Source organism: Pseudonaja textilis, chromosome 1, assembly GCF_049901715.1.
Source record: "Pseudonaja textilis isolate UNSWEBS1 chromosome 1, rPseTex1.2, whole genome shotgun sequence".
Taxonomy (NCBI): Eukaryota; Metazoa; Chordata; class Lepidosauria; order Squamata; family Elapidae; genus Pseudonaja; species Pseudonaja textilis.
Genome location: NC_141990.1, coordinates 280,425,720 through 280,569,898, shown reverse-complemented (window position 1 = coordinate 280,569,898; position 144,179 = coordinate 280,425,720). Strand labels below are relative to the sequence as shown.

The window sequence follows — 144,179 nt, the reverse complement described above, 5'->3', positions numbered from 1 at the left end:
TTATGTTGGTAACTGATTCTAAGATCAGATAACTCTGACTCTTAAAGGTTTATTTTATAATTCTACCAACAATTATTTAAGTCCATTGGGTCTAGTTCTGCCCTGCTCTGTAAACTCTGCTACATTTTTTTCAACTATTTCAATAGCAGAGTGTAGCAAAATAAGTAGATAGTTGTGCCATTTAGGAAAGCAAGAAGGCAGGGAAATCAATTGTTCCTTCCTGATGAGATGTAGGAATACTTGCAAAGCTCATCTTCTAACACTAGAAATTTATTCTTTTGATGCTTCTTTTTTTAAGTAAATGGTAACTGAGTATCTTCTGTATTCATTTTAGTAGATCCTAAACTAAACCAGCATGGAAGTTAGATTATGGGAAAAATAGATGGTGTAGAAATAAACAACTAACACAAATGGCATTTAACAAATATTTCAATATAAGGACCAAGTTCAGATCATCAATCCTTCATGTCAGGTTCCAGAGTCCTGTTCCAGAGTCAAGTATAGTTAAAAAGAACATATGAAAGTTTGAATTTAACATTCATTCTAGATTTCTGAATCATAGTGCAAAACATACATAAACTTTCTATATCTTTATGCATTAATAAAAAAAATTCTATTCTGAAAGTACTTCCCTGCCTGGTACTCTCCAGATCATTCTGGGCTAGAATTAGAATTGTGCTGCCAAATCATGTAGAAACCACAAGCTCTTAATCTGGAGATGGGAAACTTGTGCCTCTCCTAAAGTTGCTGAACTACAACTCCCAGCTATCCATCTTTATCCGCATTGCCAAAGATGAGAAGAGCTAAAATTAGTAGGAAGGTGATGGATTTAACCTCGTTTGTTTTTGAACCTAGAAGTGACAAGGTCTAGTTCATTCTCTAAAGTCATAGGCATTTGTTAGAAGCCATAATTATGTCAAAATGACAGAATGTGTGTCATGATATCGTTATACAAATAACACCAAGTACATATTCAAACATATCTAAAGGCTACAATTAACATTATTTGCATGACAGACAAAACATCACATACAGTATCTTCCTAGACTATGTCAATACCTTTGTCTGAAGGTACTATGCATTATTACATTCATGAGTTTGAAATTACAGTTAATTGCTTTACTAGTTTAGCATTTCAAGTAAGGTTGGAAAAATAGTGCCACAAGAGGAATTTTAGCATAAACCTCTGCTTATTTTTGTTTTGTATCTCCTGTCAAGCAGAAGACACTTGAATGTGCTATTAGATTTCTGGTATCCAGTTTTCACATCAATCTCTAACTACCTGTATACAAGGCATCAGTCAATTTGATCTAAAGATTTATAGAACAAAGAATAATAGGTTGGAAGATACCTTGAAGGTCTTCTAGTCCAACCCCCCTGTACAAGCAAGAGACCCTATTCTATGGCTGTCCAATTTCTTGAAAAGCTCCAGTGATAGAGCAACCACAACTTCAAATTCTGTGAAAATACACTTTTATTTTTGCTCCCTCTATTACCTGGAATAATTTTTCCTTGCAGTAAGACAAAGAAAATACAAAACTGAAAACAAGGGGACAAAATGCTGGCTGGCTGAATAAATTAATGGATGCTCTGGGTTTACTGGATTTTCTTTTGTTTTCTTTTGTTTGCTGATAAAATGGTTTTGCTTAGGGAGAAGAGACAATTCAAAATATAATACATCTAAAGATATATTCTCATTAAAAATCAATAACTTTTCCCAATAATCCTTTAACCCTAACCCTATCTTCAGAAGTAAAAAAAAAATGTAGCAACATACTAAAATAAAATTATTTATCAAGTCCAAGGGAGGGGGAATGGTAACTTAATTTGCTTCATGTTCATGTTCTACCAAAATTAGGTAACTCAATCTTCCATCATACTGAGTCAGGAAACACGCAGGCAGTGCTATGTAATTACTTTTTTTTTTAAAAGAACAAACCCCCATTTGCCTCTCAAACCCACGAGAACAAGAAAATCATAGCTCCATATAGGTACCTGATACTGCTCCACCCATCCCATCCCATTCTGAACTCCTAAAAAAAGATTTAGTGCAGCCCCCACCCCCCATACCTGCTGCTAAAAATGTGTACTCCTTTAGAATTTAGATTTTTTTTTTTTACAACAGCTGTAGACTAGGGTCTTTTCCCCACTGGTACCTAGCCACAATAATCCATACCATGTCTTCATGAAACCTACATCTTGTTCCACCAATCATTCTCTAATGTTCCAGTATTAAAGTAGTAAATTTCCCCATCCAGCTAGCAGACTGACCAGAGTGCAATCTGACATGCTTCAGTGACAATTTAATTGATGCTATGTTCAGAGAGACCCTGTGAGCTACTGTCCTTGGATCATCAGGCTTCTTTCTGGCACAGGTTTAGACCTCTTCCAGAATTGCATTCCACACAAAATATTTGCATCAAACCAGGGCAAGTTTTGACAGGTGGATAGACACTTGACAGGTGGATAGACAGGTTCTAGACGTCCGTCAAAATATATCTATTCTCCTAGCCCTACCCCATCCAATGTTAAGAAAAAGTGAGTGATTATTATTTTTCTCACCAGATGTTTGTCTTTTAGTGGGAGAGAAGGGAAACAAAGTTGGGAATCCATCAATATATGTTTTTAATATATTCCTTTTACTGCAAGTAAAGACAACACCATTTGCCAACATCATGATATGGCAGGAAAAGTAAATTATATGCCAGTTTTCTGTCAGTTTAAGGACTGGTGAATGCTATTTTAATTCACTCATGAAGAAGATCCCTTAGATAAAGCAATATTTCTAAATCCTACACACTATCAATGATTATAAAAATTGTAGAGGTCTTTTTTTTTTTAACAAATTTTATTGATTTTCCAAAACAATACACAGACAAACAAAACATAAAATATAATGACATAAGAATTTTTTTTTCTGAAAAAAACAATACAACATCTTATTTAAAGACAGAATTATTCCAAGTTATCACATTTCTAAACAAACACAATTTAATATATATATTTACCTGATCTATTCATCTTCATATCTTATCCCGAACTTCTCTTTATTACTTCCTTTCCTTCTATTTATTCAAATTATATCTCTTTAGCTTTAGATTGTATACATTTTTTATATCCATCTATCTTATACATTTTCATTATTCGTTTCCAATACAAAAAAAAAAAGACTTAAAACATAAAAACCTAAAACATCTTTTCTGAAAGTTGCTTGATCCCGGGTTAAAACTCATCGTACAGACGCCCCTTCAAAAATCATGTTCCTTTTATATATCATTCCATATCTTATTACCGTTTTCCATTTTCTGTATAGCTTCTTCCTTTTTTTAACTCTCTTAGTTTTATTCTACTTATCTCAGTTCAAGTCATAATACTTATCATTCTTTGTCTGTTCTCAACTATCCATTCATTTTTTCTCTTTAAACAAAACCTCTCCTGTACACTAATTGGAGTATGACGCCTTTAACTCTTTCCCCTAACCTAATAATACTTAATATCACACATAACTTGTATTGGGATTCTGTTTAGCACATCCTAAAGTCACATAATATATTATATAAAGAGAAAAAGAAAAAAGAAAGTACGACAATAACAAAGAAACAAATTTATAAATATATAATATAGCTAGTACCCCTGTCAAAACCATTTTAATCATACCTATTAATACTTATTTATATCTTAAACATTTTTTCTAAAAATGCCTATAATAACACAATCTTATGTACCTTACAGAATCCCTTTTTCAATTAAATTTACCCATTGTCTCTAAATAAATTTTGTTTCTTTAAATGTTGCTTCCCATCGTTGAGACTTCTCACCCCTTCCTTTCTCCCTTGCTTATTCTTTTCCTTACCCTTTTTACCCCTTTGTCTCTCCACCTCCCTTTTCTTCTTCTGCTTTCCCCTTCCTGTTGTTTTCTAACCTTATATCCACCTTTCAACTCATTTTTATGTTTTTGGTTGTTTTTTTAGGTTTTAAAATCCCTTTTTCCTTTTCCTCTTCCTTCTTCTCCCCAATAGAATCACATGTTCATCAAAAATAGTTTCTTCTTTGTCCCAATTATCCTGCTGCGCAATCAATTCTCCATAGGAATGCACCGCCATTTCTAGAGATTGAAAAAGAATATCCAAAGTATCTTTCCAGTCTTGTTCTTCCTTTTTATATTTTAGATATTCAGTTTTAGATTCATCCAAGGGTGATGCCATTATAAAGAGGAAAAAATTTTCCCAAAACAACCACCCGAGTGTTTTTAAACAAAGAAAAAAAATTTCCCAAAAGATGCAAAGTCACCAAACAATCCAGATAGACTATTTCATTTAGCACTTTTTCTCTTCTTCCATTTCTTTTTCTGGGGTTGCTATTAAATCACAAAATTCCAATTAAAATATGTCTTTTTGAAGTCTTATTAATGTTCAAATGGCTCTTTAAAATTCTAGGCAGTCTGCTCCTTATTTTCAACTTCTACTTCAATTTTTTTCCTCTCCCTTCCCACTCACAGCAAAAGAAAAAATTTTCTTTAAATATTTAGAAATCCATATCCCTTTGGCATTAGCATAGTCTTTAACATTTAGCATACCTCCAATGCGGGTTTTCTGATTTCTCTCAAAGCTGTTCCATTTGGAAGGAGAGTGAAAAGAAAAAAAGTTTTCCCTTTAATATCCATTCACTGCTTACTCAGTCTGGGAACAATGTGTCTTTAGTAGGTGTTAAATACCAGGATACTTTCACTGTTCCTTTGTCCCAGTCAGCAAAATCACTTTCACTTCTTCACAAGCTCCTCCAGCACTTTCTTTTTCCGGCTGAGCTCTTCTATGTGGCAGCCATTAGAGACCGCCACTCAGCTGCCATCGGAGAGGGAGATTTAGCTGGCTAGGGAAGAGAGATGCGATGTCTCTCGTCCCTGCCAGAACCCCCCAGTCTTCACCACCTTCTACAAAGGTGGCTTAGCCCCGAAGCCAAATGGCTCGGGGCACTCAGGCAGTGAACACAGGCAGAGACCGTGCACAGTCACGGATTCCTGCCTGCACCGAAGCACCACAAGCCGGAAGTCCAAAAATTGTAGAGGTCTTCTAAGGTCATCTAATCTTGTAGTATTTCACATGAACATGCCAACATTCTTGCAAGATTTGATAGACTGGTGGAATCTCCAATCATTTATTTAATTTAGGGGACCATTTTATGGTGCAACCAGCAGCCTTCTGGTGCCCGTGAATGTCATTACAAACCTGTTTCCCAAGACATGGAGAGTATCAAGCCTGTGATTAAGAGAGAAAATCTAATCTGGAATTGAGAAAAATAAAAATAAAAACTTGCATTGCTGATGTGATAATGACTATCAAAAAGGAAGACCTGTGATAGCAGCTTTGTTAAATAAGTCTCTTAAACGGCTAAACTGTGATGTTTGTGCCTACAAATGTCAGTGTTTCCTGATTTAACAAAGGAAATTGCATCTGTATGATACTCTAAGCATTCTTATGCTTTTGTGCCTTCAAGTCAGCTTTGATTCTTGGAGACTACATGGACAGGACTAGAATTCAAAGTCTCCTGATTTCAAACACTTTGCTGTTAACCATTATTGGCTCTTTTATGTTTTTAGTCAATCTGAATTTGATGTTCAGAAGTTGATTACAGATATAATTTAATCTCTGTCATGAATTGTGTTGTTTGTCAGGAAAATTAAATATTCTAATATTTAATTTTTTTTGAAACACTGAACTGTATAAAGTTACAACTAACACTTTTCCTGATCATTTTGCTATTTATTTATGGTCGTTTCATAGAAACTCTTTTTGTCATTTATATGGATGTCTAATTTTAGTTATAAAACTATATATTGAATTGGTCATTGGCCATCAAAAAAGCCAATGGAACTGGAGAAGAACAAATAAAGGAAAATAGAAACTAAAATACTATACCTAATTCAGTAAGTTATTACAGTAAACTATTTTTTATTATTTCACTATTAGATACATTGTAAATATAAAGTCAAGATTCCCCAAATTTGGCCATTAATTTGTTTAGGTTTTTAAAAATTAAAAGGTACTGGACTCTAAGTGACTCTGGATGGCTTACAGTTTAGAAAGTAAGAACAGTAAGATAAACAGAAAAAAAATGATGTATAATACACCCTGTAGTTTTAAATGTCTCTTCTAAGTCTGCAAAATTCTAACTGATTAGTAATTACAAAACTAATCTGGATACAGATGGGAGGTTGAACAATTAGCTTTGTGGTGCGACTGGAACAATCTTGAACTAAACACACTCAAAACCATAGAAATGATGGTAAATTTTAGGAGAAACTCTCCTATACTACCACCTCTTACAATACTAGACAACATAGTATCAAGAGTAGAGACCTTTTAGGTTCTACAATATTTCAAGACTTAAAATGTACACCAGAACTTCTGGTTTGCAAGGCTTCGGCGATGGCAGGAATCCGCGATTGTGCGCGGTTTCTGCTGCGCTCGCCGCTGGAGTGCCCCCAATCCAGCCGGATTTGGGGGCTATAGTTACCCCGTAGAGGTAACTGAAGACAGGGGAGATCCGGCAGCGGTCCGGGGGAATCGCAACCCCCCTCCTCAGCTGGCTTAACTCCCTTTTCCAAAAGCGGTGGAGTGGCAGTCAGCAATGGCCACCACAAAGAAGCTTTCATCTGGATAAGAATGCACAGGAGGAAGCTGAGAAGTGAAAGTTTTTGGCTGACCGGGATAACAAGTAACTTTTAAATACCCTGGAATTTAAATTTTATTAAAGATATATTGTTCCCAAAGAAGACTTGGAAAAAGCGGCGAACGAAAGTAAAAAGGGAAAGTTTGTTTTTTCTCACTCTCCTTCCTTACGGTGATAGCAAATGAATGAGAAATCAGAAAAACCCGTTTTTGGCATCAGCAGGTAATTAAATTGGAAAATTAAAGCCAAGGGGACAAAGATTTCTGAACATGGGGGGAAAAAAACTTTTTTTTTTGCTATAAGTGGGAAGGGAGAGGAAAAGAATTAATATTAAGACTTTGCTGGAGGAGGCTGCTTGGAATTTATAAGACAAGCGCTAAATTGTAACAAAACTTCTAAAAGATATATTTTAATTGGAACTTTGCAACTGAACTGTAACCCCAGGAAGAGAAAGTATAAAAAGAAGAAAGTGCCAAATGAAACAGTCTGTGTGTATCTGGATTGCTTGGTGACTTTGGGAAATTATTATTTGAAAGATTAAAACCTTTTGGGTTGTTTAAAAAATTTTTTACAATGGCATTACTTGTTGATGAACTGAAAATGGAATTTAAAAAGCTAAAAGAAGAGGAACAAGAAGGAAAGGGCTCTTCTGGATCTGTTTTCCATTTCTTAGAAATGGCGATTTCTACCTACCAGAAACTATAAGAACAAGAAGATTGGGATGAAGAAGAAGCCATCTTTAATGAACAAGCAACTCTAGCTGGGGAAGAAAAGGGAAAGAGAATGGAGAATTTAAGACTTAAAAAAACAACCAAAAAAGGGAAAAATAAGGTGAAAAATCTATATAATGTCAGAAAGCAACAGAAAAGAGGAATACAAAAGAGGGTGGAGATTAAGAGGGTGGAAATCAAGAGACAGGGGGTAAAAAGGCTAGATTGGAGAAGAAAGGGAGGGGAAAGGGGAAGAGAAGTTACAAAGGTTTGAAACAAGATGTAAAGAAACAGGATTTATTCAGAGATAATGGGTAAAAAATATAATCAAAAAAGAGATTTTGCAAAAGTACATAAGACTGCATTGTTGTATTTGTATTTGAAATAATGTTAGAAAATTGGAATATTATATAATTATAAAATGGGATAAAATATTAAAAGGAATGTGTAAAATGCTTAAGACTTAACAATAGAGTTTAACTTGCTATGGATTATTGTTTTAATTATATTATAAACTTATTATTCTTTCTTATTTTAAAATATAGTACGTAGCTTTAGAATGTACTAAGCAGAATCAGAATGAAAATTATATATTATTTTAAGTGTTAAACTTAGGGGAAAGATATAAAGGCGTCATACTTCAATCAGTGATTACAGGAGAAATTTTGTGTTAATGAGAAAAGATAATAGATAATTGAAACAGAACAGACAAAAGATATAAACATAATGATTTAAATTGAGATGAAATAAATAAAACAGAATTAAGAGAGTGAAAAGAGGGGAGAAGCTATATAGAAAATGTAGAATGATAAATAAGATATGAAATGGTATATAAAGTGAGCATGAATTCGAATTTATGTCTGTACAAAAAGATGTAACCCAGGATTAAGCCGCTTTTCAAAAAGAAGTTTTATGTTTTTATGTTTTGTGTTTTGTTTGTGTATGTTTGTTTATTGAAAATAAAAATTTTATTAAAAAAAAGACTAACATAAAAAACATCATAAAAAAGCATAATGAATAATGTTGTTTCTGCACCAATTCAGAAAGACTGCCCAAGGAGTTGCTGATACAGTTCTATAGAAGAATGATTGAATCTGCACCTCTATAGCTGTCTGGTTTGGCTCTGCAACTAAACAAGACAGACACAGATTTCAACAGATAATTAGAACTGCAGAAAAAACAGTTGCTACCAACCTGCCTTCCATTGAAGATCTGTATACTGCATGAGTCAAAAAGAGGGTTGTGAAAATATCTACAGATCCCTCAACAGCCTGGACATAAATTGCTTCAACTTCTACCCTCAAAACAACACTATAGGGCATTGCACACCAAAACAACTAGACACAAGGACAGTTTTTCCATCCATGCCGTCATTCTGCTAAACAACTAATTATCATAACACTGTCAAACTATTTAGTAAGTATTACTATTATTCTTCTCATCTTTCCTATTACCTATCTCCTGTTCTACTTATGACTATAACTTTGTTGCTTGTATCTTTATGATTTATATTGTTTTGTTTAGTTTCCTAGTATGATTTATGTTGATTGCTTAATTAGTATCCTATGATTATCGCTAAGTGTTGTATTTTATGATTTATGATGAATATATTTTTATGGTGACTATGATTATGATTTATCACTTATAGCTTTTATGCGCACTGAAAGCTTTTGCACCGAAGACAAATTCCTTGTGTCCAATCACACTTGACCAATAAAGAATTCTACTCTACTCTACTCTGCTCTGCTCTACTCTACTGTACTCTACTCTACTTTACTCTACTCTATTATATTCTAAAAAAAATGTCTATGTTATCATTGAGATCTTTCTGAGGATATTGTGTTCTGCAATATAGAGTAGGCCTTAGATTGCCATAGCTGACTCTGTAAGTATCTGAGCAGAAGGCCCACATTGGGTATATGCAAGGAGTTATCAGTATCAGTGAGGCTAACATTTGTGGTAGGAAATTCAACTAATCAGACATTACATTATCTGTTCCAAGTTAGTATTACTTTTGGGCAGAAAAGTTTAATCTGGCAGAGTCCTTCATTAGGTACACAACATGATACCTAGGTGTTTTCTCTTAAAAACATGGATTGGATAAATAGCAATAATACTTAGACTTGTGTACCACTCCATACTGCTTTACAGAACTCTCTGAATGGTTTACAATGTCAGCATATTTCCCCCAACAACCTGGGTCCTCATTTTCCTGACCTCATAAGAATAGAAGGCTGTGTCAACCTTGAGCTGGTCAGAATCGAACTCCAGATTGTGGGCAGAGTAAGTCCGCAGTACTGCATTCTAACCACTATGCCACAGTTCCTATATCCAGGCAGAGATAATATACTTCCTAGCCCTAATTCCATTCCACAAAGAAGTTAGTCTGATGTTTAGACTTCAAAAAGCAAAATGAAATGTATTGTGTTTAGAAAAAACAGGGGTGTCAGACACAAGGCCCGGGGGCCAGATCCGGCTTGTAGGTTGCTTAGATCTGGCTCATAGGGCCACCCTGGAAACAGTGAAGGACTGGCCCATGGGGCCAGTGAAAACAGGCTGGTGAACTTCATTTTCAGCTGCAATGACCTCCTGCAACCTTTTGCCAGTGAAAACAGAGCTTGCCAGCCCATTTTTGCTGGCAGAGTGCTCAGGCCACCACAGGCAACCCGACACAAGTGACATCAAGCTAGCCACACCCATTCCAGCCCTCTGAAGTCAAACACAAATGTGATGCAGCCCTCAATGATATTTAACATCCCTGAGATAGAAGAATGATAAAATGACGCCCTTATTTATCAAGGAAAATATTTGTAGCTCTGAGTTGAAATAAGGGCTCCTTGGAGCTTGCAGACATTTCATTACAGAAACTAGGTGATATCATCAGTGCTCTGATGATGATACCTCGTTTGGGTAATGAAATGTGTACAACAAAACAATCAAGTTCAGATGCCATTACTTCTTTGAGCCTTTTTGTTTGCATGTCAGAAGTGAGCTTTTCAATTGGCATTTGAATGAAAAATTATCCTGAGTAATTAAAGCCAAACAGGATATTATAAATCTTCCAAAGTATATCCTCTGGGGGGTGAGCACAGTAAAAGTTTAGTCTGGCAAGATTGATGTCAAGCCCAGGCCAAGAACGATGTAGAACAATCCAGTCAAATTTCAGTTCTTTATTTTGTCACATCATATAGACAGAAACTTGCCAGACTAAACCTTAATTACTCTCACCCTAATGGATATACCTGGGAGATTCTAGGGACTGGCTATCCTAACTCTTTTCCAATCCAGCTCCAGGCTGTACTGTCTCTTGTCTTGCCTCCCCCCCTTGCAATGTCCTCCCTCCTACCTAGGAAACTGTAATCCAGGGGTTTTCAAATTTGACAGCTTTAAGACTTGTGGACTTCAACTCCCAGAATTCCTCCTCCAATCATATTAGCTCAGGAATTCTGGGAGTTGAAGGCCACAAGTTTTATACTTGCCAAGTTTGAAGACCCTTGATGTAATCCATCACATCAGCTCTCCGGCATAGGCACCATCCCTCATGTCCACTGATCAAAACACAACTGCTTTTTCCTGTGATTATGGAGGCAACATAACTGGGTTTTTTTTTAAAAAAAAATTAAAGGTGACCAAGTTGTGCATTTCTAGATTATTACTAAATTGTTGAATTACTTACAATGCCCAGCGTTCCTCAGCATTGACCAGATGAAATAAGGCTGCTGAAAATTGCAGCTCAAGAATTTCTCAGGGCTAGAGATTCTGTTTCCTGATTAATGCAAGATAATATTAATACACTAATTTTGTGTCCCTCTTCTTTTTATATTTAAAATATTCATTATGGGAAAAGGAAGATGTTGCATGTTTATACAAAATATAGTTCCGTACTAACTTCCTTAAGATGAAATCCTCTTTGGAGGATGTTGTTCACTGAAATCAATAAATCTTGTCTGAAGGACCACTTAGCACAGAAATCCAATGCACTAAGTAGCTGCATTTTAGTTAATACGTCAGTGAATTTTAAAGCTGATGGTGGATACATGAAGAATAGCAGAACAGCTGACAACCAATGACAAAAAAGCACTCAAGGCTTAATGCTTATAATGGATCTACTATGATTTCAGTTACCGCTATAGCATAAGTTTTATCTTGGACAGAACAATGTTTCTTAAAATATGTACCATAACCCTTTTCAGTCAAACGCATCTCCCATTCCTGCTAATGGTTTTAAAAAAATGAGGATTCTACAAACCAGGACTAGCTATTAGATTTTTGCAAGAGTTGTGTAACATAAAGATCACACCATTGTTTTATGTTGAAAAACATTTTAGCCTTTGTCTAAAGACTAAAACTTGATTTAGAGTTGCCTGCAACTTCCCACATGCCTATGTTGCGAAGGAGTTGATAGATAAGCATGGGTTTCAGATGGCTGCAAACAGGCAGCCCTCCTAAATCCCAACTACTCATTGTGCATGCCAACTGGGTGGTCTCACAGGTTAATTGGTTTATCCAACTTCCTGTTCCATGCTTTGCTGTTTGAGTGCCCCCCAGCCGGAGTGAAACATTTGCAGACATATAAATGCAAGAGCTATGAAATCATCTCCGAACAACAGGTACATATGATCCCTGACATGCAGTGACAAAGAAGTCTAATCAAGGCTTTAGTCTTAGTTTAGTCTTTAGTCTTTAGTCATCTAGTCTTTAGTCTTCTAGTCTTAGTTTGGTCTTTAATCTTAGTTTAGTCTTTCATATTAATGAATATTTTTGGGTTGACGAGTTTAACCATTGATTCTGAAGAACAATGGAGGGGGGAAAGAACCACCCATAACAATACATTAACAGTGCAGCAGAGATGTCCAGAGAATCCATGGGCTGTAGGTTAGATAAGTTTTTAAAAATCTCGGAAAAGATAATAGGACACTCAGATTTTACTGCCAAAAACTCAAATACAGACATATATATGAAATAATTAAGTCTTAACAACTCAAAGGAGACTTTACTTTCTCATAAGTTCTCATATGCTTAAATTGCAGCTGTGTCTAAATGGTTCTGTCACATTTCCAAACTACCAATTAAATTGAATGCAACTGAAGAGTTGAGCAATTGAGCTGAAATTTCAGCTTAAATTAATTTTTAGTTGAACAGATTAATGTAACTTTAAGTTCAAAGTTACAGCAGTACCGAAAAAGGTGACTAGCAACCAGCTCTTGCACTTACAACAATCACAGTGTCCCTGCAACCATGTGATCATGAGTCAGGTGCTTGGTAACCAGCATGAATTCATGAAGCTGCAGTGTTCTGGGATGGTCATTTGTGACCATCCCAGCCAGTTTCTACCAAGCAAAGTCAATGGAGGGAAGCTGGATTTGCTTAGCAACTGTGCCAAAAAAGATCCTAAAACTGGATGCAGTCATGTGATGACTCACTTAGCAACAGCATCACTTAGCAGTGGAAGTTCCAATCCCAATTACGGTTATAAATCAAGGACCACTTGCAAAGCACCTGGGCTGGGAATAAGATTAAAGGCAAATATCCTGGGGACATATTAGTTAAAAGGTGAAAGGTGGAATATTTTTGGGGTCTAAGTTTTAGTGGGGAAAGGCCTCTAAGGTTTTGTAACCACCAACTAACCCTTTCCTATGTTGCACATTTTGTTTTGTTTTTCTCCTGTTTCTTGAGAGAGGAGGCTGGGAGAGACAAAGAACATGATTAAGCAGAATGCAAGGAAGATACAGTATAAAACAGCATACTTTTAAAAAAAAGTTTCAACAAATTGAATTAATTTTCATCGCACAACTTAAAATGAGTTGTAAGCAGGTTGAAATCTCAGTTTAGGTCATTTTCTTTCCTTATTTTATCATGCAATTTTTTTTCTTACACCCTATTTTGCTGACTATAGCCAAAATGGGCAATTGTGCATGAAAATGCAGGCTGCCAAATACTTCTGTTTCACTGTGTAACTCATAAATGGTTTTTATTCATGCATCATTCGGCATGAATTACGAGTCATGCAAGTGAATGACATTTGTTTGACCAATCTGACACTAGTTTCTATGCTCTGGAAACAATTATGACCCCGCAAAATGTCAAAGATAAAAATTGAAAAACTATACAACCCAAAACAGAATCAGGAATATTTACTGAAAACCCAAGCAAAATGGAAAGTCATTGGTAGGACAAAATTTTGACCTGGCTAAAATCAACCAAAGATAAATTCAGCATCACTGAACTGATTGTGTTAATTTCATATGTAGGCTTCTGAAGATAGGATCTTCAGTGAAGTAGGATACGATGGTCATCTCAGATGATAGAAGCTGGTGAATAGGGAAACATGATGGCAGTTTTCAAGCTGTTTCTCCCAAGCATCCCTCCCAGCCATTCCACAGCAGATGTAGTCCTTTAGTTGCAATGATATTGCCCTAGGATTGGTCAACTGTCTTTCCTGAATATCATATGGCTTGGTTTGAACCTGCTGTTCCCAATGCCAGTAATTAGAAAAACATAATTGCCAGCTGGGTCAATTACTACACATGGAATGATAGGGTTTCACTTCTGGCAGTAAGACCTCTTGGACCAGTTTTGCCTCAACTTCTTCATATGCAAAATGGGGATGTTGTGGAGAAAACATTTTGAAGATTTAAAATGTGATGTTCTCACGGACGTTATCAAGAACTTTTGCTGTTTACGAATACTTCACATGTATAAAGAATAACCCTGTGCTTGCAACAACAATAATAATATAAAAATAAAAATAAAAACATTATTATGGTCACAGACAAGCAATAGACAAAATTATCACTGTTTACAATAGTGTTAAAAATATTACTAATAAGAATAATAAATAATAATGTCCATAATAATAAAATACATGGTATCAAACAGTATGGCTCTTATCCTTGGTTACACGATGAGAGAGCAGGTAAGCATGTGTGTAAATATAGATTTTCTAAAAATTGTTAGAGATATCTACAAGAAATTGGTGCAGTAAACATCTTTAATTCTGAAATTAAATTTTCCTTGTGGTCGTTGCAGCTGCACATAATTTTGCTACTGCGTGTGTGATAGCCAGGTTTGAATCCCGGAGGCGGCAGTTTACACAAAAATTGTCTCCTCTCCCTGATCCTGTGTTTGCCATAGAAGAAAGTAAAGCACAGACTTTGCTTTGTCATTCCAATTTGAAAGAGAGGTGTCAGTAAAATCAACCTTACTAATACCTATCTTTGTCTGTAAATAGTATTCAATCAAATATTAAATTAAACCCCAAGTGAGGATTTTAGCCTTAGACATTTTTATATAATTAGCCCATTAGGTGAAAAATATGATATTAAAAGGCAATAAATATTTGTTTTTTCAGTTACTATCCTCAGCATTATTGTAGCATAGATGATTGTTGAAAAGCACTGTTTTCATTATGCATGTGTGTGAGAGAGAGAAACAAGAGCAAATAGTATGCCATTAGGAATCAGCAGATTAATAATCACGAAGAGGTGCAAATGACATTGGCCTTTTCAGTGGAAATATTAACAGTGCCAATAAAGCAGCCCTCAAGGAATTGTTGGTTCAAAAACTGCCCATGTATATGGAGCGAAGGAAAAAGCTAGGTAAAGCCGCTAAACAGATTATAAAAATGGAATATATCCAATTACAGTTTGAATTTCCAGTTCCTGGTACCCTGATGTGCTAGTTGGACATTATTGCTGACAGAATAGCTTCCCCTGTCCACTCCAATAAGCAGTCCTGGCAGCATAACTACTGTGAGATGGTTCAGACAAGTTTTGAAGAGCAATTCTTGTCCTTCAAAATACATATCTGATACATATCTCACACAACCTTTATCGATAAGAAATCAGGATGCTTAAAATGAGGGCTTGCAAACAGAAAAATTGAAAACTTAAATTAGGTTAAGGTACCTGGTTTTTTTTCACTCGGTTTTAGTCCCGATAGTTTGGCAGATAAACATTTTTCAAGGTAGAAAGCTGAAACTGATATAAACTGCTATGATAAGAACATCTAACAGAGTTCCTTGCCTCTCTAGGATAATGATATTCTCAAGAATTAAGGACATGGATACTTAAATAAATGAATATAATATCATAGAGCACTAAGGTTCCAGTAAGAAATTTCATTTGGGAACCTGCAGACTATTTAACTATGCTCACATTTTCAAAACAACAAAAAGAGTTATTTAAATATGTTTTGCCTTCTGCATTTTAAAATGATAAATACTCCAAAATCTCCCTCCATAAGAGAATCTGTCTTTGTGAATATGGGGGAAATCAAAACAATACATCATACTACTCTTTGTTAAATGCAATTAGTATTTAGCCCTCTGTTACTTGAACATCCAGGCAGATTGAATGAATTTCATATAATTTTGTTCCATTCAGATGTAAATTATTTCATAACTCTTAGAATAGACATTTCCTATATAGCTGTGTGGAAACATGACAACAGATTATTCACCATGATGCTTTCAATGAGCTAAACTCCAATTAGAGTTTAACAGTGTTTTATATATTTATTTTTTTATTGTAATACAGTGTTTGCAATTCTAAGGAAATGAAGGTTTGCTGCTGAGAACAAAGTTGAACATAGTATAATCTCTTCTTCTTTTTTAACTGAATGGGAAAGGATATATATTTTTATACAAAATTGAGGAGTTAGGGTAGGGCACTCAATGGCTGACAAATAGACAAACGGATTGACCAATAATGCTTTGTTATAAATTGTGCACTAAGAAAAGAATATGCTTTTTTTTTGGTCAGTTTTTAATGAGAGCTTACAAGTCCACTTTTTTGTTTCCATGGTATATTGATACTCTTAGCAATCTAGACAGTCCTTGCTAGGCTTTAATTGTGCAATCAGAAGACTTGAGCAATGGAAGAACCCCAAGTAGAGAATGAAACATGAGCATAGGGCCAAAAGATAGAGAAGTGGGGAGGGAGAAAGCAAGATGAACGCCAAGACGGAATGTTTCTATGCCAAGAAAGATAGTTACAGCAAAAATTGTGGCCTATAGCCTACCTATAAAATTAAGGGTAGGTTTTATGGGTGATAAAGAAAATAAGAATTTTTCAAGTCCAATGAAATCAGGAGTCTTTTCCTTCCATTCTTAAAAAATACTGTTGAGTCTTCCTTACGGAGGAGAAGAGGGCAGTGATACCTAGATCCAAATTAGCCTGAGATAGCAATGAAACTTCCAACAGAAAACATCAAAGGAGTACCTGAAGAGTTCAAAAAGAGGTAACTCTAGGATCAAGAGTAAACAAATATCCAAAAAATCGAAGTATATTACAATCCATATCTTAACCGCGGCCAGACTGGCATTTGCCCAGTGCTGGAAACTACCTTCTATTCCCACTGAACTTATGGTTATTCAGAAAATTTTACAATGCACCGAAATGGACAAACTAACCCAAGCATTAAAAAATAAAGAATCCTCAACCTATTATAACAATTGGAATCCTTTGTATAATTGGCTAAACCAAAGATATATCACCTCTAGGAAAATTAAGGCCGAGGGCCTCCGAAAGCAGAGATAAAGAAAAGCACCGCCGACGATAGTTTTGAAGAAGAAAGGACCTTACAGACAGTCACAAAAAATATGGTTTTATTATAATTGTTTTCCCTACTCTTTCCCCCCCTTCTCTTACTGTTATGTCCGTGGAACTGGTGGGGGTTCCCAACCAGGTCCGCTGTTTGAGCGGGAGCACCAGCCGCTCCCATTGGTTGGCTCCGTTTGACAGTCGGCTATATAAGCCGGCTGTCGGGCAGAGCCAGCCCGTTGTCGCCCGCTAGTCTGCAAGTTAGCAAGCAGACGTGACAACCCTTTATTCCCCGCAATAAAGCCTTGTTAGTTGTATGCTCTGGTCTCATGCCTCTTCCTTACCATCGCTCTACAACACTGGCGACGAGGATGGGATGGTCGAAGGCTAGCCAGACGCGTCTATTCAAAGAGCTGTAAATCACTGAGAGTGAAGTCACGAGCGCTGTAGCCACAGCCGCGCAACGCTCACAAAGAGCGCGAAATTCAAACCACCATTACTCGAGCCGCAGTCACTGAAACGAGCCCCGGCGCCGTAGCCGCGGCCACCAACGCTCACCAAGAGCGCGAAATTCAAAAAGAGCTACGTAACCCAGAGAGACAGTCACAGCCTGCGCTCTTTTAAGAGCGCGATTTCAAAGACGATTGAAGAAGACGAACCCGACACTTCCCACGATGAATGCTAATCCACCATTCCCGCCATTCAAGCCAAGCGGGGAAATGTGGGACTCCTACAAGAATCGCTTCAGCCATTTTCTCGATGCCATCGGGTTAGCTGACGCTGCAGAACATAGGAAGAAGTCTTATTTCCTCAGCTATTGTGGGGCCGCTGTTTTTGACACTGCTACAGCGTTAGTCGCACCACGCACCATCAGAAGCGTCCCATGGGATGAATTACAAGAAATACTCTCCAATCACTACGTGCCAAAACCATCCCAGATCGCTAGAAGGTATGCATTCAGAATCAGGAAGCAGGCAGTGGGGGAGTCGATCAACGAATACATGGCTGCCCTGAGGACAGCTGCCTTACAGTGCGGTTTCAAAGAATATCTGGAAGACATGCTGCTGGACCAGATCGTCTGTGGGGTTAGAGACCTGAGACTCCAAAGACGTTTGCTGGCAAAAAAGGACTTGAATCTGGCCTTAGCCATGGAGGAAGCCCTGGCTGCTGAGCTCTCTGCCCAGTCAGCAGCTGAGATTCAGGGCACTCCATTAAAGCCCAGCAGCCCAACCGTCCATTCTGAAGAAGTGCTCAGTGAAGAAGACCCCACAGACTCGTCAGACATCAACCGCCTTAAGCATCAGAAGCCTTCACAGGTAGGAGCGGGACAGACAAACAACTTCAAACAACCGCCCTTGTGCCTAACCTGTGGAGGCTCCCACTCTAGGGCATCCTGCAGGTTCAGAAACGCCATCTGCCTGAACTGCCAAAAGAAGGGTCACCTCGCTAGAGTATGCCAAGCAGGGCGCTCCTTGCCTCAAAGACCTCCACCACCTTCTATTCCCCAAAGGCAAGTGGAGGACTGCTATACCTGCTACCACGCTAACCATACTTCCCAAACCCCCGATAAAATTAAAATTTCTGTTTTCCTAGAAGGTAAACCCTGCAGGATGGAGGTAGACACGGGATCTGCGCTCTCAATCATCTCCTGGGACACTCTGAAGAAGATCCAGCCCAGACTGTCAAGGAAACAGCTCCAAAGATGCCACCTGACACTGCGGGACTACCAGGGCAAGAACATTCCGGTCCTCGGGAAAGGCAAGTTCCTCGTTCAATTCCAAGCCTTTAAAGGCCATTTGCCTTTAGTGGTTGTTAATGGTGCCCTCCCCAGCCTGTTGGGACTTGATTGGTTTCCTTCCCTTGGCCTTAGTGTAACTGGGATCCATGCTGTCTCAACTTCTGACGTAGATACATTATTTTCGGAATTTTCTGACGTATTTAGCAGCGAGCTGGGTTGCTACTCGGGCACCCCCATCTCGTTTTCCATAGATCCCCAGGCAATTCCTCTCCGCCTTAAGCCACGCAGGGTGCCTTTCGCCGTCCGTCCTAAATTGGACGCAGAATTAGACAAACTACTTAAACAAGGGGTGTTAGAACCTACTGATTTCGCCAAATGGGAGACCCCCATAGTCACCCCACTCAAGAAGGATGGCAGTTTAAGAATCTGCGCAGACTATAAAACCACGCTCAACCGTTATTTACAGGTCAGCGCATACCCCGTCCCTGTTATTCAGCACCTGTTACACACATTCGAACCCGGCACCATTTTCGCCAAGTTAGATATGTCCCAGGCATACCAACAGTTCCCTGTTGATGATCAGACAGCTGAATTACAAACCATAGTCACACATAGAGGGGCATTCAAATGTAAGCGCCTCCAATTCGGGGTCAGTGTGGCCCCGGGTATTTTTCAATCACTCATGGAACGGATTCTCCAAGGTCTCCCGGGAGTTGTCCCGTATTTCGATGACATCTTAGTCTCAGCTACGAGCCAACCTCAACTCATTCAGAGGGTCAGGACAGTGCTAGAGAAGTTTAGGCAGCATGGCCTCAAACTTAAAAGGGAGAAGTGCGCCATCGCCACTAGGCAGGTGGACTTTCTGGGTTATAGGATAGACGCCTCCGGCATCCACCCAATTGAGTCCAAGGTGAAGGCCATCCACGAGGCACCCACACCAACCAACAAGACTGAACTACAAGCCTTTCTGGGGCTTCTAAACTTTTACGCCTCATTCCTCCCGCACAAAGCATCAGTCGCTGAACCCCTACATAGACTCTTAGATAAAGACTCACCCTGGCATTGGGGACCCAAAGAAGCCCACGCTTTCAAATCAGTCAAATCATTACTCACATCGGAAGCGGTTTTAGTCCAGTTCGATCAACGCCTTCCTCTGGTCCTGGCTGCTGATGCATCCCCTTTTGGGATTGGGGCTGTCCTAAGCCACAGACTCCCCAATGGCTCTGAGGCACCAATTGCCTTCTTTTCTAGGACCTTCTCCTCGGCAGAAAGGAACTACAGCCAAATCGATAAAGAGGCCCTGGCTGCGGTTGCTGCAGTTAAGAAGTTCCACGAATTCTTGTTTGGCCACCATTTTGAACTTGTGACTGACCATAAACCTCTCCTAGGACTTTTATCTGGAGATAAGCAAACCCCGCAGGTACTTTCACCCAGAATGACCAGATGGACTTTGTTTCTGGCCGCCTACTCATTCAAGTTGGTGCATCGTCCTGGCAAGAACTTGAGTCATGCCGATGCCCTCAGTCGCTGCCCACTGCCAGTCCCAGTCGAGGACCCTGCACCAATTCATGCCATCTTTGAGGTCAACGAACTCAAACTTCCAGTGACAGCCGAAGACATCGCGGCGCACTCCAAAAAAGACAAAATAATCGCCCAGGTTCTGGACTGGGTGGGAAGGGGGTGGCCGGAAACTCAATGTACAGTTGACTTTGTTCCCTTTAAAACCCGCCAGCAGGAACTGTCGAGGCTACGGGATGTCTATTGTGGGGCACAAGAGTAGTCATCCCAGCCACCCTTCGAGTACCCATCCTGAAGGTGCTTCACGAGGGCCATCCGGGCATCGTAAGGATGAAGGCATTGGCCCGCAGCTACGTTTGGTGGCCCGGCATGGATGCTCAAATCGCCAACTGGGTAAGCTCTTGCCAACCCTGCCAAGAAACCAGGGCTGCCCCGCCCGCCGCCACGCCCACCAGGTGGGAAAGTGCTAGTGCCCCTTGGTCTCGCCTGCACATCGACCTGGCTGGACCAGTGCATGGCAAGACTTTCTTGGTGGTCGTGGATTCCTACTCCAAGTGGATTGACGTGGCCTTGCTTCCCACGACCACCACCCAAGCAGTAGTCAAAGCCCTGACCCGTTTGTTTGTTACCCATGGACTTCCAGACACGCTGGTGTCTGTCAACGGCCCGCAGTTCACGTCATGTGAGTTCAGTATGTACGTGGCTAATTTGGGCATCAGACATGTCCTTACAGCTCCCTTTCACCCCGCTAGCAATGGGATGGCAGAGAGAGTGGTAAGGTCAGCCAAGGAGGCACTCGCCAGGTTTGGCCAGGTAGACTGGCACTCTAAACTGTCTTGTTTCCTGCTTAGCCAACATACGACGCCTTGCACCACTACTAACTAATCTCCCGCCGAACTTTTAATGGGAGACGACTTAGAACCACCCTGGACAGGCTACACCCCACTACTGCCCAGACACCCCTTTAGGGTCTGACAGTCTGGTCCGAGACTTTGCCTTGCAAGACCTGGTGTACGCCAGGAACTATGCAGGGGATCCTTTGTGGGTACCAGGCCAAATCGTGTCAGTCACAGGGCCAAGATCCTACAGGGTCCTCCTGGAAGATGGACGCTTGTGGCGAAGGCACGTGGACCAACTCAGAAGGCGACGTGCGGCTGATACCAACCCAACCCGACCTGCCAGCGCCGATGTCTCCCTGCCGGTGCCAGACAGAAGCTCCCTGTGGGACCCGGGCTTCCCTGACGAACAGGAAGGTCTACTGGAGAACCCGAGTTTCCGGCCAGGGTCACCGACTCAGCAGCCGAGCGTTCCAGTTTGCCAACCGAACCACGAGACTCGCCCGGGTCAGCCCGAGCAAAGGGACTCGCCAACCTCGCAGGACACCGCGCCAGAGCAAGCCCATGCCCCGACGACCGTCGAGGCACGTCCTGAGGGTCTGGACTTGTCGCCAGCCAACAGTTCACCCGAACTACGACGCTCTGGTCGCCAGCGCAGGCCGCCGGCTTACCTGCAGGACTACGCATGTTCCCAGCTGGGGGAAAGGAGTGTTATGTCCGTGGAACTGGTGGGGGTTCCCAACCAGGTCCGCTGTTTGAGCGGGAGCACCAGCCGCTCCCATTGGTTGGCTCCGTTTGACAGTCGGCTATATAAGCCGGCTGTCGGGCAGAGCCAGCCCGTTGTCGCCCGCTAGTCTGCAAGTTAGCAAGCAGACGTGACAACCCTTTATTCCCCGCAATAAAGCCTTGTTAGTTGTACGCTCTGGTCTCATGCCTCTTCCTTACCATTGCTCTACAACACTTACCTTTCCCTTTTTCCTCTCTCAAGCCTTCCTCTCTTTCCCTCTTGGCCTATGCCAAGACCTGTTTGTCTTTTTGTTGTATATAATTTGTAGCTGTGTTGTTTTCTTTTAAAACTAAAATTAATAAAGTTTTTTCTAAAAAAAAAAAAAGAGTAAACAAGTAATGCACATGTTAAGTTTCTATCAGAAATTCTGCACATATATATGATTAAAGTTGTCCTGGTACTGAAAATTGAAGGGAAAAAAGAATAAAATTATAGCTTCATCAAGTTGTTTTTAATCAAAAGAGAAGGAGGGAGATACTGTTCTAATAGAACATCAGGCAATTAGTTGGCTGTACATTAAGCATACAACATTAGTTGGAAATGAGACAACTTCAGCTAGGTATTATCAGAAGCTTGAATACAAGGGAAAGACCCTGGCATGTATTGGCACTATCGTCTTTCTTTCCTGAAGTTATACATATCACACTGTAATGGTTACACTGAAAGCTGTTGCTTACTGAATGTGGAAGGAATGTAGTATATTGGACTTTCATCAAATATTTATTCATTGCTTTGAGCTACTCTGTTTTATTTTATTATTGTCTTTCTACATCTCCTGATGAAACAGTTGTGATTGGCAGCTGATGAGAATATTTTTATTCTTTATAAACACATGGATTGGATGGGAAAATATGCCATGGTTTAGGACTATCTGTCTGCCCACAATGGATCAGGATCAAAGTTGCAAAAAAAAAAAATGAGTTGGATAAGATCAAGAGCTGGCCAGAAGCTGTACAGGAAAAAAATAAAAGAGAAAAATATACCTTAATAGATCCTGTTATAGGATAGGCAGCTTGACAGAGGCTAGGAATTTACTTCCTACTCCATTCTTAATCTGCATGTCCCTTCTGGTCATACAACCCAGAATGGAGCTGCATTCATGGAGCTGGATGTTTTTCCTGCCTTGTTAACTTATTCACAATAGAAGAAGAACAAAATATCTAAATAACATTCTAAAAAATTGTGGTCATTATTTAGTGGAATCAGATTAGGGGAATCTCTGGCATCAAGTCTTCTGTAATTGCTTTTAACAAGGATTAAACCTAACCTTTTGCCTTTTGAGTGTTTCCCTGTTAGGATGAACATATGGCATATGATTTATTTATTTATTTTGCTTCTGGCCCATCTGCTACTAATTTGAGAGCTTGCCTTTATCAACTAGAGGAGTCCTCCAGGATTATAAAATCTACAAATCAGAAATATTTGCTTTTCAGATCAAGTCACTTCAGCCTAACATTAGCTCTTGAAAAATCATGTAGCCAATGGTGCATCTTTGTCTTAATGGGGAGGGGAGGATTCCCATTATTCAGTTGCTGTATAACATAGATATCCATTTTATATAGAAAAATGAGTACCTTTAATTCTGAATACGCCCACTTGTTTGTCTTCAAAAGGTAATACATGTTCAGAATAAAAGGATCCCGTGGACAGCAACTTCAGTCTAATTGGGTGCTTAGGATGTATTTGCTTTTCTACCCTCTGATGGTCTCTGGTGGGTTATTTGAGGACACCTTAATTTTGATCCCCAAACCCAGATGAAACTGTAGTACTACCTCTAACACATAATGACATCTTTTCAAAAGCATACAACTTAGCCCTTCCATAGACAAGAAACTGCTAAGAGGTACTTTTCTCTTTTTTAGAATTATCAGGTTTGATGATTTCAAAATAAAATAGTTGTCCATGAATATATTATTTCAGTGATGAATTAAACTTTCAGTTGACTTTCCTTTGTCTAGAAATCTGTTTCAGCATTTTTAATGAAAGAGCAAACTTAATTTACAGTATGTGAAACGGGCGATGGGTATGTCGGAGAATAGTGGATAAACCTTTCATATAGCTTCATGAAATGTCCTGCCAGTAAATGCATTAGCTTTTATTATCTCTGTATATATCTTTCTGAGATAAAAATCAGAAAGGTAGGTAGCAATCGTTCAGGTATACATTTGGTCCATAGCCAACAATCCCAGGATAAAAAAGAATTTTAGAATCTTTCCTCAAAAACAAATAGCTAAACAGGTACTTTTACAAATTCTTCTTCATGGGTTAACTTCACAAATGTTTGCACAGAAATTAGAAAGGAGAAAAAAGTTTTCCTTAAATTATACTTTGGCACTTAGCGAGTTCTCATGGCCATTGGCTTATATGGTTTGCAGAGAGTAATACCTTTTTATATTTTAATTTTCTTTCATTTTCATGTCATTATTACTGTGTGTTATTATAATTTCACTGATATGAGAAATATTTTATGGTATATCAAATTTTCTGAAATTGATGCCTACAAACTGCATATAACCTTTGTCATTTTAGCATTTAACATTGTCCAAGTGCATTTTATGTCATTCATTATATAGTTTGTCTTGGATATTCATATGTCAGTAAGACAAGGCTCTCAACTGCATTCTTAAGTGTTTTCACCAGTAAGTGTTTAAGTGTTTTCACCAGTAAGTGTTTAAGTGTTTTCACCAGTAAGTGTTTAAGTGTTTTCCCCACCTGTTACCAGTTGAATGAGAGGTGGGAGTGGACAAAAAGGGGATTTCTCAAAATTGAAAAGCAACTTTTTAATTTTTTGTATTGCTTGCAATGTGTCCTGGACTGATGGAGGAACTTCCTGGTAAGGCAAGCATAAGATACTTCTAGATGTATTTGACCTATGCTCAGATTAACTAAATGCAGCATTAATTTGAAGAAGAGTAATAATTTTTCTTCTAGAATCAGGGACATCTGTTAAGTGCAATGCCCAATTAGATCCAAATATATTGAGCCCACCACTAAAAGATTATTTCACAAATGAAGGCAAATGTACATGCCCTCGCTTAATGTTGTAGGATCCAATCTGGGCCAGTCACTAGAACCAGAGGTTTAGTATGACACATTCAGGTGAGAGAGAAGTTCCCCGCAGATGTGCTCCAGCGTGAGTCCAAAAACTTGGAAGACTAAATCTCATTCCAGTGACTGATCAGATTGGATTCTGCAGAGGATTACTTTTTTAAAGTTCTACTCATAAATGTTCATGCTGATAAAAAAAATATGAACATAATTTTTGAAAAATACTTTTGCTGGTTTCTATAAAAACAATTTTCTGAGGATGATTAAGGATGTGTTCTATGATTGATCTATCATGCCCTGCAGTCAAAACCTAAACTTGTCTCCAAAAGCATCCTGAGTGCTGTGTTACGCTGCAATGGAGAAATGGGCAATGGAGCGACCAGCATGAAGGAAGGAAAAGGAGCAGGAAGAAGCATTTGTTTGTGAGATAGATGAGTTCACTATGTTAAAATTATAGGGAAAACACATTTTAAGATTACTCAGTTTTCAGCTGATATGTGTATTTTTGCTTATATTTATCATATTTGCTATGATTATAATGTTCTATTCTTTTCATATTTTGAACTGAAGCATATTAAAAGCTATAAAACAGAAGAGAGAATTCTATATAAAGCAAGATTGGATAGAACATTCATTTGGAATGGATTAATATCTATGCAAAACACATTGTTTCTTCTTTGCAATGTTTCAATCCCTCAGCCAAGACAAGATCAAGGCAAGGTTTCTTCTAAAATTTGTTCAAACTTAGAACTAATTTTTGACCTTGGAATGATAAAAGGCTTAGTCAGCTTTGCTGTATTCAGACTGTCCAGGAAATAACACAATTTAATAATTGCAGGGAAGAGGAACATAGCAAGTGTTTCAGATTTTCTTTCAAACATCATTAGCCAGTCTTAAGTTGCAGTTAGTTGCTTGCTTAGGCTGCAACCTTACACAATTTTATTATTACAAAGTATATCCAGTGGAGTATTATAGATTTACTTTTAAATAAATATGAGGTTCTGGAAATCAAGAATCAGCATAACTGTGGCACTGATCATGATTTTATACTAAAGCAGTGTGAAAGAAGTTGCTCAAATCTATTTGAAACAACCTTATTTTATACTGTGTGTAGCACTTATATACAAATATATATTTCAGAAAGTAATTTCCTTCTGATTCTAGAGGGATACCTTAACTCTAAACCAAAATGAGACATGTGGCTGAGACTGCACATTATACACTTTATCCATTGTCCCTAACTGCCATCACACCCATCTTCATTATTTATTAAATTTATATACCACTCATCTCACTACCTAAAGCAGTTCTCATATACTTTCAGTTTCCTAATTGCCATCCCTTATGCAAACTACTGAAGCTTCTGCTAGATTCTAAATTAAAGATTCAATCTGAAATTATAATTACAGCAAGTGTTTATCATAACTTTTACTAATCTCTTTAGAGTGCCTATACCTTGTTCCTGAGCACATAATTCTGATACACTGAAGTGTGTTGACTTTGCTTCCTGGTTATTAAGAATGATTGGGAGGGAATCTTTCTGTCTGTCAACCAATTGTCAGCAATAATGTTCCCTTAAGTGACATCAGGGGACTTCATTAGAATGGGGTACAAATGGAGGGAAAAAAAGTGAGAGCTTCATTTTATATTAGCTAAAATTGTAACTAAAGATTTGAGGGAAATTGAGAAATAGCTGTTTGGGGATATGCAAGCTGCTGTTTACATTATATTCTTCTTGCTTCTTTGTAGTTAAGCAAATATTACAAAATATAACCTCCACTACTCAGAGGAAACTAAAGCCATGGAATGTTGTGCTGCTTAGAAGTGGGGAACATACATCTGTGGTTTTGTTACTTCCATGCTGGTTTCTTCAAGACAAATTCTGAATGACTGAATGAACAACGGTTATCATACCAAATCAGTATCACCCCCCAAAAGCATGGTCTCTCTTAACTGAAAAGCTCACAACAAGCCTAAATGAATTCAACAGGGTTCTGGAACTAGTTGAGAAAGAAATCCTGTAGGCTCCACATGATTAGTTAAAAGGATCTGTTGACCATTTGTTAAAATGCAATCAGGTGACCCAAATGCTTCCAACAAGAGCAGAGAACCAGGAATAAACTAGCAAATTGGAAACAATTCCAATCATGATTCAGTATACACCAGAAAGGAAGACTTTTCATGCAATTTTGCTGCAAATTCAAAGATGGTTGAGAAGCTATTACACTATCATAAGCAGGAGACCTCAGCAAAGAGATCTTTCCTATGAATTCGGAAAATTGCCATGTGTGGAAGTGAAAGCACAATTGTGTTCCTTAGTCTTTCTCTGATATCAGGGGTCTTCTAATACATCCGTTGTTAAATTATGCTCTATTCACTTCCAAAAGAAAAAGCAGCAAATTTCACCTAGGGAAATCAAATTCTTTATTTCTGGAACTATTTATAGTAGATGATTTCCCAAATGTAAGAGTTAAGGATCCTAGGGCTAACTAGATATGCTTTCAGATGACTGACTCCTAGTGTCCCTAACAAGAAACATTGTACTGCAATTGCATCTTTTCCTTCTAAACATGTTTTTCTATTGAAACAAGGTGGAAAAAGTAGCTATAAGATACAGGGGAATTACAAATAATAGAGAATAACATCTTGATTCCATAAATCTAGATTCAACACATTACCTTTTAGGAAAACTCCCAGCAATGTTTATAATTAATGGATATAATTAATGAAGAAGCCTAAAATCTAATTTTGTATCTGGCCTACAGCTTGAGGCTCCAGAATTATTGTTTCTGCTCAGTTTGAAACTCAAAACAATTTGTCTGGGATGATTTGTGAAAGCATGATGGAAAGGGGGAACTAAATAATGTATGAAGGAATAAATCTTACTTTTTCAGTATTACATAAGGCCAAAATATACCAATATTTTCTCTGTAGCCAATTTACGTTCTCCTTAGAGAATTCTAAAATCAAAACTTTCCATAAGGCTAAAGCATTGTTGAGCAGCTGCTGACAAGGCAAAAGGGAGGAAAACAGTAGAAGGTACTAGATCCAGCATCATGGATCCAACAGCCATGGCCTCTCTCTCAGCACACCTTTTGTTGACCCTTTTCAAAATAAAGTTTTCTCAACATGGAAAGATCTGGGCTCAGAGGCTGGGAAGATACTGGAAAATAATTTCCAGAATGGTATTTTTCCTCTGAGACAGAGAAAGGCCTACAATTCCTGCACCCTGGAAACATTGATTGTGAACATAGCCTGCTGTCAGAGCTGTGATTGCTACAGAAAAACCCTTCTTGCCATCTTCTTTACCAATTGTAGCAAAATTCATAAGAACTTACATTAAAATCAAATTCTCAACCTTGGCAACTGATATGCTTGCTGGGGAATTCTGGGACTTAATGTCTAATCATCTGTCAAGGTTGAAAAACATTACATTAAGTCAAGGTTGGGATTCTACCAGTTCGGACCAGTTCGGACCAAACCGCGAAGCACACGCTCACCGAACTGGTCCAAACTGGTAGAATCCACCCCGGTTGAATTGCACCACTGCATTAAGTGAACATCATTTAATTTTTTAATTTGTAATACCATAATTTCCTTACCTTCTTTTCTGAAAAGGGCAGGTTTTATACTTTCAGAAGAAACTAGGAAGTGTGAGAATTTCAAAGATCTTTATAAAAAAATGTAGCCTTGGGCCTCTAACAGTTAAGACATTTACAGCTCCAAAAAGCATCATATGGGAGTTAGTATGAACTGGAGTGACTCAAATAGAAGGGAGCACGATCCAAGCTGAAAGAACTGGCAAAAGTTTGTGCCAAGTTAAAACCAGAGCTAGTAGTATTTAGCTTTATTTATGAAATGTATACATTGCCTCATATAATCAAACTCTAGGTCTTTACAAGTAATACTAATACTAGAAAATAATATAGTAGAAAATCTAATGCAATATAACAATATACTAGAACTAATTTCAGTATTAGTGGCTCTCCAAAATGCCTCCAAAAAAAGAAAGATCTTTACCCGTTTCTGGAAGGCCATTGCTAAGGAGGCCATCTTTGGTTTGGGGAAAGGGACTGTTCCATAGGAGTACAACTCTCATAGAGAATGTCTACTGTCAGGCCAACTCCTGTTGAACCATTCTGGCCATTTGAGTCACATTGAAGAATTTAACTGGGAAAGACAATTACTTGGATAGCCAGGTTTTTAAGATAAGGACCTTAAACTGCATTTTAAAAACACACTAGCAACCAGTTCATCTAGCAATTGTGTAGCACAGCAGTATTAACAGGAGCCTGTAAACATACAGTTACTGCATTTTGGACCAGATGAAGTTGTAGATGATAGTCTTAAAGGCAGATCCATGCAGTAATCTAAGCAAGAAAAGTTAAGGGCAAGGTATTGTAGTAATATCCTCCCAGTGCTCATGAGAAACAGATAAAGTGAAGCAAAGCATGTGCCTCTGACCTAGTTTATCTTTCTCATAAACTAGTACTTCAATTAAGTTAGCCAAGTTTAGCTAATTATGTTGAACAACCCTTGAGTACTACAAACTATTTACTAGTAATACAATTAAATTCTGATAGTAAAGCATGTGCTACCGAAAGAATGATAGTAGATGGATGACCTAGACATTCAAGTTCCACTATATCCTCACATTTTTGTCCAATTTGTTTTATTACCCAGATTGTTGGGGGCAATATGCTGACTCTGTAAACTGCTTAGAGGGAGCTGGAAAGCACTGTGAAGAGCTATATAAGTCTAAGTGTTATTGTTATTGCTATTACAGTATTGTTATTATTGGATAGGTCCAGAGACAGAAGCTAAAAATTAGACAGTTAAAAATTACATAAAAATAAAATATAGGCATAATGTACTGCATTCTTGTCAGTCAAAATGTAGCTCCTTTAATACACATTGCAACATACAAGGAATAGGATAAATCTGGTTTTGTGACATGACAGTTCTTTATATGGCAGGAGTAGACAGCAGATTGTTTTTGGCCTGGTGAGTCACATACTTTACAGTTCCATTTACTTTGGGGGCGAAATCTACCAGTGATGTCTCAGGGAAATGACTTATCTGGTTCAATAATTGAAAGATGATTTTTTAGCAGGAAAGCATTTTTTTAAATTGGCAGGAACATTTGTTTCAAATCACCATAATTTCCACATCGATAGTCATCAGATTTTCTACAATGAAGTTATTTAACTTTTTAAAATCAAAATTGCCATACAACTGGATGATGGTAATGATGACAACAACAATCATGATAATGGTTTTTAAGGATCATTTGTGGTGAGATAAGAATCAGGAATTCCATCAGGATGAAAGAGCTTTTTGTAGCTCTGTTAATGAACATTTTAACTTGTGATAAATTTTACTGCTTTAATAAGTACATGAATGATTTCAGATTCATTAATATACGGTATATTAACTAAGTATCTAAAAATGGGTTCATCTTTTTGAAGTTACCAAATCCTGGTGTATTATGAGCCTGGTTCCTTCTTCATTTAGCCTTCAAATTCATTAAATGCATTAATTATTAAAATGTTTTCTTTGATTTTAATGAATAATGACAAAGATGCATTTCTAACATTGTGATTTTAAACTTGGACTTTTTCAGGAGAATCTTAAGCTTAATTATTGTTTATCTCAATTTAAGCAAATTAAAGGATAATATAAATCCTGGGTTTTGATATCTGTAATATTCAATAAACTATCATTATTTGTATTTCTAGTTCTTCATTGTCAGGAGACAGTTTTACTAATATAGAAATGCTTTAAAAATAAAAGTTAAAATGATAGAAATATGTGTGAAAATATACCAAGTTCAATTAAAATATATCATTTCAATTGAACTTGGTTTAAAGTCACTAGTTACAGATTGAAATATCTGTTCCGAAACTTACCACCATTGTTTAGCAATAACGTTAGGTGCTTTACATAAGCATATCTTCTTCCAGAGTTCCTGACTAATAATATATAAAACTCCCTTACATGGTTGATGCTTGTACATCATATTAAATAATTTGTTCAACTTATTAAAATACAGCTCATTGAATTCACAAATCACATTAAGCCGTATATCTGGTTTATCAAGTGCAATGACTGGAATCTCACAAAATCCCAGTCATTGCACTACGGCCTGTTATGACTGGAATCAGACGTGAGAGTAAATGTCTAACATTTGCAAGAGGAACATTTATTTACCCTACATGAGGATGAATTTGGAATCTTCATGTGCTCAAACTGAACTACATCCCCACCCAATCTGGCTGAAAGATAAGGTAAAATAATTCATGCCTAATTCTTTTAACCCCTCTTCTGAAGTACATCAAGCCTGCTAGAATGCTTTATTTCCTACTGTCTCCTTTGCTTGCATGATTAGAAAAACCCTGAGAATTAGATTGCATATTTGAGCAACCAAGATCATCAAGTAGCAGCCTTAGTCTTAAATGTCCTGAATCACACACATTTTATATTTTTCCGACCAGACCTATGATGCTGACAAATTCCTTGGGCCCTTCACAATCTCAAACATTGCCTAATAATAATTAATAGTACTTTTTCCCCCCTGAGCTCAACATATGCTCAAATAATAAAATACTGTGAGCTTAATCCAGCCTCTAGCCAGAGTCATTCTAATTCAAGCTTTTTCATGGCTGGTAAATACCTGATGGACTCCAGAGATTTCTTTTGATGGACTACATTGTCATTTTTTAAACCACCAGAATAAATAAAATATGCACAGGTTTTTTCCTGGCTTTTAAAAAAAGGCCATGCTGGATAATGCCTATGGATTACAATGTAAACTGCCCAATTAAAATGAAAAAGAATCATTAGAGATTATGCCAGATGAGACCCTTGTGCTCATTACAGCTTTGAAAACCATCACCTCCTCAGTTTACTCTTTTAGACTTTGGTGTAAGCACACTTAAACTCTGAGGTTTTTTTTTTAACCCCCTTGTCCTTGGGCTCTTAAAAGATTAGCTCAGATCACAAAACTACCCCATATTTCTCCACTCCTAACTGCACTGGTAAAATAAGTCAGATAAGCAAAGCAGAGATGGAGGCCACTCCCTAATTCCCAGGGGATACATTAGTTGGGGGAGGGGGGGGAATGACACGTGTCTAGTATTTCCTTTCTTTTCCCTGCAAGCAGTTGAAACAATGACTCATCTAAACATTCAAAGACAATGAAAGGTGTTTTCCCACCCATCCAGGTTAGTGAGACCCATGTTGGCTTCCAGAATCAGCAACGACATTATATGATTGGGAAACAGAAATACTGAGATGCCATTAATAATTTCTGGAAAGCATCCTGGTATGAAACAAGTGCATGCAAATGGTCTCAGCTAATTAGGAGGAAGTTAGCAAAACCATTAATGTTAATACTGTATTTATAAGACACCAACATTATCAGACTGATTTTCTCAGCTATACTTTTACTGCAGTTTGATGGAAGATTTTCCCACCCCACCCCCACCCCCCGGGTAACTATCTCAATTCAAGGGACACAATATGCCGTGCAAAGGATAACAAGAATGGTAACAGATAAAGGAGGCGTCTACCTCTGTGACTTTTTAGGGAGAAAAGTTGGTATCTTGTGGGCTATAAATTCTAAGGGACAAGCAACTGAGGAGTCTAGCTGAAATCAGTGCAACATCTGCCAATTGCTTATTCACCATTAGTTACCATTTTTATCTGCTAGCAAAACACATTCAGGGAAGCTGATGATACCACAAGCCTCTAAAAATGAGCAAAGGCTAAGGAAACGACAGGATGGGTATTTTAATAAAAAAACCAATTGGCTTCAAGATGAAATATTGCTTAAATCTAAGAAAGAAATAAGCAAGAGGGAGAGCAGATTAAGGTATAAAATTCAATACATTGCAGATCCCTTCAGCAAAGCAATCAGCTATCTGTCATTAGATATCTATCTGGCGTTAGATAGCTCTGGTAGGCCTTTGTCTAAGCCTGCCCACCTAAACATTAATATTTAGACATGCAGCATCTTTATTCAAAGCTACTCTAAGTAGGCAAAATTCAGACACTTATTATAAGACAGCATGACACAAATCAAGAACAGTCTCAGGATAAGACTCACCATCTCCACTTCACACCATTCTCCTTTGAAGTTTACAGCACAATCTGTAGGACGCAATACTAGGAGGTGCCTTGTTTGACCTGCTGCATGATGCTGTGACATCAGTTCAGATGATGCAGCTCATTATGGGAAAGGCTGCTGTTGCTATGGCAACTGAGATGTGATAGGAATCCTTACTGCATTTCCAGGGGAGTCCAAGACAATACAGAAGCTTTTTAAAGAGACAGACTAAAAAAATGCAAAGAGGGTTGAGAAAGTGCAGTGTCACTGTCTTAAAAACACACATACAAACATACAAGCATCGTGACTATATGTCTTTATTCGGAGAAAACATCATCTGAGAACTGATCTCTCTGGTCTAGCAAGGATGCACATACATACCTGTACAGAATTATTTCTATATTAAAAAAAAAAAACAATATTCATATATGAATTCAGCTTGGCTATTGCAAATCATCTGATAGCTATCAAATTGTTTCTAAATCACACAAGCTAATTCGGGTATAATTGTTTACAATGTAAAAGACGTTAAAATATGATCTAAAAACTATCCTGCAAATCATGCCCCACCCAGTTTAGGTTGTAAGTACCTGAAACACTTAGAAATCCTATTTGCTCCTAGGCAACGTTTGTCTAGAAACTGCAACTATATTTGCCAGTCGTTTGATCTGAACAACACAAAGACAAATTCTTTTTCTTTTCTTTTTTTAAAAAAAGTGGAGGATTTTTTTAAAAAAATAATTTGTAATTGACAAGAGGAGAACTTTTTAGCCAATCAGGGAGAGGAAAGGGGTGTGTGTGAAATGGCCCATCATGTCTCGGCTGTAAGCTAATCTGCAGTAGCATCTGAATGCTGAGCAGCCAGCTTTTCATCTGCTTAAATGAAAACTCAAGAGGGGCTGTGAGCAAGCTGTGCATCCTCTGGGCCATGGAGCTATCGTCCCAAACAGCCAAGTCAGTCATTGGATTCCTGGGTTGCTTTTTCCCCAATGTAACTGTTCTGAGAAAGGTATGATTACCCTTAGTAATCATACCAAGGGTACCTTAGTACCCAGAGTTTTCTTCCTGGTTCCATAGAAGCATAAAGAAATATGACTGCATTGGGCAACCTTGAAACCCAACAGCTTGAAAATTCACACTTAAACATAGATGACACATTTTTGATCATTGGCCAGCATGACTGAGATTAGAGAGGTTTGGCAAAACTGCTTTTCCTGAGCATGAAAACCTCTTTACAACATAAAAGGTCTGGGTTTTATGGGCATTTTAGGCTTAGGCCCTAAGAGCAGACGAAAGGCCATAAGGGCTTCTAAGCCTAAGATTGCCACAGAATCTCATATGCTAATGCTGGAGCATTGTAAGCCTCTACGACTTGAATTTCTGCATAGAAAATCATTTTTTCTTCCTATTCAGCATTTGGACACTAAAAAGAGAAGTTTTCCCACCAAGAGCCATCAGATTAAGTTCATCCATATACAAACCACAAAATCTCACTGTAACAGCAGGGCTGATTCCACAGAGGGAACATTTGGAAACCTCCAACCTTTTCCCCCTCATTGGGCCTGTATAACTTTACCCCACTTCACTGCCTTGGAGTCTCTCTTTGTAGTTACTGCTGCTATCACTTATCTCGGATAGCGGCTTCATCTGGCACCCTCTCGCCTAAAGCCACAGTATATAAAATATAGGACACCAACAATCTATCTACTTTTCTGGCAAATTAAAGGAATAGAGGGTATAAAATGACATAATTTATATAGAATCATCTTCTGACCGATAAGGAGAGACAGCTGACTAGATTAATCTCACAAGGTATAAATAGAATTGAATTTTTTGGGGAAAAAAATGAAAGGAGAAACTATTAAATTCATTTTAATGATAAATAGCAATGTGCAAAATATGTAATGGTGAAGGAAATAAATGTACAGAGTTGCTTAGATTGAAAACAGACTCTTTAAAGAATTCCCAAAAGGAAAAAAAATGTACCAAAAATAGAAAAGCTCCTGGCAACATTGCTGATTTGCTTCTAGTTAGAAGCAGTTCTGGGGTGTTTTTTTTTTTTTAAAAAAACCTCATCTTGAATAAGCTACATGGAGATAATAAATACAGAAACAAGAAGGTTTAAATAGCTGTATACATTTCAAATAAAAGGCATTCGTGTACAATATTTCTAGCTAAATGTGTTGCCTATATCTCAGATAAAAATGTAGTTGCTTGTTTTCCCTTGATTTTTCCGTGTCTGTAGGTTGCAGCCATAAATTGGAACCTCAGGTGAAAATTGTCATTTCCCACTATTTATCTAGCCTTGATATCCAAATTCTGGCTGCTTTTCAAAAGGACAGAAATATTTTTCTTTTCCAAGAGAAGGAACAGGATTTGGTGGAAGTCTGGTTATTGCATGCTCACAGAAGCCCATGTGAATTCTGCTTGAGACACAGCACTGCGTGTGTGTCCCTTGCATGTAAACAGCTTGTAGTCTGGAGTGCTGTGTAAGGAGGTTGGCTTCAGAATGCTGATTATTCTTTTTTTAAAAAAAAATTCTTTAAATAAAGTTTATTTAAGTTTCATATATTTAAAACATTTAAAAAGAAACAAACAGACATATAAACAAATATATATACATATATACATTTTGCAGCAGGTATTGAGCATTGGTTACACTTTTCTTTTTTTCTTTTACCCCATAACATTGACGTGATCTACCTTGTTACAATACTTTCCTCGTTCTTTTAATGTTTTAATTTCACAGAATACTTTATGATTAAACGCACGTCCTTCATAGTTTCATAACTTATTCAGTTGTCAGATGTTGCTTTTTCTTTAACCATTCGTACCAACAGTTCCAGACTTTGTAGTATTCACTATCTTTGTTGTTTTTTAGTAATTTGGTTAGGCTATCCATCTCTGCACACTCGTGAATTTTTTTAATGACCATCTCCTCTGAAGGGACAATAGACAGTTTCCAATTTTGAGCATAACTTATTCTGGCTGCCGTTATAATGTACAAGATTAAATACTGATATTTTTTTTCCATTTTTGAGTCCATCATACCCAGCAAAAAGGTTTCAGGTTCAAGTTTTACTTCTTGTTTAGTTATATTTAGAATCCAATTTTTGATATTTTTCCAAAACTTCTGAGCATATGGACATGTCCACTACATATGGAAGTATGTTCCCTGGATGCAGTTACACTTCCAACAGTTTGGGAGGAGGTTCGGGAACGTCTTAGCCAGTCTCGTGGGTGGCAAGTGCCAACGACACACCATTTTATAGAGATTCTCTTTGTACAAGAGTGACATAGTTAGTTTGTAATTTGTTTCCCAAATATGTTCCCACTTGTCTAATTCAATACTGTGGCCCACATTTTTTGCCCAAATTGTCATACACTCCTTGACTGTTTCTTCTTTTAATTTATAATCCAATAGATATTTATATATTTTACTAATCAACTTCCTTTCCTCTCCATGCCAAATTTTATCTAATTCTTGGTAGGTCATGTTAAAATCAAATTATTCTTTCTTTTTTGTAATGCATTTGTATCTGCGCGTAGGGCCACCATGCTATCTTTTTTCCTTGAATTTGTATTTGATTCCTACCCTTTAACTCTCCGGTTTGATGTAATAGATCTTTATATCTTACAATATTATCAAAATCTAAAACGTTTGGATATGTAACTGCCTCCATTGTAGATAACCACAGTGGGACCTTACAGTAATGTACTTTTTTTATCTTTTCCCAAATAGTTAGTAACACACTCCTTATATAATGCCTTTGAAAGTACAAGTGGTGTTTACTCTTTCCATCCCACATAAATGCGTGCCATCCAAATTGGAGATCAAAGCCCTCTAAAGTTAAGATCAAATTAACCCAGTCTTTGAGCCAGGTTGCTATCAAGCATAGTAGTATGGTTCGAAATCTGGAAGACCAAAGCCTCCTTTCTTTCTATCATCCTGTAATAATTTATATTTAATTCTGGGGTTTTTTCCCTGCCATATAAATTTGGATATATGTTTATTTAGTTCTTCAAAAAAGCTTTTCCAACTTGACTGGTACCGTCTGAAATAAGAACAACAATTTTGGCAAAATATTCATTTTTACAATTGCAATACGGCTGAATAGATATTTGTAATTTAGCCCAATTATCTAAGTCTTTAAATATTTGAATTGTTAATTTATTGTAATTAGCTGTCAGCCATATCCCCAGATATTTTACTTTATTTACCACCTGTATCACTAATCTCTTCGTTAGTTCTTCCTTTTGTTCATTTGTACAGTTTTTTGTTATCATTTTTGTTTTTTCTTTATTAATTTTTAACCCTGCCACCTTTCCATATTGTTCTGTTTCTTTCATCAAAATAGGTGTCAGGGGATCTTCCACTATAAATGCCATATCATCAGCAAATGCTTGGAGTTTGTACTCCTCTTTTTTAACTTTTAACCCCCTGATCTCTTGATTTGGTCGGATTTGTACCAGTAGTATCTCTTCTGCTAATATATAAAGTAGGGGAGCCAAGGGGCATCCTTGTCTTGCACCCTTATTTATCCTTATATTATCTATATTTTCCCTATTTATTAATATTTTTGCAGTTTGGGTATTATATATCATTTTAATGAATCCTACAAATAATTCACCAAATTTCATGCCTGTCAGTTGTTTAATAAGAAAATTCCAATTCAAATTGTCAAATGACTTCTGAGCATCTAAAAACATCAGTGCCATTGTTTTAGTTGTGTGTACTTCATAGAATTCTAAAACATCCATAATTATTCTTGTATTTGTCTTCATTTGTCTATATGGCAGAAACCCATTCTGGTCAGTATGAATAATCCTACTTAATATTTTCTTTAATCTTTCTGCCAATATTGTGGCCAAAATCTTGTAATCTACATTTAAAAGTGATATTGGCCTATAATTTTGAATTTTTTGCGGGTCTGATTGCTCTTTGTGAATAAGGGTTATATATGCTTCGGTCCATGACTTTAGTATATTAGCACTATCCAAGGCTTCATTATATAGGTCTGTCATTAACTCCTCCAATAACTCTTGAAACTCCTTATAGAATTCAGATGGAATTCCATCCGGGCCCGGGGTTTTATTTAGTATTTGGGCTCCAATTGCCTTTCTAATTTCTTCTGTGGATATTTTATTATTTAAAATACATTTCTCTTCATCCATAATTTCCAGTATTTTTTTTTCCTTCAAGTATTGATTAATAAGTTCTTCTGGTACTTCTTCTTGATTGTATAGATTTGTAAAAAAGTCCTTGACAATACCTTTCTTTTCCTTAGCCTTCTTGGTCCTGGAGAGCTACAATTGTTCTTTTTCCTTGTTCTTTTTTTATTTTATGGGGTAACCATCTCCCTGGCTTATTTGCATTTTTGAAATAATTTTGTTTTACTAATTTAACTTTTCGGGCCTGGTCTTCCTGCATACTTAAATTTGTCTTATGTTTTACCAAATCTATTTCTTTACTAAGTGTTTTGATTATTCGGATCAATTTGTCTACTTACTTCTAAATCTTTAAGTTTCTCTCTCCACACATTTTGTTGTTGCCTTTTTTCTTTATTCTTTTTAATACTATAGCCAATAGTTAAACATCTCACATAAGCTTTTGTTGTATCCCAGAGATTTTGAAGGGACATATGCTCTCTTATTTATTTCAAGAAATATTTTCAAAACTTTTTTCACCATTTCAATATATTCATTATCTTTTAGTATACTATTATTAAATGTCCATCTTCCAATCATTCTCTTTCCTTTCCACTTAATTTGAATAGGGTTATGATCAGCCCATAGAGTTGGCAAAATCTCTATATTTTCAATGTTTTCCATTAAGCCTGGTCCATCCAAATCTGATCTATTCTAGACCAAGAATGATGGGGATTGGAAAATAAAGTATATTGCTTTTTAGTTGGATGTAGTTCTCTCCACACATCCTTCAAATTTAATTCCTTCACCGTGTTATTAAAAGAGATGGGAATAGTCTCCTTTTATTTATTTATTTATTTTTGGAGCTTTTATAGTCTTTGTCCTTGTCTGAAACAGCATTTAAATCTCCTACAATACATATCCTTGCATATTCAGTTTCTACTATCTTGTGATGGAGTTTATTTTAGAATTATTTTTGATTTACATTCGGGGCGTATACTGTAACTAACAAAATCTTTTTCTGGTTTAATATTATTTCTATAAATAACATTCTCCCTTCGTCATCCTTATATACTTGTTTGTGTTGCAGCCAATCTTTTATATATACTACGATACCCCTTTTTCTTTGATTTGAAAGAGCCCAATACATTTTTCCCAAATTGGTATCCTTTAGGAGGTCTGCCTGTTTATCTATGATATGTACTTCTTGTATACAAGTTATGTCTGCATTTTGTTTTTTAAGTTTTTCAAATGACTGTTTTCTTTTTACTGTTGAGTTTAAACCATTGATATTAACTGAAAATAAGGTGATTTCTCTGTTCGTGTTACTGTCTGTGTAGAGCGTTTTTTGTTTCTTTCCTTGTTCTGAGTTCTCTTATACTTGGTCTGTTGACCTCATCTTCTCTAAGTTTCTGAGATTCTGACTGTGGTGCAAGTTCTTTCTCTTCGGAGAGTTGTTCTTCCTGACTTCTTGTATTTAAATCTTGTCCACTTTCATGTTCTTCCTCAGGTCCCAGATATTGTTCGCGAAATTGATGTGCTTTCTCTATTGTATCAATTTTATATCTTTTATCCTGCCATGTTACTAGGAGCCCTTCTGGGATGAGCCACCTGAACGATATACCATTCTTAATTAACTGATATGACAAAAACTGGTGGCCCCTTCTTTGCTCCCTAACTCTCCTAGGTATTTGCTTCAATGTTACCACTTCATGATCTTTATATATCAGTGGTTCGTCTCTGGTCTTGTCATATAACATGTCTCGTATCGTCTTTCTCGTGAATCTGATGTGGATTTCTTGGGGTAGTCTGTGTCTTCGGGTGTAATGGGTATATATACTCTGTAGACCTCATTGATGTCATTCTCAATTTCCTCGCTATCAGTTCATGGGTTTTTACCATCATTTCCTACATCATAGCAAGTGTTGACTGTACTGCCTGTAAACTTTGGGCAGAACTTGTCTTTTCCACCAGTAACATTACGTCAATCGATCTCTGTCCCAGAGGTGAAGATATCACTGTTGTAAGTTTTTTCCCTGATTTTACATTTGTAGTTATTGTTGCCATTTTAACTATTTGTAGAAGCTCTCTCCAATCCACCATCAACTATCCCTAGTAGAGTTATATTGTCTTCTCCTTTAAATACAGTATACGTATTTATACATATATTGTTAAATAAGAGTTTTCTGTTATAGATAGTCCCAGACAGATCTTATTTCTATTTCTTAACTGGTCAAATATTCTAAGGTTTAGAGAGTTAAATATTAATTTAGTTAAATATTAATCCAATATATATATATATATATATATATATATATATATATATATATATATATATATATATATATAGTTAATCCACTATAAATACAATTAAATAGATAACTGTATGCTTAACCAGAAAACACCAAACCTATATAATCACGTAATTAATGTAAATAGTTAAAGCACCCAGCTCATTAGTATATTTAAATATATGAATTTATCTATTTCCTTAAGGACATATATTTAATCGAAGTAAGTAAGTCTAATTTCTTTTTTTTCCCCTAGATTTCTTATATAGTACTTTTAAACAAAAATTGATTGGTATAATTTATAAGTAGAAAAATAAGATGAAAATAATAATACTATATAATTATTCTTTGACCATCTAATTCATATGCTTATAGAATCACTTTCCAACAATTATTCAATTAATCCAAAAAGTTCAATCAATATTAAGCAATATTCTGTATATGAATTTCTAATATATTTATCTCTATCAAATTAGTTTTCTACCAACGTCACTTAAATGGGTTTGTATCTTACCAATATCTATTAAATCAGATCCAGAGGGTTTTTTTTGTTAATTGTCTTACAATTCTTAATTCAAAATGTCCTCATTCCAAGTTGCACAGTCACTTTCTCCATTTGTGTATTTTCTTGTTACTCTTTTGTTCTTTTTCTCCCACACAGTCACAGTTACACTTATGAACTTTAAATAAATCTTTCTTATTTTGTTGTCAGGATTGTCTATTAATATTTATCAAATTAAAGCTTCTTTTCCCCAGTCCTTTCTTCCAATCTTTCAATGCGTCAAAAGTTCATTTCCAAGTTTTACACTCTTAATTGTCCTTTCGTTTTCCTATATCACTTAATCACATTCACTTCTTTTTCTTTCTTTCCCCACTTCTCAAATAAACAGACAATAAAGTTCTATAGTTCACTCCTCCACTCGCAAAGCAAATGTTATTATCTCACCCTTCATCTCCTCAGGTTTCATGACTCCATTAGTCAGCATAAATCCCTGCCGTTGTTTTAGTCAGCACTCCTATCAATAACTCCGCGGCTTCACCACATCACTCAATTTGCAGCTTCCTTTACAATATACACCAATATTCTGAAAATCTTCTTTAAATACGCCTTTACAGTGCTCAGCCTGCTGTTTTCCTCTTTGCTTCTTTTAATCAGCTGGGCTGCTGCATCTTTGGTTCCGATCGTCACGGTTGTCACAATCTCCCTCTTCTGCCTTTGGTTTTCAGGGGGTTCTTCTTCCAGTATCCGGGATCGCGGCACCTCCCCAAGACCTCTGTGTCTTCCCCTTTCTTTTGCCTACCCCTCTGGGGTCCCACACGCTCCAAAAAGCCACTAATTAGTGAAAATCAGAATCTTTCAGAGTGGTGATCTGCTCCTCAGCTCTGTATCGACACAGCGCTCAACCAGAAGTCAGAATGCTGATTATTCTATTAGGGCAGGGGTCTCAAATTTTCAGTCACAGGTCCTCCAAGTCATTTTCTGTAGTGCATAAATATCTAGGAAAAAATAAACTGTGAGCTAAACTGTATGTGTTTTTCAGGTGGACTATCCCAAAATTAGGTAACATTTGGGAAAACATTGAGGAATAAAGTTATGTTCATATGGACATTTTAATTCTATGCATATGTTTAAAGATAAAATGTTTTACAAATAACACTATCTTAAAAGAGTGTGTGCCACCTATATGGCACTGTATTGAAATTTAAGCCACCAGAAAAAAACCCACCACCAATCTTCATACAAGATATATCCTGGAATGCTGCTTGTTAATTTTGGATTTTCCCCAAAACTAATTGTTGAGTTTCATTTCTCTTCCCAAAGAACAGTTAATTAGAAATTTTGTCTCTTTTCATCCAAGGTGGTGGTCACCTGGATTTCTGCAACCCAGATGCAATGGCTGTATAAGGGTTCTTGGATCCAGAGTTCAAGTATAAGATTTGTTGTGTTTGGAGATAGATTGAAATCTATAGATAGATTGAAATTGAAATCAATTGTGTATCAAATCACAATCTATACCAGGGGTGTCAAACTCAAGGCTTAGATCTGGCCCACGGGATACCCGGAAACAGTGAAGGACCAGCCTGTTTTCTGCCAGTGAAAATGGAGCTCAGGAGGGCCACAAGTGGTCCTTCCAAGCTCTGTTTTCACTGGCAAAGGTTGCAGGAGGCCATTGAAACAAAAAATGGAGCTTGTGGGGGCCATGGGTGGTCCTCCCGGGCTCTGTTTTCATTGGCAGAGGGTTGCAGGAGGCCATCTCAGCTGAAAATGAAGCTCAGGACCCTGTTTTTGCTGGCAGAGTACTCGGGCCACCACAGGCGCCCCCGACACGAGTGACATTGGGCTCACCATACCCCCTGGCTACACCTCCAGCCCCCGCAAGGTCACATTGAACCCTGATGTGGCCCTCAATGAAATCAAGTTTGACACTCTTGATCTATATGGTTGGGCTCATCCAAAGTAGCAGGAAATGAGAAAAAATGTGGCTGTATGATGAAGCCATATCTAATCCAGCTTTTCTTCTATGGTGGGATGAACTTAAAAAAAAACATGCCATGTGGAGAAAAAATTGAAGATTCAAGACTTTCCTAAAGCAGCAATCTCTGGGAAGAGAATTCTTCACAGCACAAGTTACAGAAGCACACAGAATAAAGGCCTTTCAAATATGTTTTCAGCCTATGCATGGAATCATATTAACCATATTAAATCAATATTAGTATGCTTTTATCTTTATTTGGAAGTTTTAAGCTGCTTTGAATTGTTTTTAATGTATGTTTTTTCTCATGTATTTAGATCAGAGGTGGTATTCAGCAGGTTCTGACCAGTTCTGGAGAACCAGTAGCAGAAATTTTGACTAGTTCAGAGAACCGGTGGTAACCTTCCCCCAGGAGTGGGTAGAGAATGGAGATTTTACAGTATCCTTCCCCTGCCATGCCCACCAAGCCACGCCACAGAACCAGTAGTAAAAAAATTTGAATCCCTCCACTGATTTAGGTGATTTTATTGTGATGTTGTAAACTGCCCAGAATCTTTTAGATAAGATGGGCAGTGTAGAAATTTAATAAATAAATAATAAATCAGGGAAGGCTTGCAAATTTCATGGTTTCCCCTTATTTTCTCCAAAATGAACAATTGTCCTGCTAGCTATTAGACGGATGTAGAGGGGATTTTGTATCTCTTGGGATGTAGAGGGGATTTTGTATCTCTTGATTTGTAGTAATCATGCAGATTTGTGTAATTCAGTTGCTAGATAGGTGTTAGCAGAGATATATGTATCTGAATCAGTTTTCGTTCTGTGATGGAATTAACTTTTAAAAGAACATCCCATGAAGAGAGGAACAAAGAAATAATGAGTTTCCTACTACAGTAGCAGTGGCCAATGGAAACTGAATTTCCAGCCCAAGATATCCACAGAACAACAAAACCAGAGTTATTTCAACCATAATTTCAATTAAGTGATCAGTAGAAGAGGCATGCATAAGAGCACTAATGTGCCTATTGTTCCTGTCATTGTATTTTTATTCTCTTATTCTTCTCATTTTTGTTTCACAAATTCCAATAAAATAAATAAATATATAAATAAATCATGTACATTAAACTAATCAATTTCAAGGCCTTGCATTCTCCTTGTTCTGCTGTCACCTATTGTTTTTCCCTCAGCTCCATGTTTTTTGTTGTACCCAGCTTGTAATAGGAAAAACTGGTTGGACAGGAGAATGGAAGGAAGTAGTTATAAATAGAATGATCAAGTGAATCAAAAATAGTGGTGTTGGACAAAATATATCCTTGCTGGCCCTATTTTGAAAACAATGCAAAACAAAATAAAACTAAGGCTTGCATTAATGACAGAGGTAGAACATGTACTTTCTATAATACTAGGGAGAGAGGAATGACGTGTTTCCAGAGTAAATCCTCAGAATACAGCATATGAACTGATTGCATACAATATATCTCATGTATCTAGTGAAAATCTATACAAAGCTTCCACATTCCATTGCAGAAACAAGACACTGCTTCCACATTTTAAAAAAAAACCAAAATATTGGGAGTATTTACTTATCTGGAAGAAATCAAAAGTTACTGGATTTTTTTTTTAATGAAAAAAATCTGAAATGTGTAGTTTGGGATGAAGAATCCTGACTTGTTGCCTGACTTGTTACTAGAAAGTATCCTAGCTTTCTCTAACAATGTCAAGAAAGGTACCCAGCCTCAAATTTACAATACCTTGAAATTATTGGAAGTTTTCATGATTGAATGTATTTTTAATTTGTTTGTTTTTAATTCCATCCTTTTAAACCCTGTAAAATGAATCATCTGATTCTTATTTTGCATATAGCTGATCTGGCATCTGAAAACGCTCCAGTCTTTTATTTCAGCAAACATAGCCAGCTTCAAATAGTTGTGAATAATACTGTACATTGTCCTTATACATCATGTCTGTTGATACAACAAAGTTGAATCAAAACTAGCAATTCTCAGGAGTGAAGATCTCATTGTATGACTGGATGTTCCAGCACATTCATTTCATTTTCTCTTCAGAGTTAGTCTTTTCTAAATTTATAGTATGAAGCACATCATTTTTGTTATACTTTTTAATGAACTAGTTTGCCTAGCAGTAAGAAAGCTGTTTTTCATTTAGCAGAATTACCCTTAGGAGACACAATAGGGATTAATTCTAAAATAGATCAAACGAATGAGCACTGAAGACACAAACAAGCCTTAGGCTTGGGCAGCCCTGAGAGACAGCCTATGTCATTATAACCATCTGGCCATAGTGCCTCAGCCTGAGGAACAGCTTGTCCACAACAGCTTCCAAAATAGTAGTGGACAGAACAATGATATATGAAAAATCCACTCACAGATTATGTGATCACAGCAAACTGCAATTAGCCAGGGTAGCTCTTTTACCCCAAGCAAGTCACCACTCTATGATTTGCTTTTCAGATGTTGTGAACAATGCCATGTTCAGAGCACACACAACTTGCTTTATGCTTCCATCTTGCTCCTGCCAAAAGAGGCCATTGTGTCATATACCGATGACACAGCAGTTGAATAACAAATCACATGGGTAATTTGCAGGCAGAAGGAAAAACACAGTTGGATGAAGAAATGTCATTGAATGAACATGGAACGAATCCCAGGATCATAGACACAACAAGGAATGATAGCACAATTCCTGAGAAAAATGAGTTTTAGTGCTCACCAATGTAACTTTCTAAACAAAAATATTTTCTTCAACTATGGATGAAAGTATTCCTTACTATAGCTCTCCTTTCCAGAATGGTGGGAGTGGGATATTTATATTTGTATATTTGTGTGTGTGTGTGTGTGTGCATGTGTGTGCGTGTGTGATAATCCAGAGTATATCAGAAATATAACAAAACCCAAAATGTAACTAAAAGTCCTTTAATGCCTTCAACTTGGCTTCACTGTTTAATTGTTCATGGTAGAGGAGTAAACTATTTTCAAAATAACATTTCAAAGGAAAGAAACACAGTTCAAATTCAAAGAGCCGATAATGAAGCAAAAACCAAACCCAAACCACATTGAATAAAATTCCACAACAGATCAGGATAGATAATTGCCAACTTCAGGAAAATAACCAGGGACAGTCTGTTGGAAGAACGCCAACCAAGATAAACCTTCTTTAGGAATAAAACACTAATTTGTCTCCAGCGTCCATTAGCACACAGGTCCAACCTTTTATGCAGATCTCACACCTGCAACCCATGAAGAGGATCATGGCCCTCTCCTCCTGAGTAGACCACATTTTATCCTGATCCTCTCCTCCCTGTGTGCTCTAGGATGGATAGGGGATGGGCCTAGGTCCTCCTCTGACTGCTCAGCCAGCCTCTGCCCTTCCCCAGCCTCCTCCACCACCTCTGGAGCCACGCCACACTTCCACTGTTGGCTGTTCCTCCTCTTCCTCAGAGTCAGTCTTCACCAGGGGCATGATACTATCCCCCCCCCGCAGGGCCCTCTTGCCTGGGACCAGGTGGATGAGGACGTTGAGGAAACCGAGCGTGGAAATCATGGACCAATCGAGGAGCATGAACATCAGTGGCATAGACCCATGTGAAGTCCTCTGGTCCATAACCTTTCCATGCCACCAAATTGGTGTGAATCTCAGATGCTATCCACTTCATACTCCACCTCTCCCTGAGGGGCTACTGGCCCAGCAGTGGTGGAGCTGATCTATGCGGGCTTTCAGCCGATACAGGGACTAATGGAGCAATGAAAAACAGAATGGATACGCATGGCAGGAAGAGACGAAAAGCCACAGGATTGATCACCGCCTTGACCAGAAAAGATCCCAAGTAACAGTGATCGTGCTTTTTTGATGACAGCGTTGTTGGTAAGTATCGAGTAGAGAGCCACACCTGATCACCTACCGTTAAAGGCAGAATAGCACGACACATCATGCTTAAGTCTCGGCCACCAAAATGTCCTTGAGATGAGGTGCAGTGTTTTGAACACCCCAAAGTGTCCTGCCGCCAGACTATCATGACATTGATGTAAGATAAGGCCATGAAGAAGAACTGCAGGCATGTAAATGCGATCACAGAACCGCAACAGGTCCCCAATATATGCCCAAGGAGTCTCTTGTCTCCCATTCTAATTTAATTCACAATGCCAAGCTGCCACAAATGGATCCTGTCACTGCACCGACTGAACCCTCACTCGAAGGTCCACAGGTTCCTCTGTGACCACAAACCGCTCCAACGGAATCACCATCCGGAGCAAGATTTTGTCCTCCCTTCAGGTATACTCGGGCTTCTGGACAATGCGTCAGTGCATTAATTCTCCCCACTTGGTCACCAACTCTGCAGGTAAATCCAAGTCCACAGGCGTAATCACACCCCCTACACAGGAATGCAAGCAATGGTTGGCACACTTCCTATTAAAAAATTGTACAGTTCCAAATGACCAGACAATCTGTGGATCATGGGCCTGTAACCACTCCAAACCCAGCACCACCTGAAAATGAGGTACTGCGGCAATGTAGAACATGGCTTCCTCCACATGCTGCCTAATACACATGCAAAGGGGTTTGGTTGCAGCAACCACAGGTCCCGAACGAAGGGGCCGACCATCAATCATCTCCACCATTACTGGTGGGGACACCTGTTGCTGGGGAATTAACCACTGCTTGACAAAATGAACATCCATGAAATTGGCCATGGCCCCGAGTCAACCAAGGCTTGGATCTCCACTTTTCCATGACTAGGCAGAAATATACTTGCTGTCAGCAGAAGATGCTTCACCAATGACAACTGGGGAGGAGATGTCAAAGATGTCAAAGATGGCAAGGATGGCAAGGATGGCAAGGATGGCAAGGATGGAGAAGATGGCAGGCTTAGGGATTTTGTATCCCCACCTATAGACCCCTGTAGGCTGGGTGATACTCATTTCCCACCACCACTGATGTCGTGGCTGTGGATGTCTTAACAGGACACTTGGCCGCAAAATGGCCTTGATTGCCACAATAGAGGCATAACCCATCACGACGACCCCTATCCTTTCCTACTTAGGTCAAGTGAGGGCAGGCAGCCCCCAACTGCATGGGCTTTTCCAAAGGCACTTCCACCAGGGATGCCATCTTGCTAGGAACAGATGCAGTCTCCGTCCGTCATCGCATCCGTCACTGTTGAAGCCTAACATTGATATGAAGACACAGATACATGAGCTCCTGAAGGGTGCAAGGGCATTCAGTGCGTGCCAACTCATTCAGGAGTTCCGGTGACAAACCCTCCTGGAACTGGTCTAATAGTGCTGCCTCATTCCATTGTACATCCTGGGCAACCAATCGAAAGCTAGCAATATAATCCATGAGTGAGCCATGCCCCTGCTTTAACACTCTCAAATGTCTTTTTGCTACTTGGCTTCGAACAGGGTGTTCAGACATGGTCTGGAACTGATGGCAAAACTCAGCATAATTGTCCAACATCTGGTTGGGTTGGGTCAACAGAGGCGTCACCCAACATGTTGCAGAGCCTGACAATAAACTAATCAAAAACCCCACCTTATCCCAGTCAGTGGAGAAGTCCTCTGGCCAAAGGCTCATATAAAGCTGGCACTGCCCCAAAAATGCTGGAAATTGGGCCAGCTATCCTTCAAATTTATCTGGCACCACTACCAGGCATTTACGGCATGGCCAGACAGCTTTCATAACCTGCACAGTCAAAAGAGGCTTTGATCACTAAGCCATGGCCCCTATCTTGACTATTTTTATCAAACCTCACAGATACTCTGCTCCATTTAGCATATTCTGATATGATCCAACTAGCTGGTTCCCAGTACACACTATGCCGCAATGCATATTTTAGTCAACCTATGCTTTACAGTATTGTGTGAATCCGACTATATTACAGCAATAAGGAAAGAACTGTTGGGACTATTGGAAGGCAGGCATATCAAAATAACATTGTTGGATTTTCCAGTTATTTTGAGAAGTAAAGTGAGGGTTCTCCACAAGGTGGCAGAAAAACCACATGCTCAGAAAGACAGATTCGGTATTAAAGCCAAGTCTCCTAAATTCAAGAAATAGTTGTGCCATTAAGCTCTTTCTTTCTCTGTACATTTGGTTTCTTGGAGGATACTGCATTATTTGTTTCACTGAGAGTTTTATTTGAGCTCATGTAGCAGAGTGTATCCAGCAGCTCAGGCAAGGCCTCAGATCCCATTCAAAAGAACACATGGGAATATGAACACAGCAAGTTGTGTTTGCACTCCTCTGAATCACAAAGCAGCTCTTCTGAACTAAAAGCCCTTTTCAATGTTAAATTAATCTAGTAATGTATGTTGACTTTTTCTACAAAGCACAAATAACCCTTGAGGCAGAATTATCTAACTGATCTGCATTTAAATCTCAATGTCTATGGAGGTTCTCAATCATCCAGGTCACGGTTGTCCCAAGGATGCTTTTCAAAAGGCAACTGGACTTAGTTTTTGTTTTTGTTTTGAAAACGTTTTGCTTCGCACCCAAGAAACTTCTTCAGATCTAGCTGAATGGTAGGGAATGGAAGGGTTGATATTTCTTAGCAGTCATCTATTCATCAGCACTCCGAAGGTAGCTCTCTGGTCATAGAGTAACACTGACCTTCAAAACTGAATAAACTTCTTGGATGAGAAGTGAAATGTTGCTAAGGGAAAAAAATCCAGTTGCCTTTTGAAAAGCATCTTTGGGACATTTAAATCTTGAGCAATCAAAGGCTGATATTGCTCCTGTCCTTCTTCCTTCATAGCCTGCAATGTGGACATATTGCACTGTCTCAGCTGCTACACCCTTAGTATTTTAAAAAGGAAGGTAAATTTGTAGTCCTCTAAACATTGTTGAACCACAACTCCTAACATCCCTCATCAAGGGCAGTACTAACCAGAACTATGAGATGTTCTAGTCCAGTAACATCTGGAAAACAGCTGGTTCTCTGCACTTGGTAAAAACTCTGAGATTTATAGTGTTTTAAAGTCAGAAGTATCTCTTCGAGAGAAAATGCCTAGGTCTTCCCCAATATATTAGACATATCAATTGAATCACTGGATGCATACAGTTAATTGTTCCACAGTACCCAAGTACTAGTATTTTAGTATTTCACAGATTTCTCCATTCCTTTCTAATTATTCATAAATATCCAGGCATGCTTTGTAATGAAGTTGTATTGCTTAGGTAATGGATAATTGACCTTCTACTCAAGGGGAAGTGAAGATTTGCATGATGCAATCAAAGTGGTGTCCTTCTCTGCAATTAACAAATCACATTGATGATAACCTTGGTTAGCCACACAATTATTGTTCCAGTTCTAGATACATTATCAAAGTTAGTGGTGGGATTCAAATGTTTTTACTACCGGTTCTGGTGGTGTGGTTTGGTGGCCGTGGCAAGGGAAGTATATTGTAAAATCTCCAGTCAGAGATGGTATTTGCCAGTTATCTGAACTATTCAAAATTTCTGCTACTGGTTCTCCAGAACTGGTCAGAACCTGTTGAATACCACCACCTATCAAAGTACTAGGCTGAATGGCATAAAACAAATTATGCTGCAAGCATGTTCTTTTCTAAAAATGAAAGCACACATTAATTAGGAAGAAACCTAAACAGTGGGTTGTTTTGCATCTCAATAATATCCCCAGATTTATACAAACCAACAAATCATATTATGGTTGTTTGTGGAATGAGAAACAAACTTATGTATCTCTTACAAAGATTGAAGGCACAAAGTTCCAAATCTACAAAGTGCACTTCAAATTCCCAATGGTAGAAAAGTAAGAGACTCATACAGTACCATCCATGAGATGGGGAAGGGTGTCACAATACCTGCAAGAAAATGAACACAACATTGTATATACACACACACACACAAAAGCAGGGGTCCTGGATCACTGTGGAGTAGCCACAGATTTTGACATTATTCTTCACAACTCATTGATTGTCTGAATAAAACCTTGGAGAAGGTCATTATGGCCATATCAAAGTAAACATGGAGTTAGAACTGCGGACAAATCATAGTGAATATGTGGCAACTTTCCATAGATTTGGGGGGGGGGGGATCTTTAGTTTTGCTTGCTGGCGATACTGCAAAAAGAGGCAAGATGGCTTTCAAACATCTGGCACCTAATGCAGATTTCATTTGGGGTGTTGAAGTCACTCAGCCAGTTAATGGAACAGAAATGGAATATCCCTCCATGCCTCAAAGCTGCAGAAAATATTCTTTATAAATTATTTTCCAAGGTTCTCATTTAAAGCTAGCAAAGATCTACAGAATTCAGAAGATCACATTCCAATCTGTAACTGAAATGTACATTTTTCAAGCAAACAAACAAAAGCGCCCTATAACTTAATTTCTTTAACACATGCATTTTCTGAAGAGGAAGACAATGCACCTCAGGCCGTGATGTCATGAAATCTTCACTTTCACATGTCTCTCACGTATCATTGGCTGTTGATGTGGGGGCAGGGAAAAGCAGGGAAACAGATGAATTCATGGCAATTGAAATAATGTCGAGGGGGGCAATTGTATATCATGGCAATTGATATAATTGTCATTGATATAATGTCAAGGGGGAAAATGAGGTATACAGCTGCATTTGCAGCTGCATGTTTTCGATTTTAAAAAAAACACACCAACAAATACATTTCTTCTCATTTATCCTGCACATTTCGGAAGGCTCCAGTAATCAAGCTCAGTGTCCTAACTATATCTCATTTATTATATGGCTTTCCAAAAATGTCAGTAACATCTAGTTTGATTCTGATTTATATGTGGACTCAACTCATCCTGGGAGGAATGGATATTCCATATTACAGTATGATTTTTATGGATGTGAGATTTTCAAATAGTCATTCATTCTACCCAACTCCCCATGCTCTGGAATTTAGGCCAGCTGCTAATAATTTTTAGCCACTAAGGACCAGATTATTTTTGAACTGTTGCCCTCACTGTGGTAACTCTGTCATTCATTCTTAATCTTCTGTGTCAAACAATATCTTAATTCTATCTTCTTGATTCACATCAAAAAGCCTAACCATTAAGGGGCACCCCATTTTTGAACCCATTCAAGCATTGTCCAGGATGCACAAACTAAAAGTAAAGTAATGGAAATGTCCATGCTGTTTTCTTAAACTATATACTAGCTAAAGGCTAAGCATATCCATTCCAAAGTGCTTGATGCAAAATGCATTGTTATTAAATGGAAAATATATATACATACGTCATCTAACAGCTTGAGGGCTAGTAGATAAATTGAGGATCCCCAATTTTTACAGAGATGAAATGAGATGAAATAAATTGGTCTAGAGTAAATGGAAAGGTTACAGAATAACAGAGTTGGAAAGGACCTTGGAGGTCTTCTAATCTAATCCACTGCTCAGGCCGGAAACCCTATACAATTGATAAATGTTGTCCAATCTCTTCTTTAAAACTTCCAGTGTTGGAGCATCCACGAGTTCTGGAGGCAAGTTGTTCCACTGATTAATTGTTCTAACTCTCAGGAAATTTGACCTTAGTGCTAGGTTGGATCTCTCCTGGATTAGTTTCTACCCATTGAAAAAAGGTAGGGACAGGCATACCTCAATATGCCCACATGATATTCCTGCTTTGTGAATTGTATTTGGTCACCACTTTGCTTTCAGGTGTAATTTCAGAAATTGGGCACTAGAGAGGATTCAAGATTCTAGGGAGAAATGGAAAGGTGATGGGAAGAGAGAGGGAGAGAAAAGCTTGCTTTTGTTTGGTCAGCATTGGGATAAAATGACAGAACATGTGAATACTTCATATATTTTTTCAACAAGATCAGAAAATAGCAGCCATATTTTGGTTGGAAAAGAATGTATCAAAATAGCACTGCCTTTTCTTTACTAGGAGCATCACAACAAAAAGAATTGCATCTCACACTTCCGACTTGTGGTGCTTCGGTGCAGGCAGGATTCCGTGACTCTGCACGGGTTCTGCCTGTGTTCACTGCCTGAGTGCCTCGAGCCATTTGGCTTCGGGGCTAAGCCACCTTTGTAGAAGGTGGTGAAGACTGGGGGGTTCTGGCAGGGACGAGAGACATCGCATCTCTCTTCCCTAGCCAGCTAAATCTCCCTCTCCGACGGCAACTGAACGGTGGTCTCATGGCCGCCATTTAGAAGAGCCCAGCCGGGAAAAGGAATGTGCTGGAGGGGTTTGTGAAGAAATGAAACTGATTTTGCTGACCGGGACAAAGGAACAGTGAAAGTATCCTGGTATTTAACACCTACTAAAGACACATTGCTCCCAGACTGAGTAAGCAGCGAATGGATATCAAAGGGAAAACTTTTTTTTCTTTTCACTCTCCTTCCAAACGGAACAGCTTTGAGAGAAATCGGAAACCCGCATTGAAGGTATGCTAAATGCTTAAGACTATGCTAATGCCAAAGGGATATGGATTTCTAAATATTTAAAGAAATTTTTTTCTTCTGCTGTGAGTGGGAAGGGAGAGGAAAAAAATTGAAGTAGAAATTGAAAATAAGGAGCAGACTGCCTAGAATTTTAAAGAGCCATTTGAACATTAATAAGACTTCTAAAGACATACTATAATTGGAATTTTGTGATTTAATAGCAACCCCAGAAAAAGAAATGGAAGAAGAGAAAAAGTGCTAAATGAAATAGTCTATCTGGATTGTTTGGTGACTTTGCATCTTTTGGGAAACTTTTTTTTCTTTGTTTAAAAACAATTGGGTGGTTGTTTTGGGAAAAATTTCTCCTCTTTATAATGGCACCACTTTTGGATGAATTTAAAACTGAATATCTAAAATATAAAAAGGAAGAACAAGACTGGAAAGATACCTTGGACATTCTTTTTCAATCTCTAGAAATGGCGGTGTATTCCTATGGAGAATTGATTGCACAGCAGGATAATTGGGACAAAGAAGGAACCATTTTTGATGAACATGTGACCCTATTGGGGGAGAAGAAGGAGGAAGAGGAAAAGGAAAAAGGGATTTTAAAACCTAAAAAAACAACCAAAAAAGATAAAAATGAGTTGAAGGGTAGATATAAGGTTAGAAAACAACAAGAAGGGGGAAAGCACAAGGAGAAAAGGGAGGTGGAAAGGCAAAGGGGGAAAAAGGGTAAGGAAAAGAATAAGCAAGGGAGAAAGGAAGGGGTGAGAAGTCTCAATGATGGGAAGCAAGATCTGAAGAAACAAAATTTATTCAGAGACAATGGGTAAACTTAATTGAAAAAGGGATTCTGTAAAGTACATAAGATTGTGTTATTATAGGCATTTATAGAATAAAATGTTTAAGATATAAATATAAAAATAAGTATCAATAGGTACGATTAAAATGGTTTTGACAGGGGTACTACCTATATTATATATCTATAAATTTCTTTGTTGTTGTCGTTCTTTCTTTTTTCTTTTTCTTTTTATATAATATATGGTGTGACTTTAGGATGTGCTAAACAGAATCCCAATATAAGTTATGTGTGATATTAAGTATTATTAGGTTAGGGGAAAGAGTTAAAGGCATCATACTCTAATTAGTCTACAGGAGAGGTTTTGTTTAAAGAGAAAAAATGAATGGATAGCTGAGAACAGACAAAGAATGTTAAATATTATGACTTGAACTGAGATAAGTAGAATAAAACTAAGAGAGTTAAAAAAAGGAAGAAGCTATATAGAAAATGGGAAACGGTAATAAGATATGGTATGATATATAAAAGGAACATGATTTTTGAAGAGGTGTCTGTACGATGAGTTTTAACCCGGGATCAAGCAACTTTCAGAAAAGATGTTTATGTTTTTATGTTTTATGTCTTGTTTGTTTTTTTTATTGGAAGAGAATAATGAAAATGTATAAGACAGATGGATATAAAAAATGTACACAATCTAAAGTTAAAGAGATATAATTTGAATAAATAGAAGGAAAGGAAGTAATAAAGAGAAGTTTGGGATAAGATATGAAGATGAACAGATAAGGTAAATATATATATCAAATTGTGCTTGTTTGGAAATGTGATAACTTGGAATAATTCTGTCTTTAAATAAGATGTTGTATTAGCTTTTTAAGAAAAAAAAACTCTTATGTCATTATATTCTATGTTTTGTTTGTCTGTGTATTGTTTTGGAAAATCAATAAAATTTGTTCAAAAAAAAAAAAGAATTGCATCTTAAAAGGTGGGGGTGTCCTTCTATTGCATGCTATAGCCACCAACTTCAATGTTTAAGTTCTTCTGTTTACTTTTGTTATTAGAATAAAAAGGAATCTGATTAGCTTTCCATAATATGCTAAGCTAAATTGTCATTGGATCATTTCAGGTTCCTGTATTCTGCCAACTCAGCCTATGTGGTTATCTTATGGTTCAATGTGTTATACTAATTCTGGTTATGGGGTTAATTCAATATGCTATGATTTGGCCTGTTGTGTTAACAAAGCCAGAGTACAACTGAACTGAGGTCATTCACTAAGTTATGTGTCTGAATAGGCTTTGGATCTAAATCTTCCAAGTCTAAATTCAACCTTTCAGTCCTGCACTACTGTAATGCATTGAAGACAAACTGTTGTTTAATTGCCTGAACTGGACATTATACATTTCCTGGTCTTTAAAAAAAGGTACTTGAGCTGAACATAGAAAAGAATCTTGCACAGCACCCTGCCAAGTAGAAATCTGAAATCTCTTAATACCTTGAACTTCAGCCATCTGTTTACAACTTTGACCTTAAAGGAAGCTGGCAAACACAAATGCTTCTAAAAATACCAATCAGATACTGTACTGCGAATCACCATGCTTGTTTAGCAGACACTCAGTGCTATGCAAGCGTGTTTCTGCTTTGCCAAGTAGGACATCTGCATAGACACCTAGTCAACAGATACAGACAAGAAGACCTATTAGTTTGCTTATCCTATGAGGCAAATTGTTTCATGAATTGTAGAATAAGATGGCACATCCAATACTCTTGATGTGGGTAAAGAAAGAGGAAATATCTCTTCAGATGGGCTGTTTTCAGACAAACTAGTGTTTGATCTAAAGCCATGTAGTTTATTGGAGAGCACATTAGGAGCTTGAGGAATCTTGCTGCTAGCATTAGACTTGGGGAAACTGGCAAGACGCCTAATTCCTCTTTGAAGTTTTCTGTAACCAAAACTTAGCTAAGATGCATACTGGTACATTTAGAAACGTTTGTTAGGAAACCGAGAAAGAGAACCAGGGAGACAAGTGCAATATTTACTTCCCAAAAGGCTATATTTTTTTTCAACTAAACCTTTTCACTTCTTATCATATAAAAATAATAATTGCATAGTATGATTAGTCCCTCAGCAGCCTAAAAATAACATCAATACTGTAATGTTGAATACATTTGTCTCCATCTTCCAAATTGTTTTTTTCTGTAGATGTCACCTGATGTTTATTTATTTATTTGCTTGTTTGTTTACTTATCTATTTATTTTGTCTGCTTCCCATCTTACCATGAGGTAACTCTGGGTGGCTTCTAATATTAAAAAGAATAAAACAATACAAAAATCTAATCCTGGATATCCTTTATCTAATACCCTTTATCTAAGGGTATGATACTTTTCAAAGACAATGGAACATATGGAAGAATGATAGCTTGCAACTATTCAATATAATGCAAAGCAAAAAGAACATAAAAGCATGCAAGTATCCAATAAACAGTGAGATTCCTTTGGAATCATATTCAGCTCTCAAGTATTATGACTGAATAAACGGCTTCAGCTGCCAACTTTGAAACATGCCTATGCTATTGCAGCCATTTTCTCATTTCTCAGCTGCTATAGAGTAAGGGGAGAGGAAAAGGTTTGGAATGCTAGCCCTATATGACAACAAGAAATCATCCCATTGGAACCAAGGTCATCTCAACAGATGTTTGGCAAATACTTGGCAGAGTTGCGATAGCGACACCAGAACACCTAATTGGACAATGTGATTCACATCAATGTGAATAGATGTGAATTTATTCTTTAGTTATGTGAAAACCGTGAGAAATAGGTAGAGCTGGTTTTGCTTTCATGTGTGCCAAAATGATGTACTGAATAAAATTTTCTTAAAGAGATTGGACTGTCTCGACTTTACTGGTTTGGTTGGATTGTCAGTCAGAACCTTGACAGTATTAAAAATCTAGAGGATCTCCAGAATGTTGAAATACTGTATATATCAACATGCTTTGAAAAAGGGAGGTGGAGATTTGATCAAGCAACAATGAATATAATTATTGTTTTGAAAAGATTAATTGATACCTTTCTGAAGGTTCAAATAGCTGGTAAATTCGGCTATGTGGTCCCCAACATTTATATATGAATTTTTATAGGACCACAGTGTACAGAATGATGCAAGTAAATTCAAATTTGTGTTAAAATATTTAATTCAAGAATTTTGAGAATAAAATTATTCAAAGTATTAATAAAATAACAGCCATCAATTATAATCAATACCTGGAATTATTTTATTAGTTCACTAAGGGAAATTTAAAACCAGATGCCTAAAATGATACAGTAAAGTGAGGAATATAATAATTGCTAAAATGTATGATGTACTTTATCAAGATTGAATATTTATTGATAAATGGAGAAAATGGAATATGATGCTAATGCTAATAAAATAAATTACTAGATATGTTGATTTCAAATGAAAAAAATAATAATTCCACACCATTTTTTTTTTTTAATAAACTTTATTAGTTTTACTTTTTAAAAAGTCAACGACAACACAGCTACAAAGTATATACAACAAAAAGACGAACAAGTCTTGGCATGGGCCAAGAGGAAAGAGAGGAAAGCTTGAGAGAGGAAAGAGGGAAAGGAAGGGAAGGGGGGGGGGAAGTGGGGATAACAGAAGTAGAGAAAACATTTATAATAAAACCATATTTTTGTGACTGTCTGTAAGGTCTTTTCTTCTTCCAGACTATCATCGGCAGTGCTTTTCTTTATCTCTGCCTCGGAGGCCTCGGCCTTAATTTTCTTAGAGGTGATCTATCTTTGATTAAGCCAAATGTACAAAGGATTCCAATTGCTATAATAGGTTGAAGATTCTTTATTTTTAATGCTTGTGTTAGTTTGTCCATTTCGGCGCATTGTAAGATTTTCTGAATAACCATAAGATCAGTGGGGATAGAGGGTAGTTTCAGCACTGGGCAAATGCCAGTCTGGCCGCGGTTAAGATGTGGATTGTAATATACTTTGACTTTTTGGATATTTGTTTATCAAAAATTCCTAGAAGGAAGGACTCTGGTTTGTACTCAATTTGTTCCATGGTTATTTCCTCTAGCCAGTGCCTAATTTTTTGCCAATACTTCTGGGTTTCCTTGCATGACCACCACATGTGAAAGAAGGTACCTTCTATGTGTTGACATTTCCAACACTTGGGCTCGTGTTGGGGTGCATCTTCGCCAATCTCGAAGGGGCAGGTGCCATCTATAAAACATTTTATATAAGTTTTCTTTATAAGCTGCTGATTTTGTGATCTTAATGTTCTGTTCCAGATCTTTTCCCATTCTGCTAGGGTAATGCTCAAACCCACATTTCTGCTCCACGCAATCATATTTCCCTTGACAATTTCTTGTTCTAGTTCTGTTTCTAATAAATATTTGTAAAATTTAGATATATTTTTTTACTTGGTCCTAGTAGAATTTTGTCTAGGGTCTGTAATTTATTGTAGATTCGAATTCCTTAATGTCTTGTTTGTATTTACTATGAATTTGTAGGTACACCCACTGATCAATTATAGATCCTCGCTCTTGCAGTTCTTGTCGTGTTTTCAATTTTCCTTGTAGGTCTAATAAATTTTCGTTTTAATCATTTTGGTTATATCCAAATTATTAGGGTGTACTATCGCTTCCATTGGGGATATCCAAATCGGTATTTTTAAATAAATCTTTTTACATACTTTTTCCAATTAGTTAATAAAGAGTCCCTGATAAGATGCCTATGGAAATATGATTGCCTGGGTTTCTAGATTCCCACAGAAAGGCATGCCATCCTTTCTGCATATCGTAGCCTTCTAATACTAGTGTTCTTTGTTGGTTAGGTTCACCCAATCCTTTATCCATAGGAGGGTGGCTGCCGTATGATATATTTCCCAGTTTGGCAAGGCTAACCCTCCTCTGCTTTTCAAATCTTGTAGGGCTTTTACGTTAATCCTAGCTTTTTCCCCTGCCAAATGAAATTCAATGTTATCTTGTTTAGTTCAGTAAAATTTTTTATTTAGTTTAATTGGTATTGTCTGGAATAAATATAGAAATTTTGGCAGAATATTCATCTTAATCAAAGCAATCCTGCCCAATAAGGAAAGTTGTAAATTGCTCCAAAAATCTAAGTCTTTCTTAGTTTGTTGGAGAAGTTTATCATAATTGTTTTCTTTTAACGATTTGCTTTGTGGAGTTAGCCAAATTCCTAAGTATTTAATTTTTTTTGTCACTTGTATTCCCATTGTTGTCTCTAGCTCTTTATTCTGGTCTCCTGTTAAATTTTTAATCATTAATTTTGTTTTTCCCCTGTTTATTTTAAATCCATAATCTTCTCCAAATCGTTCTAGTTCTTCTAATAAGTTGTGTCCTTTTCTATGGGCTCCTCCAGAAAAACCAAATCATCTGCGAAAGCCTGTACTTTATATTCTTCTGATTTGATCCTCAAACCTCTAATTCTCAAATTTTGCCTAATATGTACGTCAGAAGAGATTCTAGAGCGAATATGAAAAGCAGAGGGGAGAGAGGGCAACCCTGTCTTACCCCTTTTTCTATTTTTATCGGGCCAGTTTGTTCCCCATTTATTAGAATGTTTGCCTGTTGAGTGTGGTAAATTGTAGTGATGACATTTTCAAATCTGGTGCCAAGATTCATATTATATATTTTTTGAATTAAGAAATGCCAATTTAAGTTGTCGAATGCTTTTTCAGCATCCAAGAACATAAATGCAAATTGTTTTTCTGGTGGGCTTCATAGTATTCTGAAATGTCTATCACTGTTCTTAAATTATTCTTAATTTGTGAAATGGGAGAAATCCGTTTTGATCTTCATGGATATAAGTATTTAAAACCTGTTTTAATCTATTGGCTATTATAGAAGAGAATAATTTATAATCTGCATTCAGGAGCGAAATTGGTCTATAATTATTAATAAGTCTATGATCAAGGTCCTCCTTCGGGATCAAGCGAAATTAAGGCTCCCCTCCACGAGTCCGGCATCTTGGCTGCTAACAGTACCTCATTAAATACATCCAGCATCAGTGGTCCAATTTGTTCCTATGATAATTTTGTAAAGTTCTACGGTATCCCGTCTGGTCCTGGTGCTTTATTGTTACTTTGCTTCTCTATTGCTGACTTCAGTTCGGACCATGTTATATTTTGGTTTAATAATTCTATCTCTTCCTCTCCAATTGCTTTGTCATTCGCTTCCTCCAGGTATTTCATTATTTTATCCTCAGAGACTTCTTCTTTTTGTATAATTTCCCAAAGTAATTAGAAGTGATCTCTTTTTCTTCTCTATCTCCTCTTGCATATTGCCCCCTCATCCATTAATTGGTGTATCAATCTTTTTCTTCGTTTTCTTAAGTTTGTGGGCTAACCATCTCCCTGGCTTGTTTGCATGCTCAAAGTAGATTTGTTTAGTCATTTTCAGACTAATCTCAATTTTTCTTGTTCCAGTAAATTTAGTTTATGTTTAGTTGTTAATAACTGGTTCTGTATTCTTTGGTTTTGGGGTTCTTTTGTAATTGGGTTTCTAAATCCTTAATTTCTTGTTGTAAGTTACTTTATTGGGCATACTTTCTTTTATTTCTCATAGCATTGTAAGATTGTTATACCTCTTATATATGCTTTTAATGTATATCCCATATATTTTGTTTGAAGTTAGATCATTATTATTTTCCTTTAAGAAGAAGTTCAGTTCTTCTTTCAATTTATTAGTATATTCTTCTTCTTTTATTAAATGAGTGTTAAAAGTCCATCTTTTCTTTGGTTTTCTTCTACCCCTCCAGGTTATTTGAATTGGGTTGTGGTCAGCCCAATCATTTGAATAGATTTCGCTATCTTTGATTTCATTAAATAATTCACCGTTTATCAAGCCATATCTATTCTTGTCCAAATTTTATGTGGGTTAGAATAATAAGTAAACTGTTCTTTTTGGGGATTTAATTTTCTCCAGATATCTACCAGATTCATTTCATTCAACATATCCTTACATGGCTTAGAGAATTCTCTATTTCCTTTTTGTTCTTACTCCTATTACTATGATCCTTCCGATAGTCAACAATAGAGTTAAAATCGCCAATCAAAATAATATTACCATTTTCAAATTCTGTTATTTTTGATGGAGATGTTTAAAAATTTACCTTGATCATCATTTGGGGCATAGATTACTACCAGTAAGAGTGTAATGCCATTAATCGAAATTTGTACCACCAGAGTTCTTCCTTCAGGGTCCGCCCAGATTAACTCCGCTTTTAAGTCATCTCTCACATAGATTGCAATACCTTTCTTTTTGTGTTTATCAGCTGGTGCTGTAAATAATTTTCCCAGTTTCGGACAATCTAGGAATTTCTCCTCACTTTTCCTAATGTGTGTTTCTTGTATGCAAATTATATCAACATTTTGTTTTATTAGTTTGGTTAGAATCCTTTTCCTTTTAGCTCTTGAATTTAGGCCGTTTATATTAATGGAAAGAATTTTCCTTCCTTCGTCCATTACTTAAGTCTGCCTCGCTTTTTGTCTCGTAACTCTACGGCTCTCTTCTTGTGATTGATATGAAGTTGTTTCTTCTCTTTCTCGTTGTAAGTTGTCTTTCCCTTGAATTTGGACAGGTCTTTCTTCTTTGTTCCTGTGGCGGTTACGATCTTCCTGCATATTCCTTTGGATTTTCTCCTAGTGAGTTGGTCCTCCGTGGTTGTTAGCTGTTCTAGGAAGTTTTGTGCTTGTTCTATTGAATCTATTTTAATTTTTCTTCCCTTCCACGATATTAGCATCCCTTCTGGGATTAGCCATTTAAATGAGATTTCATTTTTATTTAAGTAATTGGCTAAAAATTTATATTCTTGCCTTATGGCCCTCACTTTTCTTGGAATCTGCTTGAGAATTATGATCTCTTTGCCCTTATATAATATTCTCTCATCTCTGGCCTTTCTATGTATTAGGTCTCTCATGCATCTTCTTGAAAAGCGGATATGGATCTCCCTTGGGCAATTGTGACGCCTTACATAACTGGTGTTCACCCTATAGATTTCATCAAATTCCTTGAGTAAGTCATCCTTCTCTTTTCCAAGTAGTTCAGCCAACAAACCTGCCATTAAATGTTCTAATTCTTCATTTTGGATTCCTCCACGTTTTGGAACCTTAAGTATGCAGCTGCTCTGTCCATCTCAAGTTGGACCAAGGAATCTTCCATTTCTCTATTTACATTTTTAAAATCTTCCTCAGTCCTTTCCAGGTTTCTCTCCGCTTGTTCCGTCCTCTTCTCTATTTCTTTTATTTTTAATTCAGTTCTTTCCATGGCCAATTGCATTGTCCCGACCCTATCTTCAACTCTCTGTATATCTACTCTCATCTCCTCTTTTAATTTACTCATTTCTTCTTTCAGTTCGCTAATATCTGCTCTGGTCTCATTATGATTCCTAATCATAATCTCCTGCATTCTAGACATTGATTCTTGCATTAATTCTTGCAGGGATAATAATGGCAGCTTGTAGGTTGGCATTAGTAACAGTCGGTTGTTTTCTCCTACCAAAGTCTCTTCTATAGTTTTCTGCGTTGTTGGGAGGCAGTTGCCAGAGTTGTCATCAAGGTCTGGTTGTTCTTCCTTCCTGTTTTCAGGGCCGTGGTTGTTGTGGAAGTCATCTCTGATAAAATTTGTTTTTGCAATTGGACTATGTTAAGAATGTTATCCCAAATCACCATTCGATGTATTATGTATTATTCTCTATATTGAATTCAAATACCGGAGTTAATTGTATTTTACCCTAATAAATCATACTTGTTTAAAGCATACAACCAACTCTAGAATATCTCACTCTATATATACTATATATACTTTTGTCCTATAGTGTATATTAATATTTAAGATTCCATTTTATCTGAGACAACCCTATTAACAGTCCTTAAAATTTTTATATATCCAAGAGAGTCTAATCTGTAAATCTTAATAACTGTAACAAGCAGTTTGCCTTTATACTTAACTATTATAGAAAAAAAGGAAAGAACAAAGAGAAAGGGAGAGAGAGAAAGAATGCAGGAAGAAAGGGGTCTTTTCAATTTTAGGGAATCACAAAGCACGTATCTGTAGGATTAGTTCCATAGAAAAACAAATCTGAGTTGGGGTTGGCGTTTTAGTCTTTTCGTCTCTCCTCCTGGGCGCACCAAGGAAGCAGGGGGAGGAAGTGCTGACTAATTGCTGTCAGCAATCAGCGATCAGTCTTGGCCAGGCTTCCGTCTGTCTCTTCCTTCTTCTTCTTCCCTCCTGCCAGCAATTGTCAATCCACAGTCACTTTGGGTATCTGCCTCAGATCGATCACTTTAAAAATCAGTTTTGTAGGCAGTAATGCTAAAAGGAAAGGATCTTGCATATAAAAAGTCAGTACGTCTTTTTCTGGCTCTCTACCTCTCGCTCTGCCCTCCTTCGCAGCTAAAATCCTCTCCTAATCTTCTAGCCTTCTCACGCGCAGATCCGAGGTGGCAATCCACTCCTGAGCTTCTTGAGTTCCCACCGCCTTTTTCTCTCCTCGGCAACGCTCCAATCCACACTTTCACTCTAAGTGTCGAGCCACTTTATCCCCCTTTCACTTTTCAAACTGCTTTTCCGGCGCTTATCTCCAGCTTCCCCACTGTTACTCACAGTGAAACAGGGAGAATCAGACCGAACTCTCTCGTGGCTTTGTAGTCCTTCTGCCCTTTTCCGCTCAGACCTTTCAGGCAGTCACTTTTTGCTTCATCAGTTCAGTGGCAGACCGGACTTTGGAGCCGCCATTAGCTGGCAGCTGGCTCAATCGCGCTGGTCTCAGAGGCTCTTCCTTCGTTGCTGGGGAGTTGCCTACCCCCAAACAGCAACCCGGGGGTCCTCTATTCAGACACGAAGCTCTACGGGTTTCGTGTATCCACTGGGGATCCCTCCAAACGCGAGAAGAGGTGTTTGAAAGCCCCAGCTGGGCTTCTCCACCTCTGGACGTCCCTGTCCTGCCACCCGGAAATCCAATTCCACACCATTTTTAATGAGGACCATATAAGTTATGTTCCATTATTTCATTATAATATAAATGACTTTATAATTATTCCCCACCCAGAGTCACTGGGTTGAGATGGGCAGCTGTAGAAATAAATTAAATTAAATATATAAATGTACATTAGAAGAGACTGAAATTACTCTTGGTTTAATAACAACACAGGTAGCCCTTTAGAGGCCATAATTGCAATGAGCAACTTGGTCATTAAGCAAAATGGTTGTTAAGTGAAATCGTGACTGCGCTTACTATCTTATTTCAGCTTTCCTTTCTTCACAGATTTGTGAAGGTCATAAATGTGAGGTTTGGTTACTTTTCATCTCTATTGTAATTACAAATAGTTGTTGTACAAGGAGGTCATTACTTATAAAATATCTAAATGGATGCCTAGGTAGAATGAGTATTATATAAAATTATTAAAAATATGATCTAATTCCAAATTTTAAGAAACTAATGATAGCTGTTTCCAATTGGACTTTTTAACACAAAAGTTTTTTCGGGCAATTTAAGGTAAATTATGTCATATTTTAATAAGCCTGTTTTATCTCCAAGTATCTGTATATAAAAGAGATCAGCTAGAATAGAATTCTTTATTGGCCAAGTGTGGTGGGACACAAAAGGAATTTGTCTTGGTGCAAATACTCTTAGTATACATAAAAGAAAAGATATATTTGTCAAGAATCATAAGATACACTTAATGATAGTCATACGGTACAATAAGCAATCAAATCATACTAGGAAACGGTCAGTATAAATCGTAAGAATACAAGTGACAAAGTTACAGTCATACAGTCACGAGTGGGAGGGGATGGGTGATAAGGAGTGATGAGAAGATTAATAATAATAGTAATGCAGACTTTGTAAATAGTTGGACAGTGTTGAGGGAATTATTTGTTTAGCAGAGTGATGGCATTCGGGAAAAAACTGTTCTTGTATCTAGTTGTTCTGGTGTGCAGTGCTCTATAGTAGGGGTAGTCAACCTTTTTATACCTACCGCCCACTTTTGTATCTCTGTTAGTAGTAAAATTTTCTAACTGCCCACCAGTTCCACAGTAATGGTGATTTATAAAGTAGGGGACAAAACCCCTACTGCCCACCATGAAAGCTGGAATGCCCACTAGTGGGCGGTAGGGACCAGGTTGCCTACCACTGCTCTATAGCGTTGTTTTGAGGGAAGGAATTGAAACAGTTTATGTCTGGGATGTGAGGAGTCTGTAAATAATTTCACAGCCCTCTTTTTGACTCATGTAGTATACAGGTCCTCGATAGAAGGCAGTTTCCTAGTAATTGTTTTTTCTGCAGTCCTAATTATCCTCTGAAGTCTGTGTCTATCCTGTTGGGTTGCAGAACCAAACCAGACAGTTAAAGAGGTGCAGATGATAGTCTCAATAATTCCTCTGTAGAACTGTATCAGCAGCTCCTTGGGCAGTTTGAGCTTTCTGAGTTGGCGCAGAAAGAAAGCTATTTAGACAGAAAAAGGAATCTGTATCGCTAGTTTTATAATGCATATTTCTTACAGTATGGATATATTCTTTTTATAAATATCTGGACTTCCAACATTTCAAATTGGATATCTTTAGTGCTTTGGAATTAAATTCAAACTTGTGTTTACCTCCCACCATTCATGCTTAAAATAGAAGGAAAATTTCCTTACAAATTAGCATTCCTTGCTGAAAACAAATTATTCCTATATATCTGCATAATCACACCAGTTCTGAGAAAACAAAAGAGATGTGAATCACTGAACCATTGGTGCGCAATTTCTTTTCCCATTCATCTGTCTTAACTGACATGATGCTACTCCAGGTTTTGTTGCAAACAACAGCTTTTTGATTTATTAAAAAAAACTTAGGGATAAAATATTAGGATAAGATGGACTCAACAAGAGGCATTGCATAGTTGAAATACTTTGAAATTTGGAATTTTTAGGGTACTTTTAAGGGATAGAAATCTCCCAAGCCCTTGTGAATATATTCACAATTACAACTCTGTTGAGATATATGAATAGGAAGAGTTGATAATTAAGATGCAGGGAAAGGAAAAGAAATCAAAGCTGATGAAGTAAATATTTAAAAGTTCAAGTAACTCATTTTCATGTAACCACTATTCCATTTTTTAACAGAAGATGGAACTGAATATTCAAGCAATTTTGACAAAGAAGTGGATTTGTTTTCAAATTTCCTTGAGTTGTCTATGACACAGAAGTGCCTAGAAATTTATATCTGTTTTTCAACTTCATTTAAATGGTAGTTATTACGCTATTTCAAATACATGGTTTGGTTATATTTGAACAATCTTAAAGTGAAAAGCCATAAGCTCCCTGCTGGCATTTGATATACTGAATTTATTTGTGATTCAACCATATCATAAATTTTGTGGTTGCTATCCTGCAATTCCATCGGTTACAAAAAAGTAGAAAATATAATGTGCAAGACTCACATATAAGGACACTGCCTAAAAATACATGCCACACAGCTTATTTCTTATTGTTTAATATTAAACAATAGACATTAGAGATCAAAAACAAGTATTGAAAAGAAGTTAACAGAATTCTCCTCATGAATATATAGAAAGGCACTTGCCCCACAATCACATAACTCAGTTTTAAAATGTCCTGATTGGGTTATTCATTTGCTGTGTTGTAGTCACACAACATCACAAGAAAGTTGTGTGATGTGATCTTGCCAGAAATAATTGCCAAATGTTTTCACTCAGGTACAAAATCCTTTGTTTTTTTTTTCATTGTGGACATGCCTTTCATAAAAAAATTAAGATGTGCTTTTCCAAGCCTTCAGCTTATTTTGGAAAATCAAGGACAATTGGTATTCTACAAAAGATAATGCTTAATGTTCTGGCATTCTTTCTCAGGCTGACTGAATGAGAAATCATTACAGATTCTCTTTTTGCTTTTGGGTGTGTTATTGGCAGAACTATGAAACTTCTCTGTCTATCAAATCAAAACTCCCTTAGTATTGAGATTTTTACAAATAAAAAATGCAAAAGACACAAACTTTGATGAAGTATTTGACTGTCATAAACCAAGTATCTGAAACAGTACACCAATCATGATTCAGGCAGAAGACTTTGTATGCTATCTCTTTGATAGTGACATTTGTAAAACAAAACAAAACGAAAAACAGTGCTGGCATATGTTTCGCCGTACACTTTCCAAAGCAAACATACCCACGCAAAGATCTGCTCCCTGCAGGAAACACAACAAAAGCAGCCATTCAAAACATAGCACAGAAAACTGACATGCAAAGATGAAATAACGGGGATGATAATGGCTCTGTACTACTTGGCAGCTTTCATGTCTAAATATGCAGCCAGCTTTTCCAAATACTTCATAAATAAAAGATTAGGCATAATAAATTGAATCTCACTCTGATTCCAGAGCATTCCATTGATGTTGTTTAAGTCTTCATCTGCTATTTATACACATCAATAAATTTGGGCCATTTTTGCAACAATTTCCCAAAGCAATTATTTTTAAAAGTGTGTGTGTGTGTATGCGTGTGTATGTTTGTGTGTGAGCACACAAGTCCGTGTATGAACAATATTATTTTTTAAGTAAGGATGTCCTTACTTAAAAAGCAGCCAGGTGGCCTTCATAAAGGGAACATGTTCTGCAAATACTCCCACAACTTGATTTCTTCATGCGAGAAAGAATGTGAAGCATTTTATTTCCTTTGGCCAATGGAGAAACACATGTGGAATCATACTCATCTTTGGCATCATTAGTGAATTGCTAAATTGCACATGACATTCATAAATAACTATTTTATAGGCTTGCTTTTTATTCTAGAAACAGGAGTTGTGACTTGGCAGGGTAGAAGCAATGGCGGAGAGGATTGAAAATAGACTATTGGAAAAATGTAAGCTTGAGGAAAAAGTCCAGGTATGCATATTTTAAAAACATAATATATAATAAAATCAAACAATGAAGAGATACCAAGGAACATGAATCAGTTCCTAGAAAGAAGTGAAACGTATCAAAAAATGATATCTATGCAGAAAGTCTTAGCATTGTTCCCTAGATTTGTTAGATCACACAAATTGTACAAGTTCAATATTTATGTACTGAATTTATGAGTCCTATTGGTTCTTCTATGGGCAGAATATTAAAGCTTTTTAATGATGCATAGTTAATGATTGAATAGTTAATGTTTCTGTAAAAGTTTATAATTCAAATATAATTCATTTCTTTCACATAGTGAGATTTTATTAGAAATGTATTTCCCCCTGAAAATTGCAAATGAGACAAAATTGCATGCAAGCCTTTTTATTTTGCATCATAATTTCATCACTAAAAACTTTGTTCTCTGATCTGAGTTTATTTGCTGTTCTGGGAACACTGCTTGATAAATATTTCTAAACATTTTAGGCATGCTGAGTGAGTAGTCTAATACTGGATAACTTGAAAGTCAATTAAATAATGCTATGATAATAATAATGCTTTTCTTCCCAATATTCTTTTTGTGTGTGGAACTGAAACTGCCTATCGTGGTTATGCTGGAAATGGAGAAAGGCTGCTTTGGTCCAATTCCTCATTTTTCATCTATTCTTAGCATCTAATTTTTATCACTTTCCAATGGGCCCCATACCTTTAGATTCAAGGAACAGGAAGGCAGAATCCAATTGATAATTGGGAAGGAAGCAACTTCCATCAGCCACAGTTTTTTTGCAAAGAACCTGCTATTTGGAAAGGTAGTAGGACCTCCTTCATTGGTTATGTATTTCAGCAGAGGCTGCACCTCAGCTTCAGTTGAGGATACTTTAATTGCTATTCCTACACTGAGAAGGGGGTTGAATTTGACAGCCAAAATCAGGGATGTCAAACGCACTTTGTCACAGAGGCGTCACATGATGTCTCGGGACTTTTCCCCCCTTTGCTAAACCGGGTGTGGGTATGACTAGCATGTGATGCACCCAGCCCATGGGTTTGACAGCCCTGGCCTAAATGGTCCTTTCAGTTCCAGGAAGATGATGAAAAGCAGCTGACAAACATTTACACTTCTATTAACCAAACTAGAAGGACACCAGGCTGGTTTCTTACACTTGATAACATATTGAGAGTGTGGCATATGATTTGTAATGGGCTGGGTTGGGCTGGCTGTGTGGAGTCAGCAAATGTAGAGAGAAAAAGGGAGAAGCAGCTCATAGCAGGCCTTAAAGGGCAGCTGTGCTGGCCTGACTGCTAGCCAGGACTGATGTGGAGTGATGTAGAGACAGTGCCATTGGTCCAGTCTGGTAAATAGGTGTGGGGAAACTGGAGCATTGAGGGGTACTTGCTTCCTCAATTGCTGGGATCTGGTTATAAATTGGAGTAGGAAGAAGGGAAGATGAAACGAAAAAGACTGAGCAAAACAGAGTGACTGAGGAGCAAAACTGGAGAATGAAGTTACATGAGTGTGCAGAGCAATTGTTGGTAACTGGTCGGGGAGCAGGAAGAAAATTCTACAGGAGAGAGGGAAGTCCCAGAGAGACAATATCTTCATGCAGGGCCCAGGAGGGGAAGGAAGGAATCAGCTGGGAAGCACTGAGCAAAAGACCCTGAGAGAGGTTTTTCTCAGTATGGAAGGGAAAATGATCAGTTGAGCTGATCTAGATAAAGGAGTCAAGCTGCAATGAACGCAATGCAGTAAATGCAGCCCTTTCCTTTCTTTTCCCTCTCCAATGAGCCCAGAAACAGGGAAGGGAGGGAGAGTGAAGAAGTAGGAAATAAAACAGTTAACAGGAAAGTTCGAGAAGAAAAGTGTCAGAGAGAGACTTGGGAGGAAACCTAACACCAGGTAAAAAGACAGGATTGTATTATACATATACCTATTGTAAATACTTGTTGCAAATAGTAAAAATGCAAAAAAGCCTCCACTGCCTTGTTTCTTTGGGTCAATTGCATGGGTGGGATTCTACCAGTTCACACCTATTCGCTAGAACCGGTTATTAACATTCTAAGCAGTTCGGATAACTAGTTGTTAGAAGAAATTACAGGCCTAATCCTGTAAGGAAGGCAGGAAGGAAACATTCTGGTGTTGCTTACAGAAACTGCCTCTCCGTTAACCCTCATTACATTCCTGGCAGGACTAGACTTCCTGTCTCAGGAACTTCTCTGGAATTTTCCCCCCTCCTTTGCTGGTACTTTGCTTGTGTGGAGTGACCATTCAAAGTTACAATGGCACTGAAAAAAGTGACTTATGGCCGTTTTTCACACTTACGACTGTTGCAGCATCCCCACAGCCATGAGAGGCCAGGCAAGGAGACATGTGCCTGGATGTGAGTGATATTGAGTTGGCCACGCCCAGCCAATAACATGACCACCAAGCTATGCCCACCAACTTAGCCACACCCACAGAACCAGTTGTCAAAAGATTTGAATCCCACCCCTGGTCAATTGCCATGCTTGAAAACCAAAGAATCTTATTATACTGTGTCAGGGACATTACCTTTTAATATAATGGCAAGAAAACATCTGCTAGCAGTGGTAGGCTTCTTGGATATCTTCTCTCCATGGAAGCTTTCCCAGCCACTTGTATTCTGCAAATGCTACACAGAGGGCTAAGAAATTATACTAATGAGGCTGTTAAAAAACTTTAAAAAAAACTTTTTTCTGGACTTCTTTCCCAAACAGCACTAACTTCCACCCACTTGCAAATAAAGAATTGACACAATTTGTATACTGCCCAGAGTTGCTTTCAACGAGATAAGTGGCTGGATAAATTAGATAAATAAATTCAGTGCAATCAGGAGGATTTTGAGTGACTGGCTGTCAGATTTCTTTGGAAGGGTTTATCTTCCAAGGGACATGTAATGGGGGAAGCTTAGAACTGCTCAGGGATTCAAAGTTTAACACCAATATTTGTAGTGGTGGTTGGTATGCAGTTGACAACATATGCTGATTTTTCATCTACAGTGGTTCTCAACCTTTTCATCACCACAAACCCACTTTAAATACCTTTTATGACTATGGACCATCAAGACTTAACTCAAGATTTAAATCATAACATTTCTTCAAGCCTTTGTGGAGCCCCCTGTGATGACATTGTAGCACTCCAAGGGTTTGCAGATCACAGCTTGAGAACCACTGATCTACAGTGATCCCTTATTTCAAACCCTTATTTTCCACTGTTCAGCAATCTAACTTCCCATTTTGTATTTTAATATTTCAGATACTTTTTCCTTGATGCTTGGCCTTTTGTTGTTGTGGGTGCTTTTTGTTTGTTTGTTTTTTGGAGGGGGGTACACTTTTAAACAAAATTGATTCAAGCCTGCCCTGGGCTCACAAATGTCATACATTTCTGCATCATGTGGCACTGGGTTGATAGAGTATGTAAAAAGGAAAAAAAATACAACGCTTACAGACTTTATTTGGTTATATTGTATTTGCTTCTGTAGCTGGACTTAGCAGGGAAATTGCAAGGGAAACCCTATTAGAAAGATTGAGAGACGGGGGGGGCGGGTTGCCAGGGATCCCATGCCTTTAGGAGCTGAGTAGAAGCAGACAATTGGCACAAGCTCAGCTTTCTAAATAAGTACTGAAGTTAGTTCCTGAATCTGGATATTCAATTACTGGGTTTACTTTTCTTTTGCCTTCATTCCATGAATATCTATCCTTTTAGTAATCAGAAATAACAGTTCATCACTTTGTATAAGGGAGAAATTTGTTTTCTACCTGCTTTACTAGAACAAAGATATCAGTGTCGTTGTTTTTAAGATGTTTATTTTGGCTCTTGCTCCTTGCTGCCTGCTGCTAGTAGTGATAAAATCTCATCTCCAATTTTTTTTTTGCCTGTTGGAAGGTAAATTTGTACAAGTAGGTTCTGTGAACTTATATTAATCAACAACTCAGTTATATGAATATTGCACAAATATATCATGTGGAATGCATTTGAAGATAATAATATGTGGCCAAAACTCACAGGTAGACAAAAAAGAAAAAGAAAACAAGACCAAGTTTCTTAAAATGCTTAAAATGGCCTGGAAATTATCTGCTAGGAGATTTTTTAAAAATGAATTATTCCAATGGCAGGAAAATGGAAGCATATTCTCCTATCACAATTGCTATTTATTTAAGAAAAGAGTAACTGCAATGACCTGCTGCTTGGGGGCATTTAATGCTAGTTCTAGAATTGAAATACCAATGTTAGCCAAAGTCTTCATATTCTGCAGGCACTCAGGATTTTATAAGGCCATTTGGAAAGGAAAATGCATATTTTACAATAACTGTAAAATATGTGTGACTTGGACAAGTAGAACTTAATCTTTGGAAAAAGTATAACGTATATCAAGATCAATCCAGAGAAAAGTGCTGCTATCACAGCAAAGACTGCTTTAGCCCCAATTACTAATGCATTGTTCCATTGGATCTATTGTTTTATAGCAGGGATCCTTGGCAACTTTAAGACTTGTAGACTTTGACTCCCAGAATTCCCCAGCCAGCACTGAGAGTTAGAACATATGGGATGAGGAGCAATATTAAATATTTTAATCATAAATTCAATTTAACTATTTTACAGGTGGAGCAGAAATTTTCTTTTTCTGAATCTAACTTACAGCCATTAAACTGACTTTTTAGCAGTCAAATTATTTTATTAGATTTTTTTCATATCTAATTGAAAAGATATGATTTATCTAATCTAATACAGCTATCTAATATAAGAGAACTAGTTTGATCTAATGGTTAAGGAACCATGCTTAAAAGTGGACGACCCTAAGTTCAAGTCCTGCCTTAATCATGAAAACTAGCTTGGGTAACTTTGGGCCAGTCAGTTTCTCTCAACCCAGCACACCTTACAGGTTGTTGTGAGGAGGAAGGTGTGTTGTATATGTTTATCACCTTGAGTTATTTGTAAAAATAATAAAGGTGGTATACAAATAAATATTAGATTAGTATTAAATATATTAATATTCCTGCCAATTTTCTCCATTATTCCTGATTTACAGAAGGCTTCTGTAAAGAGCTGATCTACACCAGAAACCTTATGAAGTAGGATTAATTTTGAGATCTCTGATGTTTGTGTTACAATGAATGGTTACCATTTCAAGATGGGTGTTTTCTGGAGGGGATGTTATAGCTTAATGTATATATTTGTCACTAGTTTGATAGACCCGGAATCATTAACTTTTGGATTGATTTAGAAATGTTGATCTCAGTGAATGAGTCAATTGATAAGAATATAGCCCATTTTATAAAAAGATTAAGAGGGATTCTAATAGCCTGCTGGTAGAAGATTATACTGTTGTGAGTCAATTACGGAAAAGAGAAAAATACTGTATTAAAGATCTCTGTGGTTTTTAAAGGTCTCTGTGGTTAATTCCTGCTCTGGAAACTGCTTTAAAATTAAAATGAACCTTCAGGAACAGCTTGCCCCAATGATAGCTCAACTGTTGGAAAAAGCTGAGGTGCAAGCAATCCAGTCATAATCATGAGACAAAAAGGACTCACTGTTCTGTCCTTGAAAGGGAAGACAATAGATGTTGTTGGGGTTCAGCTGATGTCCATTAATAAGTAGCTAGTAATAAGCCATAATCAAAATGTTGGCAAAAACCTGCATTTTCATTGGAACAACTACTTCAGGGGTGTCAAACTGGTGGCCCATGGGCACAGGCTCCACCCCAGCTCCGTGAATGGGTAAAACATCACGAAATGTCATATGATGCAATGTGATGTGGCAAGTTTGACACCAGTGAACTACTAGAACTGTTATGCTTTGAGGTAGATTTCATTTGAAGATATGGAGGCCTAGAATGGTAATATAGCCTACAATATTGAGATACTTTTACAAAATCAGAGAGCAGCATATTCCTGGCTGTAGCTTTGTATTTTCAATTAGCTCTTGCAGTAATGGATAAATTTTAATTAATTAAGAGATTATAATAATCACAATTTTCAGATAGAAGTAATCAAATAAAACTTTTATTTAGTTTTTCCCATTTTTTTTCAAAATGACAAAGTGAAAAACTATTGCCTCTTCCAACTATTTATTAAGAATGTATTAATGACTAACAAGAATTTTAGTTATACCTAAAATGTTGACACTTTATACTAATATAGTGGTTAATTTCCAGCAACATATTTATTGCCTAATAAAGTCTATGTACATTTTAATGTTCCTTAATCTAGAATATTGTATCAAATGTAAAATAGTGAACTTCAAAAACTTTTACCAAAGGCTATTGCGATCTAGACAGCAACATATTTACTGCCTAATAAAGTCTATGTACACTTTTAATGTTCCTTAATCTAGAATATTGTATCAAATATAAAATAGTGAACTTCAAAAACTTTTACTAAAGGCTGTTGTGATCTAGACAACTATCTTGTGAGAAGCACAATAATATGAAATGTCAATAATGTTTATGAATATGTTGCGATGCGAGCTGGTTAAACCAAAGCAATACATTCTCTGACTCACCTGCTGATGCTAGATTATGTAATTCATCTCCCCTTTTTCCTTTGTAGGAGACAAATAAGTTATCAGCCATCAGCACCAGTGAAATAAGTTTGAGATCCAGCCTTAGAGTTCTGAATGCATCTAGCTTTTACATGCCTCATTCTCTAGCATGGGGAGAGTCTGGGCATAAATTAGGAAGCATATTCTCTTGTGTTGAAAGGAATTTAGAATTGTTGACAGGGATCAGGCATAGATCTGTTCTTGGTACTAGTGTGTATACATACACTGTCACATAGTTGAATATTTCTAACTATGATTAGAGCTACCAGAAACTGTCTTTCAGGTGAGGGTATTAATGGGAACTTATTTGGTAGTAGTTAAACCCATGAGAATCTAGAATAGATCCCAATAAAGACAGTGAATCACCAAGGGTGAGAGATTTGAACTTCTGAGGAAACAATTGATTTTATTTAGTTATAAGATCTCCAGCACACACACACAAAGTGATTCTAGATGACCTTATATATGTAGGTAGCCAGATAGAGATGCCTCATCCATCTAGGAAGACTAAGTCCACCTACCTAATATTTTAATTTCTATTGCCCCTCTTCAGAATCCACTTGTAGGATTCATGTGCTGTTGATGCCACAAATTTCTGACTTTTGTATCATAAATTAAAGGCAAATCAAATGAATTGAAAAGTCCTGGTTGTTGCTAGATGCCTTGATGCAGAGATAATTTCTTCAGAATTAGAAAACTATTCAGTTTGTATTTCCAGGTGCATAATTATGCTATTCTGGATCCAGGTAGAATCAGACCCTTAGAAAAAATGCCCAATCATTTCAAGAAATACCAGGGTGCCTTTTTCATCTTCACCAGTTACAAACATGAATTTTCTCCTATGTAAGTTAATTTTTTATTGCCTTTTCTATAGTCACTGGCTAAGAACATCAAGTGCTTTCATCTATGTCCCTGTTAAATATCTTAGGTTCATCTGGAAAGGAACAGGCTTCACCCACTAGTCATATTTTGTGCCATCATATGAACAGGAAAGCAACTTTTAATGACTGGCATGATGTAAGCATTCAAGTGATTTTATTGATTACATTACCAGTCAAATGCATTTTTGCAATAGGACTGGACAGGTAACAAGAGAAAGTAAAAGTTAAGTCTATTCAATCAGTAAGATTTTTTAAATACCTATTTAAAAATATTTATCCCAGGGAGGTTTGGCTCACAAGTTGCATCATGATTAATCTAAAAGATAAAGGACTCCTTTTTAAAAAAGCATAATTTATACTCTTCTGAAATGATAATATATTCATCCCTTTATTACAAAGATCTAGAGGCAAGAAACAATTTAAACCCATCTTGAGACAACTAAAAATATGTAACTCATTCAGTTTGCCATGCTACCCACCATCTGTCACTGTTTGACAAACAGTATCTATTCTATGGTGGGGGTCTTTTCTCCCAAGATTCTCAGCTTTATCAAACTCTGAATGTTTGCCCTGTACAGTGAATTCCACTACTTTGCTTGATTTTAGGGCATGTTAAAATACATTAACCCTATCTAGAAAGCGGATTGTTTCATGCAATTGTCACTCAAAAAAAACATTTTCACATCTCTGAATTTACATATAAAAGTATCGGCAATGCTTCATTTGTATTATTATTTTCTTTAGATTACTCAGCATGACCAATAAGCTTTTTTTGGAGAAAGAAAAATCCTCAGAGTTGCATGTAAGATTAATCCTGCCAAGTTTTTTGTTTTCATTTTATATTCCTTAGAAATACCTAATATGGCTGTTACGTGACTTTTGCAGATTATCTATTGCTTCATTTCCATGTTATCATTCTGATACCTTAACTCAAAAAAGACCTTCATTAAATGTTGATAGCTTTTGGTGGTTGGAGGCTTCAATTAACATTTTTGATGGAGGTGGAGGAGTCAAGGTAACGTTTCATCATCTTGCAGCAGCCCATTCATTCTGCTGGAATGCCTTTCCCCTAATATTACAGCTGAATAAATTGAGCAGTCTTAATTGGTCTTTTAAGAATAGTAAAGCATACACTTGACAAAAACAATCATTAATGGGTAGCCAGAGACCAGTAATTAAAAAAACCTACATTTGGCAAAATCAAAATCTCCATGGTTTTCCTGGCTTGAGCACGAGCCCAAGCAAATTACCAAATACACTGCCCAGCAAAGATTTTGCTTACTGAACATTTTTGGGTGTACCTTATAGGTTTTTGGCTAGTTCCCAAATTCAAACCTCTCTACATCATTTAGGAGGCTAAATGGGAAGGCTAATTCCATCTGCCAATGACCTGTTCCAATTAAATAAAACTCTTATACTTTGTTGAACTCAGTTCCAAACAATTTACTACTGTATTTGAGATAAAAGGAGCAATTTGGCCCTTCTGAAGTTGAATATAAAACTGAATGTTATACACAGCAGGCATCTTAATGTTTTATTCATTGCAATCTGCATACAGATAAACTTCACCAATATTTAACTCACTGCAGCATTTTGTAAACTTTGATAAGATCACATAAAAAGGAACTAAGTGTTTGTGTATAGATTTAGCCAATATATTGGTTACTGTAAAAAAAATGAAATCACAATGAAAGTGGAGGCCTGATTTATTTAACTTGTCCAATTAGTTCATTACTTTACAGTTTTAGATAAAACTAAACTCCAGTACTTTGAAAACAAATCAAATCAATGGTAGTTTCTAGCAACCAGTAGTCAAGTAATGCAGAAAACATACATTGGAAAATGCTGCTTTTCATTAAAGTTGCATACTTATATTTACATTATTTCAAAATTATTAAAGACTGAGTGTAATGTAAAAATAATTTCTAAATCATTTTATATAAAATGCCACTCACATGTGTTCTTGGAAATAAGTGCTATTGAGTTCAATGGAACTTACTGTTATGCAGGTGGATATGACTGCTGTTTTAATGTGTTTTGCATGTAACTAAATATATTTATAAAATGTTATTCTATGCATTAAGCTTAGAACAGCATATTAACCACTGTTAAGATGTATTCCCTAATAACTAAGTTTAGGATTACAACTTAAGTTTACAACCCATTTTACTGATCTTAACAGAGTTACATAAGGATAACTGTGTAGGACTGCAGCCTAGTTACACATATTTCAGTAACATACACATGTAATGGAGGTCAGTGTGAGGGATGCACGTCAAATTGACAGCTGTCGAGCACTATTCACATTGTTAAAAATGACTGATTTTACAATACTAGTAGTTCATGGTTTGAAACTTTAGAAAAGATACAAGGTACAATGAAATACTCCATTTGCTAAAATGAGTGAGCTAAATTGCGAGATTTCTAGCAATCATGTGTAAGGTCTTTTTGTTACACTATGGTAACAATCTCAAATTATTACAAGGAAGCTAGTTTTTAAATATCCCATTGACGGATTTTCCTGTTATTGAGCCGTATCAATTCTGCTTAAGGGGAAATTAATGCATACAAACACCCAGAGAAGCTGTTAAAGCAAAAGCAGATCAAAAAATGTTGCTGAGTGCTCCAAAAAGGATCCCAACGATTTGAATTTCAGAGTTAAAAAAGGCAAGCAACAGGAGTTTTTTTAAAGCTATAATGGAACTTGTAATTATGGAGATGATTCAGATTTAAATCGGAGTATGAATTCAAAATGCTGCCATTGGGTAATGGGGTATGCAGATACAGATATACTTATGCCCTGCTGCACACGGGTGCTGAAGATAACCAAGAAGCCTTAAACCCTTAAAGATAGCTAAGAGCAGCACTGAAGCAAATTGCCTACACTGTCCATATGAGTATATTAATGAAAGACATACTAAAAATACAAAAAGACAATTCTAAACAGAAATAAATTTCAACTGTTATTGTGCTGGAGAATACCCTTTAAAGGAATAAGGCCAAGAAATTTAAGCCTGTCTGCAAGAGGAATACATGGTTTTTCCTGTACAGTTTGATGCTTTTGTCATACCATCTATAGTAGAAAAATAAATTCTTTAGCAACCTAGAAATCATTTACAAAATGCTTGCAATTTATTTTCTTCTTAAAATGACTCTGTTAAACTAATGGCTATAAATAAAAGCTATTTAAACAGCAGATGATGTAAAACAAATTAATGCTACTACATTTACAGGACAATTTTTATTATTGTATTTATATCCTGTGTGCTTTGAATTGGAATAGAGCATTTGCTTTTGTAGAAAAGATAATTACTTGCAAGAATATAACACAAATATCAAGGTAATTTATAATATACAAATATTTTAACAGCAGCCTGGGTTATGGTATCTTAAGTATAATGGTAATGTAAGTCATAACTCTAAGTACAATACCTAGGACATAACGAAAAAAGGCAATTTTTATTTCAGAAGGCCAATAAGAACCTTTAAAAAGTTTTTAAAATCAAAATCAAATTAAATTACCTTAGTATTCAAAAATGTTCTACATACTGCAGCTGATAGTAAACAATGAGATGACAACAGTATTAGTAAAATCTCCCAACTAGTTCAGATATTGCAATGCTTTTTTTCTAAAGCTTATTTTTAAGAAAACTATTTTGCAGATAAAAGAAAAAGTTGGTAAGGAAAACTTAGACCTGGATGCAAATTTCATTCTGCTTATGGGCCAACTTTTATTCATTCTCCCTCTCTAAAGATTTATTCCAGAGATGGAAAACAATCTGTTTGGGGGCATTGGAAATCTGTGTAAGTTGGGATCTCTCCACTGAAACACTTGTATAGATGAAAGAAACCCATTTGTGAACAGAAATCTGAACCAATTCAAATATTTTAAACCGTTCCATTTTTTTCATAATTAGCCTTTCACCACGTTTATTAACTATCAACTATTAATTAAGAATGTTTAAAAATTAAGCAGCATTCTTTAAGAGAGATATTTGTACCAATATAAAAAAGGAAAATAATTTTAAATGGTGCAAAAGTTATTTTGAAAATATAATACAACAGCTCACAGGAAAAAAAATGAAGAGAGATACCTTTTTATATACAAATTTAGATGCTTCAGTACCCAAAGTATTTATTGCTATATATTAGCAATGCTTTTTATACCTTTAGAGGGTCACAGAAAAATAGACATAGTGTATATGTTAAATTTATGGTCTAGATTGTTTGGTTTAGCAAGTTCACACTACAGCAAAGTTCTCATTTATGTACGAAAAGTTATACAGCTTTATATGAAATCATCAAATTATTTTCTCTACACTAAATGAATTTTCTAGTGGGAAAAATTAAAATATAGAAAATATATTAGGCTTACAAGACCTTCAATGATCTTTCAAACATGCAGCTTACAGAATTAACAGTATTATAAAAAGTTTCATTAATTAATGCAAATTAAGGGGAAAGTAGATAATCATAACATATTTGCACAGTGCTTAACTCACTTTTACAATAAGCATGTCCTTGGTATTGTGCTACAAGAAAAAAATTCTAAACCCCTCAACAAAAAATATCCACAGGTTTAAGAGAAAAAATGTATGGGAATGTGGCATTTGTAACAGTGCAGTTTGTTTTTCCAAAATATGTTGCAATGTAGTATAAGTAGTTCACAATTTCTAAATAAGACATGGTTGTATTTTACGTCTAGAATAGGACTAAATTGGTATGAAAATGATGGGGAGGGGAGACAATTAAATAACAAAAAACAGCCCTAAAGCAGGCTGCAAGTATTGAGTGTTCCATAAATGATTTATTTAATAACATTTCTATAGAAAAGTTTTATTCACAATATATTGTGACAAACTGTCACAAAAATGATAGTGATTGCGTAAATGTTCATGCAACAGCAGCTTTGCACTTTAGTTATTTATGATTTAAAAAATTAAACCTCTCCAGTCATGCTAATCACATAATTTTGACCTGCAGTGTTATGAACAAGGTGGATAGAGTGACTACAAACAAAAATATCTTAGTTTAGGTTCAAATTCTTTCATAATGAAGTTGTCATTGTATCTTGAAACATGCACATCCAGGTTTCCTCTGTATCCATTGCCAAGCTCTTGACAAATCATTTTGTCAGTTGTTTTATTTAAATAATTCCAAGAGGATCTGCTTGCAACTGTGGTTGTATTAGCTGAGGTTGTAGAGGTGGTGGTAATTGTAGTGGTAAAATCTGTACTGGATTTGAACCTGGAAGCTGATGTGCTACATTGTCAGACATTTCTGAAATTTCTCCACCATAGAAGAAAAACTGGCATTGTTGAATGACTGTTTCTATTACTGACTGAAGGATTTTGGTGGTTGACAGGAATTCTCTGTTTTCAAAGTCAGGTCTCATCAAAGTAGGCCAAAAACATATAGATAAGTTATCTGCAGTCATTAAGTTGGTTCTGCTCTGTTGACTAACTCTACAATATGAATAAACGTATTGAAGAGTTAATATTTGATTGAAAATACCTGAAAATGTTACATAGCATTACATTTAATATATGCAGCAGCTTTTAGGCGTTATATCTTGAACATAATGCAACAACAAACAAGCCTCAGTCATATGATTCTTTTTAAAATACAAGAAAATAGGCATAATTACCTAAGAACTCCTTACTCTACTATTTCTCTGCATGGAATAGAAAAAATAGTCTATTAAAATAGACAGTCTACAGTCTATTAAAATAGAGAAAATGGATTGTGTAAGTTCTTCATACAAATGCACTAGTGCCAAAGTTCTTGAAGAAAAAAACAATCAGTCTCAAGTTCGATTCTACCATTATGATCACAATAATAATGAACATTTAATCTATTTCACAGTCACTTTTATACAGATTTAAATAAAATGCCTATATTATTACAGTGGTTTAAATTCAACTAGGTGCCTACACAATCAGAAGTAAACCCACAGATATTATGGGTGTCTATTCCTTACCGAGGTCTGCACTGAGAGGTGTGAAGGCTGTCTGTAGCACACAATGACCAAGGCTAGTTTACAGGTACTCTTTGGTTAATAGTCAAAGTGTGATGGATCCTCCAAAAAGGTACTTACAACCCAATTTTGAAGTTCCAACAGCCGCACACAAACCTGTGATCATATTGTGGGTGTTTGGCAACCACCTTAACTTTTATGCCCATTTGTAGCATCCCAGTCATATAACCATGATTTTCAATTGTTGGGGTTTTTTTTTTTGCCAGTTTCTGGTGTTTACCTCCAGTTTCTGGCAAAAACACTCCACTGGAATTTTACAAGATATAAATTACAGAATTTTTAAGCCAGCATGGGAAGAAAACTATAAGAGATGTATATCTCTTAAAAGAAATTTCCCACAACAGGTGCTATTACTAATAAGAGCATCTCTACTTCTTATCAACTCTCTCAATCTATTGGTGGGTGGGTAAGTAAGAGCTTCACATTCATATAAATGTAGGCAGCTTTGTATTGCTACACTATCCCACTGATTCATTAAAACATTTCATTTAATTATGCCTTACATCAGGGGTGTCAAACTCGATTTCATTGAGGGATGCATCAGGTTTGTGGTTGACCTTGGGAGTGTGACTCACTTGTGTTGGGGGGCACCTGTAGTGGCCTTAGCGCTCTGCCAGTGAAAATGGGCTCCCAAGCTCCATTTTCGGCTGCAACAGCTTCCTGCAACCCTCTGTCATTGAAAACAGAGCTCAGGAGGACCACACACAGCTCTCACGAGCCGTTTTCACTTGCAGAGGCACTGCAGGCCAGATTTAAGCACCCTGCAGGCCAGATACAGCCCCCGGACCTTGAGTTTAACACCCCTGCTTTACATCAATGAACAACATTGTAATACCCAATTGCTACAGAAATATGGATAAGGCTTTTATAGATCTTTCTAATTTACAGTTTAATTGTTATTACATTTGTTTACCGACCATCTTGCACAAGGTGACTTAATGTTTCATGCAAACATCTTTATGCATAGCAGATTAATATGATTAATCTTTCTGACAAATATTAATGAATCAATCTGCAATTGATATTTGGCAAAAAAAATACCTGTTCAGATGAGTTATTACATATTTGAACACTTCATAATTCACTGGATGGAATTTCTTCACAATTTCCTTTAATTCATATAGCCTTTCAGTCTTATCAAGAATTTCTGTAAAAATAAAAACAAAATGTTAAAACAATAAGCACTGTTTCTACTTTTGGGACCTAATATGTTCTGGGACACTTATGAGGAATGTTAACCTATGTTTATGTAATAGCCAGTCATTAAGTTTTTCTGATATGTAGGGAGCAGTAGGAAAACTGATGAGTGGGTAAACATTTGAAGAAAAGAATCTAAATAATGTTTTAGTTAATTTTCTATTCTATAAATGTATATGAAAAAAATGCTAATTTCTCCTCTTCTGCCTCCATGAGTGACAATCCTCTGGAGATGTGCAGGGTCTGTGGAAGACTTCAGAACAATAGTACAATCATGCTATCAATAAAGTGCATTCCATTGGTGGGCAGAGAAGTTTGGTTTCACCTTTTAAATAGGTAGAGTTCACTAGTTTAGTTTAGTATGGTATAATAAAAATACAAATAATAAAATATAATAAGGTAAGATAATGTTTAGAGTAGAAGGATTAATTAGTCCAAAGTTTGTATGCGAAGCTTTCTGTGATTACTTGGGATATTACCTAACTATAAAGGCATACAAAAGAAGTCCTGAAATGAGAAATATAAGAAAAAAACCTCATAAATCTGTGAAATCCTTGAAAGGTACCAAACAGATTGAAATAAATAACCCAATACAGAGTATAGTAGGTAAGATATAGAAAATGGTTATCCATAACATGTATTCTATGAGAAGAAAAAAGAAATTACTTACTTGATGCTTCAACTAATTCTGCATGCAGTGAATAAGGAATTAAAGGATCCGGGAGATCTGCAAAGAAAGCTTTAAGAGCTCCTGCCACAGCATTTACTGTTACATCCATAGATTCCAGACTAATATTATGATCTACAAAGCAGTATGAAACAATGTATTAGGAATGCAAAAAATTCTACTATACATTTCTCAAGAGAATTCATTCACTATAAACACAAAACAAATATTAATTTTCAATTTAAAATATATTTCACGAGTATTACTACTAAGCCCCTTCCCGTATCAATGGATTTCATGTTTATTATGTGCAAAAAATTGCATTTCTCTGCTAAAATTCATTCTTATTTTTCTAAGTTATCAAGATTGCTAGAGGATTAGTTGCCCCATGCAATTTTGTATCAGATACAAGTCTGATTAATGAAGGAAATGTTTTAACTAATTAATGAGTTCAGGACCAAAGACAGTCTACTGTTTTACATGTATATACTGACATCTAGTTCCTGTAGGTATTCTTTCTTGTTCTAAGATTTTTATTAGGCTTCTGAATGACCATTTTTAATCTATTTTTCTCAGAATTACAGATAGTCCTCAAATACTGACAACTCAAGATACAATAGTGTTGAACAAACAACTTTACAACCAATTTACAACTTATGACATTCACATGGCCTATTAGTCATCTAATTGCCATTATAGTTAATATGGCATTCCATGTCTGACCTGTTGTTTTTCTCTCACATCACTCCTTGAAGAATGGAGACTGAAGAAGTGATTAAAAAAGAATAAGCAGGTACATAACAGGGAATACATAATGAAAGCAACACAATATAGCTGGTATATCTCCCATTGTGTGTCCACTTACTGTACTCGTTTAATCCTGTCTCCAATCTCTCTTCTGCGGGGGGTGGGGGGTGTCATTGGCTACAGACCCCTCCTTGGTGGCTTGTTGGGACCCTTCTTTTTGAGGGAGAAAAGGAATTGCTATTGACATGTGCACATGGGGAGAGGGTAGAGAAGTGACAGAGCAACTTAGGTGTCAGTGGGGACGGAGGAGATAAGGGTATGCCAAGCTTGCTTTGAGGAAAACTTTCACTAAGAAGGGGTTGGGACTTACAGTTGCCAGCACCAACCAGCACATTGCTTTCAATGTGTATTCTTCATTTTGTGCCTACTTATTCTCTTTTAATCCCTTTCTCTCCAATGAATACAAATATAAACATTAATTTCTCTTCTAGTTCATTATCCAGCACTGAGATGACCATTCAAGAGTGTGGTTAGAAGGCAAACAAAGGCCAGAGTTGTAAAACTGATTACTCTTGTCACTTTTAGATGGTAAGCAGAGATGTAGTCACTTAGCAACTGCTTTATTTATCTAGGGAGGGCAGGGGAGGAGAGATGCTGGGCCTGGTATGTGGGAGGGGAAGAAGAAAGTTAAGCTTCTGCATTCTTTGGCTTCTGAGGCTAAAGTATAGTGAAAGCTCAAAAAAATGAAAGATTCTTCCGACTATATGAAGCTTATTACAACAGAACAGAAAAGAACATGTCTGTCTAAAGCAGTGATGGCTAACCTTTTTGTCTTCGCGTGCCAAAAGTGCGTGTGCACACACAACAGTGTGCATGCGTCCCTGCACCCATAATGCAATACATGTGCAACCCCCTCCTGCTTCCCCCCACCATGTGCATGCATGCAGGACCCTCCATGCTCCCCTGCCACTGCACATGCACGTGGGACCTCCCCATGCTCCTCCACCCCGTGCATGTGCACATATGCACCTAGCCTCCCACGCATGCATGGCAGATACCCAAAAATTAGCTGGCTGGTGGGAGGAACGCATGCATGTGCAGTGGTACTGAGCTGGGGCGACGGCTCACGTGCCCACAGAGATGGCTCTGCGTGCCACTTCCGGCATATATGCCATAGGTTAGCCATCACAGGTCTAAAGGAAGCTATGAATTGGTTTTGGGTCTTGTTTTTATTGCCATTTCATTGTATTATGATTCGAGTAACATATAACAAGTGATAGAATTTTCAGATAACACATGAACCCAGAATTTATATTAAAATATATTTCATATAACACTTTATACTTTTTTGGCTTTGATTGGTACTATTTTTGGTGTTGTTTTTCTAAATAAATTCTAGTAATTTTATTGGTTTATTGTATATATTGGTCAGGGGTTGCAACTCAAGCCTACAAATGAACCATCTGAATCTACTGCATTTTGTAAAATGGTGTCCATCATTGCAGTAAAAAAAGTGGTGGGCTATATTTTCTAACTTAAAAGGCTGGAAAAGGAACATTTAACCTCATGGAAGCTTTGCACTCCAACCACCATTTTCAAAAGTATTCCAAACCCTAAATCTGAGCAATGTAACATTTGATTATTTGGGATATAAAAGGAGTGCCACAAACAAGTTTATTTTTATTATAAATCTTATGGGCTTTAAGAGACATTGTGCAGAAAACTAGGCTTCGGAATTGAGTAAAATAAAGTATTATACACTGAATTAATATATTCATGTTATTAGATTTCTTTGATTAGCTTCTACAAAGATAGTATCATAGTGTTTTAAATACTGTACTAAAATAATGTTACATAGTTATAACTATGTAATCATAAAAAAGATCCCCATTACCTTGATCAAATTGCTTTTGAATGTTGTCTTGATCTGTTTTATTACCACTAACACGATAGAGACCTTCTGTACACAGACCTTTGGGAAGAGGAAGAAAACATTGAAGAATGGAAGTCACTTACATAGTAAAAAAATTCTTCCAGTAAATACTTTATATTTTTCTCATAAATACATCAATATAAATAATATTTAATTCGCATTATTTATTATTTCTTTCTGAAAACAATATAAAGTTCTAAATGAGGGACAAGTAAGACTTTCAGAATTACTTAACAGCAAGAATAAATATTTAAATATAATTTCTTACCTGTATCTTCAATAAACTGCACACACTTCTCAACAAAGAGAGGAATAGATTTTTCAGGTGTAACCAGATCTTGTAGGGGCATCCCAAAATAATTACTTTCCCAGTTTCTACGAGTTGGTGGATTGAAAGTCTTTGTTTTCTTTTTTTGCTTCAACAAAACAGCATTGTCAAGAATATTAGCTATTGAAATAAACATTCCTTAACAACTGCATACTATTAGAAAGGCAATTCTTCACGTGGCAATGTACTTTTTGAAGATATATAATAAATAAAAAGAAAGCCAAACTTGTTCAAAATGCTACAACTGTCTGTTTCCAGGGCAAGGATCCTGAATCTTTCTCAGAGCATGATGAGGAAAACAGTTTCTTATTCACAAAATGACTGTTGAGGACAACATAACCAAACCTCTATTGCCTGAATGCTACTTCTCATCCACATCTAATCCTTATTTATGAACTTCATATTACTTATTGCTCATGTCTACTATATGTAAGTTTTTGCTGGACTGGTTTATTAACTGATTTAGAAAATTTATATAGCCACTCAACCTGAATAATTTCTATCCTAAATAACATATATAAAATACCCCTCCCCCCAAAAAAACATTGTATAACCACGACTAATAAAAAAATCTCATATTTCAGCTGCAAAAGAACACTGTGAAAGCTTATTGTAAACTCTTGCCTTTTGGATTGAAATTATAAAATGCATTCATTTCTGACTCTGGTATGGTAGAATAAAGTAATAACATACAACCTCAAATTTTTACTTTTACATTCTCATTATATCTGCTCTCATTAATATGTGATATAATCAGACATAATATAAATTTTCCTTATCTTCTGGCACAGAATGGTTCAACTTTCAAAATATACACATATGAGACGATATATATAGATATATATGTTTTCGTAGATTTTCATGGGTACAGGTATGGAGGGTGTTCGGGTCTTTTCCCGTGTAAGATTGAGAGCATCTTGGCAACGTTTCGACGAGGTCCCACTCCCCATCTTCAGGCTGGTGCTTTCGGTTTCATGCTTGTGCGAGCAAAGCGTGATCGGAGCTGCCATCTCCCTATATATACTGTGTTGTCATTTCTTGATTGGTTGATGGAGTTGATATTTGCAGATTGGCTGGCTTTTTCGTAAGAACATGTGTGGCTGAGGTATTGGCTGTGTGTCTATCAGCCTCCTGTGTTGTAACGACCTGGGTAATGGGCTGTGTGATGACCTTCTGAGTTCTATTGTTTTGACATCCTGGGTCTTGTGCTGTAATCTCCTGGGTCGTAATGACCTGGGTCACGGGCTGTGTGATGACCTTCTGAGTTCTACTGTTGTGACATCCTTACAGCACAAGACCCAAAGCCGAAAGCACCAGACTGAAGATGGCAAGTGGGACCTCATTGAAACGCTGCCAAGATACTCTCAATCTTGAACTTCTGGTTTGGGCTTCTTCGGTGATGGACCGAAATCGCGATTGTCCACAGTTCTGATCCGTGCTCACCGCTGGAGCACCCCGAGCTGCCTGGATTCAGGGCTTAAGCCACCCCCATAGAGGTGGTGAAGAAGGGGGAGCTGTCAGCGAGGTTGAGAAGAGCCACATCTCTCCTCCTCGGCTGGCCATTACTCCCTTTCCCAAAGGTGGTTGCAGCAGTGGTCAGAAATGGCCACCTCAAAGAATAACCTGACCAGACAAAATTGTGCAGGAGGAAGTTTAAAGGAGAAAGTTTGACTGATCGGGTTGAATGGTGAACATCTAAGGTACCTGGAATCTGAATTTTATAGACTAATACTATTCCTAAAAAAGATTTTAACTGCGAAAGAGAAAGGAAAAGGAAATGGAATTGGCTTTTTTTCCCTCTAACATTGACTTGGAACATTAAGAATAAGAGATTCAAATAACAAATTGATACTAATCCACTTTGACATTAATAGGCTATTTCGAGCTGAAAATAAAGTGTCAAAGGGATAAAGATTCTTGGATAATTTTAAAACTTTCTTTAAAAAAAAAGAAAGAAAGCAGCGGAGGGAAAAAGGAAAAAAGAGAGCGGAATCTGGAAAATGGAGGAGACCACTGGAACTTTAAAAAAAAATGATAATGGAATTTTAACAAGGCTTGAAAAAGATACATTGAAGCTGAAATTTTGTTACAAGAGAACAAAGCCCCTGGAAAGAGAAAGTGAGAAAATAAGCAAGAAACAGGATTATTGGATGATTCCTGGAACTTTGGATGGAGGATCCTAATGAAATAAAATAAAATTAACTAGGGGTTGTTTAAATTTTTTTTTAAATGGCATCACTCCTTGAAGAGTTAAATATGAGACTTAAAGAACAAAAAGGAGAAGCACAAGATGGAAGAGGATCTTTTGGCTTCGTATTTCAATTTTTAGAAATGGAGATTTTGAACTATGAAAAGCAACAAGAAACGCTGGCAGAACAAGAAGGGCGGGACAATGAAGAAGCCATCTTTAATGACCAAGCAATTTTTACAAAGGGGTAAAAAAAGAGGGGAAAGGGAGTTACAAAATTAAGTACTGAAGCAACAACAACAAAAAGAGTAATTTGAAAAGTAATTATAATATCAGGAAGAAGCAGAAGGGAGGATCCCAGAAGGGAGAATCAGATAGAAAAGGGAATAAAAAGGGGAGGGAGAAGAAGAGAGGGAAGAGGGAAAGGAAAAGAAGCTACAAAAGACAGAAACAAGATATAGAGGTACAGGAAAAATGTACAAGAATTAAAGATATAAACCTATTTAAAAGACACAGAGACAATGGTTAAAATTTAACTTAAGAAGAAGATTCTGCAAGGGTGCATGGGATAGCATTGTTATATAATATGTTAGATGATTAAAGTGATAGAAAAAATTTCTATTGATGTGTAGTGGAATATTTGTTTGTAAAGAGAATAAGGCTCTCAATGATTTAAAAAGAGCATTTAAAAAAACTGAAAAGAAACATGAAAGATTTTTATCAGTTGATAAGATGAACTTGAATAAGAATAATAACTTTATTGACTACTGTTAATAACTATTGTTTAGTTTTTTATTTAAAGACAGTAATAAATAAAATATGAAATATAGATGATTAAAGTGAAAGACAACTGATATTACTGGGTAATGTTTGTTAAAAGAAATAGAAATGTAAAAGATTGTTATTAATATGAATGGCAGAGCTGTATTTGAATAATTATTCAATTTACTATTGTTATACATATATACACAGATATATATACATATATACTTTTTTCTTTTAAGAATTTAGTCTGTATTTTAAGGGAATGTACCAAGCAGAATTTGATTGAAAATAGGTATGTGTTATAACATAGAGGTTAGAAAATGAGTGTTATAACTGTAAAGATGTAACTTAAATTTTTAAATAAGATTTGAAAAAAGATACAAAGGTGTTACATTCCAGTCTAGTAATTACAGGAGAAAATTTGTTTTATGAGAAAAGATAATATGAAATGGTAAACAGGACAGACGAAAGTATAAAAACACTGATTAGAAAGATTTTAAAAATTAGAAAAAGATATGTAATTGAATTAAGAAAGGAATGAGATAATTTAAAATAAGGCTATAGGAAGTAAAGAAAGGGGAAAGCTATTGAAAAAATTGTGAAAATAGTTATATGGATTAGAATGTATAAGATAAATATGTATTGAGTTTATGTCTGTATGGAGAAGTGATAACCTGGGCCACGCTGTTCTCAAAAAAAGATATCTGTATTTGTATGTTTTGTGAAAACTTAAATAAAACTTTTATTTAAAAAAAAGATACTCTCAATCTTACATGGGAAAAGACCCGAACATGCCAAGACCTGCATGCAATGGAAGAAGAAGGTGGGGGAAGTTGATACAAATAATCCTTTTTGATGTAACCTGAATATATTAAATCCTATATTGATTCTGTATAACTTGCATATGATATACAACTGGAGGAGTGGAGCCAGATGTCCAGAAACTTGTCACCTCTTGGAAGAGGTAACAACATGAGAAGTAACTATAAAAATTGCAGCTCTGGAAGACACTCCTGGGAACTCTGCTAAGATACATTCCCAGAGAAGGGGAGGGGGGAATTAACATGTTGGTTCTTTGTTTGACTAAATCCACATCTGAATAAGGGAAGGGATTTTAACTTCCTTTATCTATGACTGTATGCCTGGGGATATCTTAGACTCTGCTTTGCCTAGTGTTGAGATAAAATCCCTTTCAATAAAGGATTCCTTTTGAAACACCTGGTCTTCAGAAGTTCATTCTTTTTGATTGAAGGGAGAAAGTCCAATGCTTACACAGTGCTAAATTTAAAGACATTTTGTTATTTTTATAAATTAATACAAATTAAAATCTTGACTCAAATTGTGGCATATTTTAAACATTCAATTAGATTATTTTTTTAAAAAAAAATGCATTTTAATAGGGTATCTCTTGATTATTTTTAATGTGAGTTAAACAAGATTACTATTGTATCTATGTACTTAATCTCACAAGCCATGCAACTTGATAAACTTTTAACTTTATTAAAATAAAGCAGGGGAAAAAACATTTCTGGCCAATTGGCTGCTGATTTGGAAGCCATAAACATAAAATGTGTCTCCTTTGCTAAGTGAAATATTTTAATGCACAAGGAAATTTTAAATATTTCCTCCCAGACATATTATTCCTTCACCTCAACCAGCTGTATGTGTATGTGCGTGCACACAAATGTGTGCACACATATATACATGTGTGTTTGCACTTTATGGGGAATTCATGATTTAAATGAAGTAAACATTACTTCTCATTTCAATTTCATTCCTGACAACACACACAGCTGTTGTGAAACTTAACAGATGCTCAGCTAAAGACAGTATAGGGCTATGGCCCATTTGTAAGATTGTATCTTAAAATGCGTAATTAAAAATGTATGAATACTTTCAAAATAAATATTAGATACCATGTTTTCCCGAAAATAAGACCTGGTCTTATATTTTGGGGGGCTCCAAAATAAGCACTAGGGCTATCTTTGGGGAAACATGATCTCAGGGTGATCAGCAGAGCTGGATGCCCCTCCCCCTCGAGTATGGTAGCCCTTGGTCGATGCACTCTGGGGTTGTGCATCCTGCACAGCACAGATGAGTTGATTACCTATCCAAACAGCAGATGGCGGCAGAGATGTGTGGGGAGGTACAAAATCTGGATGTGCTGTGCAGGCCATGGGAAGTAGGCCAGAACAGACAACCTGTCACAGGAGGGTTGTCTTCATGTGGCAGCATTGGCAGCATATGGAGGCAGAGGAGCTGGGGGAAGGCATGCAATCCAGGCATGCAAGGCAGGCCACAGGCAAGCAGAGACAGTGAGATGGAGCGTGTAGCCACAGAAGGCTTGTCCTCAGATCTCTTGGCTTACTTATGGCTTGCGTCGAGTGTCAGGATTGCTTGCCTCCCATCGCCTCTGCCAACTGCTTGGACAGGTAATCAACTCACATGTGCTGCACAGGCTGCTTCTCCTGCTACTGGACACTCTCGGCCTCAATGCCCTCAATGCCTCTGGTGCTGGCCATGCCCCTCAGGACTGATGATCTTCACTAGGGTTTATTATGGGGGTAGGGTTTATGTTAGATGCACACTTAAAAACCAGGCTAGAGTTTAATTTTTGGGGTAGGTCTTATTTTTGGGAAAACATGTCAAGCTACTTAAAGTTATTGGGTTCCTAATGTCCATAAAGGCTTCCTGAGCTCAAGATTAACAATATCTCTATAAGGAGTGTAAACCTAAAAAGATAAATCTGTTGCTTTTATTTTTATTATTTTTATTAAAAGTTTGCTACCATCTTGCCATGAGGCAACTCAAGGCAACTTCTGATGTAAATAACATTATTTTATCTCGTGCTCTATCAATTTTACTTCAGGCACAATAATTTTAAAACCTTTTCAATCCAGCAAACCTATTAAAGTGTAAACAATGCCTACGAAATACTAGAGAATACTGTCTAGATCAGGGGGTCAAACTTGATCATGCCATAGGCCAGATCATAATGTATTGCACCGTTTTTTCCTTTGTGGAGCTGGGGTGGGCATGGCCTGTGTGTGAATATCTGATCGGTGGACCACTTGTTTGACAGTCCTGGTCTAGATGATGAAAAGTTTCACTTTTTTTAGTCATAATAAGCAATTTCTCTATAGAATAACATGTTCTTTTGAACAAATGAGTTTTTTTCAAAACCAAATGCTACAGACACTTCATAAAATAAGAAAATAAATTCCATACTTAAGAAAAACAGCTGCAAGGAAACAACCAAAGTAGTCAATTGGGCTTTGATCTAACAACTTAAAATGGTTTACTACCAAATTATTTTCTCAGAAAATTTACTTGGGTACCACCACAATCAATTGTGTTATAATTTCAAACATGTTTTTTTTGCTAACCTTGTGCTCTTAAAGTTGCTTTGTATACTAAAAAATGGCATTTTTTTTCTAAACCAAGGTTCAATAAGAAACAAGTTTAAGTCAAATCAAATTAGTTACTGCTGCTAAAGTTCCAAGGAGCAGGAATGGACCCCATTTATATCATAGAGTTTATATATCACTTTCTAACAAATTTTCATTATGTCTAAAAGAAAACCCAAAATTTTGACTGTATTGACTTGACTATAAAAACATTTTTAAAACATACCTTCTTGTCTTCTTTCACTTTCTGTGTTTTCTTCTTCATCTTTTTTTCATCCAGCTCTTGATCAGATGTAATTGCAGGGTTATCAATGCCACCTTTCCATGTTTCCACAGGAGATAAAAGTGGATCTTCTTCACTGCCACGGTGTCTTCCTTTTCTTTTTGTTTTAGACATTGTAAAAGCTTCATCATCACTTGCATCTGAATGTGCTCGTCTATAATAAGATTTGGCTTTGCTGAACAATGTTTTAGATTTATATTTATATTTTGAGGGCCGTCTTTCTCCATGGGTCTTTGAAATTCTATCAGGAAATCCATTTTCTTCCTCTCCTTGGGCATTATTTATAATAGAGGAATTTCGAAATTTAATCATACGATTCTGACTATCATCTGGAGTTATATAGGTATCATCAGCAACACCCCTGTGCTTAAAAATAGTGTCTATAGGTTCAGCATAGTTATCAGATTGTTCAAGATCATCAGTTGGTGCCAAAATCATTCTAGTTTTTCTGGGATATTGTTTACCAATACCTGCTTCAATGGTTTTTAATAGATTTGGATCCAGTTTTTTCACATTTGTCTTGGTTACAATTGGTTTTGGCTTTATGGGAGGAGGCACTTTGTGGTTGCGTTCATGATCATGGCAGTTAGGTGTACTATGAATGGGATATTCATTACCTTCTACATCCAAACGGTATTTTGAGCGATCAGGTGTTGGGAGCAACTGTACCTCATCTCCAATTGGACTATAAGGAGGTGGGGCTTCAGTATCATCTTCTGAATCTGGATAACAGTTGTAAGCAAGAGAACTTGCTCTAGGAGAATGCAAGAAAACATCTTCATTTGTGTGCGTTGTCTCTCGTGTACTATCAGAGATATAAGAGTTTTCAATCATGTTTTTCTTCTCCAAGACTTCACTAAAGAACAAGGTGAAAACCTCAGTCTGACGGTGATATTGAGATAATGAATACAGAGCTGTAAATTTAGCAGTAATTTCAGTTGCTATATGTTCACCTTCAGTCATCAATTCCTTGATAGCCTCATTCTCAAAGAAGTCTGCTTGACTATCGGTAACAGCTACTAATTGTACAGGAATAGTATCTTGCACTTCTGAAAGAAATGCTCGAAGCATTCCCATAGATGCTTTCCGTTTAGCAGAATAAACTAGTATATAGCCATGAACAAGTTCATCTTTTCTTACACCAATTGAAGAATGATATGATAATATTGTAATCTGTATTCGCCTCCGTTTTTCACCTATAATTTTATCTAGCATTAGGGAATTATTCTGACCAGCCTGAGCAGCACTACAAGAATGCGAATCAAGGAATGGTGAAAGAATAAGATCTACACTGAATGGATCTCCACACATAGCACACATAACAATTCTTAAGTCAGCTTCTGAAAGATCTTTAATTGTAGGAATAGGGCTTACAACATCAAAATTGTGTTTAACTGCATCCAGAACACTCCTCAATGCTTGCTTTATCTGAGCCTCATTAAATTTACGTGGATAAGTACCAGCAGGCACATCAATAAAAGGACACTGCAACTTGTTTGCTAACTGCTGCCCCTGATGTCTTAGAATAGGTAAATTTTTGCTAACACTTTCTCGTTGATTGGCCAATATTAGAGTAAATGGAAGGTTGGCCATGTACTTATCTCTTCTTATTTGAGAAGCTTCAGTCCTGATTTTTCCAATGGATTCACCAATAAAATTAAGTGATTCAATTGAATTAAACACACAGAAATATCCATGAGGTTTGAAGGCTGAAGTCCATAATTGGCTTAGAAGGTAAGGTGACTTAGCATCAACTGGTCTGAGATCAAGTTCATATATTTTTCCATCTAAGGCATATTCATCATCAGTAGACTGTGTCCGAATTTCATTTGCCAATTCTTGTGCAAGACCATCTTTACCCAAAATGAAAATATTAACTTTATCGATGTTGGCACTATCATGATAAAAATTTGAACGACCATGGTCCAATTGCAGGAGGCTTCTAGCAAGTAAGTGTTCCACTTTAATATCCATACAGCTTTGGCCACTGAGACATGTTTCTTTAGTGGGATGATATACAAAACCAATATGTTTAAGCAGAAGTGACTCTCTATCAGGTGCAAGTTTCTGTAAAGCTTTGTATCTAGGCTCTTCACTAAGAACTGCATGAATTTCACTCATTTTGTCAGAACTAGGTGTTGCATTCAAATCCAGGTCATAAAAGAGTTCTGAATGTTCAAAAAGCATTTCCTGAAATTCCTCTTTGGCTTTTTCGACTATTTCCCGTTGATGCCTACTATATACTTCTTTACTGTCAGCTTCTGTAATATATTTAAAAGCTTCATCTTCCATTACAAAGCACATAACTTCTTCCCAGGGTTGCCCAGGAGAAATGAACTGAATTTTTTCAAGTGTTTTTTTGAACTTTTCCTTCATTTCAACTCTCCTTTTTTCTGATATTAAATGTTGCACATGATTTTGATATACCTTTTCAGCTTCAAGCATGCTCAAAAGGTCAAATGGAATTCTCCTGTCATTTACTTTGTCTATATGGTCAGTTTCATACCAGGGTGTTTTTTCCAGCACCACAAAGAATAAATGGAAATCTTGTTTTTTTTCCATTAATTTCAAAGCTTCAGGCCAACTCAAATGTTCAATCTCTTCAAGGTTTGACAGAAGTGTGTTAAATGCTCTTGGTAATGTATTAATATATTCATCTCTTCTTTTTCTTATATGTTCTTGCTTAAGTTGCTCAATGTGTTTTGAAAATGTATTCTGGGCTTTGTTTGTTCCCTCTAAATTAATGTAATCCTCATAATCAGGATGATTTTTCAGTTTGTTACTAACAGTCTTCCATGTGGCATGATAGTCTCTCACAGTCTGCACAAGTTTCTCAAACTTATCTGTTGATGTAACAGCAACTTGCCTTTGTGTTTTATAGGCATCTAAATAAGGGATTATTTTAGGCTTGCCACGAGTTTTATCCATCATTTGTATCAGTGCAGTGAAACATGTCTCCACATTAACATTGAATCTTGCAGATGTTTCTACTACAAGAAGGTTCTTCTTATTTGAAGCAAAAGCTTGAACTTCTCGTAAATAATGGTCCACACATTCATCACATTTAGTTGCTGCTATAATTATAGGTTTTTTAGATTTTGAAAGCTGAATATAGAGGTTATTTACAAATTTAAGTTGGTCATCAAACTTCCTATTGCATCCTTGGCTTACATCAATACATAATAAAAATCCATCAATACTTAGCTTTCCTTCAGGCATTTGCTTTTGCTCAAAGTCTTGTTCTAAACCAAGCTGATCTGTGCAAATATACATAAGTTTTTCTGCTGACTGCAATTTGGTTGCAGCTGCACGCTTTATATAAGGTTGTAAGTTTGTACTACGATGAGGCAGAAATGTCTGATCATCAATGAACTCAGTTTGTTCAATAACATGAATTTTGCAATCTACTCCATCCTCTCCACACTGTATTACATCACCCCAGTATAAAAAGTGATCATTATTAACAACACGACCACCAAAGTCAATTGTGCTAAGCACAGAGGTATGTTCAGGGTAATATTCATCTGCTTTTGACCGCACAAATCTATTGCACAAACATGATTTTCCAACTCCACAGTTTCCTTTGTCTTTTTCAGTCCCAGAAAGTCCAACCACACTAACAGCATAGGCTGGGGGACGAGGCTCTTTGTTCTTTGCCATCATAGTGTTCTTCTCATCCTTCTGAATTCACCAACACAGCTGGGTGCAATGCTCATTCTTTAAAATGATGCCACATACTAAAATTTTATCTCCAAAGTTCAAAATCATTTTCAGTTCTTAAATCCTCATGATTGCAATAAAAGTGGGTGCTCCAGATCAATTGCTCCATGATTCTGAAAGAAAAAGGAAAAGCAGTGTATCAATTACAGTTAATCAAAGTTTAATTTTAAATACTGAAATGAATTCTGACAAACAGAATAGTTTTAAATAATTTAGTTTAATAGTTAAACAGTATTTCAATTATTCCTCAAAATTTTCTTTCAGAATGCATACGGATAATCTTGTATTAATGACTGAACAGTAAGGTTTGTGTAACTCTTTAAGCAAACAAAACTGTTATTTGATTTTAATACCAAGAGGGAAACTAATATCTAATGTGGATTAAAGAATCTAATTTTAAGCACAATTACTTCATTGGAACTTGTTTCCAATTGTTACCAATGAGGACAAGCCTAATCAATAAATAAATAACAATATATTGGACCACTGTTCCAGTCTGAATCCTAAGTGAACCAGATATTGTTGCTTGAAAATGAATAACAACAGTGTACATATGAAACTTTTGCATTGATTGTATGAATCCTACCTGTAAAAAGTAAATAAACAATATTAAATAGGACCATAAAACTATATATTAACATTAACTAAGTTAATAAAATATTTGGATTAGAATATTAATTACAGCAATTGCAACTTATCAGTTAACATTACAAACGATAGTCTCATTAAAAATGTTTTATTATTGTTCATTTCTATCCACCTTCAAAACACAGAATGAGATTTCAAAACATCTCAGAACTGAACCACTACATAAGAACATATTTAAGTTTATATTTTCATATAAGGGTCATAATTCACAAGTTCAATTCATAGCAAATTTCTGTTATCAGAAATCAAAATGTTATTTCCATTTCCATAGTACGCATGTTTCTTTAAATTTTAGTTACCATATAAAAAATAAAATTGATCTGTTTTAGATTATATTAGCAAAAACAAATGAAATTATCTAAATAAATTATATTAAGGCATTGTGAAATCTTTCTAACTTCTGCCAGTATTTTTAGTGAGTAGCTTTAAGAAATATTTTTTATCTTTCCTGATCTTTTTTTCAATAAGAATTAAAGTCACATACTAGTATCCTATGCTGAAGATTATAATCTTTATACATTCAGATCTATGAATATTTTAAGCAATTTACCAAGTGCAAATACACTTTAACTTTCAAAAATGGGGAGGGGGTTGTGGAATAGCAAAATTTGAAGTCCTTTAATATGAGCAGAAAAAAAGATTATATTTTTCTGCCCAGTGGGGGTTATGTTTGGGGACTTCCAGTGAGGAATAGTAAACTTTTTTTTACTCCATGGATCACAGAGGTATAATGGCCAAAAGCGCAAATTTAGCACTTGCTGCATCAGTTTTAGAAAGAAAGAGAATTACACTTCCATCTTTGTAAGATCTTTATTTTTTGCAATGTACAGGAAAAGAATTATTATACTGTTGTTTAGAAATCTTTTGTAAATGCTACGGGTTTGAGTAAATTAGAAAGATTCTTCTGCATTGGAAAAATATTTATTTTTACATTTCAAACTGCTAACAAGAATTCGAAGATTGATCATTAGAGGTCTCCAGATGACTAAATTAAATGAAGCATTTAATTTGTGGATTCAAGAAATGTTCAAACTATTTAACATTATATTGGAACTAAAGGCTGTTATTGAAGAACAAATCCTTTTGATGATAAATGAAACAGATGTTATGTGGACTTTCAAATAAAACTGAATGATCATTTAAAAATGTAAAAAGATATACCAATTATGCATCAAATGAGTGATATATATTACCCTTTTAAATTGGAATGTAATACTACTACATTAAACTTACAAGTGGATTTGGATAAAGAAAACAGTTCCAAGAGAAGAGACAAAGGTAGTAGAAAAAACAGGAGCTAGAACTTTATGGGACTTAAGGATGGCTGGGAGGAATAAGGAAAAAAACATACAATAATACAAAATTGGTTTGATTATACTTAAGTAAAGAGTTGCTAGTTTTGGTGATGCTTAATGAGTATCGTGGATAGGGTTTTTTTCTAAGGTTCAACTGTGTGTAATGAATTAAGTTTGCAATATATAGGTTATTATTTTTGATATGTAAAGAAAAGGTCACTATTTCTGGTAATGTTTAACAGTTTTTAATTTTGTAACTTTGTTATTGTTAATTGGGATTAGATTTTGATTACTAAACAAATTGATGAGGGAGATTTTGTGGGATAAGGGGTGGCAGAAACTGGGGGAAGTTTTAAAAAGTGATCAGTCTAGAATCTCTACATAGGCATAAGTGGACTAAATCCCACTCCCCAACCCCACCTTGAATTACAATGTCCCTTATCTAACTTTTAGCTGATGCTTACCATTATTTGAGAATATTTCTATGCATATAGGCATGAATAGCAATAAATATGTTTAATTGGATCTTTCACATGTAGACCTGTTCTTTCATGCCTGACAGGTTTAAATTAAATGGAAAGGGAGATTATATACTTATGTTGTTAAGCATTTATGTTAATGTTTATTGGATCATTGCTGATTAATAAGGAGATTTAGAAAGAGGTTCATAGAAAATGGGATGAGGTATGGAATGAAGATGTACTGGTATTTTAAGTGACAGATAAGTTGTTAATGTTTTTTATAAGTTTATAAAATAAGTTTATTATACTTGCTGGGAATAAAATAAAAGTTTCTTCTTTTTGCTTTGGGAGGATTTTATGAACTTTTAAATTATAATGTAATGTTTTTGTACTATGTTATTGTATTAAATTTTATGTGTTCAATATAATTCTTAATAAAAATCATTGGGGGCAAAAGATGTTTGAAACTACAGGTAGTTTTCAACTTACAACCACGATTGGGACTGGAATTTTGGTTGTAAATTGATGTGGTTGTTAAGCACTCCTCACATAAACAGACCCAATTTGACAACCATTGTTACTTCAGTCATTAAGCAAATCACCAAGATCATTAAGCAAATCATATGATCATTAAGTGAATCATATGGTTACGTGAATCCAGCTTCTCCAATTAATTTTGCCTGTTGGAAGCCAGTTGGGAAGGTTGCAGATCATGATTCATGCAACTACAAGTTATTGCAACTGCTGTATATGCAAGCTGGTTTCTAACCACCCAAACTGCAATCAGATGACAAGGGGGTACAACATTCATAATTTCAAAAATGGGTGGTAAGTCACTTTTTCTGATGCTATAAGTTCAAACCATAATTATACAAATGATCATAAATCAAGGACTACTTGGAAAATATGGAGCTTCAAACTTTTCAAGTTTGTATATATGCTATTACCTATGTGATATAATGCCAAAGAATGTTCAAACTACAATACAAACTTATTTCACATGCTAACAAGATAGTGCTCAAAATCCTACAAGCTAGGCTTCATCAATATGTGATCCAAGAACTACTAGAAGTACTAGCAGAGTTTCAAAGAGACAGAGGAACTAGACATCAAATTGCCAATATTCTCTAGATTATGGAGAAAGCAAGAAAGTTCCAGAAAAACATTTACTTTTGCTTCATTGACTATGCTAAAGCCTTTGATTGTGTAATCACAACAAACTGGCAAGTTCTTAAAGAGTACCCAACCATCTTACCTGTCTCCTGAGAAATCTGTATAAAGATCAAGAAGTAGCGGTCAGAATCAGAGTTGAAGCAACTGATTGATTCCAAATACAGAAAGGAGTACTACAAGGCTATATATTTTAAGCCTACTTACTTAACTTATATGCAGAGTACATCATGTGAAATGCTGGGCTGGATGAATCACAAGAATTAAGATTACCTGGAGAATATATTGGGAGGTAAACTAGGGCAAATTTAGACAGCATATTAAGAAGAGGAGACATCAACTTGTCAACAAAGGTCTGTATAGTCAAAGCTATGGTTTTTCCCAGTCGTAATGTATGGCTGTGAGAGCTGGACCATATGGAAGACTGAGCAATGAAGAATTAATGCTTTTGAACTGTGGTGCTGGAAAAGACACTTAAAGAGTCCTCTGGCCACCACATGAGAAGAGAGGATTGTCTGGAAAATACCCTGACATGAGAAGAGAAGACTATCTGGAAAAGACCCTGATGTTGAGAAGACAAAGCAAGGAAATGGCAGGGATGAGATGTTAGTGTCATCAATGCAGTGAACATGAATTTGAACAAACTTCAGGAGAGGAAGGACAGCAAGCTATGGTCCATGGAGTTGTGAACAATCAGACACAACTTAGTGACTGAACAACAACAAAAAATGAGACACAAAGCAGAGTGTGACACTGAAAGTTAAATAGTTTAAAAGTTGTCACTTATCTACCTTAGTATAAAAAGGACTAATATGTATTGCAAAGCTTCTTTGCTGTATACAGCTACTTCCAGTGTCATAAACTCAAAATAGCCTTTGATTCCTAAATCACACTTCTTTATAATTACATGAAATTACATGAAAAAAATATGGGAAACTCTGAAAAATGCAATCATAAAAGCCCAATCCAGCGCAATACCACTCAAAAAGAAAAATAAGAAATTCAAGAAGAAACCATCATGGCTGCACAAAAATTTATCTGACAAACTGAAAGACAAAAAGGACAAACACAGAAAATGGAAAGGGGGACACATTACTAAGGCTTATTATTAGCAGATAGCCAGGACATGCAAAGATGGAAGTCAGGAAAGCAATGGTTCAGAATGAACTAAGGCTTGCTACAAAAGTCAAAGATAATTTTAAAAGTTTCTTCCAGCATATTAATAACAAGAAAAAAGTCAAGGAAACAGGTTCTTTGCATCAGTCTTCAAGCAAAAAGAAATTATAGCCCAACATACCAAAAAGCTACTGTAAAAGACAAACCAGAAATAAAAAATAAAATAAGCAAGAAAATGGTAAGAGAATGTCTACCTGACCTTGATGAATATAAATGACTTAGATGAGGGAACAGAAGGGGAACTCATCAAATTTGCAGATGATACTAAACAGGCAGGAATAGCCAACACCTCAGAAGACAAACTCAGGATCCCAAAAGATCTTTACAAACTTGAACAATGGGCCCTATCCAACAAAATTAATTTTAATGTGATAAAAAGCAAAGCTTTACATTTAGGCAGGAAAAATCAAATGAAGAAGTACAGATTAGGTGAGACCTGGCTCAAAAACAGTAACTATGAAAGGGAGTCCTAGTGGATGTTCATTTGAATATGAACCAGCAATGTGCAGAAGCCAAAAAAGCTAATACATCCTGGGTTGTATAAACAGAAGCATAGAATCAGCACATGAAGTATTAGTGCCACTTTGCAAAACCCTAGTAAGACCACACCTGGAATACTATAACCAATTTTGGTCATCATACTACAAAAAGATGTTGAGACTTTGGAAAAAGTTCAGAGAAGAGTAACTAAAATGATCAAAAGCCTGGAGATTAAACCACATGGAGAACGGCTGCAGATTTGGGGTAAAGAAAAGAATAATTGGTGACATGACAGCAGTATTTCAGTATTTGAGGGGCTGCCACAAAGAAGAGGGGGTCAAATTATTCTACAAAGCACCAGAGGGCAGGACAAGAAATAATAGTTGGAAAATAATCAAAGAGAGAAGCAACCTGGAATTAAGGAGAAACTTTGTAACAGTAAGGACAATTAACCTGTGAAACAACTTGCCTTCAGAAATGTGGGCTCTCCATCACTGGAGGTTTTTAAGAAGAGACTGGATAGTCACTTGTCTAAGATTATATAGGTTCTCCTGCTTGAGCAGAGAGCTGGACTAGAAGACCTCCAAAGTCTGTTCTGTTCTGTTCCTATTCCATGAAAAAAAAAATTACAAGGACATTACATGAAAAAAGAAAGTTTACAAGATATTTTAATGTGCTCAGTGCTTATTTAGCTATATAATGTATTTCCAGTATTATTTTATTTATATCAAGTACAGTATATTGAGTCAAATTTATTAATTAAAAGTTCAAAATCATTGTTATGCTTTCTTTTTGGCAGTAGTAAAATAACAAAAATCTGTAGATCCTTTAGGATTACCCATAATCCTGCAAGCCTGTGATTTCCAATGTAAACACAATTCCTATGAACTGATAGAGATCCTGGTTAATTAAAAGATGGATACCATATTCAGCATCTTATTTTTACTCTAGTATGTTATGGTAACTTCATATTATATTTTTATCTTACTGGTTTTGTAACTAAATTTTTATCATGTTGAATTTTTTACATTTTCAATTTTAAATATGAAGGTTTACAGATGTGTATGTTCTTTAAAACATACGTATGTTAAAACATTTCTTTAAAACATGTGTGTGTTCTTTAAAATGTTGCCCAAATAGTAATTACTAATAGATTGCCATGTGTTGGTATGTAAAGTTTTTTAATTTTTTTTAATGAATTACCAGAGAAGAGTTATCATTTAGTTTCAGTTTCAAATATAGGAAATATGTTAAGTTGTGTTCATAGTTCTGAGACTAATTGCCTTATTTGTAGTCAGGAAAAATGGAAACTGTTTCCTGCATGACAGATGGCTTTGTGACCATGGAGGAGTGCAAGCAGCATGGAGTGTTTTTATTAAAATATATTCCTTAGTTTTTAGCAAGGTACAGTTTGCCCATTTGCTTGCAGACTGTAGCACAATTAGACTATGAGAAGATTAGTCAATATAATCCAGAATGTTTGGCAACAATCTTGCTTTGGAACAATTGCAATAGGAATTTAGCTTCAAGAAATTCCAATCTTTGTGACATATTTAGAATTCTGAATATATATCATATTTATCATCTCAAAATAACAGTCATTTGGATACACATTCATACAACAGAAAGAAAAACTAATAAAAATTAGGGGAATTCACTTATTCAATTATTTGGATCTGAATCAAAGATAGAATCTCAACTATCAAACACAAAGTTCTTCTCTAAACCCACAATTCTGATATACAGTAGTAATATGTTTGATCTGTATCTCTCACATTCCAGAATCTATAGACCTACATTTATAGTATACAAAATTCATTCAGGTCAGCTCTTTTGTTTCAGGAAAAAAGCAGTACAATCTCATTCTGTCTCTAATACCACATCTATACACATATCATTTAAAAAAAAATACACACACATTTCCTTTCTCATTTGGACTATCTCAAAGTTCACTACTATATCATTCTGTTAGTCTTCTCACTTCCTCTTCCTTTATTTGCCACCCTTAGCAATGGGGGTCATGCCAAGCCATCATGGTAACAAAGGGTTCAATTTCTTCCTTCCTTTTGAATTGGGAATGTGATGGCAACCACAAATACTTCAGAGCAAAAAATGAGTTTTCAACTGCTTATGTCATTTTACTTTTCAAGAATGTTTCCTTGAGACACTATGTGAAATAAAGTCGGCAGACAACTGGAAGTCTGTGTTTCATATTGAACCACATTTTCCCAAAGTGTTGTTTAAAACTGAATAAAACTGAAATAAATCAGATATTGGCAAAACTGTTCAATGTAAATTTTTAAAACAGGAATTTTAACATTTATAATAATGAACATCTATAAAATACCAGCATTTCTTACGATGATCATACATAACCTTCTTTCTTGCTAAGTTTTCTAAATCAAAGTATAAGGATAAAGCTTGTTTAAAGAACAAAAAAAATGTCAAGGTAGTATTTTACAATACTTGTTGCAAGCAAAATTAAGACATCACCTGTTCCTCCAAGCAGCTCATTTTTATCACCACAAATCATGAAAAGAAATATTTTATAATGTCCTATTCCCCTCATCTTCTGTATCATCACTTTTCGATTGTAAACCTAAAATCTGCCTAATTTTTTATTATTTTATCAACTTTTAAACTGAAGACTGAAATATGAAAATTTAATTTTCTTAAATTAATATTTAATAACTAAGATCATCTTTCTGCTCAGAAATTCTTATACTGCTACAAAGTAAAACAATGAATTTTATAGCCTGCTTCTAATCTCTACCAGGTAAATCTATTGAGTATTTTATTTCTATCAATCTGCATAGGATTTCAAAGAAAAAAGCTTTCATTGCTTACATTTTAAAAAAGAAAAATGGGATGTCAACCTCATTATTGATTACTTGATAAGTCAATTTTCAGAGTCTTCACCATCCATTCAACACTGCAATAACCCAAAAAGTCGTTAAGAGATCCATGTTATTCCCCATAAATATTGTATCAGAAACTGCTTTCTAAAACTTGTAGATCATTTAAGAGCAGATGCTCTAGTAAGTCTAGCAATCTTTTCTGTTAGTATTTTTTTAAATATACTAATCTGTCCAATTTGCTTACCTGATTCTTTCCACTGGTACTTTTTAAATCTCAAACTACAGGTAATCCATGCTTACTGACTGCCTCATTTAATAAATGTTCAAAGTTACAAGAGTGTTAAAAAAACAGCTTTGCAATCAATCTTCACATTTATTACTGTTTGCTGTGTTCCACAATTACATGATCATCATTTGTGTGTTTCCCAACTGGCTTTCAACAAGCAGATTTATAATGGAGAACACAGAAGTAAAATCATCAGTCACATAATGTTTTGCTTAGTAATTGCATTGACTAGTTTAACAATCAAATGACAAGTGAAGTTGTAGTCCATCACATTCACATCACTTTCTGCTTAATAACAGCAGCACTTAGTGATAGATATGCTGGTCCGAACTGTGGTTAGTAAATAAGGATTACCTGTACGTTTGACTTTCAACATTCTTCTCAAGAATTGAATCATTTTAATCCAAAATTTCTTTTACATCTAGCTAAAACCTCTTAAAATCAATGGTTGAAATGGTATAGAAGTAATATGCATCAATAAATATTGACTTGCAATAAGAATATGGATTAACTTAATATTGCAAAAAACTTTGTACTGAAGGAATGAGATGTTAAACTGATGGTTGTTATTAATGTTCTCAAGCTCAATATTGACCACATGGACAAGTCCATGCAGTTTTCTTGGCAATATTTTTCAGAAATGATTGGCCACCGCTTCCTTCCTAGGGCGGAGAAGGAGACATAATAATAATCCAGATGGCTTTGGGTCTAACGCAGGATTAGAATTCACATAGTATCCTAGTTTCTAGCCAAATATCTTTAACTACTATACTAAACCAGCTCTTTATTGTTTATTTAGCCATGATTTATTGAATAAGCCACAACTATGTGATGCAACATGCTAAACACATTCAAACCAATCACATTATACCTTAGTGCAGGGGTGTCAAACTCAATTTCATTGAGGGCCGCATCAGCATTGTGTTTGACCTCAGGATGAGCATGGGCAGTTCAATGTAACTCATGTCAGGGTACTTATGGTGACCAAGTGCTAGGGCAGTACTTCCTTCATACCCCCTCTCCTTCTCATAATCTACTTCCTTCTTTCCCTTCCCTTCTCTTATTTTTCCTTCCCACTTCATTCATTCTTCTTGTTTCCCCACTTTATTTTTCCTTCCTTGCTCTCTTCCCATCTTCTTCGTTGTCTTTCCTCTTTCCCTTTCTTCTTTCCTGTCCCTTCTTGCATGCTCAAATGAAAAAGGGGGAACATTTGTCCTTTCAGGCTGTTGTTTTTTTAGTTTGTTTTGCCAGTGAAAACGGAGCTCAGGAGGGCCATGTGGGGCCTCCCTGGATCCCGTTTTCAGCCGCGACGGCCTCCTGCAGCCCTCTGCCAGCAAAAACTGAGTGTGGCCCTCCCAAGCTCTGTTTTTGCTAGCAGAGGCACTGCGGGCCGGTCCTTTGCTATTTCCAGGGCAGCCCCACAGGCCAGATCTAAGCATCCCATGGGCTGGATTCGACCCATGGGCCTTGAGTTTGACACCCCTGACTTAGTGTAATACATAAACTCAAAGTTTATTGATTGGGAGCATGTAAGTGACTCTGGATGGCATATGAAAATCAAAAAACCTAAAAGATAATGGCAAACTTCATTAAAAGCCAATTAAGACAAATAAAATTATTATCAAACTAAAATATATTATATATTTGAATGACCACTTCTCTTCCATCACATTTACTGGCAGAAAGGACATATTGTGGGTCCCAAACAGTAAGGAATGTCTGAAAGAACCAAGGAGAACCTTTTCTGCAACAGCACACACCTTTCTAAGGGCTTGCTCCTTTCACAAAGTATATTTTAAAGAAGCAATTTGGTAACTAAAGAAAAACATGCATTTTTGACTCTCATGCTCCTCCAGTAATTTCTCCAGTAATTTTTCTCCCCATAGCCCTAATTTTTTATTGGTTCTCTATAACTATAATTAGCAGCTACTCAACCCTAGTTTTAAACTTATTTCAAAATATAGCATACATATAGTTCTATCTTAAGAAAGCACAAGGAGGCCTAGTCTAGAGGGGGAGAAATCTCATGATAAAGTGCATCTTAAAACTAAAAAAAATAGTTTTATTCTAATTAACTCAAAACAGAATAGGTGTTGGCTTACCTGAACGCAGTTTCTCAGCATGCCTTGGGATAATCCATACGTATGGGTTGAATCTGCCTTTCTGCCCAGAAACTGAGCCATCAATCTCTGCCATGCTTCTTCCTGTCGGGGCAGGAAGCCCCCTAGCCCCAGTCACAATGAAGGCGCAGCCATTTGATGATCTTCCTGTGGCATTGGCTCTGCCTCCCACCTGGACACTGGACCAGATGGTTGCCAGGATGGGATGGTGTATCCTAAGGCATGCTGAAAAACTGCATTCCGGTAAGCCAATGCCTATTCTCCAGCATGCCTTTGGGATAATCCACACATACGGGACATACCAAAGCTGGCAGTCCCTATGGGTGGGAATAAGTCTGGTCCTGTGCACTCCCATCTGTATGCACTCACTGTAGCACTCTTCTGCAGAAGGCCATCTCTGCTGAGGCGTATGTGTCCAGTCTGTAGTGCTTTATGAATGGAGACAGGAAGGACCATGTAGCCCTGCAATGTCCTCAAGTGAGGCTTGCGTCACCCAGGCAGCTGTGGTAGCTGCACTTCTGGTTGAGTGAGTTTTTACACGTCTGGGTGTTGGCCAGGGTCTCGTAGGCCTTGGCTATACAAGCCCTGATCCAGCGGCCTATAGTTGAAGAAGAGACTTTAGTGCCCACTGAAGATAGCTGAAATGAGATGAACAGGGCTTCGATTTTATGAAATATTGATATGTGTTTGATGTACCTGAGAAGAGCCCTCCGAACATCCAATATGTGCCATCTGTGCTCTCTGTTGTATGAAGGGGTAGGACAAAAGTCAGGAGGAATGACTTCCTGAGCCCTGTGAAAACAAGAGTTTACCTCTGGGATGAAGGAGGGGTCGAGGGGCAGGACAATCCTGTTATCGTGGAAGGTGCAGAGAGGTCTTCCCTGGTGGAAAGAGCTGCCAATTCTGATATGTGCCTTGCCAATGTAATGGCCACTAAGAAGGTGACTTTGAGTGTTAGAAAGTGTAGGTTTACTGATTGAAGAGGTTCAAACGGTTCCTGAGTAAGGGCTTGTAACACTGTAGACAGGTTCCAAGAAGGGTATCTGTGGACTGTTGGTGGTCTAAGATTGACAGCTCCTTTGACGAAGGAGCAGATGACCGGATGATGAGCTAAGGAATTCCTCTTCCCATAGTGCAACATGATGGACAGGGCTGCTACCTACCTGCATAGCGTACTAGGAGAGAACCCTTTGTTGAGTCCTGTTTGTAGAAAGTCCAGGATCTGTGGCACTGAGGCTGCAGTTGGATCCGTGCCCTTCTTGGTGCACCATTGATGGAACATTTTCCAGGAAGCGTCATATATTCTGTTCAGGGAAGGCCTCCTGAGGCTTGTACTGTTTTGATGACCTTTTTTGAAAAGTTATACCACCTCAGGATCTGTCTTCCAAGTGCCAGGCAGTCAATTGGAGCCACTGAGGCTCCAGGTGTTCCAAGACCCCTGGCTAAGAGATATCCTGTCCTGAGGGATCCTCCAAGGGTGGGACACTGACAGGCTCACTAGATCCGCATACCATGACTGTCTGGGCCAGTGGGGAGCGATGATGATGATTTCTGCCTGTTCTAGAAGCACTTTCCTTATCACTCCTGGTTTGAGGGACAGAGGAGGAAAGGCGACGCTTGGGCCAGCGGCTGCAAAGGGCATTTACCCCTTCTGTGGGAATCTGGAGTAGAAATGGGGAAGTTGGGTGTTCACTGGAGTGGCAAAGAGGTCGAGGACTGGCCTACCGAATCTCTGAGATATGTCCTGAAACAGATCTGAATGGAGATGCCACTCGGAATTGTCCACCCTGGTCCTACTTAGGTAATCTGCCTGGACATTTGCAATCCCCGATATGTGCTCTGCCTTGAGTGACAATAGGTGAGCCTCCACTCAGATTCCCAGTTGCTGTGTTTTGGACATGAGGGATCTGGAGTGGGTCCCTCCCTGGCGATTAACGTGTGCTTTGGCCACCACGTTGTCCATTAGGATTAGCATGTGTTGGCCGGTCACTGTGCTTTGGAAGTGTTTGAGAGCTAAGTGAATGGCTCTCAGTTCTAACCAATTCTTTATGTTGTGTTGAAAGTCTGCTGTGGACCATTGACCCTGCGCAAGCTGGGACTATAGATGGGCCCGCCATCCCAACAGACTCACATCTGAAGTGACTATGATGTGAATAGGGACCCCTTGGTGATCACTGGGGATACCCACCACCTGAGGGAACTGAAGACATCCGACCAGAGTCAGACCCTGACGTTGGAGGTGCTGGTGCCTGCTCTCTGAAATGGTAGGAGGAACAATTGGAGAGGACTGGCGTGCAGTGCAGTCGGGCCCATGGAACTATGGCTGAGATTAATCAGCTATGTATGAGATTAATTTTCCCAGAAGCTGAGAAAGCAATGTCAGGGGAGCTGCTCGCTCCGCTGTGACCTGGGTGAACAAGAGCCTGATGATGTCCTGACGTTCCTGGGACAAATATACCTCTCATAGATTTCTGTATATCACCACACTGAGATGAAGGAGGCGAGTAGAGAGTGTTAGCTGGCTTTTTGGAAATTGATTGAAAATTCGTGATCCTTTAGGACCTGGATTGTGTAAGTCAAGTCTGATTTGGCTTGTTGGCTGGAACTGGACTGGATAAGATAGTACTGGACTCGCACCGGGATTGTTCTGAGGTGCGCGGCCAGTGCTGCCAGCACTTTTGTAAAAGTCCTGGATGCCGATGGCAGTCCAAATGGGAGGGCCTTGTATTGATAATTGGCCCCCTGCATAATAGAACCTGAGAAACCTCAGAGGGATGGAAGGTAATGTGGAGGTAAGCCTCCATCAAATCGATGGACGTTAGGAGATCGCCCTCTCCCGGATGCCTTCCAAGATTGCAGAGACTTCATTTTGAATCTCTTGTCTTCTAAATAAGCACTGAGCTTTTTGAGATCCAGGATCGCTCTCCACACGCACACATCCCAACGTCTTGGGAACTGCAAATAGAATGGAGTAAAACCCATGCCTCCTCTGGTCCTCCAATACCAGCTCGATGGCCTGGATGTCCAGCAAATGCTGGACCACTATGTCCATGAGCCTTTTCCTTATGTGGTTCTTGTTGGGCAACGGGTAAAGGTCCTCGGAGGAATGGACAGAAAATCTAGGGTGAGACCGAATCACACTGTTTTCAGGACCCAGGAATCAGAAGTGATGGTCTCCCATCGTTCTGCAAATATGGCCAGTCAGCTACCGATGGGAGGAAGGGTCTGGCAGTCATTTGGATCAATGGTAGGGATGACCTCCTGTGCCATGAAAGGGCCATTTAGATTGAAACTGTTGTTTGTTTGTCTCTAAATCCCGATCTATTTGTGGGTCTATCAGATCTGGGTTGGTAAGATCTTTGGAATTGAGGAAATTCCTGGCCTGAGTCTGAGGAACGAAATGGCTGTCTACGGGAGTAAGGAGAAGCCCTCCTGTCAGCCCTCCTGGTAAGTGAGGAGAACACCTTTCTTTTATTCTCATTCTCAGTTACAAAGGAATTCAAGGCCACTTTCCATTTGGTTCTAGCATCTGCTTGCCACTGTCGTAGCCACAGATGACAAGAAGTGATGTTGGAGGCCAGAGTCCTAGAGAAGAATTGGGCTGCATGCAGGGAGGAGTCAGCCACAAATTCAGAGGCCACCACTAGTTTGTTGATGTCCTGATGCATTCTGATTTCCTCAGGGGGATTCCTAGCCTGTAACAGCCAGAGGAAGGATGTCCTAGTGAAGAAGAAGGTGGCTGCAGCTGCTTTAACTGCCCAGGTGTTAGCCTGGTGTGTCTTGTGGAAATTTTGTTCCACTTTTTTGTCCTCTGTCTTAAGGGCCTTTGCTATGTCACCTGATATTGCAGAGGGAGAGACCAAGAACGCCAAAGGTTTGTCCAGAGGGGGAAGTTGAAGTGACTCAAAGAGAAGAGAAGCTATATTGGGAAAAAAATTATCATTACCCTCCAGAGTGGGGAAGGATCCTGGCTGTGCCCATTGCCTCTGAACTACATCCAAAAATAACTTGGGACAAGGAATCTCCTGTTGGAGAATTATAGGTTCAGAAAAAACCCTGCTGTTAGGCCCCCAAGTGTCTGCTAAAGCAATTGGTATAATGGGCAAAGAATCAATTTGGGCAGTGGTCCTAGCCTTGTGGAGGAGGGATTTAAACAGCCCCAGGCTAAACAGACCTTTGAAGGGGGGGTGGATCAGATAATAGGTCATCTTCTGAGAACCCATTCTCCCTTAACCTCCTCCTCCATCCCAGATGCCCTGCTTCTGATGGAGAGGGCTGGAGAGGCCTCTTTCTGGTGCCTAGAAATTCCATGGGGCCTGATATTGCACTGACTGCAATGGCTGAGGATCAGATGTGGGGGAAGAATGGTTCCTTCCCCTCGCGGAGGAGGCTACCCCATTAGAAATGGCCTGAGCAATGAGGCCCTTAAGAACCTCTGGTAATTCTGGAGCCACTCTTTCTGCTGAGCACATTCCCACTGCAGTTGGAGTAAAGGTGGCCTCAGGTGATCCAGTCCTGTCTCTGGTCTGCAATTCTGCAGGACAAGGAAGCATGCAAACAAGAGGAAATCTCTTGAGTTTGGATTTCCTCAGCAAGAGGGATAAATTCCTGCTTCTGTGCTAATGGCTGCTGAGGGGAAGGACTAACAGGCCTTGGCTGGGGGAAGAAGAAAGACCTCTCCTGGTCAGCTTGCTTCTGAGCTCTGGAGAATTGCTTTTCCACTGCTTTTTGCCTTCTTTCCTCTGCTGTTGTGGGCTTTCTGGAAAAAGAGTCTTTGCCTTTATCTTGTTAGCACCTCTTTACTTGCAGATCTGGCCTTCCTGGGACTTTGCTTGGATCATTTAGCACTCAGGGGCTCCATGCTGCAATTGCCCAGATTTCTGGGAGGAGAGCTCTCTCGATCCTCCAATCCTGCTGCTCCAAAGGGAATTAAGGCCTGGAAGCCTTCCCTGGGCTGTGACAGTGGCGGCCCTACCAGTCTCCTGGATAGCCTAAACAACTCGCCATGCCACAGGCCGCCCTGAAAATCAGCTGGAGGTTGTAAAAGCGAAAGCAGCTTCTCCAGAGCTACCCAGTTAAGCCTGGGATCAAAACGACACACTGGGGGCAATCGCGGCTTCAGTGGGCCCCCATGGGTTGGGGGAGTCATTGGGGGCTCCCCCTTGACTGCCTGGGCTGTTAGGCCTTCAATTGGTAGTTCAGGGGGCTGCGAAAAAACAGAGCAGGCATGTTTGGATGCTTTAGGAGCTTTTTGCAAACTTTTGGGAGAATCCACACTTTAAACTGCTGCTTTCTGCTATAATTGTTGGAGCCAACCTTTGCCACGTCTCTACAGGGCCAAGACTGAGTCGTGACTGGGGCTAGGAAGCTTCCTGCCCCAACAGGAAGAGGTGTGGAAAAGATTGATGATTCAGTCTCTGGGCAGAAAGGCAGATTCAACCCATATGTGTGCATTATCCCAAAGGCATGCTGGGAGAATTAACAGTTCTTCAAGTCCATATAAAACAGGAATCTATAGTTACAGCAGTTCTCCTGATTGTAGGAGAGAAGAAATACATGAATCTCAATTTCCTTTGGTTCATTTACAATAATTTAGTATATGTTTTAGATACTTAGTCATATTAGATCAGTCTTTCTAAGCATTTTTCCCTTTGCAGTTTTATCAAAGATTTCCAACATGTCTTTCACCCAATGTGGATCATTTAACATTATATGCACAGGGAAAAATGGGCTTGGACAAAATCTGCAACATGCCTCTTTCTCATTTTCTCTCATTTCTTTGTTTTATTAGATTCCTTAGTTATCAGAAAGCAATCTAAGACCATGCAGAATGAAGTCTTTGACTAACAAGCACAATTGATCCCAAATTTTCTGTTGCTTGTAAGATAGTTAAGTGAATTTTGCTTAATTTTAAACCCCTTTTTTGTCATAGTTGTAAAGTGAATCTCTGCATTAGTTATTAGTTAGGATTAGTTATTAGTGAATTTAGCTTCCTTGTTGACTTTGCTTATTAGAAGGTTTCAAAACTCAATAACCTGATCCTGGGACACCGCAACCATCATGAGTTAGTTACTAGGGGTCTGAATTTTGATCACATGACCATAAGTCACTTTTTTCAGTGCTGTTATAACTTCTAACATCATTAAAAAACTGTCATAACTTGAGGACTACCAGTAGAGAAAGAGTGTTCAAGTCAATAGTTCACACAATCACAATTCTGTTCATTTGAACCAATGTTAAATCCTGCTTTGAATGTATGTGAAAATCTGCTAGCGAGACTGGGTGGACTTTTGCAAACAACAAGTGACAAAAGTTATATCCAAAGATTTGGGGCAGAGGGAGTCTAATATCCAACAATAATACAGAAGTTCCTCTGATCAACATGCAGTGCCATCTCTAAAGCAAATATTCCCAAAGCCCCCCACCCCCCCAGGCCACGGCGCACTACTGGGCCTTGAGCCTTTCAGAACGGGCCACAGAAGTAGCAGGTGAGCACGTGCAGGTCCCCACTTGTGTGAACAGCAAGCGAGCTTGTGCAGGTGTGCTCCATTTGTGCAGCAGCGGATACATGTGCCTGCTGTTCATGCAAATAGAGCTGCATGTGCACACTTGCCCACCACTCATGGGGAACTATCCCCTCTTCCCACCCCGCCAGTCCGCAAAGCCACAAAGGTTGGAGAACTCAAGCCCATTTTAAAAAAAACATGATCTTGTTTCTTCTCAGATATAAATTTATAAAATAATCTCCCCATTCCACAAATATTCAGAAATTTCAGCTTACCCTTACAGAAAAAAATGCAAGAAGATGGATGCCAAGCTCTTGCAAAGTATCGCAATGTCACACATTTCAGTGATGAAAAGATCTAAAAATCAAGGAGATATTTTTAAAAGCATAAAGACAAAGCAAACTAATAATACATAGTGAGATGTTTTCTCTTAGAATTTTCAATTAATTTATTTCTCTTTATAGTATTTTAAAATTCTACATATTACCTACTTCCATTAGTACTGTAACTCTGTTCAATTTATGAGTTTTATTTTTATTTTTAAAGCAACTTAAAAATTATGAAAAAAATTATTCTTTATTAAGATTTTTTTAGAAATAAACAAAAGACCATCATGTTTCAGTTATTTCTAGACTGATATTAAATAGTCTTTACTGGAAAAGAAAATTGCAAACTATTTTCCAAGATTCAAGTTGATATTCATCGCTCATAGCTTAGAAGAGAGATCAACAACCAGATTCAACTGGACTACATTTTCTAACAGTATTTATTATAGCCCATGTTGATGATTAGAATTTATTCATTATTCATGAAAATTAGTCATCTGACACACTTTGTATTTCATGTAAAATAGGGGTGCCAAACTCAAGGCCTGTGGGCCAAATCTGGCCCACAGGGTTCCAAGGGGCCACCTTGGAAACAGCAAAAGACTGGCTCGTGGTGCCTCTGCCAGTGAAAATGAACCTCGGGAGGTCCGTGTGCCCTCCTGAGCCCTGTTGCTGGCAGAGAGCTGTAAGAGGCTGTGGCAACTGAAAATGCAGCCTCCTGAGCTCCATTTTCACTGGCAGAGGGCTGCAGGAGGCCATTGCAGCTGAAAACGCAGCCCCGCCCCCCCAAGTCCCATTTTTGCTGGCAAAGCACTAGCAAAACAAACTACTAGCAAAAATGGCATTTGATCACAAGGTAAGGAGGCGTTGAGTAATGTTTTCCCTTTTGCATTTGAGCATCCAAGAGCGGACAGGAAAGGAGAAAGGGAAAGAGGAAAGACAAAGACAACAGGAAAAATGATAAGAGAGCAAGGAAGGAAAAATAAGGAAAGAGGGGAAGGAAGGAAAAATAAGGAAAGAGGGGAAGGAAGGAAGGAAGGAAGGAAGGAAGGAAGGAAGGAAGGAAGGAAGGAAGGAAGGAAGGAAGGAAGGTTGGTTATGAGAGGGAGGGTTTATATAGTTTTATTTTTTTAAAACAAAAATACCAATCTCAATTCATATTAATAGCGTTCATGTCATTATTAATACATACCTCTCCTTTTATACATAAACATCAGCTCTTATTTCTATCCAGGAAGGTCTGAGGGAAGTCCTGCCTTAGCACTTGGCCACCAGCAGTCCTGCTGCCCTTTCATCATCCCCTTGTCTCCTTCTCCTGATCTCTTCTGGTAGTCTCCCATCCTATCACTGAGGATGCTTTGGTTACAAAGCTGGGTCTCCTTGCATGGAGATAGAGTGTGCTTCCCTGTGACCCACACACTTTGCCCTCCCACACACACCATGAGCAACCTGGCCAAGGAGAGTGAAAACAGCAGCAGAAGCCTCAAGGAGGTAAGCACAGTTGAGCATCCCCTTGGGGAAGCAGGGCTGGGTAGGCTGTGGGGTCCCAGTGCCCTAGGAGCTCAAAGACTGGGCTGGGCATTTGCCCTCTGCTGCCTAGGGCTCTGGACAGCCTGAGTTGCCATCCTGCATGGCCTGAGAGGGATGGTGAGGGTCACCTGGAGCAGTGGTCACCAACTGGTGGGCCATGGCCCATTGGTGGTCTGTGAGAAAATTTTGGTGGTCTGCAGAAAAATGTCACCCTCAGAGTACCCCCCGAAGCAATTAATCCAGGCTGCACAGGAACACAAGGCTGCGCCACCCACATGGCCCGCAGGAACCCTCCCCGCCCACTCACTCCTTACCTGGCAAACTTGCCTGCGAAGTTGCTATTTTTCTTTTGTTTTCCCCAACCATCAGCTGTTCTGTTGTGCCGGGAGATTTAGATTAGCTAGAAAGCAGAAAATAGTTGGATTTCTTGCTTTCTAGCCAATCTTTAGATCTTCAGCTCTGCTTTTTAGCAGAGCTGAACCTTTCTTAGGACTGAAGCTTCTATTATTCAATGCAGGTAGCCGATGGCAGAATCATAGATCTCTAAGTGAATCTGCGATTCTATGAACAACTCAATCTGCCTGATTTTGGGTAAAAGTTGCTTTTTTTAATAAAAAAATCAATATTTACATATATGATGTGTTGTGAGTTAATTTTGTGAGTTTGCTTGCTTGCAAATTTTATGTGACAGACTCAGGTAGCCAATGGCAGAAACAGATCTCGGAATGAATCTGTGATTCTGTGAGCAACTCAATCTGCCTGCCTGCTTTGCTTTTTTATAAAAAATTCAATATTTACATAAATATTTATAATATTTACATATAAGCCATGCCCAGCCAGTCACATGACCAAGCCACACCCACAAATTAGGCCACACCCACAGAACCAGTTAAGAAATTTGAATCTCACCCCTGCCTCTGTGTGTGTGTGAGAGAGAGAGGGAGGAGGGGGGAAGAGGGGGGGTTAGATCAGATTTCTCCCCCACCCCCGGTCAGCAAGCCACCATTATTCAGAATTCATATTAGTGGTCCCCAGGATTTAAAATTATGAGTTTTGTGGTCCCTGAGGTCCAAAAGGTTGGCGACCCCTGCTCTGGAGGACAAGGGTTTGGCAAACTCCCTGGTCCCGCCTTCCTCTGCTGGAGACAATGGTTTCCCCCAGCTCTACCTGGGATACCACAGGTGCCCCTGACATGAGTGCCCCTGACACCCCAGCCACGCCCACCCCCAAGGTCAAACACAACCCTGATGCGGCCCTCAATGAAATCGAGTTTGACACCCCTGATGTAAAACAATTTACCAGATGTAAAAGAAATGGATTTTGCTCAGAATTTACTAATTTTCTATATCAATTAGCATCAAGTGTTTAATTACCAGATTCACAAATGACAGAAATTGTCAATAGAGGAGAATATTTGTAGGTTGTAGGTCAGGGTTGATATAAGGGATCCTTAGTGCTCTCTGAGCTTGCTTGTTTTCCTGCAGACATTACCCAAATATCATATGTGCTCGTGAGGAGTGGGGTTTGCTCCCATTTTATATTCTAATGGCTTGCCCTTTTTATGTTGGTTTGGGTGGTCTTGATGGTTCTTTGGTTGGGCTGTTCAGTGTTAGCTTGTTTTGCAGTTCCAAAACATCTCCTTTCCAGCATTCAGGACCCAGATGAGCAGAGATTAACATCACACCAAAAACTAAGTAAACAATAACCTAATCAAGGAACTGCCAAACAAGCAAACAGTAAACAGCCCAACCAAAGAACCACTTGGACCACTCTCACCAACACTGACAGGGCAAGCCATTAAAATATAAAATGAAAGCAAATCCCATTCCTTATTAGCACTGAAGATATTCCCTAGTTTGGGTAATGAAATGTTTGTAAAAAAAGCAACCAAGCTCAGAGAATATCAAGGACACCCACCCCCCTTAAATAAAATGGTTCACAAAGATAATTGTGAACTGTAGAATTCACCACTGCGTCATAATGCATCATTTATAAATGACCAGTTGTTACAAGTATCTCTATAAACACAAGCAGCCTATTTATCATGTCACTCTCATCTAGGAAATATAAAGACACTATTAACCCTGTTACACATGAATTTCACAGTGACATTGGGATAATCACTGTGGGAACAAGATTTCAGACTAGACAGGTCTGTACAAATTTCAGTTGGTTGTTAGTGAAGAAGTTTGAGGTTTTAATATTGATACCAATTAACGATAATTGGTTTTGGATCAAATGTGGCATACACACTCACACACTCACACTCATGCGTCTTAAAATAAAATTACAGAGATATATGTGGGAGAGACAAAATCAAAATTGCCCAGAAGAGGGTGTAAGAGGCATATAAACAAAAGCTAATAAAAATCCTCCTAGCAAGAGATATAGTCTAGAAATGCAAAGGTAGACAACCCCCCCAAATTACCTTCCTACTCTGAATCTGACCTTTAAAAGAAAAAGTCATCTCTTCAAAAAAACAGCAGAAAAAAAATCATAAACTCTTCATTCTATAAATGTGCTAGATCAGAACATCAATCACTTGGATTAGGACGTGCTAAACTCTCTAGCATTTAAGCATGCCTTATGGAAAAAATGCTCAGCTAGATATATGCTCAAAAGCTAACTAATATTAGAATCTAGGTGTTAGACCACCAGGAAATACCATTTGTAAATTAGACTAATATTAAAAAAAAAATCCAAAGAGAAGACGATGAAAAACCATTTTGCCAAGAAAACTACATAATTTTGAGAGGATAACAGGAGTTGTGCTTGAATCAAAAACTTTATGCTAAAATTAGAGAACATGAAATAAACTGTGAAATAGAATTCTTCAATGTTATATTACTATTTGTTCTTACATTTAGATTGTGAATGATGAATTTTACATTATAAACAATGAACCCATAAATATTCAAACACATCCAAATTCATTCAGCACAAAGTAAGTACTTTGTTAGAGGAATCCCCGCTAAAATGGGTTACCTTATGGCCCATTACTGAGACACACTGTGATACTCTGCAAAAAAAAATCAAATTAATTCAAAATTAATAGGAGACAATTATTCAAATAATAAGCAGCTTTCCTTATTTTATATATATTGAAAAGTGATGCAGGTTACAAGGTTTCACTGAAAAAGATATAACATTCCGAAATTTCTATGGCCTCCCGACTGCAAATCCAGCACCCTAACCACTATCATACATGCCACTTTCTGCAACTAAGGATATAGATATACTAATCTATCATAAACTAACTATCCAAAAGAATATAGTAGTTCAAGTGTTCGAGGGATACTGTGGAGACTCTGGTTCAAATCTCTCCTCAGTGGCAGTAACTCACAGGATAACTCTGGACCAATCACTTTTTCAACCTGACCTTCTTCACTAGTTGGCTGTAAGAAAAATACACTGCTCAAAAAAATAAAGGGAACACAAAAATATGACATCCTAGATCTGAATGAATGAAATATTCTTATTAAATACTTTGTTCATTACATAGTTGAATGTGCTGACAACACAATCACACAAAAATTATCAATGGAAATCAAATTTAGCAACCCATGGAGGTCTGGATTTGGAGTTACATTCAAAATTAAAGTGGAAAAAAACACTACAGGCTGATCCAACTTTGATGTAATGTCCTTAAAACAAGTCAAAATGAGGCTCAGTGTGGCCTCCACATGCCTGTATGACCTCCCTACAATGCCTGGGCATGTTCCTGATGAGGTGGCGGATGGTCTCCTGAGGGATCTCCTCCCACACCTGGACTAAAGCATCTCCCAACTCCTGGACAGTCTGTGGTACAACGTGGAATTGGTGGATGGAGCGAGACATGATGTCCCAGATGTGCTCAATTGGATTCAGGACTGGGGAACGGGCAGGCCAGTCCATAGAATCAATGCCTTCATCTTGCAGGAACTGCTGACATGAGGTCTAGCATTGTCTTGCATTAGGAGGAGCCCAGGACCAACCACACCCGAATATGGTCTCACAAGGGGTCTGAGGGTCTCATCTCGGTACCTAATGGCAATCAGGCTACCTCTGGTGAGCACATGGAGGGCTGTGCAGCCCACTAAAGAAATGCCACCCCATACCATTACTGACCCACTGCCAAACTGGTCATGCTGGAGGATGTTGCAGGCAGCAGAACATTTTTCACGGCGTCTCCAGACCCTATCACGTCTGTCACATGTGCTCAGTGTGAACCTGCTTTCATCTGTGAAGGGCACAGGGCACCAGTGGCGAATTTGCCAATCTTGGTGTTCTCTGGCAAATGCCAAACATCCTGCACAGATTGGGCTGTAAGCACAATCCCCACCTGTGGACGTCAGGCCCTCATACCACCCTCATGGAGTCTGTTTCTGACAGTTTGAGCAGCCACATGCACATTTGTGGCCCGCTGGAGGTCATTTTGCAGGGCTCTGGCAGTGCTCCTCCTGTCCCTCCTTGCACAAAGGCAGAGGTAGCGGTCCGGATGCTGGGTTGTTGCCCTCCTATAGCCTCCTCCACATTTCCTGATGTACTGGCCTGTCTCCTGGTAGCGCCTCCATGCTCTGGACACTATGCTGACAGACACAGCAAACCTTGCCACAGCTTGCATTGATGTGCCATCCTGGATGAGCTGCACTACCTGAGCCACTTGTGTGGGTTGTAGACTCCGTCTCATGCTACCACTACAGTGAAAGCACCGCCAGCATTCAAAAGTGACCAAACCATCAGCCAGAAAGCATAGGAACTGAGAAGTGGTCTGTGGTCACCACCTGCAGAACCACTCCTTTATTGGGGATGTCTTGCTAACTGCCTATGCTTTCTACCTGTTGTCCATTCCATTTGCACAACAGCATGTGAAATTAATTGTCAATCAGTGTTGCTACCTAAGTGGACAGTTTGATTTCACAGAAGTGTGATTGACTTGGAGTTACATTGTGTTGTTTAAGTGTTCCCTTTATTTTTTTGAGCAGCGTAGGAGAAAGCAACACTAGGTACATTATCTTGAGTTCCTGAACAAAACACAGAATAATAAATCTAAGAAATAAATAATGTTCAAAATCTCTATCAGAAAGAAACTCCAGAAAAGAAAAAGAAAAGCAAGCACATGAAGGACTGTTCCTGGCCCCATTTCTACCATCTGCAATGTCAAAAAACCCTTGAAGACAGAAGATTCCAATTATTGTTGTTTTTACATTTATAATTTCTTATTTTTTGCACTATTGAAAAAGCTAATGGATAAAGTACTTTGATAGGATTTGTATTCCAAAATAATAATTGAAATAAATAAGCTTCACATTACTAATACAGTGAATCTGTTATTAAATGCTTAGTATATCCAATATTAGAACCCAGGGCATTCACTGAAACTAGGAGAGATACAAGAAAGCCCTTTTCAAATAATAGTCAAATAATGACCACAGGGGTAGATGGATTCATATATAATGGTGGTACACTACCTGCTACCTTTAAGGGCCATATACTATCTCCTACATTAGAGGCAAAAAAAAATAGCTCATGGGAAGGGAAGGGGATCACATCATGCCTGCAAGTTTCACTTGTCACCTATGTAAATACAAAAAACTAAAATACTTATGCTTTTACGTGATTTCATGTACAAAGAACCTCGATTTGAGAGATTTCCATATGCAAAGAAAAAATTTCTATCCAGATATTTCCCTGAAATAATAGAAAATGGCACTGCATCTGAAGTAGTTTGGGTGAAACAAATAGATTTGTTAGTAGACATTCAAGCATAATGGATATGCTCTTCCCTTCCATTTAGGCTGCATGATATTTCGTGCTGAATCTAAACTACTGGTTATGATTATTTTATATTGATTTCAACAGTAAAATTTATATCTAAATGTTTTAACAAAACAGTATTTAACTGTATCTCATTATGTGCTAGAAGACTGTCCAGTTCTCTGAATAAACATTGAAAGAATAACTTGAGGAAATTCATTCTAATGCCTTATATTCTACCAACAGTTGTAGATATCTCTGTTAAACCTATACTGAATTTCGTAAGTACTTGTATCCAAAATAACAGGTACTCCTGATAATAAGAGCCTCTTAATAGTTGCCAAAGCACCAACTTTATCCTCTACTCCTCCACTGGCTTGTTTGGCAACTGTCTAGCTTTTCCTAAAGAAGCTATTTGGATAAGCACGAAACGTTTCGAACCAGAAAGAAAAGAAGAAAAGTCCAGTTGCCATGACTCAACTTCCAGATAACTGTACATGGATGACTGAGAATATTGACATATTTCCCTAAATACTTATCATAAAGTGAGAGTTCCTATTTCCTTTCTCAAATATTTGTTTCTGCTATTTTGATTTCTGAAAGATTGAAAAATCAATCTCCCTACTTTTTGTCTTCCATTTAATGTCAGGTTTTGGAGAAAAGTCAAAAGCTTGATCTTGTTGCTTCTAACATCCTTCCAAAGCTAACACAAATGGCCATTTCTTAACATCACATCACATCACTGAAGAAAGTTGGAAACAGCCAGAGGAACTTGCTTTTAGTTTTAAAGATGGACATTGCAAGACAAGATGAACCTGTCTCTTGAATTCTGATGAAGATCACCACTTGTCATGCTTGTATGATTTGCCTACTGCTTAATAATTTGCAGATTTGATTAATCAATTTTTATATTTTATAGCATTTGTAAAGCTGATTTCCTGAAAATTTCATTTATATTTTGGAAAACGGAATGTTAAACAGATGTACCATTTATAGTTTGCAACTATTTTGCCTCTTTAACAAAAGTGTCTTATATTACTTTTATAAAATTATTCCATCCATGTTATGATTTATATTAGAATTATTTTGTGTCAATATTTCTAAAATGTTTATGATAGCTAACAAAAACTGCCCAGATGTATTTTTCTAGATTGAAAAGTTTTTTTTTTAAGTTGTATGATTATATTTAAATATTTTTAGCATTGGTTATATAATATTCATTCAGCATCAAAATCAAAAACTTTCAAAAAAAGACATGAATTCCTGTAGTATCAACTGATTTATTGAAAATTATACAAAGTGTAAAGTTATTTCTACTATTTCTAAAAGTTGGATTCCACATTGGGAAGCAACAGAGTCATCTTATCAATTATAAATATTTATTCCCCCCAACAACTGCTAACTATTTTACAATTGTATAATTACCTATATAAATATGATTATATTATAAATTCTATTTCATAAGCTTATTGTAGCTCTATAAATATTTACTGCAGAATAAATTATTTCAGTGTATGATAAATTGCAGGAACTTCACAATTGCATCACAACAATTCTTAAGAGATTAGCAAACATGACAAAATAAATGTTTAGGCCCACTTTGATGGATGTACATACTTATGAAGTGAAATATTAGATCATAATTTAAAAGAATGCATTGCAAGACAATCAAGCAGATGCTGTCCAGATGTTTCGAATTCATGGCCCAACAACTGTAGCCAGATATGGGAGCTGATTTTGGCCTATACTTGCAGCTATAATATTAGCAAATCAGAAATCATCTACAATCTAAATCTACAAATTGAACAGTGGTTTATATATTTGTCTTCTAAAACTAACAGTAGGAAAAATCTGAACATAAAACATAAGGAGTTGTAAATAATAAAGGCAAATCCACAAGCATTACCAAATATTTGCTTTATTGTTTTCATTATTAAAATGATTTTATTACAAGAATTTCATCAAAACTACCAGTTTTATTTGCATACCAAACTTTAAAGTCCTATTAAAACTGGCAAATGAAACATTTTAACAGTTGTTAACTGAAATGTTGTACATTCTCTTCCAAAAAAATACCCATCAAAGTTAATGGGATTTAGAAGTATGCACAGAATTTTACTGCAAGCTTAGGCACTCTTATTTGGATCAAGAATTGTTAGTGAGCTTAATGCTTCAAGCATAGATAAAAGCTTGTTCAAATATACTATGTTAATGTAATATGGTACACTACAAAGTATCTGCTAAAAGTTCAAGCACTAATACTATATAACAGAAAACTTACAGCAAGTTTTTACTTGTGATGCTACAATTTCAATTTGTAATCTCTCAATCTTACTTACTTACTTTCTCTGTATGTATGTATGTATGTTCTAGTTAATTACAAAAAAACCATTCATTATAACTTCACAAAATAGAAAATCAAAGTCTGTAGTTATAACAAATATTTAATATCAAAAGCAAAACAAAGTAGAATTGTCCACATATTAATTAGCCTTTTGGTCAAGTATGTATGAATAGTGCTTGTCAACAACGATCTAAATATATGGTAAAATGAATATACTATGCAATGCAGACTTTGAGAAATGTCTAACTGCTGGTATCTAACAGTGAATATACACTAATTATCATCAAAAACCTAATCTAAGTACACCCACCACTGGCCTATTTTAATCTACATTTAAAACATTTTCCTCCTACTTTTCAAGCAAACCCTTAACAGTGGAATTGCTGGATATTTCACATTGAAGAATACGTATGAGAAGGTTTCCACACCCTTTTTTAAACACCAGAGTATTTGAGGGGGGTGGAATTAAAGCCAACAAGCAACCGGTCTCTGAATTACGTCTCTCCTGCCATTTCCAGACTTCTATCTAGGGCTTTTCCTTGAGAGGAAATCCAGGGGTTACCGAGACAAGAAAGAACATGAAGAATTGTAGTAAGCAACACAGCCCGCCTAACCTCCTGTTTCAAACTACATTACATCCACCCTACGGAGCTGGGGGAGGGTTTAAGGAGGAAAAAGTAGGCCACTCACATCTTTAAAAGAGGAAAGTTTGCTATGGCGAGATTTTGGGAGGTGGTCGGAGAGGGGAGGAGGGAAACTGAAGAAGAGAAAGATAGGAGTATGGAAGCCTGGAGAGAGCAAAGCAGAAATAATGGAGAGGGGAGGGCGGAGAGATCGAGAAAAGAAGCAAGGAGGAAAGGAGAATTTTCCTCCTTCCTGCCTTGTTCCGTCCTCCCCTCTCCCTGGGGAACCGTGGCCAACTGGCAGCCGTCGCCGTTGCTATTAGAACCTAGTAAAATAAGCTCCGAGCCTCCCGGCTGGTTTAGGCCTTCATCACCTGTCTGGGACCAGAGGCAAGCAACGCTTCCAACCCTTCCCCCTCCTCCTTCCCGGGTGTGTAGGTATGGAGAGGGCTCCCACAAGGAAGGAAGAGGAAAGAAAAGAAAGCGGAGCTCTTGACCTACCCAGCAATCTCTCCCTCATAAGTCTCGGCCCAAGGCGGCCTCAGCCTTCCTCAGAACTGGTAGGAGCCGGTAGAGCCCGGACCTCTGCAAGCAGCAACACCCGGCTCCGAAACCCCAACGCCGCTGCAGCTATGGGTTTGGGTGTAGTTAGTGAAAGGGGGGGGGGAGGCCGGTGTAGATCGGGAGGAGGGCTTTTACAAGGAGGAGCGGCTTAATTTCTCCTTACCTCGGTCTCCGGCTTTTCCACAGAGAGAACAGCAGCATTCCCGGAACTCTCGCTCCGCGCCAGCGGCCGCCGTTCCCCTTCTGGTCGCAGCCCCTCTCACAACTCTCGCCCCATCTTCATATCTCCTCCCTCCTCTCTCGGTGTTCCCGGCTTCGTAATGGCGGCGGCTAAGCCTCCCCAGCACTGGGTTCGCTGATGGACCCACGTCTCTCCCTTTCTCTCTCTCTCTCTCTTTCACTCTCACAGAGACATTCGGCGCCCCCTCTCCGTTCCCCGCCCCCACCTCGAACTTTACCTCAGCAGCTTTCCCTGCCTTCCCTCCCCCCTCCCTGTTCTCGCCCGCCGCCGCCACCGCGGCTCTGCGCGCGCGCCCCCGAGGCCTACCCCGGGTGCGCGTGCGCGGGAAGGACCTTCTAAACGTTTCCGTTTCTTTTACTGGGCCGCTGTCGCCCTCGTCGTCGTTAGGTTCCCTCGAAGCCCTGCCTACGCAACATGCGCGTGAGAGAGAAAGAGCTAGAGAGCGCGAGCTCGTCCGTTTTATGTATATTAGTTCTCTCTCCTCCCGCGCTCCCCACCCCCCACGCGCGCGCGCACACACACGCACACATACACTCCCACGGCTAGCTGAAAGCGCCACTTTAAAGGGGTTGAGGGGCGGGTGTGGGGAGAGAAGATGACAGACTCCTCGCAGTTCTCGTTTCGGACCGACTGAAACTGGTAGAGAAGGAGCAACGAAACGTTTGGATACGACCGTTCGTTAAAAGCTGTGGTCCTTAGAAACCGACGGAAATGTATGTGACTCTCTAGGGAAACGAATAACCTCCCCCGCCTACAAAATCTTTCGCGATTAAGGTTGTACATAAGCAGAAATGTCAGTACGCCGAGAGTTACATCCGAAGAGGCGTTTCTTCAAACGTCTTCCAACGCCGACTGGTCTGCGTGATTTCTCTTTACGCGTTACTTTCTAAACACGTCTGTCCTTCGAAGTCTTCGGAGCAACTCCTCAGCTCACCACGGCTCTCTGGAGAAGGTGAAGGAGAGCAAATGGCATGCCTGAAACTTAACAGGCACAAGCTTAATAGCTAAATGGAAGAATTCATGGGTTTGAGGTGCGCTGGAAACAAGTTTCCTTCAACTGGATCTATGGCCACCCATCCAGGAGGACTTCCCTCACAACAAGTGGGCTGAGCCCCTGAAGAAATGGCACAACTTCGGGTATGCCTGGCAAGGCAACTTTGAATGGATAGAGAAGAAAAGGGAACTAAATTTGGCTCCTCCGTGGAGGGGAGAATTTAAGCAGGGTTCATTTCACGATAGGCATCACTTAGCTTAAGAAGTTCCACAGAATTTGCAACTGTGTGGTATAGTACTTTCTGCAGTGCTGGCGCTCACTGTACAAAGTGTAAATTCAACAATTGAGTTTTTGCTGCTAGACGAAAGTAATGCTTCATATCTGGGGGGAAATGATTACTTTGAGAAGTACTTTGATTACTTTGAGAAGCCTTGCTGGCTTTAATTTCCCCCCACCCCCCATCAAATACTCTGGTGTTTAAAAAGGGGTGTGAATGCATCAAAACCAAACAAAATAATGCACTGCACAAGTTTTTGTGGTCACAATTATAACAAAATTAATAGATTAGGGTTGTAATTAATACCTAGTCACTAAGCATGCATTTGCACAACTCGATATGTTCCATTAAACTCAAAAATGCATCCTATTGTAGAAAGTTACCTGTTACTCATTATCGACATCATTCCATTACTCTTGCAGTAAGATATATTGAATTTATGGTATTTGCTGTTATAATTTAAACATTTAAGGAAACTATAACATTTATGGAATATTTGCTTAGAAAAAAATGTTTCAATGTGTTATTGATTAAAGCAATTTGTCAGCTAGCAAAATAACACAAAGCTATTAAGAATATGTTTTGGTCAGTAATAGAAAGATATCCTCTTATATTGATTAAAGGAATTGCTGTGAGTGTCATGAGTCTCATATCTCATATATTGCATTACTGAAAAAAGTTTAAATATTTTAAATATTAATAGAACTGTTGGTCAACCTGCACCTTGACAATATTTCTGTTTTTTTAAAACTTGATGTAGAAGTTGTTTACACTTACTAACTTTTGCTTGGTCTGTGAAGGGATGGATTGAAAGATGGAGAATTGCTTCCATTGCAAATAGTACAACTTATCCAACACAATATTTTGAAAACAAAAATTATTTTGCAAAGAAAACTTGGGAACTAGGAAGATAACAGTTGATGAAATCTCAACTATAACATTCCCTAAACCTCCTGTGGGAGAGGCAGCTTGGTGTGGCGGTTAAGGTACCAGGCTAGGTATTGGGAGACTGTAAGTCCTGCCTGAGGATTGATGCCAGATGGGTGACCTTCACTCAGCCCTAGGAAGAAGGCAATGGCAAGCTACTTCCGAAAAATCTTGCCAAGAAAGCTGCAGGGATTTGTCCAGGCAGTTGCCAGGAGTCAAAACTTGTCATGAAGGCATCAAAACAAATAAATCCCCCTCCTCTACTCACTGCTTAGCAATAGAGAAAGTTCCTGGACATGAATGAAATATGAATTAAATAGACTGAGAAAGCAGAAGAGACAGAGGCCCAAACAGGATCATTGAAGGATAATGTTTGTATAAAGTAGGTTGACAGCATATTAATGAAGTAGCTTGGAGTACTGAATACAAAATTGTTTGTACAAGTCCAAGAAAGATTGAATAGCTGTAACTTAGTGGATCCTGTGATCCAACGAAGACATTGAACACTGAGGAACAGAATAGTCTTAAATATAAAATGTTCATTGGAGAAAGTTAATTTATTGTTTATAACATGTAAATACATACTTTTCACACATACTATCCTTTACAGTGATTTACAAGAAAAGATTATTGTCATCACTTAAACTGAATGATTTGCTTTTTTAATACTATTCCAACATACTATTTCAAAATGATGTTGGCAGCTGTGAATGACAGAATTATCATCACTCTTTCCTCTGCCGTTAATCTTTCTAGGAGAATGATCAATATCTTTTCAAATAAAATCCATGCATTAAAAAATGCTCAGTGGTTGAGTCTTATTGGCAGTGGAGTGGAAGCACATTTCAATATATATGTAGGTAAGGCTAATGGCTAAGAAAGATAACTTTGATAAGAAATTTGAAAAATGATAAATAATGCAAAGTTGTATTATTAATGCTTAGTTTCCAAGGAACCATGAAGGAATACATGATAGCATTTTGCTACTGAGAAGTGGGTTTTAGTATTCATCTCTAGTTGTCAGTGGAGATTCTCAATCATTCAGGTTGTGATTGTCCCAAATGTGCTTTTTCCTGAAGGCAACTGGTCTTTTTTGGAAATCCAAAAAGTCCAGTTGCCTTTTGGAAAAAGCATTTTGGAACATCCATCTCCAGAATCATCTCTCTATATCATTGGCAAGGCAGAAACAATGTCCTTATCATAGATTGCCAAACATTAGCTGTATTATTACACAGACAATAAATTAAACTGGAATATTATTACATGTTTCTGAATTGGATTTTTTAAAACTTCACCAGAAATTGAAAACATAGCAATTGTGGACTTTTGGGGAGGAAGAATTGGTATATAGTGTAGAAATAGAATTTCCACATGTGAACAAAAATGCATTGAATGCCTTTTACAGGTTACATTTTATATTATATTACAATTTCACTAATTTAGATCTTGTGCTGTAATAAAGCTCAAAGTAACAGATATGAAATTAGACATATTTTATGGAGTCCTTGGTGCTCTCTGAGCTTGTGTGTCTTAAAGATATTACCCAACTAGGTAATATCAGTGTAACTGAGCATGAAGTCCTAGTTTATATATAGTATTTTGCCCTCTCAGTGTTGGTGGAAGTGTGGCTTTCTCTTTAATAGTTCCTTAATTAAATTACTGTTTTCTGATTGATTGCCTGGTACTCATAGTTTAGTTTGTATTTTGTTAATCTTAGTCTGTTGTTACCTAGTCAGATGATGAAACGTTTGCAAGCAAATAATCAAGCTCATAGAGCATCAAGGGTTCCACAGTTCCATCCTGAGCTACTTATAATTCTCTTCCATTGAATATATTTTATCTTTGGGGAAGAAACTGGAAAATATCAAATGTTAACATCAAATGTATGTAAAATATTATGAGCTACTCTAGGGTTGGAGTGATTATTTGAAATGGCTCTACTTTTCCTTTTAAAAATGCCCAATCTGAATGAGAAAGTACTAAAATATCTAAATAACAAAAACAAAAATGAGTTCTCCAGATGGCTAACAAAACTAGGCATGTCAATAAAGCAAAACTCAAGACAAAATGATTAGAAATTAAAATTCAGTTAAAACATACATGTCTGACAAGCTGAGACAGTTTATTGATAAAATGATCTGGTAATACCTGATTCCATAAAGACACAAATACAATACCAGATAATTTTCTTCTAGAATCCTATTTCATGACCAGGGTACCATTTTCTTTGTTGGTCACATAGTTGCTTCAGTTGATGTGAGCACTTAGAAAAGTCCTATTAGACTATGGAGGTAAGAAGTGAGCCTAACAGGCAATCTGTTGTTTGTATTGCTAGCAGTGATGACATTGGCAGGATTCAATATGTTCTCATAATCTGTAGAGATAGCAAGAGAAGCATTTGGTAAGGGGGAGACTCAAATTCAACTAAAAATAAAATAAAAAATATTTACAGACTCCTCACATCCCGGACATAAACTGTGTCAACTCCTACCCTCAAAACGATGGTATAGAGCAGTGCACACCAGAACAACTAGACACAAGAATCGATTTTTTTCCCAGAAGCCATCACTCAGCTAAACAAATAATTCCCTCAACATTGGTTCAACTATTTACAAAGTCTGCATTACTATTACTATTAATCTTCTCATCACTCCTTATCGCCCATCCCCTCCCACTTGTGACCATATGACTGTAACTTTGTCACTTGTATCCTTACAATTTATATTGACTTGTTTCCTAGTATGATTTGATTGTTTATTGTACCCTATGACTATTATTAAGTGTTGTACCTTATTATTATTGACTCTTGACAATGTATCTTTTCTTTTATGTACATTGAGCATTTGCACCAAGACAAATTCCATGTGTGTCCAATCACACTTGGCCAATAAAGAATTCTATTCTATTCTATAAAAAAAACCCAGTGTTGCTGTTTGAAGGTATTTTTGAGTTTTACATTGTGCAGCTGTTCTACCCTTTTAAAGGAATATTAAAATACAGGGAATCTTTGACCTATGACCAGGGGTGGGAGTCTACCAGTTCGTACCAATTCGCTAGAACTGGTTGTTAACATTCTAAGCAGTTTGGAGAACCAGTTGTTAGAATAAATTATTGGCCTAATCCTGTAAGGAAGGCAGGAAGGAAACATTCTGGTGTTGCTTAAAGAAACTGCCTCTCTATTAACCCTTATTACATTCTTGGCAGGACTAGACTTCCTGTCTCAGGAACTTCTCTGGAGGTTTTTTCCCCTCCTTTGCTGGTACTTTGCTCGTATGGAGTGACCATTCAAAGTTACAATGGCACTGAAAAAAGTGACTAATGACCATTTTTTACACTTACAACTGTTGCAGCATCCCCACAGTCATGAGAGGCCAGGCGAGGAGATGCGTGCCTCGATGTAAGTGATATTGATTTGGCCACGCCCAGCCAATAACATGACCACCAAGCCACGCCCACCAACTAAGCCACACCCACAGAACTGGTTATTTAAAAAATTGAATCCCACCCCTGCTTATGACCACAACTGAGCCCAGAATTTTGGTACTAAGTCAAGTTGCCATGGGACTAGACCATAAGAACTAGACGATTGTTCTTATGGTCATCATGAAGTTAGTTAACATAATCAAGCAAATAATGTGGTTGTAAGTCCGTATCCAGCTTATCCAATGGATTTTTTTTTTTTTTGTCAGACAAAGGCAAAAAAATGTTACAGCATGCTATCATGTGATGGCAGGAATTGCACCTGGTCATAAAGGAAAATGGTTGCCAAGCACCCAGAATCTGATTATGTGACTGCAAGGTAGCACGGCAGATATAACTTCAAATCTGTCGTAATTTCAAATGGTCTTTAAGCAAGTGGTCCTATGTCAAGGACTATCTGTAATTTCAGTAATAAGGTCCTCCACTTTTAATCATTGCACTGTTTTAACCATTTTTTCCCCCAAAGAAAATCTGTTATGGAGAAAATACTAACAAATACTGTTTTGAAGCACCTAAGTCTTGGAAAAGGAAAATCAAGGTACACTTGAGAGAAGAGTATCCCATCTTGCATCATTACAAATTGTACTTGAATTATGACCACAATTGGGATTAGAGTTTCTGTTGCTAAGCAAGGTGGTAATTAAGTGACTTGCGCCTAATTTTATGACCTTTTATTGTTGAACAAATCACTGCAGTTTTAAATAAACCTAAGTAAGTCATTAAGCAAATCCGACTTTCCCGAATTGACTTTGCTTGTGAGATCTTCTCTGGAAGGTCACAAATGGGGAACACATGATCCTGGGATGCTGCTGTCACCATAAATATATGCCAGTTGTCAAGTATCCAAATTTTGATCATATAACCATGGGAATGCTGCCTGGGTTATAAGTGCAACAATTGTCCGTAAGTCACTTTTTTCAGTGCTGCTGTACCTTCACATGGCTGCTAAATGAATGGTTTTAAGTCAAAGAGTACTTATATTCCATAAAAGAATTGAATGCATAAGGCATATAGTGTGCTGATGTTAATCTGTGGTTATTGTGAATGGCCAGTTACTTTTATTGCAGTTGGTATTATTGTGAATACCAAATATTTTTCCCAATATTACCCCTTGTAATATTTAGCCAAATAATCTTTCATTATAGTAAACTGAAACTTATTATATTTGCTCACTCATTATATTGCTCATATTTCAACAGTAGTGCATCTTTGCCTAATTATTATAATCATACAGTGGGTGGGAGGGTGAAAATCATAGGTAAATAAGAATAACTATGTCACAATAGAGATTTCTATGTAGACATTGGTTTGAGAGAACAAGAGTTTTCTAAATAAATCTCTTATTTATAAATCAATTAGAAGGTATGGAAACAGCTGGGAAATTAGATTTAGAGTGGGAATAGGAGGGGGCATGTGACCGGCAGATACCATTCATAATTCCTGAGGGACAGGTTGTGTGGGAGGCTTGATCTATGTCACCATAACTCCTTCTTTGATGTATTGATCTATTTGGGACAATGTTAAGCAAAAAGGTTTGGGATGAAATTATTTCTATAATGTCTTTTTGTAATATTTTACAGTTCCAGATGCCTTTGGGATCTAGAAGAATAAGGATAAATAGGGAAAATAGATTCCTTATTATTTTAATGCCACAATAAAAATTTTAAACAGAAATATACAAAATTCACAATGGGACCAAAGCCCATTATAAGTTTGTACTGTAACAAATATACAGAGAGACAGAATTATCCAGTGATAGATCAAAATTGTTAAACTGTATGTTAAGTTAAATAAATATTAGCACTGAACTATGGTAAAAGCCATAATGTCCAGTCTGTGCTTAGATCTTCCTATTCAATTCAGTGAGAATGAGTTTATATAATTTCAACCATATGTGTCCTTCTCAAAGGTCAAACCTACTCTACTACATAGGCAGTAATGCAAGGAAAAAAAGAATGGTTGCCTGAGGGGTTCAATGAAAGATAATCTAGAATGTAAAACTACAGACTTAAACTAAAAGGAAAGCCTTTTATTTTACAACAGGACCCCAATAATCTATATTTTAATTAACATGAAGACATTAAATGTACATGAATTTAGAACCAACTATACATATAGGAATAATTTTCATTAAATTGCAGATTAGTTTGTTTTTAAAATTATTTTATTTAAAAAGTGAACCATTATCACCCTTTTCCTGCTATGTTTTTATACAGTGCCTTGTCTTCAAGAGTCAATGTGATCATTGCAAAAAAAATGACAAAAGGGTTTTATGAGGTCAGAATAACAAGGAATTTAATTTAAGAAAAATGTTTAGTAATATTTCATCATTGTTTAGGCATTGAGGACCTGCTGTATTCCAAAAGATAAATTTCAGTTCTCATAATCCCAGATCTGTATGGTTGTTGAGTTTGTGAGAAGTACAACACATCCAGAAGCATGAATTTAGATAATGTGATAGATTCAAGGTTCACACAGTATGAAGGCAAATACATTGGCAATTATTAAGGTATGGTATGTATTTTATTTATGCTATTTCAATTTGATTGAAGCTAAGCAGTGTGAAGTCACTAATCTGCACAAGAGTTTAAAAACAGTATAGCTTTTTACAGAAAGTACAATAATAATCAGTGTACAATGCAACATGTTGTGTAGTGAGGCATCTCATTCAGAGACCAGAGCAAAAGTAATTTCTTCTAGTTCCCAAGGCCCTCTGAGTCTCCAAGGTCTAAAAGCTTTCAGAAAAAAATGAGAAAAAACCCACTACTGTATTATTTCCAGGGCCAAGCTATTCCATAGGAGAAGTTGCCCCTCCCAAGGTCAAGTTTTGAGCACCCTTCTGCCAAAATTCCCAATTACAGGGAATCTCAGTAAGCATTTTATGTACATTGGATGGGCAGATGCTATTCAGAATAGCCTGTCTTGAAAATAATCAGGTAACCCAAGTTTTCAGATAATAACTACTTCTTTTTTGGAAGAACACTATTTCTGGACACTGTGGGAATTAAAAACAAAGTAGAATAAACCAAGGCAAAATAACTGAAGTCTCCTTCAAATCAAGATTAAGTAATGTAAGCCATGTGTATAATTGTATTGTTCATGTTAATAAAATTAAAGTTTGTTGCTCAACTGGTCTTTCTCAGACCAATTTATAAAGAGTACAGCTGCTGTGAGAAATCTGAATTACCTTGAAGATTTGGCAATTCCTCTGAATGAGCTAAGTCCCCATGTGAAACCTAAAATCTTATCATTTGGAGGCTACTTCAAGTCAAGGTCAATTCCTGGTGATTGCATGGATATTTAAATACATTTTTCTTGCCAGTAATACAACAGTGGTTTACCATAGCCTTCTTCTGACTTTGACATCCCAATCTGTACCAGTAGAAAAGAATATTTGTACCTCAGGATTGAACTGTGGGGTCCTTGGTGCTCCCTGCACTGTTTAAGGATATAGAAAACCTCAGTACTAATTACCTGAATGTATGCAAGAAAACAACCAAGCATAAAGAGCACTAAGGACCCCCATCCCAGTCTGTCTGTCCTGGGATTACCTGATAGTCTCCCAAGAATTAATAGTAAAAACAGGACCAGTCCTGTCTCACTTTTTTATATAATTGAAAACTGGACATTTGCTATTACTTACTGTAATAAGATTAAAGGTACAGAGATACAGTATACCTATTGTAGACTATATATCACTATCTTTCTCCCAACATTTGCAAATCTTAAAAATTCTCAGTATTGTACCAAGTCACACTTGATTCATTTACGTAGAACTGCGATGTATAATTTGCAACTGTTATTTCATTTTATTCCCGTCAAACAAATTATTTTAATAGTTGGATATGTTGAAATTCCAGTGAGGACATGGTAAAATAGATATAGATGAAGGAGAGGGGGCTGCATTACAATTGAAATTAGCAGCCAGATGGTGGTCCATAAAATCTCTCCAGAGAAAGGAGAGATCATGAGATGGTCCAGACAGCTGCTCCTCTTGAGGAGACTGTAGGAACAGAGGTTTTTGTGGTCAGTTTGTGAGTTGAATGTCAGGGAGTAAGGGATACCAAAAAAGCTCACAATCATAATGTACCCTATACGGACACAAAATTCATCCAAGTCTCAATTCTTAATCACTTTTGGAATCCCTTTTTTTTACTACTTTTCAAATATTAATAACCTTTGGAATAGCACATTTTATGACATTCACTGAGCAAATTTTGTTCAATTCTTAGTGAAATAAGTTTAAGGATGTGGAAAAAATATTGGAATAAACAACTCTTGTTGCTTTCTGTGGGCTCAGGGCCATTACTACCCCAACCTGCCCATAGAGTTCCAATGATGTTCTATAAATACTGTTTACAAAGTGTTTTTGCCATTCTAGCAATAGGGTAAACATGGCTACAACAATTACAGAAAGAGTGACCACACTATATGTTCATAAATGCAGCTGGAAAGAGGCTTTTAAATGCAGAAGGAGTTATATCTTTGTTTCTAATAAAATTTCTTCCCGTAGTAAGTGGGGTTGCAAATGGTCATACAAATTCACATATCATGGTCTAAAAACATGGATGCTGGGGAGATGGTCAAATTTATTTTGTCTCCTTTTGTATAGAGCAGGAAGAAAGAACTTCTGTTTTTCCAAGATTGGCAGGAGCGTAGGATGTGGTATTGAGTGAAACCTATTCTTTCCACCCTTCTGTTGATCAGTGAAGAGGAATGCTGTTTGATGCACTTGATTTTCAGCGTTTTGTTTATTATATTTAATGGATTGTTAACAGGGGTGGGATTCAAATTTTTTAACAACCAGTTCAGTGGGCATGGCTTAATTGGTGGGCATGGCTTGGTGGTCATGTGACTGGCTGGGTGTGGCCAACTCAACATCACTCACATCGAGGCATGGATCTCCTCGCCTGGCCTCTCATGACTGTGGGGATGCTGCAACAGTCGTAAGTGTGAAAAATGGTCATAAGTCACTTTGTAACTTTGAATGGTTACTCCATACAAGCAAAGTACCAGCAAAGGAGGGGGGAAAAAAACTCCAGAGAAGTTCCTGAGACAGGAAGTCTAGTCCTGCCAAGAATGTAATAAGGGTTAATGGAGAGGCAGTTTCTGTAAACAACACCAGGATGTTTCCTTCCTACCTTAGATTAGGCCAGTAATTTCTTCTAACAACCAGTTCTCCGAACTGCTTAGAATGTTAACAACTGGTTCTAGCGAATAGGTGTGAACCTGTAGAATCCCACCCCTGATTATTAATTGTAAGATACCAATAGAAGAGAATATTTGTAGCTCAGGGTTAAATTATGGGGTCATGCCAAGTTTAAAAAACAGAGTATTTCTGGAAACCTAGCATTCAGATAAATTGGCACATAGAGATACTATCCACAGACCATCCAAAAGAGACAATAAAAAACCAAAAAGTAAACAAAAAGATAGCAATCAGCACCCAGATGAGCAGAAATTAACACCAAGATTAACATTAGACCAACAATCAAGAAGCAAACAAATACCCCAATCAAGGAACTACCCAACAAGCAAACAGTAAACAACAACCCAATCAAGGAACCACCAAGGCCACTCTCACCAACATGGACAGGACAAGCCAACTAGTATAGAAATAACTGCAAACCCCACTCTCTACTAGCACTGATCATGTTACTTAATGAAACATCTGCAAGAAAACAGGTATACTCTGAGTATATCACAAACCCCATGATTGTAAGCTGCCCAGAGTTGCTTCTCAGAGTAAGATGGATAAATAAATAGTACCCCGACTTTATTATTTTCATGAATAACTCAAGGCGGAAAACATAACTTATACTCCCTCCTTCTATTTTCCCCACAACAATCTAGAAAGGTGGGTTGGGCCGACAGAGAGAGACTTGCCAAAAGTCACCCAGCTGACTTTTATGACTATGGCAGGACTAGAACTCATGGTCTCATGATTTCTAACCTGGTGCCATAACCACTAACTGGCTCTTATCTTAGAAGCAGGATAACAATTGTAGGTCAGTTTAAAACTGCTTTTTGAGGAATTGGGGAATAGAAAAGTGGTGTGATATAAATTATCTGATAACAAAATGCCATTTTTAAATGCATCATTAGAATGAAAAATCATAGATCTGCTGTTCAATGCCTCCTCAAAGGATGGTTCACAAAAGTGAGGAGATCTTTTTCTGCATTCTGATATAAATTAGAGTGGAATGCCCTACAAAATTGATTATTGTATATGGATGTAGGCATTTGAGATATCATAGCCATGCAAGGCACCATGACAGAGTAGTAGTTCTTATAATATTGTTCAGTGATTTGCCACATTCATTTATGCCATCAGCACAATTGCAATCCAGCCAAAATTAAGCACATCTAATACCTCTTTCCTTTCCATTACAAAATTAAATTTTAATTATAGTATTAAGTTCTTTAATGAAAGGCAATAGAATTTAAAAGTATATTGGATAATGTCCCAAACAAACTTATTTCATGCATGTTAAAGAAAAATTACTAGAAGTAAATTATGTTGCCTTTTATCTCAATTCATTTTAGATTTTAAAAAAATATATATTCAAAGAGAATGAAAAACATGGGCAGAACATGCAAAGTCAAAAGCAGCAGCAAAATAGAGACTTAATTAACTTAATACCGAGATGCACAATGAAGATTATACTTGTATTAGCTGATTTATTTAATTTGATTTTGGTGCCACTTGCATGAAACTGGGGTCGGAAGTCCAATAATAAGGAAATCATGCAAAAAATCAGGGAGAAAATCATGCAGAAATTCAATAGGAAGGTTGACAAATATTTTTGTCATATCTATTTTACTTCTGGATAATATGTGTCTCAGTTTTTATTATCTTTTAAGTATCAATTTCAACATAAAACAGAAGGTCTAATCATGCTTTAGTGTCTGCCAGTGCTTTCAATTATGCAATTAAACTTTTTTTTTAAATCACTCAAATCTGACTTAACACTAGTCAGTCAACAAGAATTGCAGAAGTGACACAAAAGGATATTTTAAAACTCAGATGAAGGGAGGTTTAATGAAGGGTTTTTTTTAGTATTCACTACAAGAGCTGTACAAAAGCTTTCTGCCTTTGAAGTAAGAGGCTTCCTCTTGCAGATTTAAAGGAAAATAGGTCGGAGGCTCTTCACGTCATCTATCTTTAAGACAAATCTGTTCAACTGGAATGACATCCATTTTATCATATGTACCATGGCGACTAGTTCTTACTGAATCTCTGCCCAGATTAGGAAATTGAAGAGATGGCACTTTCAATTTGAATGCCAATAAATATTTTTGTTAGCAAAAATGGGTATTGATTGTGAATAGCAAGTCCTGTTAATTTCTACTGAGAATTTTATCAGAATTCTTCCAATCCGTCCATCATTATAATGCCCTTATAAACATTATAATGCCCTTATAAACATAATTTCTCAATCCAAGCCTTTGCATGGAAATTTATATCTTGAGCAAAGTAACTATAGAACACTTGGCCAGATTGCTTAAAAGTCCTCTTTCTCACCCTTCTAATTAAAAACAAAATCTTAATTCAAACACAATTGCTGTAATGGCAGAGACCATTTAAGACCATTTAAGCCACAATTCTTGCTTAGTGAAGGGATCCAAATTATAGCATGTGGACCAGTGATCTACTGGATTACCAGTAAAAAGATAGACTACTACAACCGTCAGTAATTAGTTCCCTTATCTAATTATTCTTATTGTTAGGCTTTTTCTGACTGGGCTAATTTCTTTGTTGTCCTTTTCTAAAATTAATTTATTACTCTTATTTCTTTTAAAATGTAGTGTCCAAATCTCAGTACAAAATTCAAGATCAAGTCTGATCAAAGCAGAATGAAGTAAAAATATTACTTATCATTTATAAATCATAATTCATATTAGAATTCATATTTCTCTTGTTGCAACCTTCAATTACATTTGTCTTTAAAGGTACATCACACTGGTCTGCAAATAATTATTATTCAAATTATTTTGAAGTAGTATCACCCATCCTATAATCATGTATTTGTTTCCTAAGTGAAAATCTTATTTGCCTTCATTCATGAAAACCTTTCAATTCTTTGTGTTAAATTTCATTCTGTTGCTTTCAGACAATTTCTCCAACTTACCAAGTTTATTTTAAATTTTATTTCTGTCTTCTAACATGTTAGCTTTGTCATTTCAATGTGATTTAATGACTATTTTGATGGTCTTCTCATACATGAAATGTCCACAGGTGTTTATTCAATATAATGTCAGATACTGGACTAGGAGCTGGAAAACCCAAGTTCTAGTCCTCCCTTAGGCATGGAAGTCAGTTTTGAGCCAGTTACTTTCTGTCAAGAAAAGGATTAGGAATAATAATAATAATTTATCATCATTGTCAGTTTCATACAGCACTCAGAACAGAGACTGAAGCTAGTGACAAAGCAACAAGGATCACAATATTGAAATTATATATTAAGCTTTCAAGTTGAAGCCAAAAAGAGAATGAATTCTAAAGTTGTTTATTTCAATCAAGATAAAAGTTGAAACATATTTTGTGCAAAATTAATATTTTTTTACAAAAGAAAAGTGACATTAAACTTTATTACAATTAAAACAACAAACACAGATGCCTTTTATTGAATAGTTTTGATGACAAATTTGTGCCTGGTCTGTCATTCTTTAAGAATATTCTAATGTGTTCACTTCTTTTTCCTTGGCTTAAAGTGACATACAGCTGACCATGCTGGAATGCCAGTTTCTCCAGATAAATCAACACATTCTCCATGGTTTGTCCTTGAGCGTTATGTTTCGTGAAATAAACCATAACTATATTGGCAGCTGTGTCTGCTAAAGAGGGACATCTTCATCTTCTAACAAATTGAGTATAATTCTTGGAATCGTGATAATTTCATTTTTTAATGCACCAATGTTTATCTTTGTTACAGCAAGATACTTCTGGAGTTATTGCACTATCATCCACATTCCATTGAGAAGCTTTGGAGAACCAAATTCCTTATTAAAATGAGAGAGATCCTGCCTTCAATTCCTGTTTATGTGGTGGCAATGCAGAGAACTCAACTAAATCAAGGAATTCTGTTGAAAAATGAGTAGTGTTAGTTCCTTCACTGACAGCATTAAAGGAACAATATTGTTTCACCTTTCCAGAGAAGCATCTAATGCATGTAGAATTGATTTTTCTCATTATTTCATTGTGGGGAACCAAGATAGAGTTCTTTGATAAGTGTTTTGCAGGATTGATAAATGTTGGGAAGATAAAATCTATACATTCTTCTATAGTTCTTGCTGGTAGAATAATATCTTCAAGTAATTCTTTTTCATCATTTTGTTTTTTTCTGAATTTTGTCTTTTCCAACATCCAATAAGATGTTGGTATCCCTTACTCAATAGCATGGCTCTCTTCAATTGAAATTTGAGAAAGCTTCTCCCTGATTTTTTGATGCATGAATTCTCCAGATCAGCATCATTTCATCTTTGGAATAATCCTCCTCCTCTAAGTTATAAACTCACTCTTATAGTTCATTATTTGCATTGTTTGGAGATGATGATGCAAGCCATAATCTCTAAGGGAAGAGAAAAGTATTGAAAGCTATGGAAAGGAGTGATGGACATTATTATCTGAAATTGTTTGCAAATCACCTTCCAGTTCTTTCAATATAATGTATCTTAATGTTGGTTCAGTTTAGTCATTGTTTGGTGTAATGACAGCAATTTTTGGCAGTTTTTCAGGTTGAGGAACTCTCACAGTGTTTGCCACATATTCCCAAGTTGATCTTCCTTTTGCTCTTCCACCTTTTCATATCTCTTCATTCTGTATTTTTCCTTGTGATTCTAGAGATCTGCAGCCCTTTCATTTTTCATTTCTTCATTTCTTCCCCTCCTTGCCACATCCTAAAAATGTTGAGGTCATCTCTTGATCATGATGTTCCTCCCACCCTATCTACATGGCACAGTTATGATTAGTATTATTACTTTATTTAATATTTTACCACAGTGTTGTTCATTGCTGTTCTCATCTCAGAATGGTTTAGAACCCTTGCTGGTTCCATTGAGTTATAGAAAATTATTAGAAACGATTTAAACATAGGATCATGTTATCTCTTGAGGGCTAGAGTGGGACTGGTATGCATGATATCTGGTAGCCAACAGAAGGGCTGTTTCAGTTTCAGAGTAGGAAACAATTCAAAAATGAAACAGGAAAGGCAAGGGTTAAAGTATAGTGGCTAATATATTTGACTGATATCAAAGAGATCCAGTTTCTATTCCAACTGCAGCCACAGCAGCTCACTTGTTGGCTTTTAACCTAGCATATCTCACAAGTTTGTTGTGAAGAAATATAGAAGAATGGAGCACTATGTATGTGCCCTGAGCTCCTGAAGAAAATGTGATATGGATACACATGCATGTTTGTGTGCCAAAGAAGAGACACATTAAGCAATAAAAATATCCAGGCCTTTCTTCATGCACTTAAAGTTGCTTCTGTAAGAGCACAAGATGAGTCAATTCCATGCTGGATGGGGGAGGGAGGGATTGCAAGATTGCCTGGGAAACTATCACAGAACATTAAGAATAAAAATCACATGACTGCAGCAGCTGCCCAACAATGCAGCAGCAGCCAGGAACACTGAAGTAGCCATGACTTCTCCAAATTTCAGTCCCCTGGGAGTTATGGGTCCTGGATTTTGGATAGATTCTTTTAGTTAGTGCAATTGAAGTACGTTGTTTTAAAATTATTGCTTGTGCTGCACTGTTTCATTCAGGTCGAGGTCATGACAATCAGATGTTACTACTGCTATGTATTTTAATGTCTATATTATTGTAATTGTTATAATTTTTACAAATATTGTTCATAACCAGGGACAGTTGGGGATATGGGTAGCCATATAAATTAAATAAATAAATAAATTTACACAATGCTCCATATAATGTGGGGTCTATTTCTTCTACCTGATTTCTTTTAAAATATGCTATCTTCAAAGAGTCTGTATAAGAAAGGGTGAGTGGAAAGAAAGGGTGAGGGCCGTAGAAAAAAGAATGGAGGAAGAGGAGGAGAAGCTAAACATAACAGCAAAAATATTGTAATTTATTGCTTTTGCCTTCTAGCCAAGGTCAGCCAAGGTCAGCTATGTAGAACACCCAAATATCTAACTACAAACTGAAGATAAACAGTAACCATAACCCTACCTTTAATTCTTTGTCAGAGAATAACTGTTCTTATTACCATTTTAAAAACTTCCAGACAGCTTTCTGGACTCCATCTAATGTTTTGAAAAAAAAATGGTTGAGTACTTATCAAATATTTTAATTTTATTTTCTTTTTTTTTCTGTATCAAACACTGCTACATTTTTGGGTATATGGAACTTTTTGCTTTTCAGTTCAATGATTATCAGTTGACTGAGCTTTCTTTAACATTTATGCCTTCACAATAAATGGCAGAAACTCTTTTGCTGTAGAAAAAAGGAGAGGCCAAAAATTTGGACCTTTTCCCTATCTAGTTGATTTATCTTCTGGCAAGTGTAATACTTCACATATTAGTGCTTCCACAAGAGAACAAGCTAACCTTTCTCCTCTTGTCCTGGAATTCCTACAATGTATAAATTGGATTAAAAGTGATATTTTAGGTACAAGATTTTGTTCTGGAGAATGTTATTAAATTTAATTAAATTAGTTATAGAGGTGTCAACAGACTTTCCACAGCTTTCAAATTGACCTACCCTGTTCTCAGCAACACTCAATACTATTTACTCAGTTAATAATAATTTTTAATAACTTTTTACCTTTTACTAACTGTATATGGGGAGATACAGTATACAGATAAAACCTCCTGCATGGAAGTTTTAATCACAAAAGAAGAAACTGTAAAACACTGTTCTGCTCAAGGTGTTAGGCAGGGCATTGCAGCCTACGTTCATATGACAGAAACAGTTATCTGTAACTGTAAATGGGGCATCACCTTCATGTTTGGTGCCCTCAAGCCCACTTTTATGTGCTATAGTCTAAAGATATGAAGGACCTTGGAAGCAATGAGGATCCTTCAGAGTGGTGGAAAGAGTAAAGTAGGGGAAACACACAACGAGGAAAGAAAGAACTGCAATAAATGACATTGGAAAAGAAAGAAGGATCGGAAAAGAAGAAGGCAAGAACAAAGAGAATGACAAAGTGCAAGAAACCATGAAAGAATAAAGATGAGGAAGCAGGAAAAATACTAACAAAATATCAGTCAAAGATAAACTACTTGGAAAGATAAACAAAGTTATTGCATATTTTAATATAATTTGCTTGTGTTCATTTGTATTTCCATCCCCATGGAGACTCAGGGATAGCCATGTCTATATGAAAATCAACCCTGATAATATCAACCAAGGTTATAGCAAATAGTTACATTGGCAACACAATCTTTGGAGCAAGTTGCCAACAAAACTTCAAAATATAGATATAGAATGAGGATTTAGTACACGTAAGGTATTTCAAGCAGTGAAGTTCTCTCAGAATTTTGGAATTGTTTGGTATATATATTTCTGTATTGCTTAAGAATGGAAATAGCTATATGTTCAAAATAAGCATGCATGTACATTAAATAGAATCAAGGTGGGATTATCTTGAGTTTCTTTCTTACCCTGTTCCCTTTCCAGGGCTTTATTATCAAAAAAAAGTTTTGGAAGAATTCCTTATTCAAAGCTATTTCCAATATAGAACACAGTGAAGAAGAGTGTATTGTTTTGTAAAACATTTATTGTAGCAATTATTCACTGCTATACAGTAAAAATGTCAGTTACTGCAGATAAAAACATGTAGATCAGGACTGTTGCAAAGTTTCTAGAAATAATTGTATATAGTACAACTACCTCACATTTGTAGAATCATGGAATTTTAAAAAATCAGCGCAGACTTCCCAATCAGTTGATGTTTGGGCATAACGAGCTCACATACATAAATCATATATTTTTTATCATATGAGTGTTTCTTTTAAATCCACAAAACAGTGTTTCTCAAATTTTGTGCAATTACAGACCACTAAACAAACATTTGCAAAATGCAGCAGCCCCTTATTAAAGGTAAATTTCTTCCCTAGAAATTGTTACATTTAAGAGCCTGAGAATACAGTGAATAAGATGATTAAAGTTCCTTTTTATACCTTCTGGTCCTTTATGCCTTTTTAAACTAATTTTTGTTCAGAAAACTTTAATTCATTTAAGGTTCTTCAATAGAAAACTCTAGAGGCAAGAAAATCTGCAGCCATATGGCATCCCATTTTGTCAAATCAAATCAGAACATTTATTTATGGTCCCAGACCAATCAATCCCATTTTTAGATATTCACTTTGGTACTTCCTTCTTGGTCTTTTCTTTGGGGGTTAATTATTTAAGATCACAGTTCCACTTAGTATAGCCTATGTGGACTTACAGTCAGCAACTACATTTGTAATTTGTTCTCTATTGCCAGGTTTCTGAA

At 37.2% G+C, this 144,179-nt stretch overlaps 2 protein-coding genes across 12 annotated transcripts in view; both read right to left on the bottom strand.

The window, feature by feature from the left end:
- The window catches only part of AKAP6 (A-kinase anchoring protein 6), a 262,821-nt gene extending 229,789 nt beyond the window's left edge, over nt 1–33,032 (bottom strand). For 2 of the 3 annotated variants that reach the window (XM_087921878.1, XM_087921879.1), the window contains exons 1-2: nt 32,956–33,005; nt 11,056–11,145 (exon numbers count right to left, since the gene is read on the bottom strand). The gene's annotated coding sequence lies outside the window, so the exon portion shown is untranslated. Of the gene's footprint in view, nt 1–11,055; nt 11,146–32,955 lie in introns of all 3 variants that reach the window. The other variant, XM_026710926.2, reaches the window with a different exon arrangement.
- A 44,059-nt stretch (nt 33,033–77,091) lies between these two features.
- Nucleotides 77,092–125,336, bottom strand: ARHGAP5 (Rho GTPase activating protein 5). 9 transcript variants are annotated; one of them, XM_087921875.1, is made up of 10 exons: nt 124,962–125,336; nt 118,517–118,550; nt 113,951–114,032; nt 102,375–102,511; nt 92,899–96,788; nt 86,253–86,400; nt 85,946–86,023; nt 83,308–83,439; nt 82,482–82,587; nt 77,092–80,868 (listed from the first exon to the last, which is right to left on the bottom strand). In XM_087921875.1, the coding sequence occupies exons 5-10, from the start codon at nt 96,616–96,618 to the stop codon at nt 80,550–80,552; spliced, it is 4,503 nt and encodes a 1,500-aa protein (XP_087778001.1). In that variant the 5' UTR covers nt 96,619–96,788; nt 102,375–102,511; nt 113,951–114,032; nt 118,517–118,550; nt 124,962–125,336; the 3' UTR covers nt 77,092–80,549. The 9 variants fall into 9 exon arrangements, with proteins under 9 accessions (XP_087778001.1, XP_087777997.1, XP_087777999.1 ...); XM_087921871.1 differs by lacking the exon at nt 102,375–102,511; XM_087921873.1 differs by lacking the exon at nt 118,517–118,550.
- Nucleotides 125,337–144,179: the final 18,843 nt, after the last annotated feature.

Excerpts from the sequence above, each read along its gene's own strand:
- ARHGAP5 (XM_087921875.1), bottom strand. The coding sequence starts at position 96,618 with ATGATGGCAAAGAACAAAGAGCCTCGTCCCCCAGCCTATGCTGTTAGT. Across the intron at positions 86,401-92,898 it reads AAGTGAAAGAAGACAAGAAG|CAAAAAAAGAAAACAAAGAC; the intron begins GTATGTTTTAAA and ends GTTTTGTTGAAG. Across the intron at positions 83,440-85,945 it reads TCAAAAGCAATTTGATCAAG|ATCATAATATTAGTCTGGAA; the intron begins GTAATGGGGATC and ends ACTGCTTTGTAG.